At 37.5% G+C, this 144179-nt stretch overlaps 1 protein-coding gene across 3 annotated transcripts; it reads left to right on the top strand.

Moving 5' to 3' along the window:
• Window positions 1–15656: 15656 nt before the first annotated feature.
• On the top strand, window positions 15657–116066 carry LOC131079859 (uncharacterized). Of its 3 annotated transcripts, none has more exons than XM_059218397.1 (3): window positions 15657–16086; window positions 34641–34724; window positions 116041–116066. In XM_059218397.1, the coding sequence occupies exons 1-3, from the start codon at window positions 15801–15803 to the stop codon at window positions 116049–116051; spliced, it is 381 nt and encodes a 126-aa protein (XP_059074380.1). In that variant the 5' UTR covers window positions 15657–15800; the 3' UTR covers window positions 116052–116066. The 3 variants fall into 3 exon arrangements, with proteins under 3 accessions (XP_059074380.1, XP_057813182.2, XP_057812559.2); XM_057957199.2 differs by lacking the exon at window positions 116041–116066 and adding an exon at window positions 105010–105390; XM_057956576.2 differs by lacking the exon at window positions 116041–116066 and adding an exon at window positions 104970–105390 and having other exon boundaries at window positions 15660–16086.
• Window positions 116067–144179: the final 28113 nt, after the last annotated feature.

Genomic DNA, 144179 nt, shown 5'->3' on the forward strand with positions numbered 1-144179 from the left:
TTGTGATTGTAGCTCCTGCACATGCGTTGCTGATATGCTTTGAGATGAGTATAAGCATGTTGGCGTCTTTCATCTAATAGCTCAAGTTCTTGCAGTCGATTAACTCGATACTCTTCATCTGGGATTAGGCCTTTTAAAGAGACTCTGAGAGATGGGATTTCTACCTCCAGGGGTAAAATGGCTTCTGATCCATATACCAATGAATATGGTGTGGCTGCTGTAGGTGTGCGGATGCTGGTTCTGTATGCCCAAAGTGCTGGATTGAGTTGTATGTGCCAATCTTTGCCTGCATCATTCACTGTTTTCTTGAGGATTTTCAGTATTGTCTTGTTTGATGCTTCTGCTTGACCATTTCCCTGCGGGTAGTATGGTGTAGAAAACCTATGTTGGATTTTAAATTTTTCACATAGTTCTTGGACATCTTGATTCTTAAAAGGTCGTCCATTATCCGTGATGATTGAACTTGGGGAATACCATATCTACAGATTAGATAATTGAGGATAAAAGAGGCAATTTGTTTCCCGGTTACTGTGGTCATGGGAACTGCTTCTATCCATTTGGTAAAGTATTCTGTTGCAGTTATAATGAAATTGTGTCCATTTGAAGATGAAGGATGAATTTTGCCTACTAAGTCCAGTCCCCACTGACAAAAGGGCCAGGATGTTGTAAATGGTTGCAGTTCTTGTGCTGGTGCATGTATGAGATTACCATGGATCTGGCATTTAGGACATTTCTTGGCGAAGTGATATGAGTCTTTTTCCATTGTAGGCCAGTAGTATCCCATCCTTAGAATCTTTTTAGCAAGAGTAGTGCCACTTGAATGTGTGCCACAAATACCTTCGTGAAGCTCGTGTAAAGCAGAATCAGAATCATTACGATCAAGGCAACGAAGAAGAGTACCATCGAGACCTTGACGATACAAAGTATCGACAGTAAGGGTGTAATGGGCAGCTTGTCGGATAAAGTTACGTTTTTGGTTACGGGATTGGTCAATGGGTAAGATATTGTGCTTGAGATAGTCGTATATTGGTCCATATAACAGAGAATCTGAACCAGTCAAGGCATAGATAACCTGGGATTCAGACTGGTCATAGGCGGGGGAGAAAAGTTGCTCTACCAGGAACTCGTAACGACTCTGTTGCTCTGGAATTTATAGTAGTGAAGCGATAGTAGCCATTGCATCGGCTGCTTTGTTGTTCAACCTTGGTATTTGCTCGAAGGTGATGTGCACAAAATACTGTTTGAAGTCATCCACCATTCGTTTGTAGGGTAGTAGCTTGTCATTCTTTGTCTGATAGTCGTTGTTGATTTGATAGATAACCAGTTGCGAGTCTCCATAGACTTTTAACTTTGTGATTTTCCACTCTATGGCCATTTTGATGCCTATGACCAGTGCCTCATATTCAGCCACATTATTTGTGCATGGAAACATGAGCCTATATGATCTTGGTATAGTGTGTCCTTCAGGAGTGATGAACAGAATGTCAGCACCGGAACCATGTTGTGTATAGGATCCGTCAAAGTATAGGGTCCATTGTTTAGTAGAAAGAGTAAGAACGTCCCTATCTGGAAATTCGATCTCCATTGTGTGTTTGCCTGGTAGTGGTGCTTCAGCCAACTGATCTGCAATTGCTTGTCCTTTGATGGCTCGTCTTTCTGTGTATTGGATATCAAATTCACTGAGAATCATGACCCATTTGGCCAATCGGCCTGTAAGAGCTGCCTTGCTGAGTAGATATTTGAGAGGATCAATTTTTGCTACTAGCTTAATGGCATGTGCTAGCATATAATGTCGGAACTTCTGAGATGCGAAGACCACTGTTAGGCAAGCCTTTTCAATGAATGTATAGTTGAGTTCATAACCATTCAATATCCAACTGATGTAATATATGGCGCGTTCCTTTCCTTGTTGATCTTCTTGTGCCAATAGTGCCCCCAACGATATATCTGTTGTTGAGATATATAAAATAAGAGGCTTTCCTGCAACTGGTGGTACTAGAACTGGTGGATTCATCAAGTACTGTTTGATTTGGTAAAAAGATTCTGCACACTTGGCCTCCCATTTTAATGGTACATTTTTGTGTAGTAAATGGTTAAATGGTAGACTTTTATTTGCTAGTTGAGCGATGAATCGCCTGATTGATTGAAGTCGGCCTTGTAGAGATCTGAGTTGACTGATATTCTTTGGTGGTGGCATGTCCATAATGGCTTGTACCTTGGCTGGATCTACTTCAGTACCTTTAGCTGAGACTATATAGCCTAGTAACTTGCCTGATGTAACCCCGAAGACACACTTCTTAGGGTTGAGCCTGACTTGGAATTTCTCCAATCGATCAAAAATCTTTGTTAGGATGCCAAGATGTTCAGCTCTAGTGAAGGATTTAGCTAATAAATCATCCACATAGTCTTCCATAAATGTGTGCATCATGTCATGGAATATTGTGGTCATTGCTCTTTGATAGGTGGCCCCTGCATTCTTTAAGCCAAAAGACATAACATTCTAACAATACGTTCCCCAAGGACAGGTGAACGCGGTTTTATCTTGATCTTCAGGAGCTATTTTGATTTGATTATAGCCTGAGAAACTGTCCATTAGTGAGAGCATTGCATGACCTGCTGTAACATCTACAATTATGTCGATACTGGGCAGAGGAAAGTCGTCCTTTGGACAAGCTTTGTTGACGTCTCTGAAGTCAGTGCATATTCTGATACTACCATCTGATTTTGATACTGGAACGATGTTGGAAATCCATTCCGCATAGTCAATGGGTCGGATGAATCCGACGTCTAATAGTTTCTTCAGTTCAGTTTTGACCATGAGGGCCACTTGTGGATTCATCTTTCGTAGCTTTTTCTTGACTGGTTTGACTCCTGTAGAAATGGACAAGTGATGCATGATTAAGTGTGGATCTACTCCGGGCATATCAGCATATGACCAAGCAAAGTTAATTTGTTGTCCTTTAAAGAAGATGATGAATGCCGATCTTTCTTCCTCTGTCAGAGATTCTGCAAGGTGAATGTTTCTGGCTGCTTCTGTGGTACCAATGTTGATTGATTGAGTGGGCTCAATCAAAATGGGTGATCACTCATGAAAGTGTTCAGGAAGAGTGTCAAGTCTCCCATCATTAGGTGCCTTAAAAAGGTTTTCACCCTCAGATGCGTCCTTTATTTTTACTTTTTTGTGATCTAGAGCTGCCATTGATTGGTTTTCAGCATCGAAGCCTTGATTTAGTTCATTTTTGCGACTGAGAGACTTGACACTCCCTGGTTTGTAGACATCGTTATTTTGTTCACTGGTAGAGCCTGTTTCCGGATTTACGGTACATAGGTAATGGATAATAGATTCATCATCTGGGAAAATTGGTATATCATGGATTTCAGGTTCATCCCAGTCGATGAGGTCAGGAAAGACAAGTGGTAAGGAATCGTTGGGTGGATCAAGTTCGGCTACTGTGAGTGTTAGGACAGAGTTTGCATCGTGATTGGCCTTGGTTTTAAAGAAGTCCAGGATTTCGTCGAGGTCCTCGATGGTATTATCTTCCACATAGACTTGTTCATAATGTTCCCGTTCGCTTTCCTTGACGTCATAGATATTTTGTGGTCCAAATTCAAGAGGCCTATCTTCTGCGTTATATTCTTTTTGAGAAAGGGATATAGAATCAGTATCATCAAGGATGTCTGTAGTAGCATTGGAGCAGGTACCCCATTCATATTCATTGGAATCTATCTCATAGGCATCGTCCCAGATTCTATCTGTGCTGTAAACAGGTATGTTGTATGGTGAAAACAAATCTTTGATGATGGATACCATTTTGATGGTTTTTGTTGATTCTGTATCAGATCCATCTTCTACTTGCTGGATTTGTTCATAGACTGTGCTTCCTCGGGGAGGAATAGTGGTATCGGGAGATGACATTATTTGTTTTTGAGACATTTGTGTTTGAATATGAGCTACTGCTGTAGATAGGGCCCTTTTATGACTTAGAAGCTTTTCCTGATGCAACTTCTGATCTTGACGTTCCCGTGCCTTGCGGATTGTTTCTACTGATTCAAAGAGTGCTTCCTGCCAGGATTCTTCTTTGTACTTCTTCTTTACCTTCCATTGAGGTTTTGTAGTTGTGTGTGGTGGCCATTTCAATAGGAACGTGAGTTTAGAACCCAATCCTGCTTTGTTTCTACTAGGTTGTGAAGGAAGATCTATAGGTTCAGTGACTCCTTCTTTGCGTTTCCCAATAGGTCCTTTACCGCCATATCCCATTTGCTTCATGATTAAATAGCCTTTTCCATATAGGTGTGTTGGTAGAACAATGTCCAGAGCGGCTGCTCTATGATCTTCTTCTTCATCTTTGTATAACCAGCTAAGAACGTCCTTGTCTTCTGATTCATGTGCTAGAGTACCCAATTGGATGAAGGTACCATCAAATTTAGTGATGGGCTGAGTGGCCAGATGTGTTGATGTAGTAGGCAAACCATGCGATCTAGGTGATGTTGGCAATTTGGCCAAACACAAAGGCTCCAAAGAGTATTCTCCCATGCCTTGGTCTTTGATTTGCATCTTCTGCTTGAAGTCTCCCCATAAGGAGTTGGATTTTGCTGTTTGTGGATTTGTTGTTGAAGATCTCTGCTTTTCTCTATTATGAGGAACCAAACTGTCTTGGGCTGCCCCCATTGCGTTGCAATGTTGAAATGGATTATGATCAGCTGATATGGAGATTTCTTGTCCATCATAAGGAAACTTTACACACTGGTGATACGTAGAAGGTACTGCTTGCATTTCATGTATCCAGGGTCGTCCTAACAAGATATTGTAGGTTAGATCAATATCTAATACCTGACATATAGTATCTTTTTGTACTGGTCCTACTTGAATAGGTAATATCATTGTGCCTTTAGAGGACCTTTCCTCATCATCATATGCTTTTATGGTAATCTTTTTGCAAGGATCAATAGATTCTTCTGAGAATCCCAATGCACGGATAAGCTTTAAAGTACATATATTAAGTCCGGCTCCTCCATCTATTAAGACTCTTTTTACTCGGTGTTTGCAAACAATGACTTCAATATGGAGAGGAGTATTATGCGGATGACTCAATGAAGTATTATCATGCTCTGAGAAGGTGAGGTTATGAGGTCCTATCATATGGGCGACCATGGCTTGAAATCTGTCTGCATCCAGATTTTGAGGTACATTTGTTTCCAATAGCGCTTGTTCCAATATGTCTTTGTGCTTTGGTGATAGTTTCAATAATTCCAGGATAGATATCTGAGCTGGAGTCTTGCGTAGTTGGCTAACCAAGTCATATTGGATTTTTGGTGTGGTAGTTGTAGGTGCAGTATGTCCCTTCAAGACATATTTCTGAGTTCGGGTTGTTACATTGACAGATTCATGATCATGTTGATCTCGAATGGTGATGACATTGACTTGATGATCTTCAGCTGATATGTGGTTGATGGTGTTGTTGTAGATGTGATTAATACGAGCGCCGCGTGTATCATCTGAAGTTGATGCTCCATCTTTGTTGTAATTTGGGAGAGGATTTTTGAAGGCTCCGTGATCACTATTTGTTTTGAGACCGTCCACTGTTAAGTCACCTCGATCAATCATGTCCTGTACTATGTGTTTCAATCTCATGCACTCGTTTGTTCTATGACCCTTGTTGCGATGGAAATCACAATAGTGTGAATCATTCCACCAAGGTGGTTTGATTGGGGGTTCATAGTTGCTGATTGGAGGCAAAGAAAGAATCTTGTTTGCCAAAAGTTCTCTGAATGTGGATTCTAATGATTGTCCCAGTGGTGTGAAGATACGCTTTTGGAAATTGTTCGTGTTGTTACGTGAATTGTTGTTAGGTCCTGGATTCATGTTTTTGCTTTGAGTATCGTTGGTGTTGTTTGTGTTGAGTTGTCCTTGATCAGTGTTTGGTGCATATATGTTAGCACTGGGAGTAGCATTTTTAGGATTTTTCGTATTTTGAGGATTTCCGAATAATGCAAGCACTAGTTGCTTAGATTTGGGATCATATGATTCATTGTTGCCTTCGTTTTTGTTTCAGGTCCAAAATTGAGATTTGTCAAGGTTGGTATTGTTCTGATTATTGTAGTTTGATGAGTTTGTTCCTTCCTTGTAGAATTTGAGTGTTCCCTTTTTGACACATGCTTCTTCTACTTGAATGCCATTTTCAATCAATTTAGCGAAAGATGGTATGCATTGAAGCTTTAGTCTGTAACTCATTTCGCCATTCAAGTTATCGATGAAGATTTCCATTTTCTCCTTTTCGGGAATATCTCGAGGATACCGTGATACCATGCATCGCCAGTGTTGAAGGAACACCATGAATGTTTCGTTGTTCTTTTGTTTGGTGTTGCAAACATCTAGCATGGTTATGGCATGTTGGATGTTGTAGGAATAGTGGGTTATGAATTTGTTAACCAATTCATCAAATGATCTGACAGGTAGCGAGATTTTGGATAACCATTCCATGGTTTGTCCTCCCAAGCTTCTGGGGAATAACCTCATCAAATAGGTGTCATCATGAGCAAATTCAAGGCTCAGTGTGCAAAATTCTCGAACATGATCTCGGGGATCACTTTTTCCATCATATTTATCAAATTTGGGAACGTCCGAGTTTGGAGGAAAAGGCACCATGTTCAATCTTCTGTCAAATGGGTAAGGACAGATTTCGTTTAAAGAGTATCGTACTGTTGTCCCTTGTTGCATATCCTGTATTTGTCTTTGCAACATTTGCATTTGTTGAGTAAGAGCAACTAAAGGCGCATTATCTTGCCGAGGGAAGAGTTCTTCCCTTGTATTTGTTCTGAACTGAAAAGGTGTGGTAAACGGTATGTTTTGTTCTGGAGTTTCGAGCTCAGGTATACGCATTTCTGGTATGCGTTGTTCTGGAATGTGCTGCTCTGGAATATGTTGCTCAGGTATGTGAGTTTCTTCTTCTCTTTGTTGTTCTTGATATGCATATTGTCGAGATCCGGTTTGAAAAATGTTTGCATCGAAATCTTCAGGAAGTTTAACGCCTTTACTTGTGAGCATGAGCAGATACTTTTCTTTGTCATTTTCCATGAGCTTTTCTACAAGCTTTTGGAAGGAAGGGTTTTCTTGACATTCCTGAAGAAGTGCTTCAGTAATTTCAGGCTCTTCTACGGGTGGAATTTCAAAAGGATTTGATAATCTGCGATTCATACTTGATTCTGCGTGTGTCTCGCTTTGTTTGTCTCTCTGAGAGCGAGTAACAGGCATTTTAGTAGAAACTTTCAGTGATGAAAGGGACAAAAGCCTCGTTGATGTGTTGCTCGGGTGTTGGTGGTTCTGGTCGAGATGTGTTATATGTGATGCACTCGTCGGGCAAGAATGCTGGATTGATCCTTCCGCTGCGGTTTATTGTTTGATTAAAAGCGGACTTTTGACAGTATGATCTTGTTTTCAAAGGTTCTTTGTCAAATTCGCTAGATTTGTTTTGGATATACTGTTTGACGTGATGAAGGAATACCCGATGGGATTTGAAGAGTTGACGATTGATGTATAAAAACTTATTTCTCTTGATGAATTTGGAAAAACTAGGTTGTTGCTTCTTCAACGTGATGTTACGATAGAGGTTCTTTCTTCTCAGAATAAGGGGATTAGTCATGCATGAGTGATCAATGGTTTCCTTTTATTTGTTTGGATTCAGTTGATTCTTGTTTTTGAAAATTTCAAATTTTACTCTATCAAAGTGAAGGCTTTTAGATGCCCCTTCACGACAAAGCGTGTCAAATGATATGGATAAAAGCTTCCCGATCTGGAAACTTGATTTGACAATTTGAAAATTTTAAACAAGTGTTTTGAAATAAAATCCATAGGATGGTAAAGGATTCTGTTGACACTGATGATGAGATTTCCGGATTATGATAGGAGAGACATCCTCGATTGCACGATTCGTTTAAGATTCTGACAACGTTCGTTTTTGTCACAAATTTTGCTTGAGAAATAGTTTTAAGTGGTTTGTTTGTCACTCTGTTGTGATGAAAAATGATTTTTGATGAAAAAGGCTTCTAAAAATGTTTTTGAAATTTCAAAATTTTTCTCGGTTTTTGCTCTCTGTTTTTCTGTTTTCGATCATGCGCTAGAACAGAGTTTCTATGCGCTACTGAAATTTCTTGATGTGCTAAAATAATAAGCTCACGCGCTAGGCTGCTCCCGGAGACGCGCTAAAGTTCGGACTATTTTTAAAAATTGTTGTCTGACTGTTGAAAAACCTATGCGCTATTCTGGGCCTGTCACGCGCTAACTGTTTGACCTTATGCGCTAATATTTGATTTCCACGCGCTAAGCTGTTGTTTCCACGCGCTAGTCTATTTTTCTGATGCGCTAAAGGATTTTGCACTGTTTTTGCTTTAAAATGAAACGCTACTGTTTTGAACTAACGTGCTAACTAGCGGTCTGGATGCGTTAACATAAGTTTTCTACGCGCTAAGAAGTTTCTCTCATGCGCTAAACTGCCCTGATTTTTTCTTTGGTTTGGTTTTTGAAATTTTTTTATGAAATTTTCAAGTTTGATGGATGATTTTCTGAAGTAATAAATGCAAGCACAACACCAAAAGTACAACCATTTTGCCTAATCTAACAAAAAGTGTATGTTCTGCGAGGATGTGTTCAAATCCCCAATGTTTTAACAGGTTTGGATACAAATAACACACTTCAGAAAGACTCTTTAATCAAGGGTCATAAATAACATCATAGCTCACTAGTCTCGATACTCCGTCAGCTCAAACAGCCGTGTCACCCCCTAGAGGGCGCCCATTTTTTTGCCTTTTGCCAGAAATTAACTCAAAGTGAATTGCTTCACAATTGAGTAGTTATCTTGGGAGATATATGGTGAGTAATCTTGGGGGCGGATTCTTCCCCACCCTTGCACTATGATGTTACAAATGTTTGGTTACTGACTCGGTTCAAAACTTCTATTTCTATGGTTTGTAATCAGGCTTCCTGTTCGGCCGTCAGTGATAAACTCCCTCAAGAGGTTTCCCAACCTTTAGAACAAAGGCTTTACGTATCTCAAGGATACTGAGGGAAGGCTAATCACTGCTCGCAACCATTGAAAAGGACTTTCGTCACTTTCCACATTTGATTATAGTGGGTTGGAATTCTTGGTGTCAAAGTCGTTCCCCACTTAGGTTGTTCCCTTCACACCAGCCATAAATGACTTTAAGAGTTGATTCCAACTCCTCGGGAAGGCAGGCCTGCTAAAGGTTTTATTGCTTGAAGGAAAGAAAGCTGTAAGAGTAGTCTGGATTTTTGATCACCCAGTTAAGGGGAGAGCATATTCCTTCCACTTTCGAGACAAAACAATCAAGTCGGTTTATTTTATCCTTTCAATTCAGTGATTTGCTAAAATCTATGTGGAGATGTTGCTCCACAAAAACATGGTGTTTATTTTATCCGTGCACATCAATGATTTTCTAATCTATGAAAATGAATTTGGTCAACAAAGTAAATTCGACAATTTAGTCAGCAAAAGAAATCGCTTTTTAAAAGAAAAATGGTCCGCTCCACCTGCAAGAAAACTGTTAGAGCCCTGCAAAATTGCGATCCACGAGTTAGCAAATCTGGATTTCGGTGGACTTCTACAAGTCTAAATTCTATTGCAGTTACAATTTTAATTTTAGTCTTATGTCTGTGATGCGCTACATAACAGATTGTATGCGCTACAATATATTCTTGATGCGCTAAAATTAAGGATTAATGCACTATACTGTTTTCTGGATGCGCTACTCTGTGTGCTGAAGGCGCTACTCTGGTTCTCTTCCGAAAGTGAGTGTTTTGACGCGCTAATGTATTCACGGAACGCGCTAGATGATTGACTTCAAGAGCTAAATAGTGGGCCCGATGCGCTATGCTGTTTATTGGATGCGATGTTCTGATTTTCTTCTGCGCCGAGACCTACAGGAAAATATTAGAGGGAGCCATGCGCTGAGGAAAGGTCTTTACGTGCTATAATGTAGACTCCACGCGCTAAACAGTAAGCGGAATGCGCTAAACTTTTAGCCGGATGCGCTAGGAAATGTTTCCCACGCGCTGATTCCTGTTTCCCGCGGACCTGCAAAAGTGATTAGTTTCAAAAACCGATTTGATATTTGGGGTCGGGCCCCACGGTGGGCGCTAGAAATGTATGCGGGAAAAGTGGGCTGATAAAACTTAATATGTGAAAATATGTTAGAATACTAGTCCACACACACACACAGAGGACTTCTTGGTGCAAGTTATGGAGTAATAATGTATTACTCAGCTTCCCAAGGTGGGTCCCATGGTTCTCTATCTCACAATGTCCCTCAAACCAATGTTTTGCTCACAGATCACTGAGCAAAATGGTTCAGGGATGGCAAATGCAAGAACGAGGGATGCTCTGATAGATTTTTAGAATGAACGATGTATTAAACTATGTATGATTCTAGAAATGCAATAAACTAAATGATAAGATGACAAGATTAGTATGAGTACTATCCTAACATAATATATTTAGTCTATGATTGAGCTAAAATGATAAAGAAATTATTCTAAATGTGCATATTTAGTCTAATTCCTGATCTAAAAGAGGCTAAATGATGAGCATATATGAAATGAGAAAGCTTGAATGTATTTGAGCATAAGTGTGATACTACAAATTTGAAGGATGATTTCAAATGGAAGAATGAGAGCTTTATTTATAGCAAGAATAGGGCAATGGATGGTCAAGATTGAATGGTTTAATCAAGGGTTGAGTTTGAAAGTTGGGGATCCATGTTTGTAATTGACACTAATGAAATAGTGACAAGTGTCAACATAGGGTTGGGTTGAGAGAAGGGGTTGGAGACATTGAATGCCTGAGAAGACCTCATGGTTATCTAGAGGCTAAGGGTCAAGTCTAAATTATGATTACCTAATGGATTAAGAGTAAATCCAAGGATAAACCTTTGTGCAAATGATTAAGAGATAATCATGGTCAAAGCATTAAAGGCCTGATGAGACCCTTGGGTTGGATGAAGGTTGAGTCAAAACAAATGTTTTAACCATGTAGGAGGGTTTGAGTTAACCATTAATGGTTATTGGAGACTTTGGGGATTAAGTGGTTGAAAGTTGGAAACCTTCAATGGTTATCAAAGACTTTGAGCCATTTAGTGGTTGAAGGTTGAAAGCCTTTAATGGTTATCAAAGACTTTGAGGGTTTGAGAAGTGACTTCCCTTTGCTTAGGGATGTGACAAAGTTTAGAGGAGGGGTTAGGTTAATTAGAAGCGATTAGAAGATTCTAGAAGGGATTAGAAAGGGGTTTGGGATTTTACAAGTGGATGGAGGAATAATAAGATTTAATTGAAATAAAGTATTTCATTCAATTTGGTTGCAATTAAATAAATTTGATTTTTTCAATTTAGGATAACTATTTAATTAAATTTGAATTTAATTAAAAGTGGATAGGGGGGATTTAATTGAATAAAATGATTTATTCATTAAATGGGTATAGTGAATTTAATTTAAATAAATTGAGTAATTTACTTAATTAAATAGAGGAATGTGGATAATTTAATTAAATTGGATTTAATCAAATAGAAAAATGAACATAAAATATTCATTTAGGAATATGGTCATTTTTATACGTCTACAGATACACTATGTGATCAAGTCATCAAGGTACTTGTTACTATGAAGTTTTATATGATTTCATACTTGGTGTATGTTGAAACTTCAATGAGGCACTTTTAAGGTTTGTCCACAAAGGGAGATAAAAGACATGTTCTAGTTCATGAATACTGCTCCCAGCGTGTTCTAAAGAACAACTTGCATCATTTCAGGAGGGTCAATGCTACTTTCTTCTATCATTACATATGCATTCTTGATAAAGATCTTAAAAAGAAGAGAGTATCAGATGAAGCCTGAGATGTGGTCAACTAGTATGGATGCATGTTCCTATGATTTCCTACCTTCACCTACCTTAGAGTGGGATGTATTGATGATCAACCCTTCATGCTTCCAAGATATCCTTCTGATAAAATCATTCTCATGGAATTAGCTTGACAGATGGTCATAGTTCATGAGCGACTATCGAGTTCCCACAAGCCTAGTTTCAAATTCGCCTTGACCATCAAAAGATATTCTATTTCTTCTATCTACAAAGTGAAGGCAATGGATGAAGAAATGAGAAGAATCACAATACATTTCTTTAGAGATAGAAAAGATTTTGATTATAGGGGGATGAAGAATAGGTTGAAAAAGAGCTATACTCATGTGCATCACATAGAGGATTTTTGGATAGATTGCAGAATTGAAGAAGACATCAGAAGACTTGACTTCTGTTGTCTTACTCTGGAGCAAATTGAAAATCTTAATCTTGCAGATATCCCAAAAGGAATGAAGGATGATGGAAATATTTTGGATACAACATATGTGGACAAAGAGATTGCAGAGACACCATTTCCACTCATTCAATTGTCTCATAAGGAAATGACTTCTATAAGGGCTAGATTCCAGAGTATCCTTGCAAACACTAATGTTTGGTTGTTACACAAAGGAATTCAATTGAAGCCATTCAATACTATATCAGAGGATGATACGAATAGACCTGTTCATAAAATATTAGAGCTTAGAACCAATAATAGGCAATATCCTACGACTCCGCAAAAGGCTCCAAAATACAAATTCACTGTGGGAAAGAGTAAAGGAAAAGATCAATGTGAGCCTTCTACTCAATCTGTTCAAGAAGAAAGAGGATTAGAAGAGGGCGAATTAGAAGATGAACCTATTGATGAAGAACAATTTGAGGAAGAACTACTAGATGAGGAGCAAGAAGAAGAATTCAATGAGGAATGATTCCCAAGAACTCCCCAAACTCCTTAATGTGAGGATACAGAAGGAGCTACTCCCCAGGTAACAAATCTTGTTCCAGTTATTGTACCCACACAGGTTTCTACTTCCAAGTTTGCACCTTTTGGTTCTACCATTTCATATACTCTAGTAGCAACTAGTGTGGTTGTCCATTCTATTCCATCTTCTACCACTAGCAAGTCGGCTATAGATACTCCACAGGACAATATTGAAAATGTGTTTTCTACCATGGTTGATGACTTTGATAAGTTCATGTTAGAGTTGAATCATAATCCTAATGCTTTAGTGACACCTAATGTTGTAACTTCTACTCCACCTATTGTAACCACTCTTGTACAAGGACATGAAAATCCATCTAAGATTTTGGTTGTAGGGGCTGAAGATGATTCTTCCTTACCGCCTTGGTTGCTCTCAAATACTCCAAAAAGGAGGAAATAAGTCATCTCCCTAGATGATTTTGATTTCAACCAGTTGATCTCAGTAAAGCCTAAAACTACAAACAAGGCTAAGACTCTTTTCTCGAGTCAAGGTGGACAAGTCCAAGAACAAGTATGTTGAGATTGTTGTGCCTTCTGTAGACACAAACATTGATAAGGTTCAACCCATAGATTTTTCATCAATATAATTGATCTTGGAAAAAAACTCACGAAGGAACTATAGAAGATGCTTAGTCAACTTTTAATACACTTGTGGCCAAATATATTGAAGAGAAAATAAAAAAGGACAAACTTAAGACACAAGTGGAACAACTTACTACGGTGTTGACAAAGATAACAAAGTCATAAAAAATAATCAAGCCAATAACTTCATCAGTGGATGAGCAAGTGATAAAGCAAGCATAACAGGTCACTTCACGAAGCAGGGCGGTTTGTGAATGGATGGATAAAATGCTTAGTTAGGGAGCACATCTCCTGAGCTTTGCAGTCACACTAATTAATAATTTGGAAAGTGTAAAGTCTGAAGTGGACAAAACACTAAATCTTCTTTCACAGGAACTGGAAACACAGGAGAAGAACTTCGATGCTTGGATAAAGCTATAAGACTTTGATTTACAAACCCTGGTTGATAATGGAGTGCTTCCCACTCGCACCATGTACATTGAGAAACGAGAGGCATTGGAACATCAAATGAATACCCTTTAGCTACTCATTAAATATATGCACAAGGCACAAAAGGAGTGTGTTGATAAGAAGAAGGAAATTATGGGGAAAACATCAGAGTTTCCATGTACACTCCTAGATGAAAATCAAGGGATTCTTCATGCAGATGCAATCATGAAGGAATTTAGTTTACTAGTCATTGCAGAAGTTGATAAGTAGGACTTTTTCATATCATCAATTGATAAACTAGTAGATCTACAAGTCATCCTGGATAACATAGGATCTCTCCTGAGGAAACACAAGAAATGCTATGTTGGTTTGGGAGACTCTATCACTCGGGTTAAAGCCATTACCAACCATACTCAAGGTCCTGATGGGTCCCAAATGAAGATTGCTCTGTAGAAATTTGAAGAATTCCTTAAACGCGATCAAAATGAACAAGAAGTGTCATAGGACATGTAGTGAATTTTAATGTTTTTAGTTCAAGTGCATTTTTAAAGTTGACAAAATGACACTTCAGGTGTCATTTTGTATATACATTTTTGCACGTAGGATTGCATAAGTCCTAAGTCAAATAGGACTTTGCTTTTGAAAAAGTCATAGTTAGATGAACTTTTCCTATTTTTGCTCATAGCCCCTTACCTATATATATATGAGGGGGCTCATTGTAAATAAGAATCTTTTAGCATTGCAATGAAACTCTGCCAAATTGTGTAGCATTTTGAGACTTTGTGCTTATTTTGTGAAACATCTTTTCAAGTGAATAAAGGAGCAATATTGCCTTCAAACTTTGTTTTGAAGCATTATTTCATATGAGTGTAGTGTTCTTATGTCAATGCAATAATATGACCTTAAATTTACTTGAAGTTAATAGTTGTGAGTTTTAAAAGAGATTTGAATTTGATATTTGCAAGTCTTTGAGCTACAATTAGTAATTAGAAGTCAGAGTTAAGAGATAGAAAATTCTGACAAGTCTTTGAGGTACAAGTTTTATTTCTTGTATGTTTTAGGTGATATTATATCTGAAATTCTTTGTGCTTCAATACAATATTATCTTTGTTATTTAAGATTAGATTGGAAATTGTAGAAGTCTTTGTGCTACACAAGTTCTTAATTTGTATAAATTGCACTTATACATTGCTAGGTTGTTCGTTAGTTCAGCTTAACTCTTTTTCGGTTATTATTGCTGATGCTAGAGTCTTGCAAGTTCCAAGTTTTTAGAAAAGTAGAACCTTTCATTATGAAGAAAGAGAATAAGGAGACATTCATTCTGAAAAAAAGAGAATTGAATGATTGTAACATCCTTGGATAGAATAGATAATTGATTCTAGAATAGATACTAGTTCCCTAAGTGGAAAGACAATAAGAAGACAACCTCCCTTTTGTGAGGAGAGATTTAATCTCACACACTGTGACTGAAACTACAATTTTGTAAATCTTTTCAGTTAACAAAATTTTCACCCCACACATCAGATTATATATGAATAGGAATAAGATGATAGATAAATATGTAAAAATATGTGTATAAGAATGAATTAAGAATAAAAGAATAAAATTAAGATAAATATAAAACTAAATGAAAAATATGTTGACATGCTAATTTCCCTTTATAAATATATTTTACATAATTAAAATTTTAATTTTTTTTCCCTTTAAATTTTCTACACACCTTTTCAATTTTGAAATTAAATGGGAAAAACCTCAGAGTTGTTTGAAGTTGCCATGACATTTGGACAAACAAGATGTGTGAAGGTCATTGGGATTTGGCAAAATACACACTTTCCTTCTATCATCCCTCAGATATACAATTTCCTGTTCTACGAAAATTTGAGGGCATCGTCTGCATTAAGCAACTATGAGTTTGAAAGCGTTTTGTTCACGCCCAATTCTTCACAACAACTGTCTACAACATCGCAATTTCGAGCCCCTGAAAGCAGTTGTAGGTCTTGAAAGAAGAGCACACTGCACTCTTCCAGTAATAACATCCAGAATTGTTGATAAAAGAGGAAAGTCTAGGCCAAGCAATAATAAACTACAAATTGTAGCTGGGCTGCCGCTGGTGTCGAGCATTCCCATTGTGGGTCCCATCGTCAATTTCGTTGTAAATCCTACTGTGTTCACTGTAATTTATGTGTTTGGCGGTACGAAGACACCAATATGCACACGCTTCTTTATTTTTATTACACTCTTTGTTACAATCGTGTGAAAGATTTCATGATAGAAACTGTGTAGGAAATAAGGCGAATGTGATTCCTTTCCCAGGCATTTTCTTTCTTGAGTTCTTTCAAACATTAATTATGATTAGGGGAAGCTTGAACTCTTTTATTTGTATATTGTTTTCCATCACGGTTAAGTAATGGAGTCGAACGTGTATTATCAGGTTCTCAATTTTTTGAGGCATTGTTGTTTTGATGTTATCTTCTGCACAATTTGTCAATTATCTGTGTGTAGCTTATTTATGTTTTTTAATAACAGAGGTTTTTTACGGTATAAGAAGTATTATGCTGCATTTCAGTGTATGCCTTTATGCTGCATTTTAGTGTATGCTAAGGGCTTTGATGAGTTTTAACTTTAAGAGATAAACGGCTCCAGTTATCTTCCAATTTTCTCTGACTTGATTGTAGTTCTTTCTTTTCGCTCCACAATAGTTTTTTTGAATTCTTTTTGTTTGATATGTCCAAAACTACGAACATCCGTGTATACACCGCACATTCTCTTCAAATTAGTCAAAGTTATAGAATGGGACCTTCATGTCATGAACCTACAACAATTCAAGCTCTTATGTGCTATGCTAAAATGTGCTTGAGTTTGTGCAAAGTCCGGTGCATTATCTAACATTCGAAGTATCATGAGTGGCCCATTAGTAATAACAGCAGCGCCTTCAAATGGTAAATATATTATTATTACAACTAATATTGCTTAAATTTGCTCTATTGTAGATGATGTTATGTATGTTGTCTTATTATAAAATAACGACAATAGATCCCTGGGCATCCAAATGGACAATTTTGATTGATAGAGTACAAGATGATCATCCTGCGAAGTGTTATACTTTTCCATTCTTTCTGTATGAGTATCAATTGCTTGAAGCTAACATTTTTGAAATTCAATGTTAATGCTTGCTACTACAGGGCTTCATCGCAAATTGTAAGAGCCTCCAGATATCAAAATTCTCAAATTTAATTTTTTTGGATCAACCATTGCATGAGTCATTGAAAGATGACTTAAATAATAATACCAAGTTGATACAATTGATGAAGATCTGATGTAGGAGCATCCTAGGCCTATGAGTAATCTTGCATCAACTAAAAATATTTCCTTTCAATTTGTTCTGTTTTTTAGTTTAGTAGTTTCTTTGTTTAGTCATTTTGGTTTGCTGCATTTTGATTTTGTTGACACAGTCTTCAGTGGGGGCACTCAGACTGGCAGACTAGAATCATCTATTTGTTTATGTGTATTGATCAAAACACCTTGTAGTATTGTCCAAAACATCAATAGAGAACTGCAAGCATGTCCATGTGTCGATTTGATTTTCTATGATCATTTGACTTTGTTGCATGCTAGATCAACTAAGAGGGGTCTATGAGACGTGTGCCAGGTTTCAGAGCCTTGTGCCTATTAGCAAGCGAACTTGTCACTACAGTGTTTATCACAATCAGTGTGACTTGTTAACTGGCAGCGACAAACTCTTGCAACACTGTAATGTCCCCTTTCTAAAATAGGATTTAATAATAAATAATAATGTAAAAAATATATAACATAATATAATTAAAAGTTAATTAAGTTTAATGAATGGTCAAGAGACATGCAATGAAGAGTTGTGACTCCCTCAAACATGAGATATAAAAGGGAGAAGAGTTCATTTGAAAGGGGATATGGAGGAAGGAAGAAAGAATGGAGCATAGGGATTAAGGAAGGATTAATGGAAGAAGAAAGAAATGGGAAGAAAATAAGGAAGTGACCTTTCAAGGGCAGAAATGATGAAGGGTTGTACTCTTTCAAAGGGTGGTAATCATGAAAGGTTGGGACCCTTGCAAAGGGAAGGAATGATCAAGAGGTGTGACTCTCCCTCACATCAAAAGATATAAAGGGGAGAAGGTTTCATTTGAGGAGGACATCCAATAATTGGAAAGTAATTGGTATGCCATATGGGTGGATGCATTAATTTGTTTGTTTATAAATCTGTTAAGAAGCTTAATTCATTTATTGAATTAAATTGTTAATTGATTTGCAACAAGCAATCATATTTGGGATCAGTGTGAAATGTGTGATAGGGAGATGCAGCAGTACTGGTTCCCTCATTAAGTAGACCACCCCAAGTTGGTTTGCTTGTGGGCCAAGGGGCCGAATGACTTAGAGGTTCATTTTGCACCCTCGGGCTTAATTGAGGAGGACATCTCCTGGCGCTCTGTCATGTTTTCCCATCGAATTCTTAATATGGTTGGCTGTTGGAAATAAGCTTTGAAATGGATCCAAATGCATTTAGGATATTGTGTTTTTTATAAGGGATTATTTACTTGATGTTAATTAATAACAATCTTAATTGCAATTATGTAATTTTAAAAAAGTTGTATTGTTGGAAATGTTTTTTTTGGGAAAAAATCAGGTATATCCCAAAAGGAGACATTACAAACAGTTGGAGAACTCACTATTGAACACAAGATTTTCCTCCACATTTGAGAGGGGCAGGTTTTGATGGTGTTTTAACTTTTCACACACTATTGAATACAAAATAAAGTATTGAATACTCTATCCTCTCTTGAACAAAGATTTCTCAAATGCTGAAGATTAGCGAAGGATCACTTGAGACGACCCCAAGGTTTACAATGTCTGGTCTTGACATGTTGGATAGCTTCAATGGTATGATGTGTTTGCTGTACCTTCAAGGGGACTTACGGAATTGTTCTTCATCAACTTCAAGCTCAATGGAATGCTCTTCTTTGGATGATGTTGCAATATCACTCTTTCCTAATACTTCCTAATGATCTTTGATAAAAAAATGAAAAAAAGGAGTAAGGTTTAGAATGCTATGCTAATGCTAAGAATGCAAGACAATGGACAACTTCAAGTGAGTTCAACTAAGCTTTGCTTTGACATGCTATGAACATCTCCACAACGCTAGTGCAATCTTCTAAGCATAGCTTGATGATTTTCAGATCACTACTAGAAGTGTAAATACCTTCAAGATGAAGCATATCGATGATGAAATAGTAATTGAAGTTAAGCTTTGGCTAAAATGAGATCATTCAATTACGCAAGATACTTCACCATTGATGGTGTACTAGTAGTATGAACAACGAGAGCTTCACTATCAATCATGCACATGCATCTTTCATTCATCTAAAATACTTAAAGCAAATTCTATTCTAATTTTTTTTTGTCTTTTCAAATATTAAGTTCTCACATTAGCCCAAAATGATGTGATCTTAGACTCCAATGCCTCTCTATTCGAGTCTTCCTTGATGAGATCCTGCCGTGCACTTGCTCTGGCCTTTGGAGTCACCATGTTAGGGTTTTGATATGATTATAATGTCAATAATGCTAAAATGTCTCAAGGTTAGTAATTCCTTTCAAAAGCTCAAAGAATCGTCAAAATCATTGTTGAATTACAAAACCCTATACGTGTACAGAACCCTAGACTTACTTAAAATCTAAAATTTACCATCTAAATCAATGAATTATGCTTAGATGATCAAAAGTAATGAACACTGCATCACATGATTAGAACAACATAAAAATAATAAACATGAAGCTGTACCAGCATTGAATTAGGGTCTGATTTCAATAAAGATGGTCAAATGGCAGTCAATTCAGACCTGCAAACAACCTCCAACGTGGCTGGTAACTTCAAATTGATCGCTGATTTGGCAAAATTGCCCTTTATATTGATGTGCTCTTGATCAAATGCTGATATAGAATTACCGATTCTAATGATGAATTCACTGATATGTAATGCAGTTCGCTGATATATAATGGAACCCGCTGATATTCAGTTCGCTGATTCTTAATGGAAGCAATGGCAAATTCACTGTCTTTGGGAAATAAGTTGCTTGGCAAATGAAGGATTTGCTCAGCCTTGAATGAATTCGCCTCCCTTGGATCAAAATCGCTGCAAATAAAGGATGGGATTGGTGACTGATCAAATGAAATGATCAATCACCTGCTTTATAGAGATGCAAAAGATGTGACCCTTGTTCTATGTTAGGCTGACTTGTATTTCATTTAATGATTTACAATTTAAAGCTCAAAATCAAATTCTAATTTGAATAAAATCGTTTCTCTTCATTGTGGGGCCCTTTCAAGATGTCGCAAATGTTAAATGTATCTCCCTTGCCTTAGATGCAAGATCACATTTCTACTTGGGTGGCGGAAATGCCTATCCTTAGGTCACACATTTGGGGGGTGATTGGAAGTCTCGATGCTTAGGTCATGCTTTTGAAGCTTGATAGGAAATCTTAGTTCATGTTTTGAGGGCCTGACCGGAAGTAACAAATCCTTAGTTTGCTGATGGGAGGCTTGATTGGAAGTCGCCACTCCTTAGTTCGCTGATTTGGGACTTGATTGGAAATACCAATGCTTAGTTTTCTCTTTGGAGTGGCAACTGGAAATGTTAGTTCGTGTTTTTGAAACCCAATTGGAAGTGGAAATTGAAAGATTGATCAGCTTGCTACACATTCCTCTTCTTGACTTGCTATTGATTAAGCTTGCAACATCTTCTTGATAACACACTTAGCAAGATTGTGGTCTCTTTTCAAGCAATGAAATACACAAGGCCTAGTTTGCTGATTTTGATGGCTACTGGAAGAGTCAAGGCTTAGTTCGCTTATTTGGAGCTTGACTGGAAGCCTTAGTTCGCACATTTGGGGCTCCACTGGAAGTGATCCCAAAATGATAACTTCGCTATCTTGATCCCTTTGTTCCAAGCCTCTCATGGTAATTTGAACTCTAGCCTATCCTTCCTTGAAATACTGACTTTCTAAAACCAGTTTGCCTTAGCCAAATCATTTCATCTCCATTTAAGCAAGCAAAAGATGATGATTATCATGAATCATTCACTCCCAAAATGTTTAGTATACAGATCAACTCAAACTTATTCATCCTAAAGGATCGTTACTAGCAATCTAACCTAAAAACCTAAAAACTGAAAGCAAAGGAAAGGGACACCCCACTTGCAATGGGGCGATGTACGAAACGGTCACAACACCGTGTATGATGGAGGTCTCGAAAAGTTTGTGTACTTTTACCAGAAACTACAAAAGGGCACAAGAAAAGAAAAGGTCAAAAGATAAAAACATGGAAAAACCTAGATAGATTCAACAATAGGAACCGTATAGGATTTCTCGGAAACAAATGGGAAAACAAAGGACAAAAGGGGAGCATGTGTTAAATTAAATAAAAACGCCGAGTTTAACTCTATATACACCATCAACAGAAAAATAAAGATTTAATTCTTTATTGTTTTTCACAAAATACACAAGGGAAAGGATGAGGAAATGGATTTTCATACCAATTCAATAATAGCATAAAAATTTATGAGGAATGGAGAGGGCACAAAGTTCTGCAGGCTATTCATCGTATTCCTTCAAGTCTGAACACAAAGTTTCAGTTTTTTTTTACACATAAAATAATGAGAATAAATGAAGAAGAAATTTCAAATCAGACATAAGAAAGACATGAGATCCCCAGAAGAAATCTGAGACACAAAGTTCTGTAGAAATCTGCTTATTTCTTCACAAGTGGGCCCAATGTCACATGTTATTCCCTATACAATCTGCTTTGTATATGGCAAAAAGTAGTAACCTCTTTCAACTGTCCTCACTTTGCAATTTATAGAAAAATCAATCTTCTCCTCCAAATAACTGCTCAACTCCCTCACTTTAGACTTTTCAACAAAAAATTAAAAAATTCCTAAAGCCTGAAAATGACCATAGTGTCATAGCTCATTAAAATAGGTTCATTACAGATTTTAATATGATCGACTTTATAAAAAAATATTAAGTTACAGATTTTAATAACATCGACTCTATAAAAAAATATAAGTCTTCACTAAATTTGATGGGCACTTGATTGTTACAGCATTATGTTGAACAATTCATGTGCATTGGCTGTAGTTGCATCTCCCTGTATGCTGTGTAATAGGGTGTAAGAACTTCATTTCTTTTATAGTCTGTTCAAGCGAAACATCTATGCTGCACTCATTTGCATTAGGTACTATATCCCACAGTTTTCTAACATGATTCTGAGTTTACTGCTGATCTTTGGGCCTTGGTCTTCCCGTCTTCCCTGGTTTGCAAGTTCTGCAGACAGTACTTGGTTATCTTCATGCTTGTGTCAGTTTACACCTTCTCACTAAGAATGCACCTCACCGTTGTCTTTTATCAAATCTTGAACAAAACTTGTAGATTCATTTGTGGTATCTGTATTTGTTGAATAGATGATGAAACTTGTGTAGAGTCTCGAAGGGGACCAGCCTCTTTCGTTAGTATCTATAAATTAGCTCCTTTGAAGGAATCAATTTGAGAACAAATGTCATCAATAGTAACTAAAGAGGACTGGCTTCGAATTTCCTACTGGATGGACAACCAGCTGTGGCAGCCTCCAGAAGATCTTTTGATTCTGAACAAAAATGGAAGTCCTGAATTGGAGTCGAGAATTATGTCACCAAGATTTGAAGCAGAGTTGAACTCTTGAACAATGACCTTAATGTACTCCTGGCCATTGATCAGATTAACATGATTTAAGGAATAATTCTGTTTTATATCATTTGTTAGTTCAGAATCAAGATTTTCTAGACCATTCAAGTCCAGAAATAAGAACTGTAGATAATTTGCCTCCCATATTAAACAGAAAAAGCTCTGAGGACTGGCCCAATAAACTATTAGCAGGTGACTCAAGTAACATTTCCAATTGGCTTTCTTCACAAGTAATTGATTTGATGGCGCTAGAGGAAGTGAAAAAGGTCAAAACAGGGTTTCCATGTTCCATGTTCATTGACCTTGAATTATCTGTATTCGGTAAGAAAGATGTACAAGCAAGGCTTCTGCAAGGATCATTTTGCCAATTATGATGCTTACAGGTGCCAGTATAGCTGAGTATATTGTTTTCTTTGGGGAAACAAAAACTTATGCTTGAACTCTCTTTTCTCTTATATGGACAGCTATCGAAAGGATTCTGCAAACCATTCAATTTCTGCTAAGATATAACATGGAACAGCTGATAGTAGATACCAAGGCCAATAAAACTGCCTAAAGTAGGAAAACTATGGGGTTTCATTTCTTCTCTTCATATTGTAAGGGTTCAATCCTTTTTCTGCCTTTCTTAACTATAATAACACTCTATGCTAACAAGTCAGGTACTTGTAATGCTTCATGAGCATATATTTGTGTGCCTAAACTTAAGGCCATTTGATCTTCTCTTCTAGGACATACTGATGAATGTCAATTCTGATGATCTAAGATGTGAGTTTTTTGGTTGGATGCATTGTGTAAAATTAATGAGTATTGATGAGTATCAGTTTGTTGTCTATGAGTTGTGTTGCTTCAATGCTGTAAGAATACTGGTTTATGCTAAATTACATCTTTCATTGTTACCCCTGCAAGTGTAAGTTTACTAGTTTCAACATTGCAATGCACTGACACGGAACAAGAGTCTCTCTTACTATCATGATTTAAAGAAGACGGCAGTTTGACTTGCATTCCTATTTATCTCTTAGGCAGGGATTTTGTATTAGTTGGAGTGCTTATCAGATTCAACTCTACTTGGTATGTTAGATGCTATATATTTACTGATGCTCCAGCAGATTTCTATGACTGTAGACATTGTCAGATAAAACTGGTTCTGGAATAATATTTCACCACAATAGCAGCTTTAAAGAGAATGAGCTTCCACAAATGATATCTTTTACTGTTTTGAATCTTTCAAGTTTGATCAACTTTGTTCATATTTTTTGTATGATTTAGGGCTGTATAAGCTTTTAAATGCTCCCAGTTATTCAATAATAGTGACATGGCTTTCACATTCTGTCAAAAAGTTCACGTGCCTTGTCTATGCTTCTACAGCTGTCAAAATGGACCAAACATTATCATAGTGGAGTATCTTACCTTGGAGGGAATCCTTATCTATCTTCATGCATTGCGTGGCTTGGGTTTCCCATGTACTCACTTCCATCCTTTCTTTTCCAACTGTGCTTGGGACTCCATTCAAAATATTATTGGAATATCACCTCATTCCCATCTGCTTTGAATTTGAACTCCATTGTTTGATAGTTTTAACTTCTCCAAGTGAGTGCAACCATTTCACATCCAAGACTATGCCCATTTCGCCCAATCCCACAACGCTGAAATCATCCTTGATTTTTGCTTCCCCAAAAATAAGTTGGGATTGTGTATCCATTCCCCACAAGGAATAATGTGGCCATCTGCAAGCCTGATTTTAAACCCATCAAACTCTTTAGTATACAAACTCTTGGAAACCAAATCTATGTCTATAAAATTATGAGTGGCCACACTATCAATCAACATTGTCACCTTGTCATCTTGCAAGATTCTTTAAATTCTCAAAGCATGGTACCTGGTTACCCCGGAAAGAGTAGCAAGAGTGCCTCTTGGGATATCTTCTTCTTCTTTGCTCTCGGATTCTATCTCATTAATTGCTGCCTTAGACTCGGTTCCTTTGTCTTTGAATCTTCTTTGAGAATAACCTCTCTGTAGTGTATTTGCCTCTTAACAAACATCGATGTCTTGGCTCCCATGGCTCTATACAATGTAAAAATAACTTCTTCCTCCGAAGCTCATTCTTAGTTTCTTTATCCTTGTTTGGTTTTGGAGGTAATGCTATTGGTTGAGGGGTATCTTTTTGGAAGGGTTTCTTATGCTGTTATGTTGGTGCACTCTTGGGGTGGAGTTTGTTCTCGGTTGGTGAATCTTCCAATTTCAAAGCCCTTTGAATAGCATCTTGTAAAGATGTAGGCTCAAAAGATTTGACAAAACCTTGGAGTGACTCCAAAAATCCCTCAATAAACAAAAACATTAGTCTCCTCTCCATAACATTTGGCATATGATTGAAACCCTTTGAAATTCCGCTAAGTACTTCTCTATTGAACTATGCTACCTCAATCATATCAATTCTCTAAAATATGCTTTTGGGTCCTTCTTGTCAAATCTGTTTATGAGTCTCTGTGTGAAATCAACATGTCACAATATGATGTTCTTGTGTGATAAATCCATGATGCCACCATTCGTGTTTTGTACCATCCAATTGAAGAATAGCAAACTAAATAGCTTCATTGTCTGTCATAGTACTGAGTGAGCTAGTTGTCCAATTTTTGAACCCAAGCCCTTGCATTGATCTTCCCTAAATTGTCACAAGTTGGAAGAGTCAACCTACTCAACCACTATCATAGATCTCTATTAAACTGTTGTGTGGGTTGGCTTCTTTTTCCTCTTGATCCATTCCTAGCATTATGGAATTGTATAAATGGGACCTCCTGTCTGACATCCGGATCAAGTCTTGGATACTCATCTATGCAGGCATTAAATTCCTCTGCTGTTGGAACTTGCTCCTCTTCCGATGGTGATTCCATTCTAATGAAAAAATGTAGGCAAGAAAGGTCTTGGTTCTTGGTGCTGATCCAATTCGAGCCTTGCTGTTATTTATGTGATTTGCAACCTGTTGATGTGTATTTTGTACACGATCAAACACAGAATAAAATACCTAAAATGTACTTTATCCTCTCTTGAACAAAGTTCCCGACTGCTGAAGATCTCGCTGAAGGATTAGTCGGAGTAACTCCAAGGTTCTGTTATGTAGGTTCTCTACGTGTGGATAAGCTCTCTGTGGTATGATGTGATTTCGCTGGAATCACAAGGGAACTTACACTTGACGACCTAAACGTCTGATTTGCTGGAATCACAGGTCCTATTAACTAACTGGAAGACAAACAAATGGTAAAAGATGTAGGGTTCAGGAAGTCTACTCTACTACCTAGGATGCGAGAAGATGGATGAATGACTAGGTGGAGTCCTACTGGGCTGGGTCTCACCATCAGGCTTGAACAATCTGACACCAACTCAGTGCGATCTTCTAAGGGATGCTTCCAATATATTCAAATCGTACACCATCAGACACTGATCACCATTCAAGATAATGCATGAACAATAGACGTGTAACGACTTAAGATTAAGCTCATTTTATTCCAGTTGACCACGCAAGGCGCACTTACCATCAGCAAGAGGCTAGTGGTTTGGATTAGACGGATTCCACACAGGTGCATTCAACAATTTTCTTCATTCAATCTAATCATCTACCATCTAGAATTGAAGATTCAACAAGAAACCATGCATATTGCAAGAAACGACACACTTCACCATAACTTCAATGAAAATGGAGTTTATTTACAATCAATGGCAACAATTTCTTGCCTTGTCCTCCTATTCTATTCTAATTGCTATTCTATTTGCTATTAATCATTAGCTATTCTAACCTCTATGAACTAACTATTCACCTTCTAACTATTAATGACTAACTATTATTCTTTACAAATGAGGAGCCAAGGCTTATATAGTGCCCTCAATACAATTCAATGGCTCAGATCACTTTGAGATCAATGGCCGAGATTTTACAATGAAAACCCTAATTAGGGTTTGTTACAACAAACTTAATTCTGACCAATGAAATAATTGCATTATTTGGACACATGTCTTCTCTGGAATATTCGACCAATTAGTGCCATCTCTTGATGAATCAGGTACATTGAATCTAGACATGCTGAAGTGGACCAATCCGACTGGAGGAGTGATGACTAGGACACCACCTTGTCTGACACTTGGTTGATGCTCAATTTGATGCTGCTGAGAAGCTAACTTTAGTTAACTCTTCTGAAACTGTCTGCTTCTCCAATGGACCCTTGCTCTGACCTCCTTTGTCTTTGATGTGCAGGATGGATGGTGTACCTTTCCTTCGAATGCTGGATTGGAAGAGGTCATCCTTGATGATGCTGGACCGGAGAAGGCCGTCCTTGATGATGCTGGGCTGGAGAAGGTCGTCCTTGTCTTGGTCTGGTCCTGTGGAGGTTGTCATTTGATACCTACACCAAAAGCTTAAAGTTAGGGTTTGAGCATAATATCTTAAGGTATAGGATTCAAGACCTTTCAAGGAAATAACTAAATATTAATTTGAAAATGATGATAAATCTAAGAATTATGAATTTTCAAATTAAATTAAAATCAGATTGTACAAGACTTTCATTTTCCAAAGGATTACTATGGAAAATCCAACTAAATTTTGAATAAAAATTTCAAGAATCTGATTCTTCATACCTCTTCCTTGAATTTTTAGCTATCAACCTTGAAAAATGAATGAAGGGAGATGAGAATTTGCTGGACAAGGATGTTTGATCTGAATTTCAGGTCCTCCTTTGGATGAATTAAGCTTCAATCAGCCTTCAAAAAGAATTTCGCCTTCAACTAGCTTCTCAAAATCTGGAAATTCGCCTTCAAACACCTTCCAAAATCTGGAAATTATCCTCCAACTTGCTCAATTTCGCACCTCCAAATTTGCTCTTCAAGTTCGCATGAGAGATAATGAAAGAATGATTTGAATTTGTTAAAATACACCTTCCTTATATAGGGCGCTCACCTTGATTTCCCTGAAGGCCGACTTGGCAAATAGGGAATAAAATAAAATAAAACTCCTCTCAAAGGATGGCCGACTTGTTTGTAAAGGCACAATAATGATTTTTGAGCGCTCAAGCATAATTTTTAATTTTTTAAATTAATTCCAAAGCTCAAAGGTGGATTTTTTCATTTATTTCAAGGCCTAGAAATTAATTAATCAAATTATGAATGCCTTAATTTATGCGAACTTGTTTTAGTCTTCCAAATGTCTTGTAATAGGCAAATTTAGTGAAAGACTATAGGCTAGTTTAGGGAATGTTAAAGCTTGATTAAGGCTTGATGAATCTTCATTTTCCTTGGGCATTAAAATATTCAAAGTGATGGAGGCTTAAATATTTCAAGGCTTATTTGAACCTCTCATCTAGGCTTGTTTGCTTCATGAATCAAAATCTTCACAACCTAGGTTTGCCATCACAATTTTGCAATTTGCCTTCAACTTAGCCTGAACAAGGTGAATAATAGGTGTTTTCAAGAATTTCGCCCTGGACCCTTTGGAAGGGTCAGGAGCGATTTTCTCTTTTTAGGTCAAAATTCACCTTTGCTGGATCATTGACCTTCTCCAAGGCAATCTCCAGGATCCATTCATTTCAACCACTGACTAGGCTCAACAATATTTTGAAGGAAACACTGCATTTTGGGAATTTCGCTCAACAACCTAGCCAGGGACAGGACCTATCCAGAATTTCGCTCTGGACCCTTTGGAAGGGTCAGGAGCGAAATTCTCTCTTGAACTCAAATTTCACATTTTTTGAAGGTCCAAATCTCTCCAAGGCATTCTAAATAGCTTCTTTCACTGTAGTCCAGGCCTGGTTTTACTCAAATCTTGAAGGAAAAAGTGTTTTTAGGGTTTTTCGCTCTGGACCCTTTGGAAGGGTCAGGAGCAATTTTCTCCTCTTGTAGCTCATTTTTGATCGTTCCAACTTCAATCTACCTCACAAAGCTAGGAAATATCTTTCTTCTTTCACCCAATCCAAATTTGATTTCGTTTTGCAAGGCAAAATAGGAGATTTTAGGATTTTCGCCCTGGACCCTTTGGAAGGGTCAGGAGCGAAAATCTTGTTTTAGGGCTATCTTGCCATCCTTCCAACTTCAAATCACTTCCAAGGCATAGAACATCTTGTCTTTCTCCTTCCCATGGTATAAAAACCAAAATCTTGTCTTGAATTTGCAAGGAAAAAGGGGAATTTTAGAAATTTTGCTTTGGACCCTTTGGAAGGGTCAGGAGTGAAATTTTCATTAGGCTTTCAATTTTGCATTCTTGGCAACCAATATTCATTCTAAGGCAATCCAAATGCCTTCTCACACCCTTGTCCTAGCTTGGTCTTGTCCAAAATTTTGGAAGAAAAGATGACTTTGAGGATTTTCGCTCTAGACCCTTTGGAAGGGTCAGGAGCGAAAATCTCTTCTAGGCTCAATTCCTTCATCTTTCATGATTTCTTGCAACTTCAAGTCATTCCCAGGGGCAATTCCTTCTTGATTTTACCTTATCCCACACTTGACTTAGCAAAACTTTGATAGCAAAAAGAAGTTTTGAGAAAATTCGCTCTGGACCCTTTGGAAGGGTCAGGAGCGAAATTCTCAATCTTGACCAAAAATCTTCATTTTTTCAACTTGAAACTTCTTTGCAAGGTAGGATTTCATGTTTCATTGTGCTAGGAATAAAGTTTCATGTCCAAGAAAGGCTAAAAATAGGTTTACAAGGAATTTCGCTCTGGACCCTTTGGAAGGGTCAGGAGCGAAATTTCCTTTCCTGGCCAGAATCCTTCATTTTCACAACTTCTAAACATGCCCAAGGATTTCAATATGTTCATTCTTCCTTTCATCATGTTTTGGACACCTCAATTTGACCAAACCAAGCAAGAAATGTCTCTTATAGAGATTTTCGCTCTAGACCCTTTGGAAGGGTCAGGAGTGAAATTCTCCATTTGGGCTAAATCCTTCATTTTTTCGGTTCAAAACAACCTCAAGAGGCAAAAGCAAGTCATTCTTCTTCCATCCATGTCAAAAACTTAACCTTCTTTAATGAAAAATAAGAGCTTTTGGGAATTTCGCTCTGGACCCTTTGGAAGGGTCAGGAGCGAAATTTCCCTTCTTGTCCAAAATTCTTCATTTTCTCATGCTTTCAAATCTTCAAAGGTGACAAGAATGTCCAACCTTCCTTCCAAGATACCTTGCACATCAAAATTTAGCCAAAGTTAGGGAGAAATGAGCTTTAAGAAGATTTTCGCTCTGGACCCTTTGGAAGGGTCAGGAGCGAAAATCTCATTCTAGGCTAGATTACTCACTTTTCAAACTTCAAACCACTTCAAGAAGCAAACTTAGATCATTTTCCACCTGTGGAAGAAGGTTTCAAGGTCAAACAAGGTAGCAAATGAAGTTTATGATGAATTTCGCTCTGGACCCTTTGGAAGGGTCAGGAGCGAAATTCTCCTTTAGGCCAAAATCTTGTTCCTCAAAATCAATCAAACTCCCTCTCAAGGCAAAAACATACCCATTCATCTCCCATCAAGCCAACGCCTAGCCAAAATAAGGAGGAAAACAAGAGTTATAAAGATTTTCGCTCTGGACCCTTTGGAAGTGTCAGGAGCGAAATTCCTAATCTTGGCCAAGATCCTGACTTCATTTTCACATTTCTTCATTCAAACAAGCGTTTTTACCTTCATTCAAGCCTAGGAATGCATTAGTTCTAAGTTTTGGTCAAAGTAGAATGTCTTATGGAGAATTTCTCTCTGGACCCTTTGGAAGGGTCAGGAGTGAAATTCGCTTTGGACCCTTTGGAAGGGTCAGGAGCGAAATTTGACATTTTGGACTCTCCGTCAGGATCATTTTATGGAATATAACATTTAAGTATAAGAAAATACTTTAAGTTATATTCCATATATACTTTCAGGATGTTTGAGAGTGGTTTTGGACCTCCAGGAGTTATATTGCAAAATCTAGTTTTTGGAGGATTCTTCAGTTTTCCAGACTTAGTCAAATTTCAGGATCAGGACATTCCAGACTTAGCCAAATTTTAGGATCAGGGCATTCCAGACTTAGCCAAATTTCAGGGCATTTGAAGATCAGGATGACATTCCAGACTTCATCACTCACCAACTTGACCTAACTCAGACCTTCAAGGATGATACCCACTCACAAAGCAAGACACAATTAGCAACAAGAGCAAAACCAGGCCCTACAGAAGACTCTCAAAGAAACCCTAAATCTGGGGCACCTGCTGACTCTCCTGGCTCAAGCAAAGCCTACCATCCTATTGATCCCCTGGCAACACTCAAAATGCAAAGGCTAACAGAGGAACCCTAAACACCTAGAAAGAAAACCCCAGAAAGCAAAAAAAAGTAGGGGTCCCCATTTGTAATGGGGCGATGTGTGAATACGTCACAACACAACCCCATCCTGATCTGAATTACTCTCTTCTCCTGCATTGTTTTGCACAAATTTGGTGTGGTTATTAGTATTAATCATATTCTGCATCCATTTGTTCTTGCCTCTGCATGTAGGCCTTCTTCTCATTCTCCTGTTCTGCCTCTTGATCTGCCATCTTCTTCTTATCTTTGCCTCCAATTCCATGTTAACGTGCTGTGATGCTTGCCTAATCTCTTCTTTTCTCTCTTCGAGGTCCTCTAATCCCTCTGACTCAGCTGCATAAACAAGCTCAAACCCTCAGAATGGCAGGACAACCTACTTTGATACCATTGTTATGACCCTCTTAATTATCCTAAGTTATTTTCTGATTTATGTTGAAATTGTTCAAAATGAAATAGTATAAATATAGACAGTTGCAGCTAATTATGATAACCTAGAACAATGGCAATCAAAATGGAACTAACAATATAGGAAACTCAACTTATTTAGTCACCGACAACACTATTATCTTTACACATATAAATATACTGATATGAAAATGCAAATATCAGAATTATATGGGGTAAATACCAACTAATTAAATACCATACTACAGATCTAGAATAAGTGTTGGTCTCTTGTTTAGGACTGCTGTGATGAGTGGATCAAATCCTCTTAAATGATGATTGTTTGTGGTAATGGTCAGTTCCAACTACAGATAAGGGGTAGTGCCTTGGTATGGAAGTTTGCCTTCAACATAGGATTCTGGTAGGTTTGCGATCAGCATCAACTAGTCACGAATTCCCTGGTTGTATACTCCCTGCAATCAGATTTGAATATACATCAAAACCCAGATCTGCTATATGCTGCAATCAGCCTTACTGCACTGTGATTCTGCTCTGAGAAGCTCATTCTCAGGGTACAAACCCCCTTCTATGACTGCTGTGACCTCCTTATTTGTTCTGCAGCCTGTCCACAAGCTGTTCAGGGTGACTGAGTGGCTATTACAGCAGAAGGTGACGTTGGTGCACCAATGGAGTCTAGATTATGTAGATCTGCTGCAGATAACCTATGTATAATCACCTTCCAATGATTATCCGATCTTAATTTAGTGAAGCTATCATGAAAATACTCCCTATAACAGCTGTGCTCAATTCTAGAGGATGATGTTGAGCACTGTGGATGTTCAATGGTTCATTAAACTCAGAAACCAACAATGACGCTTTTATTTTTTACCTGCAAGCAAATTTCTCAACTGGAAATTGATAAATATTCAGAAATGTAAGTTCAATTGCAAACCCTAAAGTTGATTTGCTCAAAGAAAAGGTATTCATTGTTTTCATTTAAATACCTTGAAGTATGAGCAAGTGGGTTTTTGTCCCATCAATCATAGTATATGCCTCTAGAATGATATTTTCAGCGCACTTTTATACTGATTTGGAATAATCCAAATAGAGGCGACCTGGTTGGAAATTTAATCCATATTTGGCACCGACCAGTACTTTGAATTTGAAAATCTTTTTATTTTTTATTATTAATAATATTAATATCTTTAGTTTAGTATAAATATACTATTAATTTGGTGTTTAGAACCACTTTTTTAGCATATAATATTTTTTTTTCATTTTATCCCAGCAGAGGGGACATGACAATTTGTAAATCTAAGGCAGAAGATTCAGGTGGTAACACTAATGAAAAAGTGTGCCCAGGCAGATTGGGTGAAAGGATGGAATTTTAGGCAGAGCTAGACAAGATGTTAGCCACCCTACATGCATCCTAGGCAGAGATTTCTTATGGTTTGGCCACTTAATAGTACACCATTCTTTTCTTATGTTGCAAGGTGGAAATTCGGATGGGATTTGTCCTTGATATCACCACTTTCCTTATTGTTGGGAGGAATTTGATCACATGTGCCAACTTGGTGATAGGTCGAACTTTGTATTGTGTTTGCCATGCTTGCTTTTCACTGAGGTGAAAGATTTCACTACCTCAGCCATGTTTACCAAGCTTGGGCAGAAAAACTGATGGTCGAACCACACAAAAAATGCACTCAACAAGCTGGGCTGGGATCTCATTACTTATTGCCATATTTTTCTTACCATCTGCTCTATGGTTGCTCCTGTTCTGCTCTTACTTATCCAATTTGTTCCATCATTGTTCACTCCTCCACCGCCTTTGATATTTTCTCTAACGTCATCATTTGCTTCATTGGACTTGTGATGATCACCATCATCCCATGAAAGTTGTTTGTTGAAGCATAAAAACCATGATATGACAAATTTTGCAAACTAAATAGAGAGGCCACAGATTAAATTGGATTAACACAAAACCAAGCATTAGTTTGATGACAAAAGATAAAAAAGAAAGTATGAACATTGAGTTTTATAAGAGTGCAATACACAAATTGGCAAAAATCAACTAAACTTGGATGTAGGAGAAGAATCATCCGTAGCTTAAACAGGTAAGAATTTTGTTGAAGGGAAAGAATGCTAGAAGAAGAAGATGAGCAAGAATGAGATAATTTTGACACCTCTGTCAAAACACATTCTGCATTTTTGACCTATTGAAGGGAAATCTGTGTGGTGTACAAGGGAGGAAACACCTGAGGAGTAATTTACGAGGAGCTAGACTAATTCCCATACACCCATTTAAATTAGTTTATTAGTTAGTAGTTCCCATACCCCCAGCTAAATTAGTTTTTTAGTTAAATAGTTAATTAGTGAATTTGAATTTAGTTAATTAGTTCTTTAGCAAGGAAACCATTTAGTTTGAGGAAGAAAATTAGTTATCTGTTAAATTAGTTTGTTTATATTAGTTAGATTTCATTACTTAATTGGTTTAAACTTTAGAATAGTTTATTTCATTTCCTATTATGCGTTCTTTCTTTTCAAACTTTTATGTCTGCAGACATCAGTTAGAACTGAATTGGTCAAATTTATGACACTTTGCAACCAAATCTAGTTTTTCTGTTGTTCTTGTATCACACAAATCTGTCAAGCAAACACGAAACAAGTTTTTCAATAAAATAATGAACCTTTTAAGCAAACAACAAAACTTTGTTAACATTCAAAACTTGAAGAAACAGGCTGATTTAGGCAAAGATGGAACTGGATTCCACTGTCATGTTTTGATAGTAATACTGGTATCCCATTTGGAGAACATCTGTGTCTGGCAAGTTGCAAGGGAAGAATTAGAAACAGAAAAGAATGCAGAAGAAAAAGAAAAGATGATATGTATGCTCAATAGTACATTAAGTTGCTTTTAAGTTCGAACTGCTACTTACTAGATGTGATACTGGTTTACAGACTCTGTTTTTTGGCGGCCTTGCTTAGCTTACTATATTTGTAAAATTTTGAGTTACCCCCAGATTCTAAATCCTTTTTTGAATCTGGAGAACTTAGTTTTTTTTACTTTATGTATGATGATAGATCTGTAACTGTTTGATCTTTGGGGTGGATATATTGTAACTTTTTGCCAATTACTTTTTGATATAAAAAATAATTCATTTTCTAATGCAGTCTAAGCCTATTTTGAATCTTTTCTTAAAATAGTTATATTCTTATTTGATTGTACCAAATACTCATGGATGCCTGCGCAGATTTTGTTTCTTGTATATTTTATCTTCATGTTTACTTAATGAATTACATAGTTTGATTGTAGTTTTGCATTTTTTGTAGCTATCCGGTTCATATTAGGTTTCTCACGGACAACTTATTCTGACACGGTTATCAATCGATTTGGCCTGACAGCTATGTGGCCAGGTATTCTTCTTAACATTTAATTTGTTAATACAATGTAGTAGCTGATGCTTCTATTGGTTACAACTACAATGTGTAAGAAAACTTTAGTTAACAGTCCATGAGAATCCCATTCATTCAAACTATGTTATTCTGGAGATGGAAAATATGACTTTTTGCAGTCATTAAAGGTCACTACTATTAACTTCTCTGCTCATTGTTTTATTTGCTGTTCCTTTTACTCAAATCTATGCCATCTGTGCTTTATTGGTCAGTAATATTTTTTTACCATGTTGGATAGTTGAGCCCTAGATTTGTGCAAAATGATTTGTAATTGCCTTCAAAAAATTTATTTTTCTGGAAGGAAGAAAACCATATACTATGTACTTGTTTCCGTAAGGTTTTGTGAATGATCTTTCAGCTCAGATGATCATTGAATTGATTTATCCATGTCCTCATGCATCTGCTTAAGTGTGTTTTCTGCTTAAATTTGAGCAGCTGGAACTTTCCCATGCAAATTTTTAATTATGGGAAAAGGAATATTTTTCTTTCCCTATTTTAGTGGAGCAGCTACTGTTTAGGAATTGAAAATAGTCTACAGGCTGTGGAAAAATGGAGGGGCTGGAAATAAGCAGCAACTGCATACTGAAAAAATGGCACGTGGCTCCACAAATTACTTTCCCTTCTTTTTAATTCTTGCCTCCAATTTTTCCCGCCAAATTTTACCTGCGCAATTTTTTTTAATACCATTAATACAAATTTAAGATGACTGCTTAAAAATAAGCAGAAAAATTAGATATTTTTATTAATACCATTAATACAAATTTAAGATGACTCCTTAAAAAGTTGAGCAGTTGCTGCTAGCCAAAATAAGCTAAGCCCCCGCATGGGGCCCTGCCCTTAGGTGGTTAAAATCAGACATTGCCATATTTACTACCAAACTTGTGCTTACAATGTTTAGTGGCTTCACTTTTTTTTCATTCTTGAGCCCACTTAGTTGGATGAATTCGACATATCCGAATGACTTTTGGATAAACGGAAATCTTTCTCTTGGTGCCCTCAGTTTATTCCAATTCATCATCATGGGTTCATATATTGTTGTTGGGGGGCACTACAAAGTACAATCTACCAAGCAAAAATGTTTCCTTGCTAAAGAACATGTAAGTTTACAGAGTGCTACGAAGTTCCATGAACAAAATTGGAGAAGTTTTCATGTGATTCCTAGAACTGTGAAATTCTGAAAATTAAATTGATTCCATCAATGTTGGTTTATTTGGCATCATGCCATTGATAACACCATTTTGGTAGAAGTTAGGAAAAATGATGAATGACAACACTGTTTGGTGAAAGTGCATATCCAGTTTTAAAAATAATATCTAGGGGCCAGCAAATTGACTTTATGATGTTTTATAAGACATTGAACTTCACAGCTATTGGTTACATTGAACTTTTATGTGGTTGTTGAAATATTTCTTGCATTCATGACTAAGCTGCTAAGATTTAATAAATTATGAGCTATTAGAATTGACGATGATTGATACTTTGGTGTTCTATCATGACCTTTGCTTGTCACAGTTTCTAGAGATGAGCTCATAAATTGCATCAAAAAGTTCAGTGAGCAGTTTAACTTAAAAAAATAATTCTTAACTAATTTTCATCTTGATTGCTTTTAGAGTTTTTAGTGATAGTTTGATACAGCTTCACATATCTTCTTTCTTTGCTACTTTCTTTTTGTTGATTGCTAAGTTGTGGTTGCTATTGGAACCATGATCTTTGGAACACAAATGAGGCTCAAGTTCTTAGGTATGTTGTGGATTTTCAAGACATCTAAGGCTAGCACTCACATAGGGCAGAGTGCCCTGACCCTATCACATAAGGGCACGAACACCTTGGAGCTCTCAAGGGATTTGAACTCGAGTCTTCATCATAGTAGCTCTTTGAATTTACCACTAGTTATGCCTTCTAGACATTAGGGTTATAATTGTGGTAGAGCTCACAAAAAACATTGGAGTGGGCTAGGTTTCTTAATATGATTACACTTGATCGTATGTCAAGGAGAACCCATCGCAAAACATATGGGCTTAGGTCCATGTGTTTCAACAAGTGCAATCCCTACCTCAAGGTGTCCCCATGTCCTCTATAACTTGCCCAACTCATGAGAATTGAACCTAGGGTTGTGGTGTGAAATTTCTCATTCCTCACCATTTATCCAAATTTGTTGGACTAATGTTAAGGTTAGGATTGGGGTAGAGCTCATACATGACATAGTATGAGCTTGGTATTTTAATATGGTTACACTTGATTGTACTTGAAAGTGCCTCTATGGTGAAATATTGGGGTGGGCTTAGGTCCATGCATTGTCATAAGTGTTACTCTTACCTCAAGGTGTCCCCATTGTTGCTGCTTGCTACAATGTGCCTTGCCCATGGGATTGACCTTCAGATTGTGGTGTGAAAAGCCTCCTTACTCACCATTATATCCAAACTTGTTAGGCAAATGTTAAAGTTAGGATTGTGCCAAAGCTCATAGAAGATATGGGGGTGGGCTTAGTTCCTTAATATGTTTACACTCAACCATACCTTAAGGTGTCCTCATGGTGAAACATAGGAGTGGGATTAGTTTGTTCCATTGCCATAATGTAATGTCCCCAACTCGGATATGGTCTAATTTAACCATAATCAACCTATTTTCAAAGTACTAATGACTTAAACTAACTTGTTTAAGAGTCAAGTCTATCTTACACGAGTCAAATCTGTGATATTCGATCTTCTTTAGTCTATCAAGTACTTGCTAACTTACCATATTAAACAATCAATCTTATTCTGATTCATTTATAAATCATTTACGTATTTATTATTATTATTTGTATGAATTATTATTGAGTAATTTCTAAAGTATTATGTTAACCATAATTATTATATTAATATCTATTATAATCAATATCTATATTTACAATCATTATGTTACTCCTTATTCTGATTGAATATATATATATATATACATATAAACAAACGAATTAAATAATATTACTAATTATTTCTAAAGTATTATGTTAACCATAATTATTATATTAATATCTATTATAATCAATATCTATATTTACAATCATTATGTTACTCCTTATTCTGATTGAATATATATATATACATATAAACAAACGAATTAAATAATATTACTAATTATTTACGGATTTGCTAGTATCCTTTTATATAATCTACTAATACTACTACCATTTAAAACAATCCTAATTGGTAATATGTTTAGGGGCTGGTATTGGCAGACAGATCTGATGCATGTCAGATCTGGTCTGCCACTGTCATGATACTTATATCCTTCCTTATTAAATATATTGCACTCTATGTTAATATTTTCCTTAATATTAAATTTTGCATAGAAACATTATCGGACTTCATAAAGTAGAAATACATATTAAGCACATCCCATGAATGCCACCAAGAACAAGATGTTACTGCCTGTAACTTAATAACAGTTCTGATCTGAACTGATCGATCCTGCTGGATATTAATATCTCATATGTCATCCGTCTCCCCCTTGAATCATTTATATTCATCCTTTTAAATGCCTTATGGACGGAAAAGTTGTATCTCTTCTTGGGAATGGACATACCCTTCCCTTAATCGTGTCTCTTCATGAACAACTGTTGTTATCCTAATCGCTGCCATTTGTTAATTGTTGCCTTAACATAAGCCTCTCTCTCTTTTTTATTAATCCCCCTCCTTAAATAGACATTGCACCTTTAATAGGTCATGATAAGAGGCATGGTGAAGACATTCCCTTTCTCATAACTCTTGCTAATAATTAATCATGATTAGTATTTACTTTTGACCCCACCAATCATTACTAATGCAGTTTGTGTCCTCTCTTAGGATCGCGATTATGTTAGGATATCTGTAGCTTGTTCTATATGATTTTATTGATGAATGATGGCCACAATTATAGCTACAATCCCATCTTTCTTATATATTGTAATCCATATTCAATTCGTTCTTCCCTCCTAATTGTTCTCTTATGATAGTCTTGGCTCTATCAATCTGCAATACATTTGACGAACACCTTCCTTATCGGTCTTTCATATGCTGTGATACTATAGGGTGTTTATTTGCTAATGTGTATACGATTCCGAGGTTATGGATGCCACACCAGAACTTCCTCCCGATCGCTTTATTACTATATTTAATGTCTTAATCTCTTGTCATTTACACAGCGTTGCTTTCAATTGTAATCGATTGTCTATTCATAATATTATTAATTTAATATTACTAATAAATAAATAAATAATAAATTATGTTTCATGTAAATAGTAAATAATAATAAGAATAAAATAATAAATCAATAAATAAATAATAATATTAGTAATAAACATAATATGTAAATTATATTTATAATATTATTAATTTAATAATTTGTTGGTAATTATTATATTAATTAATAATAGTTATTTTATTAGGATATATATAAAGATCAAGGAGGGGACATGACACATAAATGCAAACCCTACCTTAAGGTGTCCATTTGGCCATTACAAGGTGGTGTAAATTGAACTTGAATTTTTGGGATGAAACTCCTCATTTCTCACCATTAGATCCAAATTTGTTTTTGATTAAGCAAAAACAGGTTTTGAGGGGACCCGAAACCCCTTACAACACATAATTAAAGATAAAGCATCATAGAAACATAAGAGAACCTAGGACTTAGAAACAAAACTGGCTGCAAACCAAGAACAAAAAACCCAACAGCCACCGAAAGACCAGCAAAAGGCCAACGAGATGCTGGCAAAAACAGCAACACAAACCGCCTACTTAAAAATGTCTAAAGCCTGGGAGGCCTCCTTCTCAAGCAGCAGCATAGCCTTGGCAGCTTCCTTAAGGTCCAACAGGTCCTGTGGAAGAGACTCTTCCACCGGTTTAGTGCTTTGCCTGGTTCTTCTAGTGGTGCGGGTAGTCAACTTCGAGCTCGAGGCTCCAGCATCATTTTCCAGATCCACAACATTCTTCTCATTATGAATACTCTCCAGCTTGGAAACCAAAGCATTCATGGTGACCGTAGAAACTTTCATCATAGCAGCACTGTTCTCCATAATTTTCTTCATCCCTTCCTCAACTTGCATCATCTTCTGGCTGATCTCGTTGTTCTTCTGGTCATTTCTGCTCTTTAACAGTTCCACTGCCTCACCATTCTTCTTTAAAATCTCTAACATCATATTTTTCTCCCCCACAATCCAAGTAGTATACTCATCAGTATCTTGAGCCGCCCTCTTATTTTTCGCCATCTGCCTATCTTTGTGCTGCTTAAGTTCCCCCTCTTCAATTTTGGCATTTGTGGCTCTAAGTTTTAAGTTCAAAGTCTTAATTTCATGGAATGTCCACTTGTTGAAACGGTAAAGATCAAACGCGGAGCTCCTTGCAGTGCCCAATATGTCAATCAGGGTATCCAGCTTGTCCTGTAAGTCCTCTGAGTCTAAATCCATCGGCTCAGAATCCTATTCATCATACTCATTCGGAGATAACTTACCCTCCTCCTCAGGATCAGACATACGATCCATGGAATTATCCCCCGATCTAGGAAGTGAACTAGGATTCTCCTCCTCCTTAGAGTCAGACTCCCCATTGTCATCACTTGGTTCATACTCCTTATCATCCCCCAAATTATTTTGAATTTGCTTAGCCCTAACCTTACAGAACTCATAAATCACGAGGATAAGGCCTTGATGGGAAAGAGGGCTAGCTTTAGGATTTTTGATGAAATCCGCCACATTATCATTCAGAGAACAAGCAAGATAATAAGGGACAAAAATCTTAATGCCATGGCAAAAATGGTTTAAAAGGACAAAATGATAGCTGTAGATTTTTGTAAACCTACCATCAACAGTGACATACTCCATAATTGCCCTAAGCATTTTCCTACAAAAAAGTTTAATTTGAAGAGGGGTAAAGTAAGATTTGTTTAACTTTACCAGGTTATTCCTCTCCACATCAGATTTCGGGAAGGTCTTCACGGCACTGTCAGACAACTTCCGATCCCTAAAGAACTTCACGCCTTCCATAGACATACCCGTCACCTCCGCAATTAGCTCCTCATCCAATTTGAAAGTTTGGCCGAACAGGGTGACTTTCTTCTTAGACCATCCCTTAACAAAGGCTTTGGAGGCATGATCCTTCTTTCTATGCAGCTTCTCCATGAAACTAGCCACTCCTCCCTTCTGCAGCCTCTAGATTTTCTTTTCCTTCTTCCAAGCCTGCCAACTCGGGGGTTCAATCCTGTTGATATTGCCACCCATGGTGATGACCAGCCCAAAGATATCAGTCACAATCACAAGCTGAGAACCTTGCAGTGTAAACAGGGGAAATGAATGCTAAGAGACTCGACAGATAAAACCACCCAGAAAGCGTGCGAAAAGAGCCAGATCATCCCGCCTAGAAGTTTCTCCCTATCGAAATAATAATTTCCATTCCTGCTCTCGTTAAGTGTAATCATTATTAGATAGGGGGGAATTGGTAGCATTAATTCGATCAAATAATAAGTGCCCCTTCACCTCAAAAGGTAATGATCCTTCATTTTGCCACGAAAAAGAGGCAGTAGAACTAACTCCAAAGTTAGCAAAGAAGTCCGCACACCTGTTGTCTTCTCTAAAAACATGAGTTATAATACATTCCTCAAAGTCATCAACAATCTTAAGAGAATTAAGAATGATATTATTAATATTCCAAGAAGGCTTATCCAGTCTTTTGAGACATCTAATAATATTTAATGAGTCCCCTTCAATCCAAACTTTATTAATTTTTAATTGTCTAGCAATTTTGAGGATTTCCAAAACTCCCATGGCCTCCGCTATGTGATTGGATTGAACCCCAATGGATAAGCAATAGCAGCCACACAAATCCCATTAGAGTCTCTTATAACACCCCCACATCCTGCCCTACCAGGGTTCCCCTTAGCTACACCATCAAAGTTAATTTTTATCCATCCATCTAGAGGGTTGCACCAGACAATACCATCCCTACTCTTTTTAACTCTGAAGTTACTGATGTCAACTTGAAGATCCCATTTCCTAGCAACAATCTTATCCTCCTCCTTGACATAGGATGAGGAAGTAGGTCCAGCACCACCAATAGACAGGTTCAAGTTCTCTCTAGCAACGCTGCAAATTTTCTCAAAAATAATCTCAGAAGAACAAGTCACATTTCTGAAAATTCGATTGTTTCTTTCTTTCCACACTTGCCAAGACACAAAAGGCAATAGCAAAGACCAAAGATTTTTCAAAAAGGGGTTAGAAGAGGGGCACTTCCATTGAGTAAAAAAATCTTCCACCTTCTCAGGAAAGACCCACTCAATACTTCAGAGATTAAGGATTCTGCTCCAGATATCAGAGGTAAAAGGACAATGAAGAGCAAGATGTGAGACAGATTCACTAGCATTAAGGCACAAAAAACACTTATTCGGAAGTTGAAAACCTCTCCTCATGAGGTTATCAAGAGTAAGGATTTTATTTTGAAGAAGGAGCCAAAACAAAATGTTGATTTTAGGAATAAGAATCTTAGACCAGGCTTTAGCCCACATAGGAGGATGAAGAGTTGGAGGGCTCAAAACCTTGATGGCAGAGGCAATCGAGAAAGAACCATTTGAAGTCTTTTTCCAGGTAAAAAGATCATCATGATCATGATCCACACAAAAGGACAACAAAGCCTACTGGAGAGGATAGAAGACAACATCAATATCCTCCAACCTAACCCAAGAAGATTGCTGCCAATCATGACTAACCAGAAAGCCAAATCTTTCTTTACAAATCTCCATAAAAGGCACCAAATTATCATCATAGCATAGGGGTCTATCAAACAGCCAAACATCTTCCCAAAATCTGATCTTATTACCTTTGCCAAGAACCCACCCAGCATCGGCAGCAGCAACTTGTTTGGCCTTAAGGATGCTGTTCCAAATAGCCGAACCCTTAGGGATATGGTTGGATTGAAGGAAGGAAGCAATATTCGGAACATCCTAAAGATAATTACTAATCCAAACCAAGTTCCAGTCCTTTCTGTCACCAAAAGACCTCCAAATTTGTTTAGCTAACAAAGCATTATTAAAGTCTTTTATGGTCCTTAAGCCAAGGCCCCCATAACACTTAGGACTGCAAACCCTTTCCCAAGCAACCAAGGGAAGTCTTTTTTTCTCTTCTACCCCAGTCCATAAAAATCTTTTCTGAATTTTGTCTATAGCATCAGCAAACTTAGAGGGGATCTTAAAAATACTAAGAGCATAGATAGGAAGATTTTGAAGAGAAGCCTCCACAAGCTGCAACTTCCCCGCTTGACTCAGAAGAGCCCCTTTCCAACCAGCCAATTTCTTGAAAAACCTGTCCACAATAGAACTCCAAAAGGAATCAGGAGGAGAGATCCCTAAAGGCAGCCCCAAATAGATTGAGGGGAAGGAATCGATAGAACATCCGATAATATCTGCAATCTTTCTCTGCTTGCAAAGGGGAGTGTTAATGAAAAAAATAGAAGTCTTGTTCCAATTAATCAACTGGCCAAAGGCCCTACAATAAGTTTGAAGAGCACTTTTAAAGGATCTAGCTTCATGAACAGAGGCAGCACCAAGGAGGATAGTATCATCCACAAATTGCTGATGGGAACAAACCATATTGGAAGATGAAGGCCTAAGACCCTTAATATCTCCAGACATCATCATCTTCTGCAATAACCGACTCATGCTTTCAGCTAGAGTGGTGAACAAAATTAGGGAGATAGGGTCCCCTTGCCTGAGACCCCTAGTCGGCTTGAAAAAAGATGAGGGAGATCCATTAGTAATAACATACATAGGAGTAGAGATAAGTTGCCAAATAATATCAGAAAATTTACCATCAAAACCGAAAGCCTTAAGAATTCTTTTCAAAAGGAACCAATCCACTCTGTCATAAGCCTTAGCAAGGTCAAGCTTTACAAGGAAACCATCTTTTTAAGAGGCAATAAGAGAGTGAATGTTCTCATGAACCAAAATTATAGAATCCAAAATTTGCCTTTTTGGCACAAATCCATTCTGATGTGAAGAAATAAGAGAAGGGAGAAAAGTGATCAATCTGGAAGTCACCACATTCGATATAATTTTATAAAGAGAATTACAGAGACTTATAGGTTTGAACTTATCCATAGAGTCCGCACCAGGTTGCTTAGGATTAAGAACCAAAAAAGTAGAATTCACCTCCTTAAGCAATGATTTAGCTCCAAAAAATTCTTTCACAGCTTGAACAATGTCCTTCCCAACAAGATGCCAGAAGTGATGAAAAAAGAACATGGGGTACCCATTAGGCCCAAGAGATTTGTCTCCTTGAAAAGAAAAAACAGCCCTTTTAATCTCATCATAAGAGGGAATGATACATAATACCTTATTCTGCTCCAATCCAATAACCTTCGGAATATTTCCTAGTAAGGAATCTTGATCTTCACTCCAGAGGTTAGAATCAACAGATAGGAGTTCAGAAAAAAAGCAGGCAGCCTCCTTAGCAATATTATCATTTCTTTTAATGATATTGCCATTCACCACTAACTGGGAAATCCTGTTGGCAGCTTTGTGTTTAACAGTGGACAGATGGAAATATTTAGTATTTTTATCTCCAGTCGACAGCCAAAGAGCCCTTGATCTTTCTCTCCAAAAGTCTTCTTCATTGGCTATGATTTTATGATATTTAACAAGGATCTCATTCTCTTTATCCCTAGAGACAGAGTTATAGCCATCTTTTTGGATAGAATCCTGGATTGATTTTAACTCTGTTTTTTAAAACATTTTTCATAACAAATATATCTCCAAAGACTTCCTTGTTCCAGACCCTAACTTTGTCCTTAACATGCCTAAGTTTCATAGCAACTCTAAACATAGTAGATCCTTCCACTTGAATATTCCACCATAGTCTGATATTCTTTTCCAGGGTAGGGTGAGATAACCACATTTTCTCAAATCTAAAAGGGAAGCAACGTCTTTTAACAAGAGGTTTAGCCACAAAAGTAATAGGGAAATGGTTAGATCTTATTCTATTGATGATAGATAAAGTACTGTTGTACTTAGTAAACCAATCATTGGAGATTAACGCTCTATCCAGTCTAACCTGAATCAGCTCATCACCATCCTGCCTATTTGACCAAGTGAAGGCTGTTTCACGCATCTCCACATCAGTGAGAGCCATGTTAGTAATGAAATTCATAAGATCAGTTTTGCTATCCAGAAGAATTTGAGATCCTCCATACTTTTCAGAATTATATAGGGGAGTATTAAAGTCACCCATGATCATCCAAGGATCATGTTGGAAGCCTTTTCTGTTTTCCTCCACAACTTTCCAAAATTTAGATCTGGCAACTTTAGAGTTTGGAGCATAGATGTTAGAAAGGACCCAAATAAAATCATCCCTAATATGCTTAAATCTGATGCTTATCAGGTTACCTTAAGCTTGGATCACTTCGCCCTCCATAACCTTCTTATTCCAAAAGATAGCAACACCTCCTGAAGCCCCTTCAGAGCTACTACCAACAACCCCTCCAAAAGCATTAATTCTTTCCACTTTTTCTTTACTCATCTTAGTTTCTTGAATTAAGACAACATCCGGTTTATGGTCTCTAACCAGATTCCTTAATATGTCCTGTTTATGGGGACCATTTAGACCCCTTATGTTCCAACTTCCAAGATATCACCTTCATTTAGACAGAGGGGAACGGGACTCCAAGATGGCACGCTGACTTCCATCAGCTATGTTCTGTTTACTTTCATTTTCTCTGTGCCACCTAGCCGATTTTCTACTCGGGGAAGATTTGGAATTGCCAACATCAGCCTTAGCTCTTGTCCTGATTTGGATACCCATAACATTACCTGTTTTCTTATTCTTCTTTTTTCCCGTTGTGAGGAAGTCCCCATCTCCATCATCATCGTTCTTGAAGTCTTTCATATTTTGACTCTTCAGCTTGTGATTCGGGGTACTTATATTATCTTTTAAAATCTTCAAAGCTTCCTGGCTAACTGAATACTGAGAATCCGAACTTAATCCCATAGGACTAATAGGCTCCTCATCTTTTTCGCGATCAATTTCAGGCACCTCAGAGTAATCCATACTTTCATTGTCCACCTTGTCTTCCTTTGAAGGTATCTTCCCATTTGCCACCGGTTCATCTATCTCTCCTTCTTCTAGCTGCATTTTCTGACTATCCCCACTGGGTTGCATGTCAACATTAATAGAATCCACCTGATCATTCTCACTAGATTCTCCTTCTTATTTACCTTAATCCCAGCAGTTGGGATCTCTGGAGCCTGCAGCCTCGTGCCATTAGACCTCCCGTTATCCTTACCTGGTTTCTCTTTCCAGACTTGCTTTTGAACCCCTATGTTCTTAGAAGCAATCTTCGGATTGCTCGGACATCCTCTGGTCCAATGTCCAACTTTTTTGCAATGAAAACACACAAAAGGCAGAGATTTGTATTCAATAGGTTGTTCCCATGTCCTGAGTTTAGAGAGCATATCAATAGACGAAGGGAGATCTGAGTTATGGCAAACATTCACACAGATTCTAGCATAGACTAACCTTTTCCTAGCAGCTGTCATAGGATTTGTGGCAATAAGTTCCCCAAAAGAGCTAGCTATCCCTTTGAACACATTTTCAACCCAAAACTCCAAAGGCAAACTTGGTAGTTTTACCTAAACCGGAGTTGAATCAAAAAAGGATGAATCTTTTAGCTCTAGCTTCGGGGACCATTTCCTTAAAGTCAAGGAGGTTTTACCAAACATCCATGGGCCTCCACAGAGCACCCCCTCGAAATCTTCTGAATAGGAGAAGTTAAAAGCAAAAAATCCTTTGGGCAATGCTGAAATATCAACTTGACCTTTCAGATGCCATTTCTTTTTAGCAAAGACCCTAACATTCTCAATATTAGGCCTTGGACCAACAAATTTACCCACCAAAGTGAAAACCATTAAGGATATGTTATGCTCAATCACAGCATCCGAAATGGAGATGGCAAACTTGTCCTCTATCTTATTTGAAATATCTTTCACCTTAGGGAAGGCTGACTTACCAGTAGGTTTCGTACCAAATAAGCCAACCCAAGATTTTGGGGGGCCTTGGAAAACCACGTTCTGTTCCAGCTCATATTCCCCTCTCAAAGAACCTTTTCCGCACGACCCAAGGACTCGTGAAAACTAGCCTTCCCCAGGGTCAAAAGGAGGGTCCACAGGATGGGGTCCCCGTCTGTGTTGCAATCCCCATCCTCAATATCACCCGCAGATTTGTCTGAAGCATGCAGCCCGTGCGCAGAGATTCCTGTCCTAGCCCCAACATCTTTCCCGCTCAGCAGATTCCCGCCCAACTCCATTCAAAAGTTCAAAAGGTTTAGAGAGTAATGTTTACTAGATCCAAATTTTTTAAGCAAATGTTAGGCTTAAGATTGGGATGGAGCTCATGATGATAGAAGACATGGGGGTGATTTTGGTGCATTAATATGGTAAAATGTCAAGGTAAGTATGAGATTGAGCTCAAAGAAGACGTAGGGTTGGGCTTTGTTATTTAATATGGTTACACTTGACCATACCTCAAGTTACTCCCATATGGAAAAACATAGGGTGGGATAGGTCCATGCTTTGCCTTAAGCATATTATAAAAACTTGCTAGTACTTGCAAAAATTGCAAGTGGTGCAAGTTGATGTGTTGACGTGTTTTTTATGACTATGTCGAACACTGAATAAAGTTGCCTAACGGTCACTTCACTCTCTCTTGATCAAAGTGCGATTGCATGCTAAGATTGCAAGAAGTTCAAACAATCAACTCCAAGGTTCCTTTATGCTACGGATGTGACTCAGTTGGCTGATGTGATTGCTGGTAATCCAAGGGGCCTAACGTTTGCATCATTCTTTCACTTCTTTGTTGTGGTTGGAACTCCATCATCGGATATGGCAATTTGGTTATGCTTCTGCTTTGAACGAACTGAAATGAACTGAAAATAAAGGGGAAAGGGTTAGAAAGGCCTAAATCTACTCCTAAGGGCAATGATATCAACAGTTAATGCTTTGGTGGACAAATTCCAAATAAACCAGGCTCTGCTTTGCCAAGATAAACTACAACTCCGCGAGAAGTGGTGCAATCTTCTGAGGATGTTGAAGGATTTTCAAATCAAGAAAGTGCATTTGAATACCCAAAATGGCGCAATCCAAATGACTATCCACAATCGAACTTAGCACAAGTTTAATGGCTCAGGCTAACTTTACACTGCAACTTTACTCCTGACGTACTCACATAGGACTCTATTTTCTTCCCTCAACTGCTTACATTTCGCCTTTGATTTCAGCAGTTTCTCCTTCATGGCCGAGGAAGATTCTTCAAAGTCCCCCATTACTTGACCTGTTGAAGCATGGCCAAGATCAATCTGTTTGATAACATAATCCTCCTGCCTGCTCCCGTTTCTGTCTTTATCCACTGCACGCTCAACAATGTGCAAGGTCTGGGATCCAGATTCTCCCCTAACAACCTTGGAAAATTTTTGGGGAGCCCTCTTTTCTGCTGGCTGATCCATCCTTTTCAATAATTCTTCTAACTCCCGAGCAGGATCAGTTTCCCTTGTCAGCCTTCCCACCAACCAATCTGGAATGGGGATGGAGTGACTATGATCCTCTACGTGCTCCTGTACCTGCGACTCTTCCTCCATTTCACCAAGGATAGCTTCCATGAAGCTATCCTGGCGAGCCTCTTCCGGTTGTGGGGGACTTTCTTGCCTTTGACTTCTTGACCGATGGTGTCCCTGTGAAGCGTTAATGCTAAGTATATTTGGCACCAAAATGCTCTCTGGAAGTTGACCTGTGGTATGTGGAAACATCTCTACCTCCTGCACACTCGAGGAGCTTGCTGGTGAATGCTCTCCTTCCGTCCTTGCTTTCTTTTGTGGAGGTTCTTCCTGTTGGACTTTCTGTTGAACCTCCTGTGGGATTTCTTGCTGGATATCCTTCTTCTTCACTGTCCTTGGTCTCTTTTGGGCATTTTTTTCTTTATTCATCCGAACTTCCCTTCCTGCCCGAACCTGCGAAGAGCCTTCGGTTGCCTCACTGTGGGAATCTAGACTTCCCATTAGTTGATATGTTAGATGAACATTCCCTTCTGCCAACTTCCTTATCTGCTTGTCAATCCAGTGCTTGGTGCATTTCAGCACCGGTCTAGCTAAGATACTCAAATCATCCATCTCGGGCTCTGACCAATCTAGCAACTGAATAGGATGATCCTTTACTTTCTCGAATTCAGGTTGTATCAAATCTGCATCTTCCTTCACCTGATCTGGTACTTGATAAATTTCACTTATCTTGATGGTGTCGAGGGGCAATCTGGAATGCATTCTCTTTCGGACCTCAAGGTCGTCCTCGACACCTGCCCAATAATCTTCTAAGTGAAACTTGTGTATGAATTTGACGCCAATGACCTTTCTGATTTGGCAGTAAGGATCATATTGGGCCCTGGATGTATAAAATGGCAGACGATAGAATGCCAATTCCCCTACTGCACTTTCAGCGGCTTCCAAGCCTGGGCATATTTCCATGAAATCGCCCAAGACAACTTGAAATTCAATTGATTGCTTTTTCTTCTTCTTCTGCAACTGATCATAGGTGGTTAACTATCTCCTGAGCTCCAACAATACAAGCTTGTCTAATGGATATCTTGGCAACTTGTATGACTGGAATGAGAATCCTTGCGTCTTGATGTAGGTGAATTTAGGAAATTGCAAGAACGCAGCTCCATACTTTTGGACCAAGGCATTTGCTTGCGGCGACACCCTTACATGCAACTTCTTTTGCATAAGCCGTGTCAAGTACATGGTGAAGGTGTCATTCGCCAACCTATAAGAATTGACATTGTGAAGATGCAGCTGGGGATAACACTCATGTACTTTTAGCTGAGCTGGTCCGCAACCCATAATTCCTCTTGCTGGCAGCCCATCAAATCCTCCCCTTCGCACAAGCATATAGAACAGGTAGGAGCTCATGAAAAAGGACCGAGACCTTTTTCCTTTTAAGTTCTTCAACTGCTCGTGCAAGTAGTGACTGATCAATCTGGCCCAGTCGATTAGCCCATTCGAATTCATGATCTCTCCTATGTAGAAGAACATCTAGGTATCAAAGTTCATAGAATGTGAACACCCCATTACTCTGCTCAGCATCTTTATCAGGTCCACACACTCCTGCTTGAACTCAAAGATAGTGAGAGTTTTTGGCATCTTGGAGGCATGCACCCTAGGCTTCAGCAACCACTGCTTATTAATCAAATCAGCACACTTGGCAGGACCTGCTTCATATACTGCCTGAGCTCCGTTGCTGGTCTTGTATGTCATGGAATAGTGCGAAGGAATTCGAAAGCCTCACCAATTGACTCCGGAGTCAATGTTGCCAGCAGCTTGCCTCAGGTGTTGAGATTGTCTTTCGCTCCAAATTATAATGTGTTGCACATTCCTGGACCAAGTCCGGGCACTGAATAGCAGGAGGAAAACCACCTGCCGCAACAATTCCGCTTTTGACAATTTTGATAGCTGTTGGTGATGGATTGTGCCCTACTGTCCTGAACATTCTGATCTTGAATGCAACCAAATTGAATGTGCCTAAATTAGTATCGTTGATTTCTTTCCATCTTGAATTCAGCCGGGAATGGGGAAGAAAACCTTTCATTTCTGCCTTGATCAATGCCTGCCTGGAGAGGGTAGCTGCCTTGCTTGATTCCGCCATCTGGGAAGCACTTTGGAGATGATGAAAATAGAGACTAAGTATGACCAACCTTCACTTCTCTAGCTTTTCTTTCTTGAATCTTGCACGTGAGAAATGAAACGCCTTTCCAAACTTATATAGAATTTTTCAAAACGTCTTGCTAAGTTAGGAGGCATTTAAATTAGCAATTGCATTCGTGATGTGTCATACTTTCTCCAATCACTGCGCCATGCAAAAGAAACTTCCCATGCGAGTGAGTTTGAACTTAGAAGTTTCCCTAAATGCACCAAGTCATGCGCCATACATGGAAGATTCTCTTCGCCAACTCATTGATTTCCATTCTTTCCAATTTTGGAGGGAAATTGAAGGATTTTCTCAAGATTTGCTTGATTTTATCTTAACTTGTTGTCTTCCGCTTTTGAAGGAATTTCCACGTCTCTTTTCAACACCCCTATTTTTTAGGGAGCCCCCTAAAATTTAGGAGCCAGGTTCATTAGATAGAGAATTTCACCATGATTCCGAATCTATAAAATTTTCCATATTCCGGCGAGATTTGGTGTCTAAAAATAGCAAATTCAAAAATTTGCCCAAGGGGATTTTTACTTTTTTGATTTCTCCTTGACCTCTTGGTTTTCTGCCTTAGGCAAATTTTCAATTTTTTCAAGCTTGAACGTGGATTTTCACTGGAGGGGAAATTCCATCAAATTTGTGAATCTTCCATGGATGTTTGATTTTGGCGCCCAGCTGGAGAGTAGGGCGGAATTTTGACTTGGTGGATGGTATTCATTCATTTCATACTCTCCTTGAACATCCTGGTTTGGCGCCCTCACCCAGTACTTGGGCGCTATTCCTTCCCGAAGGAGGAATTCATCATTTTGTGCATTGTCCATGAGAGGACCATTTTGGTGCCTTCCTCCTTGTTAGGGCGCAAATTTGCCTATGGGAAGAAATTCTCAACTTCTTCAATTCTCCTTGCACACCTCATTTTGGTGCCTTCCACTGCTCTAGGGCGCATTCTGCTTCTTGTCATGGAATTCATACCCTTTTCACCTATCCATGCATACTCTCTTTGGGCGCCCTATGCAAAGCAGGGGCGGAATTTCACCTAGGAGAAGGAATTCTTAGTTTTCAATATTGTCCATGCTCTACCCATTTTGGCGCCCTCCATCATTCCTAGGTGCTATTTCTTCAAGAAGGAGGAATTTTGAACTTTTCCATCCTTCCTTGACTCTTGCTATTTGGCACCCTCCCAGGTGCTAGGGCGGAATTTCACATGAGGCATGGATTTTATACCTTTCCCACCTCTCCTTGGAAAGTCCATTTTGGCGCCTTCCATCAGGCTAGGGCGCATTTGACACTTGGAAGGGAATTTCAACTCTTTCATAAATTTCTTGCACCTCCCATTTTGGCGCCCTCCACTAGGCTAGGGCACATTTCACACTTGGCCAAGGATTCTTGCAATTTGTCCATTGTCCATGCACATTGCATTTTGGCGCCCTTGCTTGGCCTTGGGCGGAAATTCCTCCTGAGGAAGGAATTCATTAATTTGCTCGTTGTCCATGGGTACACCATTTTAGCACCCTCCCTCATGTCCAGGCGCTTTTTTGACTTGGCCAAGGATTCTTGCAATTGTCTTTTTCTCCTTGAGCATGCCATTTTGGCGCCCAATTACTTCCTTAGGCGTGATTTTGCCTTGGTCATGGATTCTTGGAATTTTAATGCTATCCTGGACAGTTGGATTTAGCGCCCAACTGCATACTTGGGCGAAATTTTCACGCTGGCATGGATTCATGGAATTAATCATTCAATCTTCCAAACTTAGAACATTTTGATCTCCTTGTGATTTTGAAGTGCCTTCCTTGACTTGGGTGAATTTCTGAGCTTTCTATTTCAGGCATGGAGTTCCAGCACTTAACCAATTTCTGGCTTTCTATGCTTGCTTTCTGGCTTTCCGGAATTAGAGATATTTGCAAATGTCTGATCTTTGTCGCCTTGTCCGAATGATCCTGTCAGCACTGACTTTCCAAAAATAGAAACCTTCAAAGTGTCAGCGTTAGTGTAATGGACACCCTAGAATGCCCAAAAACTAACCCCACTGCTGATAGGAATTTAGTCAAACAGTTTGCAGCCAATTCCTTATTCCTCCGTTTAATGTTTCAATGTTTTTTTTTGTTTTAAGTCTTTGCACAGGTATGAAACCACATAACATGAAGTAAAAAGAATTTACAATAATAGGCAAGCTGGAAATTGAACTACTGCTGTTATAATATTATTTCCAGAATTAACAAACTCAAATACAAAGCAGGTTATTTTCAACTCACTAAATACTCCAGCATTTTGACATAATGTTCCAACAAAAGTTTCTAATTCTGCTGCTACAGTAACATGAATAGTGCCAGATGAATAGTGCCAGATGAATAGTGCCGCGTGAATAGTGCCAGGTGAATAGTACCCGTGTGAATAGTGCCACGTGAATAGTGCCGCGTGAATAGTACCCACGTGAATAGTGTCGCGTGAATAGTACCCGCGTGAATAGTGTCGCGGCCTGTAGCTGAAAATGCAACCAAATAATGCTGCTGCCTGTGGCTGAAAAATGCACCCAATCTGCCTATAAATGAAGCTGATCGCAAAGGATTCCAAAGGCCAAACCCCAAGGGAATGACGTCTAGAATGTCACAAGAGAGGATAGACGTCCTCTAATGCCAAGAACGGATCTGCAACTCACACACCAAATTCTTCTCATATTCAACATGCCCAATGAAGCCACAAAAGCTCCCTTTTATTCTTTCTCCAAGGGGCGACCCAACTCACTCAAACAATGTGGGATAAAACATGTTCAATATAAAACATATTAAAATATTCACTTATGTCTCCCTTGGTTGCCCCTTTGATTTACACATATCTCCATAAAATAAATATTAAAGTAACACTTTAATATTTTACAATTAAATTAAATGTTACTTTAATAAAACTTCAGGCATTAAAATATATTAGCAATCGGACTCCGAATAGCGTGAGTGATAGCTCGTCGGAAAGCTCTCGCCAAGGAGTATCAAATCCAATCACCAAAACTAGCCTCCGTTGTGTCCTGCTGACTTACTAAAAATAGTAAGTATGCCTGAAACTAAGTAAATCAACTTCGTTTTGGCCCAAACTGGAAATGACTAGGCCAAAACACTCCAGGATCCCTTTAAACCCTTCGTTAGCCCTCGGGACCATGTAGAGCTAGGCTAACGCACATATGCTTGGTCAATCTGCTAGAGTGGGGACATTACAGTCCGCCCCCCTTGAAATTGCTTGTCCTCAAGCAATCTCAGTCCAGCCTGCTGTATCACCTGCTCATTCTCCCATGTAGCATCTTCCTCCGGCAGGTCTCTCCATCTGACCAAATACTCCTTCACTATCCTGTTTCTGAGTTTCCTCACTCTGGTGTCCAGAATAGCCTCAGGTACTAACACGAGCTTCCCCTCCTCATCCAAAGGGGGTAAATCTGCAGAAGGTACTACACTCTGACCAATAGCTTTCTTAAGCCTAGACACATGAAATACATTGTGTACTCGAGTGCCCTTTGGAAGCTCAAGCTCATAGGCGACTTCGCCCACTCTGCGAATCACCCTGTAGGGACCATAAAATCTAGGCTTCAGCTTCTCTGCCCCGCTCCTCTTGAGAGATGACTGCCTATATGGCTGTAGCCTCAAGTATACCATATCCCCTACCTCGAAACTGCGTTCTACCCTGTGTTGATCAGCATACAACTTTTGTTGATTCTGAGCTTGCTGTATGTTCTCCTTGAGCACTCTCAGGATATCCTGACTATCCCGCAATAAGTCTTTCGCTTTGGGCACCCTGCTGTCCCCCAAAACCAGATCCATAAAGCTTGGTGCTTCATAACCATAAAGTGCCATGAAGGGTGTCATCCTGATGGACATATGATATGTAGTGTTGTAACAGTATTCTCCCATATGCAACCATCTAACCCAAGCCCTCTGCTGTGTAGTCACATAGTTCCTCAAATATCCCTCCACCCATTTATTCACAATCTCCGTCTGCCCATCTGTTTGCGGATGATAACTAGTGCTGGGTGTAAGATCTGTGCCACACAACGTAAACAACTCTTGCCAGAAAATACTCATAAATTTACTATCCCGATCACTGACAATGAATCTAGGTAGCCCATGTAACCTGAATATCTCTCTGAAGAAAAGATCTGCCACCTGTGCTGCTGTGTAAGTGGACGGAATAGCAAAGAAGTGAGCGAACTTCGTTAAGCGGTCTACCACCACATAGATGCAATCCCTCCCTTGCACTCGTGGCAACCCAGTGATAAAGTCCATTGAAATACTTTCCCATTTCCTATTTGGGATGGGCAAGGGCTGTAGTAAACCTGCAGGGAACGTGTGCTCTCCCTTATTCTGCTGGCAAACTGCACACTCCCTGACATACCTCTGAACATCATCCTTGAGCCCTCTCCATGAGAATCGCTCTCGGATCTGCCTATAGGTCTTGAAGACCCCCGGATGCCTAGCTGTAGGTGCATCATGAAATGCCCTAAGTATCGCTTCTCTCAACTGTGATGACGGAATCAAGTAAACTCTGTCCTGAAATCTGATCAATCCATCTATCACCTCATAGCGATCATCCTGCGTAGTACCTGAAATCAAACCAGACGCCCAAGTATCCCCGACATACTCTGCTATAATCTTATCCCTCCAATCTCCTGTAATCTCTGCAAGAGCACAAATGTGAGGTCTTCTGGATAAAGCATCAGCTACTACATTCCTCTTCCCTTTGACAAACTCAATGTCAAAGTCATAAGCCTGCAATTTAGTGACCCACTTCTGCTGCCTGTCATTCAAGTCTCGCTGGCTCATGAAATACTTTATGCTATTGTGATCCGTCTTGATCACAAACTTCCCTCCAACCAAGTAGGATCGGAATTTGGCCAAGGCATGCATGATGGCCAACATCTCACGATCATAAATAGAATAGCTCCTCTCCACACCTCGGAGCTTCCTACTCTCAAAAGCAATGGGGTGCTTCTCCTGCATCAATACTGCTCCAATCCCATCACCCGATGCATCACAATGAAGCTCAAAGGGCTTCGTGAAGTCTGGTAGAGCTAGAACTGGACACGAAGACATCACCTGCTTGAAATGCTCAAAACACCTCTGTGCTGCCTCTGTCCACATGAAGGCCCCCTTCTTAGTAAGATCTGTCAAGGGAGCAGCTGTCTGAGAAAACCCCTTAACAAATCTCCTATAAAAACCACATAAGCCAAAGAACCCCTTAAGCTGAGTAAGGTTCGTAGGTGTGGGCCAATCAACAATAGCTCTAATCTTTTCAGGATCCACCCGAACTCCCTTTGCACTGATAATATGACCAAGGTACAAAAGCTCTGTCATCCCGAACTCACACTTAGACTCCTTGGCATACAGGGACTCTCTCTCCAAAATAGATAGCACCTCCTCAAGATGTTGTAAATGCTCCCCCCATGTCTTGCTAAAGATCAAAATATCATCAAAGAAAATCAAAACGTATCTCCTCAATTGCCCCCTAAACACCTGGTTCATGCAACTTTGAAAAGTAGCAGGAGCATTGGTTAGCCCAAATGGCATAACCAGAAACTCAAAATGACCATAGTGACACCGAAAAACTGTTTTCTCAATGTCCTCTGCTCTCATACTGATCTGATGATACCCCGATCTCAAATCTATCTTTGTGAATACACATGCCCCATGTAGCTCATCTATCAGCTCATCTATCCGTGGAATGGGGTACCTGTTCTTAATGGTTTTTTTGTTCAAGGCCCTGTAGTCAATGCACATGCGCATTGTTCCATCCTTCTTCTTAACCAAGACAACTGCTGAAGCAAATGGGCTTTTGCTTGGCCTGATGTGCCCCATTTCCAACAACTCCTTAATTGCCTTCTCTATCTCATCCTTATGTTTCTTAGGATGACGATAGGGAGTGATCATCACTGGTTTGGCTCCCTCCTCGAGCTCAATAACATGCTCTGCACCCCTATCGGGAGGAACCCCATGAGGAATATCACCAAATACCTTGGCATGCCTGTCAAGTATCTCCTGTATATTTGGTGGATGACTCTTCACTCGAGGCTCCGGTGAAGCTGGCATAACTAAGCACTCTGTTGCCCACTCTATGTCATTATGTCGAAAAAGTCTCTCCATTCTCCTCAAAGACACTACCCTGCAACTCCCATCTAAAAGTCCCCTGAGCACAACAGTCCTACCCTCATGCTGAAACCTCATCTCCAACTTCGCTAGATTGAAAGTGAACTCAACCAGCGATGCCATCCATGTCATACCGAGGATGACGTCGTAATCTCCCATGTCCACAACATAGAAATCATCCTCCAACTCATAACCATCTCCAAATCTAATGTGAAGATTCGAAACCTTCTGAGTACATAATAGCTTTTGGCCATTAGCCACCATGACTCTAAAACCATCATGCTCCTCTGTCTGTAAGCCTCTCCTGGCTACCAACTGTGTATCAATAAAGTTATGCGTAGCCCCAGTGTCAATAAGGGAAATCACCTTCTGTCCCTGGATAGTACCTCTCACCTTAAAGGTGATTGCCTTCTGAGCCCCGGTTAACCGTGCCAATGATCTGTCATCCCCAGCAGTTCTGCTCCTCTCTGTAGTACTACTCTCATCTGAATCGGAGTGCTGATCCTCCCCCTCTGACTCTGACTCCTCTGCTGAAAAATACTCCATTTGATTTGCCTTAGCCTTGAGAGGGCATTTATGAGATAAGTCCCAAGGCTCTCTACACTGGAAGCACAGTTTCTTCTTTCGAAGTTCATTCAAGGTTTCACTGTCTAGTCCTTTTGATCCTTCTTTGGGTTTGTTATACTCTTTCTGATATGGTTTTTTGTCTTTGTCCTTGCGGTAGGAAGAATCTGTTGAATGGTATTTTCCTTTGTATACCGAAGGGGCTAAATCTCGTGCCTTTTTAGTTGCTTCTGCTAAGGTGAGTGGATCATGTCCCTTCACCCAACCACGTAATGGATCAGCAAGCCCATCACAAAATAACACCACCAATCTCCTAGGAGAGATATCAGTAACAAGTACAGACAACCGCTGAAACTCGGCGATGTAAGCATCCACTGAACCTGACTGTTTTAACTGTGCTATCTCCTTGAAATGTAACTCGGGATCCCTAGTGTCAAATCTCTCAATCAATCTTTCTGTGAATTCCTCATAGGATGTAATCTGATTATGCCCCAGAGTCACCATGCCATGATGCCACCATTCATGCGCAACGCCGTCCAAATGCATAGCCGCATACTTGATAGCCTCCTCCTCAGGCATAGGATTAAGCTGCAAGTATGTATCTACCTTCTGCACCCAAGCTCGTGCGGTCATCTTCCTTGAAGCATCATAATAAGGCAAGGAAAGTGTTCCAACTTTCTTTCTCAGCTCAAAATTCTGATTCCTCCCTCCTGCTCTAGGCATATGTCTCATCCTCAAGTCCATATAATCTCTGAGGGAAATATCTGCCTGAAACTCGGGTCCACTGGCCTCCCAGTCCCTCTTGAATTGACCCTGTAACTCAGTAACCTGCGGTTCGTTCACTGGTTGAACCGGATCCCTAGGTGGGAAGGTGGGTAGAAGAGGTCTCGAGCTCGCTGTTCGAGCTGGGCGTGCAACGTGTCTAAAGTTATCCGCCTCATTCCCATTGTTGCCATGTCCATTATTACCATTAATGTTATTCTCAGGGCCATTGTTGTTGCCTCGGCCTCCATTATTATCATTGCCCCTATTGTTATTGTTTCCCCCATTGTTATTGTTTCCATTGTTGGCATCACCTGGATTAATATTGACGCCCATCTGTCTAGCCATAAGCTGCAACATCATGTCCATTCGCCTATTCTGCTCCTGCTGCATACGCTGCCCTTGCTCTAACGTACCCAGTAACTGTCTGAACATTACCTCCCCCTGATCTGGAACGGTATTCCTATCATCTCGGTCACCCATACTGCTGTCCTGATCAAAGAATATTTCCTCTATGTCTGTATGACTGGATTCTATGTCCACCTGCACGGATGAACTAGACTGCTTGCTCTGTGAGTTCAAATTTCTGTTTTGTCTTGCTTTGGTATGGCGGAAGTTATAAGGCCCCTGTCGCATGCTTAAACATACATGCTTAGCATGTTTTTTAATTCATTAATTTCTGATTTTAGTGTTTTGATATTTCGTCAAACACTTTTCCCTCTATCCGGCTGTTCCAAAGTCTCTGTAAGACCTCCACAGGATGGCAGGACTTATAGCTCTGATACCACTGTAATGGACACCCTAGAATGCCCAAAAACTAACCCCACTGCTGATAGGAATTTAGTCAAACAGTTTGCAGCCAATTCCTTATTCCTCCGTTTAATGTTTCAATGTTTTTTTTTGTTTTAAGTCTTTGCACAGGAATGAAACCACATAACATGAACTAAAAAGAATTTACAATAATAGGCAAGCTGGAAATTGAACTACTGCTGTTATAATATTATTTCCAGAATTAACAAACTCAAATACAAAGCAGGTTATTTTCAACTCACTAAAATACTCCAGCATTTTGACATAATGTTCCAACAAAAGTTTCTAATTCTGCTGCTACAGTAACATGAATAGTGCTGCATGAATAGTGCCAGGTGAATAGTACCCGCGTGAATAGTGTCGCGGCCTGTAGCTGAAAATGCAACCAAATAATGCTGCTGCTTGTAGCTGGAAATGCAACCAAATAATGCTGCTGCCTGTGGCTGAAAAATGCACCCAATCTGCCTGTAAATGAAGCTGATCGCAAAGGATTCCAAAGGCCAAACCCCAAGGGAATGATGTCTAGAATGTCACAAGAGAGGATAGACGTCCTTTGATGCCAAGAACGGATCTGCAACTCACACACCAAATTCTTCTCATATTCAACATGCCCAATGAAGCCACAAAATCTCCTTTTTATTCTTTCTCCAAGGGGCCACCCAACTCACTCAAACAATGTGGGATAAAACATGTTCAATATAAAACATATTAAAATATTCACTTATGTCTCCCTTGGTTGCCCCTTTGATTTACACATATCTCCATAAAATAAATATTAAAGTAACACTTTAATATTTTACAATTAAATTAAATGTTACTTTAATAAAACTTCAGGCATTAAAATATATTAGCAATCGGACTCCGAATAGCGTGAGTGATAGCTCGTCGGAAAGCTCTCGCCAAGGAGTATCAAATCCAATCACCAAAACTAGCCTCCGTTGTGTCCTGCTGACTTACTAAAAATAGTAAGTATGCCTGAAACTAAGTAAATCAACTTCGTTTTGGCCCAAACTGGAAATGACTAGGCCAAAACACTCCAGGATCCCTTTAAACCCTTCGTTAGCCCTCGGGACCATGTAGAGCTAGGCTAACGCACATATGCTTGGTCAATCTGCTAGAGTGGGGACATTACAGTTAGACCCCTAAACAGGGTACATGAACGACTTACTACAAATGGAAACTTACTAAAAATAGAAATTACTAAAAATAGTAAGTTTGATTTTTTGGCAAAATGACGACATTCCGGGACTCGGAAAAATCTCTAAAAAATAAGAACTTTCTAAAAATAGAAAGTTGCTCCATTTTGGCTCAAATTTTACTAGGAGGCTCCTTGTAGGGTCCTGATTCCAGTCGTATGTTCCGTTTTCCAAAACCCTGATAGAAAACCCCTAAAATCTAGGACGAAAGGCAGAAACCCTAGAAAGGACAGAACAGGCCCTAGATTTCACCAAACTTGCTCAAACAAAAAGAAGATCAACTCCAAATGACCCCCGAACATCTGCAAAGCGGAGAGACTGATGAGACTGCCACCAAAACACACAAAAAACCAAGACCAAACGACCGAAAGGGTCTAAAAGTTAGGGGGGTCCCTATCTGGGATGGGGTGATGTGTGATTAGGTCACAACACAACTGAGAAAATAAAATTCTACTCTAAGTGAGGAAGGTGAAACCATGCAAGTCTTGAAAAATGAACTTAAGTGGACACCATTGGAGAACAATATTTCACTGTTATTATCTTAAAACTTATCGCAACAATTTCATACAAAGCTCCCTCTTGTTACAAATAAGGGGGGTCACCCCTTTATATAGGCTTCAAGCCCTGGCTACATGCAAAACCCTAATTAAGGTTTCTCCCTAAAAGATTCCCCACACATGATGCAACGAGGTGGGAATCAACAATTAATAACCCATCATGCCCTTATATAGTTAATTCAAAAGTACCCAAAATAGCATCTATTGCGCATTAAATGTACCACCTCTTTCAAATTCGCCCAACATGTGTTGAATAGTCATCCATGCAAAAATCACCCCATTATGCCATAAATTCTCTATCATTACCACATGCGGTGGTTGCATGCAAAAGGAATCTACCATAAATTCAACATGCAATGACCGGGTTGCCATTTGGTCAAATATTCCGGTAATGAATGCGCCACCCTACTGCCATACGTTCAATAGATCCTCGCCATGCAAGTGGACCCCGCCATTGTATATCCGCTCCTACACATCTAGAATTGTTGGAGAGAGAAAATTTGATTCAGGAAGAATTTTATTGAAGTCTCTTCAACTTTCCTTGCTTGGAGAAGGTTTTCCATCAATTTTCACCATCTCCTATTTTTTAGGAATTTTCCACAAATTAGGGTTTCAAGTCTAGGAGGGAGAGAATTCTCCTACGAATCCAAATCTATAAAAAGTTTGAAATTTGGATATGATTTGATGCCCGAGAATGGATTTTTCAAAATTTTTCTCGAGGGGAAATTTCTTATTCAGTTCATCCCTAATTCCTTCCTTGCCTTAGAAATTTTCATGTCTTAGACAAATTTCCTTAGTTTTCCGGCTTGAGCATGGAATTCATTTTGCATAGTGGAATTCATCATTTCATCCTTGGCCATGGGAGTCTTCCGGTATCTTTTGAGCGTGAAATCATCTTGGAGTACAAATTTCATCATCATTTAAACCTTCCTTTCCTATCTTTGAACTTGGGCTTTGAACTGGCTTGATGAAGGAATTCATCCTTTACACATTTTCCAAAGCCTAGGCATTTTGGCGCCCTTTCATATACATGGGCGTAATTTCACACTGAAGGAGGAATTCATACTTTGTTTGAATTATCCATCATCCCTTGAATCTAGCGCCCTATGACCTCCTTGGGCGGATTTTTGAGTTGTCCAAGGAATTCATAGATTTTACTATCTTCCATGACTTCTCGACTTTGGCGCCCTTCCTTGTCTCATGGCGGAATTTCTTCATAGGGGAGGAATTCATGATTTAGAGGATTTTCCTTCACTACCCCTCTTTAGCACCCTCCCTGTGTGTTGGGCGGATTTTTGATGGTGAGGAGGAATTCACTATTTTTCCTTCCTTCCATGACACTTCAAATTTGTCGCCCTCCTGAATGCTTGGGCGGATTTTGGCCATGAAGGAGGAATCTTTGATTTTTATCCTTTCTCCATGAATATGTCATTTTGGTGCCCTCCTGAGTGCTTGGCCGGCATTTCTCTTAGGTGGAGGAATTTGATGTTTTCTACCAATTCAGGGCACATATATATATGAAATATAACTTAAGTATAAACTTAAATGTTATATTTCATATATATTGGCAGGATGTTTGAGAGTGGTTTCAGGTCCCTAGGAATCATAATGCAAATTCTGGATTTTGGAAGATCTTTCAAATTTTCAGACTTAGTGAAATTTCAGGCCATTTTCGGATCAGGATGACATTGGTGGATTGATGTGAATTTCTTGACTTGGATGATTTTGCGTGCTCTCCACTTTAGGAATAGGAGTTCCATACTTGACCATTTTTTTATCCAACTTGTCTGCCTTCTGACTCTTCCGGATTTAGAAATGATCTTTAGGAACATTCAGTCTTCAGTGTCTTCAGGGATGTTCAGTTTTCAGTGTTTTCCTATAAAGAACCTGCCAAAAATAGATTTTCCCAAATAGTAAGTGTTTCAAAATGTTAGGGTTTGGACAAAATAGGTCAGGAAAGCACTTACTAAAAATATTAAGTTTGATTTTTGGCAAAATTAGACCAATCCGGGTGGCAGTGAAACTTACTAAAAATAGAACATTGCTCCGTTTTGGCTCAAATTTTATTGGGAGGTTCCTTGAGGGGTCCCGATTCCAATGATATGTTTAGTTTTTCCAAAACCCTAAAAGAAACCCCTAAAATCTAGGACTAAAGGCAGAAACCCTAAAATTGACAAAACGAGCCCTAGACTTAGCCAAATTTGCTCAAACGAAAAGCAGACCTAATCAAAATGACCCCCAAACACTTGCAAACTGAGGAAACTGACGAGACTGCCGCGAAAAGACCCAACAACAAAAAACCAAAAGACCGAGAGGGCCTAAAAAGTAGGGGTCCCCATTTGCAATGGGGTGATGTGTGAAAATGTCACAACAATATGCTGTAGCGAGTAAACTTGTGCTCAAGTTAGCATGAATTTGTTAAGTTTTGAAGTCATTGCTAGTACTTGTAGGTACTTGGTGAATCCATTATTCAAACTCATTATTGCATCTGCAACACTGCAACAACATAGTCTACTTGCAAGGTAAACATTGGAAGAAAGGGCAATGCGGTTTGTATTATAAGACATTTTCATTTGCAATGTAGCTAGTTGTGGTTTTGTTTGTGTGTAAAGGATTGTTTTAGAGGGTTACAAGGTTTTATTGAAATAGCCATGGTAGTAATGTTGAGCTTTAATTCAAATGTCAAACTTGTTAAACATACTAATGGAAATGCATTACAAATTCAACCTACAATTTCTAACATTTATGGAAGATGTTTTATAATAAAATAGAACAATTGTAGAATTCATCATGTCACCATGTACAATCTCTAAAAAAGTTCCTATTATCATGATTAAAATTATATTCTTAAGGAATATAAGTTTTATTTTAAATTTTGTTAAGTTGTAAAGTTTGAGTCGAAATTGTGTCCACTAACTTTTGTTGGGTCATAGGGTTTTTGAACTATGGCCATAAGTGCAAACCCTATCTCAAGGTGTCCCCATGGCCACTACAAGGTGTCCCACCCAGGGTAATGGAACCTACATTGTAGTGTAAAGTTCCACATTCTCCACCACTAGATTCAAATGTATAGGGATAAATGTTAGGATTAGGATTGGTGTAAAGTTCATAGAAGACATGGGGTGGGCTGTGTTCCTTAATATGGTTGTTCTCAACCATAAGGTGGCCCCATGGCAAAACATAGAGGTGGAATTAGGTCCATGCATTGCCATAATTGCAACACTCACCTCGATGTATCCCTATGGCCATTGCAAGGTGCCCTGCTTGTGGGAGTTGAACTTGGGTCTGTAGTGTGAAACTCCTCATTCCTGAATACTAGACACAATCTTTGTGCTCAAATGTTAGGGTTGGGATGAAGCCTATTGAACACATGAGGATGTGCTTGGTTCCTTAAAATTATTACACTTAGATTGTAACTCAAGGTGCTCACATGGTAAAATAGAGGGATAGGCTTATGATGCAAATATGTAATGTCCCCTAATGGGACCCTCTTATATTATAACCTATAATCACAATTTTAGTGCATAGTAAATACAATAGAGGGACACTGTTGTCAACTAAAGCTTGGTCTGAAACCTGCACAACAGGTTAGTCAACATTTCCATTATGCTATGATAGATCATATATTCAACATTCTTTATATATTGCATAGTTTATATGAAGGATTCAACAACCCTTTCTCTCCCTACACCTGTCTCCATTATGGAGCTCAAGGAGAATCACACAAGGTGCCTCGAGTCTATCCCTCTCCAACGAGCCCAAGAGCACCAAGGACCTCGTCAACTTGGCCTCTTGGCCCACACTCGGGGTTGGCGTACCTGCTGGAACCTAGTGCTCTTGCTTCCTTGTATTCTCCCTCCATAATTGGATGGTAAGATTGAAAGGTATTACAGACTCCATCATATAGTTTACTTAATCGTTATTATGTATAGTTAGTGGTAGAAAGGCATTATTACATTGTCATACATATTGCGGTCTATATTAATAATACTATTAAATTCTGCATAAGAACATTATCAGGCTTCGTATATTAAGAATACATATTAAGCACATCCCCATGCATACCACCAAGAACAAGGATGTTACTTCCTGTAACTTAATAACAGTTCGATCTGATTCATGGTGATGTCACTGGCTACTTTGATTCCTTTCCTTTATATCTCTCAATGTGAGGGAGAGGTCACACCTCTTCATCATGTATGCCCTTTGGCAAGAGACACACCCTTTCACCATTAGCACCCTTTGAAAGAGTGCAACTCTTCATTATCTCTGCCCTTTGAAAGGGACACAACCTTTCACAATCAGATCTGCACTTCTTGTTTAAATCAGATCTACACTTCTGATTCCCAAATTATACCCCCTCTCAAATGAGGTTCTCTTCTCCCTTTTATATGTCATGTTTGAGGGAGTGACAGCTTTTCATTCCATGTCTTTTGACCATTCATAAACTTAATCAAATTTTAATTATATTCTTTTATATTTTTATTTTAATTTAATTTTTATTCTTTTGCATTTTAATTTTATTATTATTTACCATTAAATTCTATTTCAAAGTGGGGACATTACAAAATAGTAAGTGGGTCAAATGAACAATTGGCTAATAGTTGCCCAAAGTACACAAGCACAAGATTAAGAAAGAACAAGAAGAATTTGGAAAATGTTTAGTTTTATGCAGAAGATTTAAATGCCCTATTGGTTACTTCAAAATGCATGGAATTGAACCAACCTATGCTAACCAATCCACAATATTTAGGTTACTTGTAGAGACTCTTTGCATCATAATATATCCCCTTTACAGGCTCAACTTAGTCTATGACTAGCTTGTGATGCCATCAATGGCAATTGTAACTTTTCAACTTCCACAACAAGTTTAGTTCTAGACTTAAACACAAACTTAAATAATTAGTTTTGAAGCTATGGAATAGGTTTTAAGTTGATGCAATGAAATTTTAATTCCTTCACAAGTGCAAAAAATAGAAAGTTCACATCCATGCCACCTTTTTAATCGGACCTTCAAGATTCCATGATACTCCAACTCCTATATGCTTGCTTATTGATTCTTTGACTACTTCTAGATCACCTTTGGTTAACACGTGAATCTAAAGTATTACACCATTTGACATAACCAACAAAAGATATTTGTCATCATCCACTTGCCAGCTTCCAAATGGTTTCTTCACATGATCTTCATCCAAGGCATGAATCAAATCTTACATGGCCTCTACAAGATTACACATAAACGTGCAACACCTAAGTGATGTGCTCTATGCTGTGTGGCTCCATTGGAATTCACACTTTATGTTTGAAAGTTAAGAGTTTATTTCTTCCTATGTGCATATGATGAACTATCATCTCAAATTCTGGTCTTTGTATTATTGCTTTAGACTCCTCGACACCCAAGGTGAAATGTTTGTGAACTTGGTGCTCACTAATTAGCTTATGTAAGAGATTAATTTGGCCACTCAAGTTGGCTTTCTTTAATTTTAGGGATCCATGAATCCTCTTTTGGCTCCTTACCCTTCTAGCAAATGAAATTCGTTTTGTAACTACTTTGTTAGGTTCTTTTACCAATGTACTCATCAATAATCTATGCCATTTAATGTATTTGTTTGTTCCGATCAATGTTCTTGTGGTGGTAATCCATTTGTTGTATTTTTTTGGCCAAGAAAAGAATAAAGAACCACCACATTGAATTTGAAGAGATATCCAATCCTATTGACAACTCAATTCATATGCATTTTCACAAAATCTATTCTAAAATTTGCATGGGCCAATCTTCTTGGGAATTGATTTGTTGTATGACTCTAGGGAACCTTTCTTTCCTCAATTGTTATTTAACCAAGCTCCCTTCAAGCAAGTCTTGTCCCTTCTGCCCATATCTACCAATGCTTTGTACTTGATCCTGCTCTCCTCTAGTTGTTTCTTACTTGTGCATAAACTTCCTTCATTTGTTGTGCAAACTCCTTAGCTTTTGTGCTAACATGCTTTCCTCCACCCAATAAGTCAATACCCTTTGGTGATGCTACACCATTAACCTATAGTGTGTATGAGGATATGTGAAGTCGACTTGTGGCTAAGCATAAACTTTAATTAAGTTATATTATCATCTATATAGTCTTATATAGGTAGTTAGGTTAGTGTTATCTCCCTTATCCTATGTATGAGGATGTCAGAGTCACTTCTAGCCTTGTTTGGGAGTTTGGACTTATGCATACTATTAGACCTTTCTCCCATTCCTTGCTTTCTTGTCAGTAGTTGATATCCCAAAACTTCAATTCTTGGCCCCCTCACTCCCTTGCTATTTATGAATCTTGTGGACTTTCATTCCTCCATGCACTCGGTATTGCCAACCATCAATCCTCACTCCCTCCAACCTTTATATCGTTTTGACGAGTGAATCTTTGAATCCCTACCACATTGCTCCTGTTGTCATGTGAACCCACAAAACCTACCATATAACATACTGGCATGATGAAATCCCATTCCTTGAAAACTTGATGTTGAGCCTATAGAGTTTTATGTTCCCAATTTGTTGGTAAGCATTTCCCTCGATCTTTGATTCTAGCATGCACTTTCATAGGATCCCAACATTCAAAAAGAGGAACTCATTGATCTTCAAGACAGGCTAGGGATGCCACTAACAGGCACAAATTCTAATGTAAAATGGTAGGAAACTCTCAAACAACTCTTAGCACGCTTGAGCCTATGCTAGGCCTTCAATTCCTATATAAGGTGGACAACTTTTTCAAATGGGATCATTTGGATCATTACATCAATAAACCCTAAATTGTAGTTCTAGCGTTGTGTTTAGTGATTGGATCTAAGACGAAACCCCTTTAGAACACCATCATATATATGCATTGTATATTCATGAATAAATTCATTCGATTATTTGAGCAATCAATTTTTCATGGTATCTGAGCGGGTCGATGGGATTTTTTAGGATTTGGTGAATTATTAAAAAATTTGTAAGCCGCTACCTGGAATGTATTTCTAGAATTTTTTTTGATTTTTTCAATGAAAAAATCTGGTGAAATCTTTTGAGGGTTTTTATCTTTTGAAGATTTTCATGAGTTTTATTTTGTAGTTTGTTTGAAGGGCTTTTGTTCAAGGGTTTGCGAGTGTTAATTTGTGTCGGGTGCCATTTTCCTTCCCGCGATTGGTTGCCATGTTTTGTGACCTAGATTCTGCGATTTGTAACCCTCGTGGATAGGCGCTTGTCATTTCTACTTGCGTTTTCAGATTTCGTGGTCGTGATTTTTGGACGTGAAAAGTATTTTTTCTTTACTTGCGAAAGTGTTTTTTTGGCCACTTTTTTTTTGCAGCCCTCGACGAGGGTTTATGGTGTTTCTTGGTTGGAGGGTTTTCCTGCATATTTTCTGCGCACGCCTTGTTCTTTTTTTCGCGCGATTTTTGGTGCAATAGACTTTGTTTCTCTGCGTGATCTGTGTCTTTCCTTCTAAGCAGCGACTGTGGAGTTTGTGACAGCCCTTGCTTGTTCGGATTTTGGTCATGGGTTTAATTTTTAAAAAAAATTATTCTGGTTTCAACATCTCTGTGTCGTGTTTTTTCTGGCGTGATTTCCTGCACGGGAATCTTTGTTAAATTCGTGCCCTAGATCAGTAATCAGATTTGTAACATTTAATTATGCCCTAGTTTATTAATCAGATTTGTAACATTTGATTATGCCCTAGTTTATTAATCAGATTTGTAATTTAGTAAACTATAATCAAGTAAACTCAAAATGAAACAAGGAACCAAGAGACAAACACAAATACCCTGGGAAAACCTCCAAGGAGGAAAAACCCAGCATCAAAGACCCACAGGTCAGATTATGTATTCACTCTTATTGCACAAATACAATACTTAGCTTGTTTTTCTGAATCTGATCTTTATATATCAGATCTGCCCTTTTTGCATGCTTCAAGATTGCACCAAAATGCCCTATATCCTCTTTGCATAAGTTCGCCCAATCCTTGGACAAGTTCGCACAATCTTTGGATAAGTTCGCACAACCTTCGTTAATGATCTCACACCTCTTGTTTGCAGAGCTAATTCGCTGATTTCATGGATGACTAAATTGTATATGAGTCTTTGACCTTTATTAAATCCAAGTCGGCCTTCCTCCTTTTGGCGCCAATTTATTTATTGAGGCATGGTGTATTTTAGGGTGGCGTGAAGATATGGGGCTGAGCTTTAACTTGGGGCACTTTACCCCTTTAGGATAGGACCCAGTCCTATATGGGTTCGGATGTTGCCTTAAGGCAATCCGAACCCATCTTACCTAGTTACAAACAACAATCTTCATGCAAACGGCTGTTTTTCTTGTGCTTGTTTTTTGGCATGCATGGGGTGATCTATTTTTGGTAGCTAGTATTTTTTATTTATTTTTTAAATATATATTTTAAAAAAAAAATATTTTGGGTTTGGGTTCTCATGGGCGGGTTTTATAATTTTTCTCCTAAAAATTATTTTGGTTTTATAATTTTTGTCCACAAAAAAATATTTTGGGTTTTATAATTTTTTAACTCAAAATAATATCTGGTTTTTTTGTAATTTTTTTGTCCTTCAAAAAATTATTTTTGGTTTTCACGATTTTTTCCTAAAAAAATGTTTGTTGGGGTTTCATGTTTTTTTTCCTAAAAAAATTGTTTGAGAGTTTTTACGATTTTTTCCAAAAAATTTTTTTGTTGGGTTTTGATTGATTTTTTTCCTCAAAAATCGTGTATCATGTGTAATTCACAATGTTCATGTGGGATTTTGTTATTCTGGGGTTTTACCCTTTTTTTTCCACAAAAACAATGATTTGTAACCTCAGATTTATGGGTTTGTTGATTTTGTCCTAAAAAATTGTGAATTCTCTTTTGGAGGGTTCCTGTTTTAGGGTTTTTATTGTTTTTCCACGAAAACGATGATTTGTAACCTCAAATTTCAAGGTTTGACTTTTTTTTTTTCCACAAAAATCATGGTTTGTTGCAATCTGTTTTGGGTCGCACCTGGAGTTGTTGGGGTGAACATTTGCAACCGTGGTATCTTGCAGTTTGTTTTGGAGTTGCTTGAGCGACCAGTACTCATTGCTCATTTGCAAAAGTTTTTGCAGATTTTGACAAAATTGCATTTGTTGCTCTTTGGAGGGTTTGCCGATTTTTCCTCAAAATCGTAGTTTTGGCTCAGAAATTTGCTTGTGACAGCTCTATAATTCAAGTGTGAGGATTACATCGGGTTGGACGACTTCTGATACTCTTGGTCATTAATATTCTACAGATCCTGGGAGGGTCTTTGTAGCAACAAAGTGTTCTTTGCATTTGTGATCAAAACACTTGCAGTGTCTTCCATAGGGTACTGAGTACAATGACCATTAGGGAGGGTATTAAAATAATATTATATTTATTCTATAATGGTCATCTTAGTTGTTGTAGTTGTCTTTTTAGTTCGTTAAGTGTAACTACTGCTTCTTTTATTAGAAGGCGTAGTTAGCTTTTTAGCTTCAGTTTGAAGCTTTAGTTAAATGTTTTGTTCTTTTTAGAACACCGTCTTGTAATTCTCTATATATACGTTGTATATTCATGAATAAAATTTATTCGATTATTTGAGCAATTAATTTTTCACTTTCCATAACTGAAATGATAAAGAATAGAAACACAAAAGAAAACATTCTAAATAAGAACTAACTACAAAAAGGAAAGATCCTAAACTAATTAACTAACTGAATGACCATTATAGAAACATTACAAAATTACTTTAATATAAATGCCAAGCTTCAAAGTATGAAATTGCACCTGAATTCCATATACTTATACCAACACAAAGACCTCATCGACGCAGATCGATATATCTTAGAGGGAACCAATTTTCTGAATTAATTCGACGCCTTTGTCTTTTACAACCATGTCTCCATCCCTTTATTATTTACGCTGTCTTTTTCTGCCCGCTCTATATTATATTTTAAACCAGTAATACTTTCTCTATCTACACATGCCACTATAGGAATAGTCGGCTCTGCCCTTTGAGTAAATACACCAAGCTGCTCCCGACTCCTAACACATAGGTATCTTTCTTGGCCCCTCTAATTCGTCCTTTTTGAATGTGATTTGTCTCTTTTTTGTCTTTTAGTGTTGGCTCAAAGTCTAAATTTGTGCGTCTTTAACGCCCAAGTCAATTTATAAAACATGCCCTCTTATGCAATCTCATACTTGTAAAAAGGGAATAGCTTGAGGTTAAACTCAAAACATACAAACCAAATATTTGAATATTTTTCAATGAAGCACACAAGCACACACATCAAAACTTCCATATATCAAATCTGCAAACTTGATAACTTGAATCCCAAAACATCTTCAAATGCACTTTGAAATACCTGGATGATATCTCCAACCATTACTAGCCAGGGTGAATCTTTCACCACCGGAGCCAATCTTCTCCAAGAGGGTTTTTGTCCTCAGGAAGGCTGAGACAAACCAAGTCCAACTCCAGAAACCATGTAGGGTTTTCTTCTCACCAGAGAGAAATTTCAGAAAATAATAAACTCAACAGACCTCCAAATGAGCTCCAAAGCCTTTTTATAACTGAAGCTCAAGACCCTAATTAGGGTTGTGCAACCTTTTTCTTTAATTTTAAAAATTCACCTTATGTCTCCCTAGGTTGCCAATAAAGTCACTTTATTAACTTAAATAATATTAGTTAAATATTAAATTCAACTTTACTTTTTAACGTTATTTTAAATAATATCTCAAAACACCTTATGTCGCCAAGATAACATCAAATTAAGCAATCAGCGACTATTCAAAAATAGAAACTCTACCAACTGCCAAGTCAATGTCCAGAACTAATACTTACCATAAATAGTAAGTACAAGCAAATTCTTTGAAATCCCTCTGGAAAGGGTCAGACATCTCCAATAAACCATCTGAGCACACTGGCATCATCAAAGTACTTCTCTGAATTGGCTGACACAAACCTTGAAAGTCACCATTAGCTGCACTGCAAGAGACCCCAAAAATTAGGACATGACAGTAGATTCCTCAACTCTTTTTGGTAGGGGCTATTTTCATCCAACTAGTTTAGAACTAACTTTGTTGTAATGTCCCCTTCCTAGGTGACTGGTAGTTGAGGAGGGATTGGCTTATCATCTATTTCCCATAGGCCAGTGGAGTGAAGAGGGAAGCCATTCAGGAGTCATGGAGCCTTGCAGAGGGCTTTGTGAGCCAATTTAGACATTCAGACGACAATTCCTATTTTTAGGAGGGATTCCTATTTTTTAGGGAATTACTAAGAGTTGGTTTCGAGGTGTGTAGGAACCATTCTAGATCATTTGAGACCATCTCCTAAATTTTAGGGAAAGTTCCTATTTTTTAGGGAGGACTACCAGTTGACTGGTTGACCACCCAGAGGGCCACAGAGCAGAGCTGATTCGCTTTTGAGCATTCCCAGATTTATGGAGATAGTTTCCTACTTTCTAGGAGGATTCCTACTTTTTTGGGGGATAACTGCTAGTTCGCCTGTAACACTCAGAGTTCATCCATGGACAGGTGGCTTCAGTCAGAATTCGATTCAGAGTCCAAATGAGCAACTTTTGAATAAAATGGGAGATATTTAAATATTTCGTAAGTTGGGTTAAATAAATAATTATAAAGTGAATTATTTTAATCACTTTATAGTTTATATTAATAAAGTGGCCCCTTGGCACATTTTCCTAGAAGTTATAACTTAATAATATGGCCACTTTTAATGAGGAATTAGACCCTCAATGGGTCAAAACACTTAGGGGAAGTTATTTTTTAATAAAAAGAAACATTTTAACATGTTTTATGATGCCAAAAGTACAACCCTAAACCCAAATTCGAATTAGGGTTTGAGGAATAATTAAAAGAAGCATTTGGCATTCATTTTGCCATTCTTGATTGTTTTTTTTATCAACTCGTGGAAGGAAGTCTGCAAATTCAGATCTGCAGGTATTCACAGGGAATTGGGAACGAAAACTCCCATTTCTTCACTGTTTGGACGTAGCCCCAATCAGATTTGGTCATTTTCCTGCATTGTGGTGCTTATAGAAGATTAATTTCAGGTCATTTAAGGACTAGATTGAGGGATATTCAGATTCTACAACAAGGAGGGAGTGTGGTGGTCATTTCTAAGCTAATTGGAGGTCACCATCAGCAGCCATAACTTCCTTTTTGCAGTCATACAGAAGGTACAATAGGCTGTACCCCTGGGAGAGCTCCCTTACATCAAAGATTATAATTTTCAGGGCTACAGCAGTTGGATTTGTCACAAATTTCATTGTCAGCAATAAGTAATTGCAGATCACAAAAATTTTCAGGTGGAATTAATGCCTAAGAAGGTTAATTGAGCATTTTATTGGGGAAAGTGCCAAAATTTGGAACCCTTGCCTAGAGATTTTGTGGGTTATGCAGCATATATATATAAATTGTTTTTGGTAATTCTTTTTAGGTCAAATAAAACTCATTGGTGCTGTTAGTTCATCTTGGAAGCACCTATATCATCACTTCTTGCATTCCAGTCAAATAAAGAAGCTCAACTAGGCAAGCTCTAGACACCTGGTATGCTAATTGAGCTTTATGTGGAATAAATTAGTTATTATTTGTCTTTCTTGTTTGCTGCAATAAAGAATTTAGAAACCTGAATTCAATTTTCAGTATTAGATTAGTTGTATTTTGCATATTTCTTTCATTGTGCAACATTCAAAAGCCAATAACACACAAGCAAACCTCAAAACTCTTCAAAACTTAAAACATCTACGCACTGGTCAAAGAATTTTATTTAAACAAATCTGTCAGATTGTGCCAATCAGTAGTTGGCATCTTTCATCTGCACACAAGCTATTAATTCCAAACGGATGGATAAATACAGATATTGAACAAATGGGTTGAAGGATTTTTGAGAAACTGTGTTTGAGATCAATAGTCAACCTAAGTTAAGTGGTTACATTTGGGAGAATACTACTACATCACTACCCACCATATTTTTGTTGGTATGTTTTCTTTCATGTCATCATATGGTTGTGATGCATTGAACTTCGTTGATTTAGTGTTCATAGATAGGTAGAGTGCCGCAACTAGTGATCTGGTGAAGCATAGCCAAGGCATATTGAGGTCACTCAAGGATGACCTCTTGTAAGCCCAAAAATGAAAGAAATCCTATGCAGGTCAGAATTGTAGAGAAAGATCATTTGAAGTTGGAGATATGGACTTTTTGAGGTTGGAACCTTATAGGCAAACTTCTATTAAAAGTACTCGGGCTAAAAAACTCAAAACACACTTTTATTGGCCTTGTTGGATCTTGAGGAGAGTTGGTGAAAATCACATATGAGTTGTAACTGCCAAAGGATATTCATAATGTTTTTCATGTGTCTTGCCTCATGAGGGCCCTTGGGAAACATATTGAATCATCAATGGATTTGTCACTCTTGGATGAAGGAAAATTCATATTGGAAGGGCAGACTTGTAGTGTCCCTTGTCTATGTATGAAAATGTTAGCTAGCCTTGGGTGGAACTTCAGAATTCCACACTTTTATGCCTTTCTCCCGTTCCTCACTTCTCCATTGGTATTGAATGTTCAGAAAACCTTGACCTATCGCTTCTCTCTTTCCCTTTCTATTTGCGGACTTACAAAATTTCATTTCTCCATGCACTTAGTATCAGCAACTCCTAATACCTGCTTCCTCCAACCATTACATCCTTTTGGCAAGTGAATCTGTGGACCCTTGTTGCATTGCTCCTATCGCCATGTGAACCCCCCAATTGCCATTGTATTGCATCTTTGCATAATGGAATCCTATTCCCCAAAACGCCAATGTTGGGCTCAGAGTATTATCTATTCAATTTGTTGGTAAGCATTTTCTAGACCCCCTGCCATTTGAATAGAGGAACTCACAGACCTTCAAGGCCTCCCAAGGACGCCATTAATGGACTCAAATTTGAAAGTAAAATTATAGTAAACTCTCAGACAAATTGTAACACGTTTGTGTGCATGCTAGGCCTTCAACTCCTATTCCTCCTATGCTAGGTGGGAAACTTCCTCAAATGGGATCATGTGGATCATGACATCAGCAAACCCCAAACTCTTGTTCAAGCACTTGTGTTCATTCATTGGATCTAATAATGAAGTCCCTTGAATTTGGAGATTAGAGGACAAACATTGGTTTTTGGAGGCCAGCTTCATTTAGAGGTTGTATCAGCCCTTCAACCTAGAGGATTGTAACAACATTTGGATATTTCAGAAGCTTGGTCATTCTCATAATATCTTTGTAACCATTGCAATTCAATGATGATCAAATATTTGTAGTAGCAGATCCATGGAGGTTGCATCAACACTTCAACTTAGAGGACTACAAGAGCATTTTGATATTTCAGTAGCTTGATCATTTTTGTATATCTTTGTAACCATTGCAATCTGATTATCTTTAAATATTTGTAGTGGCATATCCATATAATCATTTGAATGAAATGAAATACTTTGTTTTGGCTAGGTTATATGTTTATATCTATTTATTGTACATGGGCATTTCAGATCTACGTATTTTGGTGTGAAAATTTTGTTTGATTTTCATTTCTCTATCTGAGATTTGAGCAATTTATATGAATATTTTAGTTAAGGGTCATTACAGTTAGCTTGGACTGGCATTTGTGATAAAGTATGGTATATATATATGAGGAAGTGGTTGGTTTATTATATGGTATTATATAGATCAAAGTTTTAAAACTCGGACTCGCCACGGACTCGGCAAACCAAAAAATTGGACTCGGACTCGGACTTGTGAAAGACTTGGCCAAAAAGAAACCGTAGTTTTACAAAAAAAACATAAAGAAATTAATGCATTTAGAGAACATAAGAGCCATAATTGAAGCATTACATATGTCATATGATCTCCAAACACTCAATATTTGAAATTTCATCATTCATACTCATAGTTTCAAACTTTAAAATGTATAATAGCAGCATAAGTTTATAAATGTTTACAAAATTACATAAAATGATAGGTCTAGATCTTGGGGGAGAGAGGAGAGACGATGATAGAGAGTGGTAGAGAGAGGGGATAGAGGAAGAGTGATAGGAAGATAGATAGGTCTAAAATTTGGGGCAGATAAAGTGAATGAGATAGAGAGGGCGAGAGAATGCTAATAGGAGCCTACTGATTACCAAAATTTGACTAAGTCTGAAAATTTAAAAGATCTTCTAAAACCTAGAATTTGCATTATAATTCCTAGAGATCTGAAACCACTCTCAAATGTTAAGTTATAGCTTCATTTCGTATTTTATATATATATATATATATATATATTATACATTATGGTTAATAAAGTATTGTGATATTATATTATTATTATTATATTATAATATTATATTATAATATTATTATTATTATATAATAATAATAATATTATAAAATATTAATATTAGTCACGATGGTATTAGTAATACTCAAGCAAATGTATATCAGTCGCTTGTTAACACAAGCGACTGTTGTTAACAGTCGCTTGTGTTAACAAGCGACTGCAAACTAATGCACAGTCAACCGACTGCTAACTAATGCAGTCGTAGGCAGCCCATCGTGAGGAGTCACGATCTCTCAGAGACGTGACTTATCACAAACTATATATATATCACGTTTGCAGTGAAATCGATAACACAATCAATTACACGGTCATTGGATAATCGGTCTCATTGCAGCAAACCATTCAGCAGTTCCATAGCATACATATAAACAGCATAATACATATACATATCTGTAGTATTATATATTCTCAGAAACATTATCAATATAATATATTCCCAAGATCTGTTTTCCTAACATGGTATCAGAGCGAGGTTAAAGGGAATAAATTTCTATATTATTATTTGATAGGAATACAAAACAAAGATATTATTCAAAGGAGAAGAGTCATCACAAATTACCAAAATGACCACCGGAATTAGGATGGAGGACAGATTGGAAGGAGCATCAAATTTTCTATCATGGAAAATTAGAATCACCACACTCTTACAGGAACTGGAATTAGAATCCTTCATAGAAACAGAAAAAGAAATGCCTACAGACGATGTAGAGAAAACGACTTGGAAAAGGAGGAACAATAAAGCCAAGAAATTAATTGTTGATTCAGTTAAAGATTCTATTCTCCCTAGTATAGCAAGATTAACAACAGCATATGAGGTTTTCAAGAAAATTCAAGAAACATATGAGATAAACAATACAAGTCGAATATTAACCTTGAAAGAACAACTATTGACTATAAAAATGAATAAAGGTGAAACAATTACATCTTATTTCCTAAGAATTGCTGAAATACGAGATCAACTATTCTCAATTGGAAACACTATAGAAGACATGGAATTATCTCTAATAGCACTAAGGGGATTACCAACATCCTGGGAGAATTTTATTCAATGTATAAGCACACGTCCACCTCTACCAAAATTTGATCAACTTAAGAACGACTGTCCTCAGGAAGAATCAAGACTTATTACCAGAGGAATAGGTCTAAAGAGAGAAGGAGAAACACAAGCACTCAACACAAAGTCCTACAACAAAAAGAGAAAATCCTTCAAAAGAAAGAGGGGATTCAAAAGAGATTTTTCTAAAATCCAATGTTACAAATGTGATAAATATGGGCACACTCATCGACAATGTCCTGAAAGGCAAAAGACTCAAGCCACCGTAGCTGAAGCAAAAGAAATTCCACTTTTCTTTACAGCTCTCTCAAGTGAACTAAATTCCAATAACAGAACTTGGATAATTGATAGTGGTGCATCAAGACATATAACCGGATTCAAAAATCAGTTTGAGACACTTGAAAATATTCAACCGAAGAAGTGACTATTGGGGATAACTCCACCTACCCAGTGAAAGGAATAGGGACCTGTACCATAAAGATAAAGACTGGAGTATCTCTACAACTAAAAGACGTCCTATTTGTACCTAGAATCAAAAGAAACTTAGTTTCTATATCAGGACTAGCAGACCAAGGATATCGTGTCACCTTTAATGAAGACAAGGTTCTATTATGGCCTAAGAATTCAAATATGAAGAATGCTACAATCATAGGGACAAGAGATGGTAGTCTTTATAAAATATGTAATGATCAGAAATTTGCACTAACTCATGAAATCACAAATCACAATGAATTATGGCATAAGAGGTTGGGACATCTAAGGTATAATGCTCTACCTTTAATAAACAAAATTACTACGGGCCTTCCACACTTTAAAAATAATCATCCTAGCATTTGCAAAGGTTGTGCACTAGGAAAGAATATAAAAGGATCCTTCCCTACAAGTGAGCACAAATCTAAAACAATCCTAGAATTAATGGTTGAGAAAACTATTATTTGGATTGTTTGGAAAACCTCTAGATCCAACTGTGATTCATTGTGACAATCAAAGTTGTATCAAGTTATCTGTTAATCCAGTTTTCCATAACAGGTCCAAACATATTGAGATTCCATATCATTACATAAGAGATATGGTAGAGAGAAATATCATAAGACTAGAGTACATTAGTACTGAAGAACAGAGTGCTGATATTTTTACTAAGCCACTGGGAAAGCTGAAGATAGAATACTTCAGAAACAAACTTGGCATGGTCAAGGTGTGATGTATTGTTAAACTTCTCTTATTTATAAGTTTTTTTATTCATGAATAAATGTAAAAAATGTGTATATTGCAATATTGTGTAAAATGATCATTTGTGTGTGGGTTAACATTTCAAGGTGACGATCTTGTAAATAGTTAACCAAAGTGTCAAGATAGACTACTTAATTGTGTGTCCCGACTGTGCGGAGATCTTGACTCTTGTTATTACTGGATGTGTAATAACGAAACCATATCATGATAGACTACTTAATTGTGTGTCCCGACTGTGCGGAGATCATGATATTCAAGTCTATTTTCATGACGAGACTTATGTGTCCCAAACTAGCGGATGTCATGATAGACTCTTTAATACTCACTCGCTAAGAGGGAGTGTTAAGTTATAGCTTCATTTCGTATTTTATATATATATATATATATATTATACATTATGGTTAATAAAGTATTGTGATATTATATTATTATTATTATATTATAATATTATATTATAATATTATTATTATTATATAATAATAATAATATTATAAAATATTAATATTAGTCACGATGGTATTAGTAATACTCAAGCAAATGTATATCAGTCGCTTGTTAACACAAACGACTGTTGTTAACAGTCGCTTGTGTTAACAAGCGACTGCAAACTAATGCACAGTCAACCGACTGCTAACTAATGCAGTCGTAGGCAGCCCATCGTGAGGAGTCACGATCTCTCAGAGACGTGGCTTATCACAAACTATATATATATCACGTTTGCAGTGAAATCGATAACACAATCAATTACACGGTCATTGGATAATCGGTCTCACTGCAGCAAACCATTCAGCAGTTCCATAGCATACATATAAACAGCATAATATATATACATATCTGTAGTATTATATATTCTCAGAAACATTATCAATATAATATATTCCCAAGATCTGTTTTCCTAACATCAAACATCCTGCCAATATATACATGAAATATAATGTTATATTTCATGTATATATTCTGATGAAGAGAATGAGATTGACTTGAAAAAATAAGATTTAGATAATTTTTTGACGTGTTTTCTGGTTTGCACGAGTCTAGTCAAAATACTCACGAGTCCAAGTGAAAGACTCGCGCGAGTCAATTAGAAAGATTAGCGAGTCTTTCAAAAAGACTCGCCAGGACTCACCTCGCTAGTCCATGGCGAGTCGACTCGTGGTGCCACTGGACTCGCGAGTCCGTGGCGAGTCCACGAGTTTTTAAACTAGGGTTATTATAGATAATTGGCATGGAGTGGCATCCATTGCATAAGTATGGTATATTAGGAGGCAGTGGTTAGTTCATATCAATATACCGTGAATTCTATTCTTGTTGAATAATTTTGAAGGTTTGCCCCTTTGAAGTGGTTTAGTATTATCAAGTACTTTATAATGTCCCCTTGTTGAAATAGGATTTATTAATAATTAATAATAAATTAAAGTATAAAAGAATAAAAATAAAAATTAATATAATTAAAAGTTAGTCAAGTTTAATGAATGGTCACAAGGCATGAAATGAAAAGTTGTGACTCCCTCAAACATGAGATATAAAAGGTAGAGATGAGAACTTCATTTGGGGAGAAAAGGAAAAAAGGAAGAAAGAAGGGAGCAAAAGAATTAAGGAAGCATTAATGGGAAGAAGATAAGGAAGTGACTCTTTCAAAGGGGCAGCATTGATGAAAGGTTGTGATCCTTTCGAAAGGTGGTAATTGCGAAAGGTTGTGACCTTTAAGAAGAGGTGCGACTCTCCCTCACATTGGAGGATATACAGTGGAGAAGTTTTCATTTGAGAAGGAAGCATCCATGGAATAGAACAAAATATCTGAAGCATTAAAAGCAGATTTTAGAGCAGAACTAAATCAGAATTATAAGAAAATCTGGAAGAACGATATGAACATTTATCAAAGAGATCAGAACACAAATACAAATCTGTAAACAATAATAAAGCAGGCATTTAAGGAAAAGAAGAGGAAACATTGAATCAATAACCAAAGAATCAGACCTGATGGAATAGAAAGGATTCTTATACACACATATATATATCTGAATATAGGCAGTAGATCAGATTGATATAAACAGCAGACCTGTGCATTTAAAGAGGGAAACAACATCGAATTGAATATGTCCAAATTACCACAACAGACTGAAAATGCATAACCTGCAATAATTCTACAAGTATACTGGGTTAGATTTAGTGTCCTCCCAAAAGATGACATTACAAGTGGTATTAGAGCATGTTCCTACCAGCCTGAGGGAAATTAGTTAATGCAATTAAGTCAATGAGCTTTAAGGGCTATCGAAAGAGAAAGGAAGAAAGCCAATTACGTAATATAAAGGCAATGTTCGACGATGAATCAAAAGGAAATCCAAGTAAGAAAACAAGGCACAATGAGGAAGATCTTAAAAGCGTCCAAGAAGGAGAAGAAGGGACAATAAACAAATGGAGCTTTGTGGAGGAGCCAATCTAGTAATTATGGTGCCCTTACATCCTCAACATCTATGGGACATATTAAGCAAATGTTTGAAGCATATTGGAGAAAGTTTACAACACATCAACAAGCATACAAGAGTAGAAAGATTGGGGTTAGGCCCACTTTCTGACTCAAAATGGATTAGGAACAGAAGAATTGGGGTTAGGCCCACTTTCTAACTCAAAATGGATTAGAAGCAGAAGAATTGGGGTTAGGCCCACTTTCTGGCTTGAATTGGAATAGGAGCAGAAAGATTGGGGTTAGGCCCACTTTTGGCCTTGAAATGGATTAAGAGTAGAAGGATTGGGGTTAGGCCCACTTTTTGGCTTGAAATGGATTAGGAGCAAAAGGATTGGGGTTAGGACCACTTTCTGGCTCGAATTGGAATAGGAGTAGAAAGATTGGGGTTAGGCTCTCTTTCTAGCTCGAAATGGAATGGGAGCAGAAGGATTGGGGTTAGGCCCACTTTCTGGCTCAAAATGGATTAAGAGTAGAAGGATTGGGGTTAGGCCCACTTTCTAACTCAAAAAGGATTAGGAGTAGAAAGATTGGGGTTAGGCCCACTTTCTGGCTCAAAAGGAAAGATAGGGTTAGACCCACTGAAGAGATCTTAATGTATACTCCATGACTACATGTATTCATGTGTATACTCCGTGTTTGCATATATTCATGTGTATACTTCGTGTTTTTATGTGTATGCTCTGTTGGCATATGATGAACCGACATGTTGATATGATGATAATGTATGTTGTCATTGATGTCAATAAGTATAAGTAAACCGGTATGTAGATTGAAAGAAGTTGGTGAACCGGTATGAAGAGGTATGAAGAGATGTAGTGAACCGGTGTTGGGGTTTCACTGAGTGTGACTACCGGTTGGTAGTCTCAGCTCTAGGGTTTCCGGTTTGGCAATCTCGCTTGTGTGATGCAACCGATGACATTCTGTGATGAGTTAGCTAAGAGATGAGGATGAGATCGAGGTGCCACGTCAGCTTTGTGCACGTGAAGGATTTCCTTGAGGATCTTGCATGAGAAGATCGGTGCGTTAAAAGTCTACCTCAGGAATGAACATTCTTCTTGGCGGTATGAGAAGAAAGCGTGATGAGTTACTGATTTCTATATGCGGTGAAGAATGGACGATGCAGATTGTCTTGTGATCTGTTTGAAATTGTATTGCTCTATGCAAAGTGTTTGGACGGTCAGGATTGGACCGCTTGTATTGTAAACCTAAGATGCTTAGGGTTTAGGGTCTATGCTACCGACCTAATTGTTGTCTATAAGGTCGATGATGTTTGTTATTGTAAGTTGTTGGCAAATGTTGTGTGTGTATCCGAGTGATGAGATACTTGCCAGACCAGTAAGAGAAAACTGCAGAGTGTGATTGCAGAAGTAGAGGAACTGAAAAGGATCTGTCTTGGCATGTAGTGCTGTTATCAGATCAGAGTTTTTACCTGTTGTCTTCTAAGCATTTCAATAGTTGGAAAATCCCTTTATCGGGTAGTTTTAATAGGCTTACTGTAAATCCTCTAACCAGGTGACTCAAGTTTATTGAGTTCTTTAAATCCTCTAGCAAGGTAACCTTTAACAGGGTATATAGCCATCCCTTAACCGGGTGATCTTTAACAGGATCGGTTCCTAGCATAACCTTTTTGTAAAGTCTTTAACCAGACTAGGCTCCTAACAGAGCGAGCTTCAAAAGAGTTCAAAAACAAGTTTGTGGGTATTCATCCCCATTGTGGTTTTTCCCATTTGGGTTTCCACGTGAAAAATCTGTGTCATGTGGTGCATTTTTCATGTGATGATTAAGGGTTCTTTGTTTAAGTGATTATGCATGCAGAGCTAATAGGTTATGGTATTACTGGTATACCACATGCATATGTTTATGGGTGAGGTTGTTATCAAGTATTGAATGTATTTGAAGTGTTCAGACTTATCAGTTTATGTTGTTTGAAGTCTTACTATGTTTAACTGGTATTGCCATGGTTAAGTTTAGTGATGAAGACAACCGGTTGGTATTGCTTTAACTTGATAAGTTGTTGAGAAAGTTTTTTTTGTCTGTACTGATTCACCCCCCACCCTTTTAGTACCAGTTAGGGTATATGTTGTTCATCATTATTCATCATGCTCCGCGTTTGGCTCATAGTTGATATGTTCTAGAGATGTGAATAACTAGAAAGATATAAGTTGCATTTGAGGTCATAGAAATGTGCCATGCTTCTAATCCTCATTTTAATATATGTTAAGATCACCCATGCTTTAACACAAAGAGATATCCATAGTATGGTGCAAGCATTGGGTCAACCAAATTAAAGAAGGAATACCAATCTCCAAGGGTTGATTTATTCAGTTTTTAGAAACCTACATTGCTTGAGGACAAGCAATTTTGGGAAGGGTGGACTATAATGGCCCCTTGTTGAAATAAGATTTATTAATAATTAATAATAAATTGAAGTGTAAAAGAATAAAAATAAAAATTAATATAATTAAAAGTTAGTCAAGTTTAATGAATGGTCGAAAGGCATGAAATGAAAAGTTGTGACTCCCTCAAACATGAGATATAAAAGGTAGAGAAGAGAACTTCATTCGGGGAGAAAAGGAAAAAAGGAAGAAAGAAGGGAGCAAAAGAATTAAGGAAGCACTAATGGGAAGAAGATAAGGAAGTGACTCTTTCAAAGGGGCAGCACTGATGAAAGGTTGTGACCCTTTCGAAAGGTGGTAATTGTGAAAGGTTGTGACCTTCAAGAAGAGGTGTGACTCTCCCTCACATTGGAGGATATAAAGTGGAGAAGTTTTTATTTGAGAAGGAAGCATCCATGGAATAGAACAAAATATCTGAAGCATTAAAAGCAGATTTAGGAGCAGAACTAAATCAGAATTATAAGAAAATCTGGAAGAGTGATATGAACATTTATCAAAGAGATCAGAACACAAATACAAATCTGCAAACAGTAATAAAGCAGGCATTGAAGGAAAAGAAGAGGAAACATTAAATCAATAACCAAAGAATTAGACCTGATGGAATAGAAAGGATTCTCACACACACACACACACACACACACACACACACACACACACACATATCTGAGTATAGGCAGTAGATCAGATTGATATAAACAGAAGACCAGTGCATTTAAAGAGTGAAACAACGTCGAATTGAATTTGTCCAAATTACCACAACAGACTGAAAATGCATAACCTGCAATAATTCTACAAGTATATTGGGTAAGATTTAGTGTCCTCCCAAAAGGGGACATTACATACTTGCATCGTGTAATCATGTTATTCTTTTGTGCAAGTAATTTTATTATAGGAGATGTCTCATACAGAATCTGAATGATGCTCTTTTTGTTGACCTATTTATCAAATTACTGTAAACAGACTCTTCCAACAGCAACATAAATGCTACTGTGTAGGCTTTTCACCCACCAAACATCTTAGCAAGTTTCTAAGGCTTTGATTGACAACCTTTGTTGACCATCTCTTTGTGGATGGTATGCAAAATTGTAGTTAAGTCGTGTTCCCAATATCTTGAAAAAAGTTTGCTGGAAGTGACTATGGAACTTTGTGCCCCCATTGGAAGTATTGCTTTGTGATAAGTTACAACCCATACACCCACATTGCTTTGATGAAGAACAAATTTATCACTTTTGATACATCATTCATTTGTTTTCAAGGAATGACATGTTCCATCTTGAGAATCTGTCAATAAATATTAAAAATTGAGTCACTGCCTCTTTGCATCTGCAACAATCCATGGATAGTTCTTCCTGAGGTCCATTGGACACTAGCAATGATCTATACACATGTATTTTGCAGTATACCTTTTTCTACATGGCATGTTTTGTATCTTTCAACAAATTTACATTAATTAGGCCTTTGATACCTCTTCCACCATTAATCACCAGCAGGTATGGCCTGGTATTTGGGATATTAGCTCACGGATACTGGAAAAAAAACACATCATTAATCACCATAAGCCCAAAATTGAAACCATAACTTGAAGCTACAAATTGAATGTTGAAAACCAAAAATTCTAAACTAGAAAAAATGGTAATCTTATTTGCTGGAGCACATTGGCAATCCCTGAGTAGAATTGCATTGAAAACTAGAAGGCTTTTCATCCTTGGGAAAAGAAGAAGAATGCACATTCATTCTTAAGAAAATGGAATTGTTTCAAAAAGCAAGAAGATCCTTTCAAAGACATTCTTTCCTTATATAATTCTTTTTGAGGAAAGAAAATAAATTATTTTTGATAATTATTTCCTCAAAATTATAAAAATATAATAGTTGTTTTATTCACCTTTTTGCACCTTGGATCTAGGGACACTTTATTTAATCACTTATAACAATCCTTTTAAATAATTAATATAAGTTATCTTGTAAGCTAAAGTTATATTTTGGAAAAATGGGACATGATAGTCCACTCTTCCCATAGATTGCTTGTCCACAAGCAATTCTGACTCTATCCATCTGAATAATCTTGGATAAAAATCTGTGAGATTCCAAGATCCCGAATCAAACCTAGGAGGTTTGTGCATCTCTCTACTTGATGTGCTAAGTTGAAAGACACCTTCAAATATTATCTCCTCAAATTTCCTTGTTAGCTGATCTGCAATCTTCTGCAAGGTTTTTGCAAACTACCCAAAAAATTTCTTTTCTTTATCTTGTTTCCATTGCATCACAAATAAAAATTGAAAAAATTGTGCAAGGAATCTCAATTCACTTCTTGAATTCTAGAATGGTGGCAATACTTGGGAGCAAGTCTTCTATCGTGTGTTAGTCCCAAAGAAAAACCACCAAAATCCATAGTATACTCATCTTTAGCACTAGAATCATGAGGAGTAGCTTGCTCATCCATGGTTATGATAAGACATTTGTGGATGGTGTTGTGTTGTAAACACACACACCCCATTGCAAATGGGTACCCCTCTTTTTTGCTGCTTGCTAGCTTAGTTGTGGTTAGTTTGGCATTAATTTTGGTCTCCTAAATGTTGCAAGAGATGAGTTTCATATTGCTCTTATGAAATTGTCAAATTTTAATGAAAATGTCAAGTGTTTGTTAAGAGCACCTAACCCATGGTTAAGGAATTCAATGATGAAAGAGTGAGAAATTGTGATTGGACTTCACTTGACAAAAATGGAAATCAATACGAAGAGGTAGAAGGAAAATCCAAGCAGGTTTGGAAGAAATGAAAGTTGAGAATGAAAGAGAAATTCCTAGACTTGAGAAGGAAATCACAAGGAAAATTCCAAGGTTTCAATTCCAAAGCAAGGAAAATTCCAAGGTTTCAATTCCAAAGCAAGAAAAATTCCTTGTCAAGGTTGAATTTCCGACCTTGACAAGAAAGGGAAATAAGGTGAATAAGGTTCTTTGAAAAATGAGGTTCCAAGAGAAAAATCATTGCAAGGAGAAGAAGTTTGTGAAAAGATTAAAATTGTGCAAGAAAAAAATTGCAAGAGAAGGGTTCAAAATTGCAAAGGTGAAAGTCTGCTTCAAAGAACTATATCAAATTTTGTTCAAAATGTTGAGACCCTTGCAAATTCTGTTCCAAATTGTTGCGCAACCTTCCAATTCCACCCAAAATTGTTCCACAACCTAGAATCCCCACTCAACAATTGTGCAACACAACCTTGCATTTCTGCCCCACATTGTAAGTCCATCTTGAAATTTCGCAATGCATTAAGGAGTGTTATGCAAGCAACATTAAGATTTCCACCCCACATTGCAAGCCTACCTTGCATTTCAGCCACAAAGTGCCAGAGGACATGAAAATCCCGCCCAGCTATCCTTGCATACCTCAAAATCTCAATTGGAAATGCATGTATACCTCTAAAACCCGCAAGGCAAAAATCCACATTCAAGTTGAGATTCCGCTCCAAAATCAGTGAATTAAGTCAAGGTTGGCTAAGGAAATCCACGCTTAAGTGAAGTCCCTGCCAAGGAAAAAGGGTTGTTTGTGAACAAAATGCGTGAAGTGGGATGAAATAAAATGTAAACCTGTAAGAAGGCCGACTTGGATTTAAAAGACAAAATCTCTCCAAAATGTGTGCCAAAATATGAAATGCAAATGCAAAGGGTGATGAGGGCCGACTTGGATTGGAGTAGAAGGCAATATGATTGTGAAGGAACAAAGAAAAAAGACAAACCTAGCTGACCCCTTTGCTAAGCGTTAGTTGTCACATGGAGCACCTATAAGAGCAAGATTAGAGCAATCATTTTCACAACAATTCAAATCAATCCAAAGCTGAGAAGAGCAAATTCCAAAGCAGAGATAGAAGAGAATTCAACAGCAGATAGAAACGAATTCAATGCAAAGAAATCAGATTCCAAGCAAAGTGTTGAGTGAGAAAGATACAGAGGTTGATGTTGAAAGCAAAAAAGGAAGTGATTTGTGAAGGAGAAAACCACTAATTTACATACAAACATGAGCGAACTTCTTCACCAATTCGAGCGTTTCCAGATTCAAAACATCATTTCTAGAATTTCCCAAGTCAAGGGTGTTATTTCCGGATTGTTGGTGGAAAAATCAGGATTCATTGAAGTGCATTATTCTGGAAATTTTTATGAAAGAGGTGAAAATAAACATTTTGTGAAGCATTCTTGATGATTTTGTGCAAATCCAAATGAGTTTGTTCCTATAAGATACAATTTGTTTCACTATTTTCTCTTTGAACAAGGATTATCATGAAAATTCTTTTAAGTTCTTCAATTGAATTGGGAATTAAAAAATATGAACTTTCATTTCCCTTATCGCAATCTTCTTGTATTTCACAATTATAATCCAAGGAACTCTCTCTTTTTAGGAATTATTGCATGGAATGATGGAGAAGGATGAAGAGGCAAGAACGAGAAAATGCAAGATCAAGATATTCAAGAAGGTGACAACGAAGGACATCACAACATGAAGGATGCAACTACGACAAGGAGGTCAAGGTCATGGATATCCAAGAAGGAGGATGGCTAAGGATGAAGATGGAAATGCATAATGATGACTAAAAAAAGCATTTTGAAGTTTCAGAAGAGTTAATCAAAGTTATGATGTTGAGTATCAAGAGATATTCCTGGAAATACAAAGACTTCTTTATGATGAGCTAGGTGAAGAAAGGAGAAACTTTGCAAAACATGCAAGCTGAGGTGGCCCCTACTCACTTCCACCAATCAAATAATCCAAGGTTAACATTTCCAGATTCATTGAACCCGACTCATTCAAAGAAACGATAACGGGAACACAATCCTAGAAGATGATTTCTCACAATCCTAGAAGACATGGAATTTTCTTATTTGCTCTCGCTCCTCGCAAATTGTGTCATTGAGGATATCTTATTTTTTATTAGTCAAAAGTTGTAAAAAGGTGGTAGTTAGGGTGTCAGTTATAATTAACCCCACCTTAGGGTTTTATTGTTTAATCTTGGCCATTGGTTTAGAATAAATTTGGGCCCTTAGTTTGTAACAAGAAGTCTCTATAAGGCTTGGCCTTCTCAATTGTAAGGGTTAATAGTGGAAGGAATAATAGTGGCAGTAATGGTAGTAGTAGTAGGAGGAGGAGGGAGATTAGAAATTGTTGCTAGAATTATGTCGAAATCAATACATAATTTTTATTGAAGATATGGTGGATCTTTGTATGAAGTTTCAACATTTTGCATGGTTTCTACTTCTAAAGTTTTAATTAAGCTCATTGATTTTAATAGAGAAATGTGAAGATATTTGATGATTTCCTGAGTTCATACCATTTGTAGTTTGTTAATTGCAAACTACGATGTATGGTTAGTCTGAACTTATTGTGGCAATAGTTCAATTGTGGATGTTCATTTGGATTGCGCTAGCATTAGGTATTTGGATGGATGTTTACAATATGAAAAACTTTCACTACCTTCGGAGATCGCATCAGTTTTGTGTAGTTGTTTCTTCCTGGCAAAGCAAAGCTTGATTTAAGGAATCCATTTATCCAAAGCACTATCCATTATCATCATTGACCTTAGGTTCTTAGCTTCGTTTCCCTTACCCTTATCCTTTTGTCCTTTTGTTTGAAGAGTTCGAGTTGGTTTATGAGGAAAGCATCACTTAGATCGCCATAACAGATGTTCAAAGTTCCAACTTTGTTGAAGCGTAAGTCCCTTTGTTTAAATACCAAATCACATCATTTCATTGAGTCTATCCTTTGGACATCAAAACCTGATGGTAGGAACCTTGGGATTACCTTATTTGATCATATCTTTAGCATTGGAGGTTTCCTTTTTCAAGAGAGGATAGAATACTTAGTATTTTATTTTGTGTTGGAGAGTGTCACATAACACACATCAACAGATGGGAACTTCCAGTGTTTTCTCTAAAATTTGGTAGGGTGGTGTTGATGTGTTTTTTATGCACATGCGAACACAGAATAAAATACCAAGGTATCTTATCCTCTCTTGAACAAAGTTTCCCCGAATGTTGAAGATTTCGCCGAAGGATCAATCGAGGCAACTCCAAGGTTCTTGTATGTAGGTTCTCTACTTGTGGATAAACTCTTGTGGTATGATGTGATTTGCTGGAATCACAAGGAGACTTACGTTTGATGACCTGAGCGTCTGATTTGCTGGAATCACAAGTCCTATCTACTAACTGGGAGATAAAGAAATATCAAAAGATGAAAGGCTTAGAAAGTCTAATCTAGAATGTAAGAAGCGGGATGAATGACTAGGTGGAGTCCTACTGGGTTGGGTCTCACCATCAGATTGAACAACCCCACACCAACTCAGTGCGATCTTCTAAGGGATACTTCAAATAGATTCAAATCATACACCATCAAACACTGATCACCATTCAAGATAATGCATGAACAATAGACGTGTAATGACTTGAGTTCATTCTATGCCAGTTGACCACGCAAGACGCACTTACAGTCAGCAAGAGGCTAGTGGTTTGGACTAGGCGGATTCCACACAAGTGCATTCAACAATTTTCTCCATTCAAAATTATTTACCATCTAATACGAAGATTCAACAAGAGATTATGCATATTGCAAAGAAACGACACATTTCACCATGATTTCAATGAAAATGGGGTTTATTTACAATCAAGGGCAACAATTTCTTACCTTGTCCTCCTAATCTGCTCTAGTTGTTATTCTATCTGCTGACTATTCACCAACTCTCTTTTAGCTAACTCCTAACTATTCTCTGACTATTAAACTTTACAAATGAGGAGCCAGGGCTTTATATAGAGAGCCCTTTACAAATTGACGACTCTGATTGACTTAGAATCAATGGCTACGATTGCAGGATAGAAACCTTAATTAGGGTTTGTTATAACAAACTTCCTTAGGCAATGAGAAACTTACATTAAAGGAATGAGGACCAATAGGAAGCAGGGGTAGGTACACCGAAGTTTGTGACATCCCTGATAAATTAGGTACATTGAATTTGGACATGCTGAGGTGGATCAATCCGACTGGAGGAAAAGTGACTGGGATGCCACCTTGTCTGACGTTTGTATCTTGGTTGATCCTCCTCTGTCCTTGATGCGATGAATGATGCACTCCTTGATTCTTTATGTGCTTGATGAGGCTTCCTTACTGTCAAGTTCTTCTTTCTCCAGTAGCATACCTCGCCTTGAAGTGTTGGTAAGGTCATTCTTCTCTGTCATCATGTGGGTCTTTTGTGTGGTAGAATGGAGTCTTTTGAGGATAGCCTGGAACTCCTCAAACACTTGTAGCCTTCCAACGCTTTAGAAGCATCTTGAGTCCTCCTCCATGCCTTTGGAACGTCCTTGATGATGATGGGCTTAGAATAGGTCGTCCTTGTCCTGGCCTGATTTTCTTCCATCTGCAAAACAAACCAAAAGGTGATTAAGGACACATAATATATTTATCTTAACATAGTATTTCTACCTTAAATCATTAACAAAAGGGATCAAAATAGAATTTGTTTTAGGATCCTCCCCAGGGACAGGGCCTATAAGAATTTTGCTCTGGACCCTTTGGAAGGGTCAGGAGCGAAATTTGCTATTTTGCTCAATTTAGACCTCATTTCATCATTTCATAATCTTAGGCCTAGCCTTCAAACCTCTTCTCATCATAATCTCACAACTAGCCCTTTGCCTAGCTCAAGCAAGGTGAAAAATAGGAGTTTCAAAGGATTTCGCTTTGGACCCTTTGGAAGGGTCAGGAGCGAAATTCATGATTTGGTCTAAATTCCATCATTTCCTTACTCTAAATTTCCTCCCAAGACAAGCATACCTTAGTCTTCTCTCCACCAAGGCCTAGGAATCCATCTCTTGGCCTTCATCATGAGCAAATTAGGTGATTTTGGGAATTTCGCTCTGGACCCTTTGGAAGGGTCAGGAGCGAAATTCATTCTTTAGCTCAAAATCTTTACTTTTTGGACTCATAACCTATTCAAATACATGCCTATGGCCATCTTTAAGTCCAATTCACCTTCATCAACACTCGTCTTAACATAAAATTGAGAGAAAGAGGAGATTTTGAAAATTTTGCTCTGGACCCTTTGGAAGGGTCAGGAGCGAAATTCAAGTTTTAGATTTGATCCTTCATTTCCTTAACTTCAATTCATCTTGCAAGGCAAAAATACATCACTCCACCTCCAACCACGTCATAGGAACCAATGTTTTGGCTTCACACAAGGAGAAAATAAGTGGTTTGAGGAATTTCGCTCTGGACCCTTTGGAAGGGTCGGGAGCGAAATTCAAGATTTGGTTGTTTTCTCTTACTTAGCTCCATTCTTCTCACTTTGCTCTATCCTTCTCACTTTCTTCTACCTGGGCTCTCATCTTTGGATCCCTCTCTCATGAAGGCAACACTTGTTTGACCTCAAAAAGGCCTGAAAGGAGAATTTCGCTAAAACCCATGGCCAAGGACATGACATATAGAGAATTTCGCTCTGGACCCTTTGGAAGGGTTAGGAGCGAAATTCAAGTTTTATCTCAATTCGTTCACATTTGGTGGTCACAAGCTATTCAAAGGCATGCCTAGGGGTATCTCCAAGCTTATTTCACCCTGATCCACACTTGGCTTAACACAAAATTGAGAGAAAAAGGAGATTTTGGGAATTTCGCTCTGGACCCTTTGGAAGGGTCAGGAGCGAAATTCACATTCTAGGCTTGACTCTTCATCTCTTCAACTCCAATCTTCTTTGCAAGGCAAATATACACCACTCCACTTGCATCCACGCCATAGGAACCAAGGATTTGACCTCCTCCAAGGGGAAAATAGGTGTTTTCAAGAATTTCGCTCTGGACCCTTTGGAAGGGTCAGGAGCGAAATCCAAGTTTTAGGACAAAATCCTTCACTCCTTCACATCCCACCACTTCAAAAGGCAAAGACATGTTAATCCACTTCCAAATATGCCTAAGGAACTAAAATGTTGGTCTAAACAAGGAAGAAAATGAGATTTATGGAGAATTTTGCTCAGGACCCTTTGGAAGGGTCAGGAGCGAAATTCCCAATGTTGGACAAAATCCTCACTTTCTATTCTTTCATTCTCTTCTCAAGGCAAGAACATGTCCATTTACCCCTACTATGTCCAAGGAACAAGGCTTTTAGTCTAAACAAGGAAGAAAATGAGGTTTATGGAGAATTTCGCTTTGGACCCTTTGGAAGGGTCAGGAGCGAAATTTCCATTCTAGGTTGATATTCACCATTTCATCGCCTCAAACCTTCTTTCAAAGGCTAGAACACCTCAAGGTCACTCCAACGATGCCTTAGAAGTCCAAAACTTGGCCATGACAAGGAAGAAAATGAAGGTTATGTGAATTTCGCTCTGGACCCTTTGGAAGGGTCAGGAGCAAAATTCTTACTTGGGCTCATTTCTCACCTTTTTCCTCCCTTCCTTGGCTTGAATATAACTTCTTAGGCCTCCTTCCATCATGATCAAGTGAATTTGCTCCTCAAGTTGGCATCTAGTCAAGATTTTGTGAAGAAATAGGGTCTTATATGAATTTCGCTCTGGACCCTTTGGAAGGGTCAGGAGCGAAATTCACCCTTTGGCTCAAATCCTGACTTCATTTTCACATTTCTTCATCCAAACAAGTGAATTGCCTTCAATAATACCTGGGACATGGATTAGTTCATAGTTTTGATCAATGTAGAGTGTCCTATAGAGGAATTCGCTCTGGACCCTTTGGAAGGGTCAAGAGCAAAATTGCTATTCTAGACACAATTCACCTTGGATTTGACTTGACTTTGCCTTAGACTCAACTCTTTGATGCATTTCCTTTCATAACTTTGCAAATTCGCTCAACCACTCATTGACTTAGGTGAAATCTTTGGTCCTTTGTGAAATTTCGCTCTGGACCCTTTGGAAGGGGCAGGAGCGAAATTTGACATTTTAGCCTCTCCGTCAGAATTCATATATGGAATATAACATTTAAGTATAAGAAACTTATACTTTAAGTTATATTCCATATATATTGTCAAGATGTTTGAGAGTGGTTTCGGACCTCCAGAAGTTATAATGCAAAATCTAGTTTTTGGAGGATTCTTCAATTTTCCAGACTTCGTCAAATTTCAGGATCAGGATGACATTCCAGACTTAGCCAAATTTCAGGACATTTGAAGACTAGGATGACATTCCAGACTTCTCAAGGCGAATTCGCTTTGCCCTTGATGTAAGGGATGGGACCTAGGAGGACATTATGCATTCAACCAAGGTTTGATTTAGCAAATTGAAGTGCGACCAGATAGTACACAAAAAACACCCTAGGAATGATCTAAATTACCCCTAATCACTCAATTGACCTGACCTCTTGAGTAGATCCACCTGACTCAAGCAGAGCCTGCTATCCTAATGAGCCCCTTGGCGACCCTTCAAATGCAAAAGGTTAATAGACAAGAACCTAAAAGACCTAAAAAGAAAACCCTAGAAAGCAGAAAGTAGGGGTGCCCATTTGCAATGGGGCGATGTGTGAATACGTCACAACAGGTGGCATACCTGGAAGTCCCTTCAATATCTCCTTCACATCAAACTAAAACTTAAGTTCCTAAGTTAATTTTGGGAAATTCCCCTAAGGCAATATAACTATTGAACTCGCAAAACTATATCAATCTCAGCTAAGCCAACAGCATAAAAGTCATCACAAACCTTATGTTCATCTATGAGTATGTTGAGCTAATTGATCTTCTTTTTGCAAGAGCTAATAAATCTATCAGCTACAATGACGTCAAATCCTTCAAGCTCTTCGACATGGCCACCAAACTTTCATTAATGAATTTGTGGATTAACCAACTACCAATGAGTGCTATGATTCAATACCCACATAAGACTCCATGAAAACTGAAAGGATAATACCTTGGTGCTTTTGAGAGAAGCAAGTGTACCACTCTTGGTGTTACCATCTTTAAGATTCGGATGTGGTTCTTGCTCCCTTGCTAAATTTTTAGTCTCTTTGGATTCTTCTTCATTAGAAATTACTTCAATCTAATGATTTTTTCCCTTGCCAAGGCATTTGTGACTTGGTACTTAAGTTTCTTTGCAATGGAAACACAAATTATAACTTCTGAGCTTGTTCTTGGATTCATCTTCGATTCTTCTGCACTTGTTTTGGATGGTAGGCTCTTTTCAGGCTGAACATGAAAATCTGCTTTCTAAAAATTTTCTTTGATTGCTTTGAAGGTGCTGTCTTATAGTTAAACTTATTCTTAGATATTGAAGTCTTTGAGCTGATAGCCCTTTTAACAGCATCCTATAAGGATAAAGGATCAAAAGCTTTAACTAACCCCTAATAGGTTTAGAGAAGCATTTTGTGAATAGCATAGTTTCCCCCAAGTCCCTGTGTCCCCGTCTCGAAAACGTGAGGTTTTTTTTTGGTGGGGTAGGGTGGGGGGGGGAGACGTGGAACACAAAGATTCAAAAGTGAAAAGCATCGACTTTCCCAAAGCTTGTTGAAAATCCCTATAATTTTCTTGTGGCCTTGGTTCAGTTCTTGGACCATTTCTTGACTTCTTCAAATTCATGACATCTCATTTTGGATTTAAGCTACAAGATTTCTGTATTTTGCATATGATGTCATCTATCACCGGATTCTAAACCTTCACTTTAGGAAATTCCTCCCTTCAAAAGAAAGTTTGTTGGAAAAGTCTAGTAGTAGGCCTAATAATGCTTCTTTGAGTGTTATAGTGATTATTGACCTCTTAATTGCTTCCATCACCATTTGGATTTCTAGGCAGATTCATACTATTTTTGTTGATGTTTGTAGCTATGGTCGGATTCCTTTTGTGGTCGACATAGCTAATATAATTGTCTAATTGGCCTACCGGCCTTAGCCATTTACAGGTCCGAGTTATAGACACTTATATGCACCGATGTATTAATCATAGTTGAACCGATTTGCTTTTGTAATTATGATTTATATTTATCATGTGAATGACCGACTTGGAAGTCCGCCACTTCTATGTCTTGAAACGTGTTGCTTAGAAGAGGGCCGACCCTTGGTGAAGGGTCACTTGCATTGTATTTAAAGGAGATTGAATCTCCACTCATTACCATCGAATCAATTGCAATCACATCAAGCAGAGCAAATACATTCAGTCAAGCGAATTCATTCATTCATCAGCGAATTCATACTTAAGGAAGAGCAAATTCATATCTCAGCAAGAGCGAACTCATCCTTCAGCATAACAAAGTCATCCTTCAGCAGATCGAATCATTGCATCTGTAGATTGCACAGTTTGAATGCCCTAGTGCAGGTCGGTCTGCATATACAGTGGTGTATTGTGAATAACTTGTTCTCATAGCTTCAAGGAGTGAAGCAAAATTGTAAAGTCTTATCCAGTTCTGATAAATATAATCAGAGATTTCTTTGTTGCTGGGTTTTTTCATCTTCAAGAGGAAGGTTTTCCCAGGGTATCTTGGTGTATTATCTATTCACTGTGTTGATTTATCTTAATTGCTATTCATCTGATCTAAGAATAACATGGTATCAGAGCCACGATGAAGTAGATTGTGATCAGAATTTTCTATAAGCAGCGATTTATTCTTATTCTAAGGAGTAGTTCCTTGCAAGCGAAAATGGTGAATGGACTTAAAGTTGAGGATAGGCTTGAAGGCGCATCAAACTTCACTTCGTGGAAGTTTAGAGTGCTTATTGCACTTGAAGAAAATGATCTTCTTTAGTTTGTGTCCCTTACAACCCACAACAAAATGGGGTTGCAGAAAGAAAGAACAAATCCATTGTTGAAGTTGCAAAAGCCATGATCCATGATCAAGACCTTCAAACTTTTCTTTGGGCAGAAGCTTCTAGAACAACTGTGTATGTTCAGAATAGATGTCCTCATCGGATATTGCAGAATATGACTCCAGAAGAAGCCTTTTTCAGGGATTAAGCCTGACGTCAGTCACTTGAGAATCTTTGGTTTTCCAGTGTATGTTCATATACCCAAAGATAAAAGAACCAAGTTGGAACCTTCTAGCAAGAGAGGAATATTTGTGGGCTACAGTGAAACCTGTAAAGCCTACCAAATTTACATTCCCGATCAAAAGCAAATAGAAGTGAGCAGAGATATTACATTTGAGGAAGATGTTGCATTCAGGACATCTAAAGGTTCATGCATGGAGATAGATGATGAAGATTGTGAGACTCCTCAAGACATGGACATTGATCATTCTCCTGAGATTCAGAGGGATTCTACTGAACCTGTAGCGTATGATGATCCAATTGAACCTTTGGATCCTACTGATGGGCCTAGAGATATTGTTGTGAATCGAAAGAGACCTCTTTGGGCAAGGAACACTATGCAGGAGGCACAAAAGTTTGTGGCTTCTAGAGGCATAGTCAGAGAAAGTAAAAGACCACAAAAGTTCTCTAGTTATGTTGCATTAATGTGTAATCGTATTGAGACTGAACCTTCCAGTGTTGAGGAAGCCTCAAAGCAGCAAGTATGGAAAGATGCTATGGATGAAGAATATCAATCCATTATTAAGAATGACGTTTGGGATATTGTACCTAGACTTGAAGGAAAGTCAGTTGTATCTTCCAAGTGGCTATACAAGATTAAGCATGCAGCTGATGGAAGCATTGAGAAGTACAAGGCTAGATTTGTGGCTTGTGGTTTCTCTCAGAAAGAAGGAATAGACTATGAAGAAACATTTGCTCCTGTTGCTCGCTATACTTCCATCAGGACCATCATTGCCATTGCAGCAGCTAAGGGATGGAAGTTACATCAGATGGATGTGAAGACAACTTTTCTCAATGGTGTAATTGAGGAAGAGGTCTACATTGAGCAACCTGAAGGTTTCGTAATTCATGGGAAAGAGTCTCATGTATGCAAATTGAAGAAAGCATTATATGGTCTTAAGCAGGCTCCTCGTGCATGGTATGAAAGGATTGACAAATACCTGGTGAGTTTGGGTTTCTGCAAAAATTATGCTGATCCGAATCTTTACCTTCAAGGTGTTCAATGGTGAAGTTTTAATCTTGGTTCTATATGTTGATGACTTATTTCTTACTGGGAAGATCATCTCATCCTTGGATGTAAGAAGGAGTTGACTTCAGAATTTGAGATGAAAGACCTAGGACTCATGCATTTCTTTCTAGGTTTGGAAGTATGGCAGAGGCCTAATGACATTATCCCGAGTCAAGGAAAATACACCATTGACATCTTGAAGAGATTTGGATTGTTAGATTGCAAGTCTATGTCTACACCGATGGAAACTAACTTGAAATTGAGGGAATCTGCAGCTAGTTCAGATCTTGTGGATCCTACTATGTATTGGCAGTTGATTGGATCCTTGATGTATCTAGTTAACACTAGACCAGATATTTGCTATGCAGTGAGTGCACTTAGTCAGTTCATGTGTGAACCAAGACAGATACATCTAGTTGCAGCCAAGCATATCTTGAGATATTTGCATGGCACAGTTGGATATGGCTTGAAATATTCTTCCAGTGTGGACCTGAATCTGCAAGGATATTCAGATTCTGATTGGGTAGGGAGTGTTATTGATCGGAAGAGCACCTTTGGATGTTGCTTCAGTTTGGGATCTGCTATGATTTCCTGGTGTAGCAGGAAGCAGTCTTCAGTGGCACTGAGCACCGCAGAGGCAGAATACATTACAGCATGTGTGGCAACTTGCGAAGCAGTGTGGCTTCGGAAGCTTCTTGCAGGATTATTTGGACAATCGTTGGAGCCTACAGCTATTCATTGTGATAACCAAAGCTGTGTGAAGCTATCTGTCAATCCAGTGTTCCATGACAGAACAAAACATGTTGAGATCCAATACCACTACATTAGAGATATGGTACAGAGGAATGCTGTTCATTTGAGATACATTTGTCCTGAGGAACAGACGACTGACATTCTCACCAAGCCCCTTGCCAAAGTGAAGTTTGTGCATTTTCGAGACAAGCTTGGATTTGTGGAGAATGAAGCACTTGCTGAGAGGGAGTTTCAGCATCAGTAATTTCTTGAGATGTACTATAATGCATTCTTCTCTGTGAGAGAAGTTTGAGGTGTAAGCCCTTGTTAATGCATTCTTCTTTGCGAGAGAAGTTTGAGGTGCAAGCCCTTGTTAGTGCATTCTTCTCTACGAGAGAAGTTTGAGGTGAAAGCCCTTGTTCCACCCTCTGGGAGTAGCCATGGTGGATGCCATGTGAGAGACTCCATGACTTAGCACTTGTGTTTATTCACCCTCTAGGAGTAGCCATGGTGAACATCATGATGAGATGACGACATCACGTTGAGTGATTCCGTGATGGACACTTGTGTTCATTTGCATTTTCATTCATGGGAGTAGCCATGATGGATACACCCTCTGGGAGTAGCCATGGTGGATGTCACTATGTGACTCAGACATCGTGAAGGATTCCTCCCTAACTAAGAGGGAGTGTTGATGTTTGTAGCTATGGTCGGATTCCTTCTATGGCCGACATAGCTAATATAATTGCCTAATTGGCCTACCGGCCTTAGACAATTATAGGTCCGAGTTATAGACACTTATATGCACCGATGTATTAATCATAGTTGAACCGATTTGCTTTTGTAATTATGATTTATATTTATCATGTGAATGGCTGACTTGGAAGTCTGCCACTTCATGTCTTGAAACGTGTTCTTTAGAAGAGGGCCGACCCTTGGTGAAAGGTCACTTGCATTGTATTTAAAGGAGATTGAATCTCCACTCATTACCACCGAATCAATTACAATCACATCAAGCAGAGCAAATACATTCAGCAAATACATTCAGTCAAGAGAATTCATTCATTCATCAACAAATTCATACTTAAGGAAGAGCAAATTCATCCTTCAGCATAACAAAGTCATCCTACAGCAGATCGAATCATTGCATTTGCAGATTGCACAGTTTGAATGCCCTAGTGCAGCTCGGTCTGCATATACAGTGGTGTATTGTGAATAACTTGTTCTCATAGCTTCAAGGAGTGAAGCAATATTGTAAAGTCTCATCCAGTTCTGATAAATATAATCAGAGATTTCTTTGTTACTGGGTTTTTTCATCTTCAAGAGGAAGGTTTTCCCAGGGTATCTTGGTGTATTATCTGTTCACTGTGTTGATTTATCTTAATTGCTATTAATCTGATCTAAGAATAACAATTTTGCGCGGTATGAAACAACTGAGCCAACATGTTAGTGAAGCATTCTTGCCCTTGAACAAGTTTGTTGAATTGAGCTTCACTATCATATTTTGTCATAGGTCTCTTCTCTCTGCCCGCCATATGTAACTCTTTTGTCTCAATCTCTGGATATTTTTGTTCTTCTCTTGGCTGATTTGTACCTTTCTTTTTTCTCTCTAATAATAATAGAGCTCTCTATCTCTAGGATGCATAAGAAATATAGCTTTGTATGAAAACGGTTAGCTCTGAAAAACAAGTTGGCAAGACCACCAACTTTGATTCCACTCTAGTAACCCCTACATGGTGTCAGCTGAAATCTACATAAAATTTTTGTGATCACTTGAATTCTAGCTCTCTGATCATCAAGTTCTTGGTGTGGGCAAGGTGAGAGCATACAAAGACTAAAATGAGGACAAGGATTTACTCTAAAAGATGTTGGCAGCTAGTCGTCCAATTTACAATATGAGCAAATCATAGAGTTGATTAAGCCAAAATGACTGATAATGAAATGCAAATTTTGATCAAGGCAAAGTGGTTGAATGCAAGCAGAATTGCAGTAGAGCAGATTAAATCACTTGATTTCAATATACACCAAGATGGCAGACTAAATCACTCAATTTTGATACACACCAAGATGGCATAAAGTATAGAAAATAAAGATAGGATCTAGTGGATATTTCGATTAATTTTTTTTTGAATGATTAACTTGGACCTGGCGGTGAACCATCTAGGTTTTTCAACAATACCAATTAGAATTATTAGTGGTAAACAATCCAGTATTACAACATATGAATAATAATCTTGAAATCAGAATTGTTAAACTCAAATAGCCTTGATTGAATCAGCTGTAACAGAAAGTAGTAACACTAGAAAACTCTGCACTTAGCTGAAATATAAATGCTTGAAACTCATAAACATTCCCAGAATATAAAATGATACTTTAAAAAGATGTAGTCAGGCTTGAGATAAATGATTGGAATTTGTAAAAAAAATGATACCTCAAAATTTAAGCTGAAAATCCTCCTTTAATGTTCCCACCAAAGGCTGCAACTGCATTCCCTTTGAATATAATATATAGTAAATGATCAATAAGCAGCCTCCAATAGTTGAGCTGAAAGGCATGGTGACTGTTTGATAGTGAAATTGTTCTAAAATACATGACACAACAGTTCCAAAAAGGTTGCAGTAGACTTAATAAACCCAGTTTCATAGAGTGAGTCCCACAAGTCAGCATTTTGTCTCGTTTAGAACTCCATAGAGCTGTAAATAGGCTTCCACTAGACGAAGGTTAAATTAGCAAAGACAAGAAATCTCAATTGGATTTCTGTCAGAAACTTTGTCCTCCAACACAACAATATTAAACGGAATGATTTCTTATAGGCTGGGAATGGGCCCACAAGCAATCCTTATTTTTTGAGTGCAAGACTACATGATTTCCCTCAAATCTGCAAAGAGAAATATATATACCTTTCTGGGATGCGGCTCCCTCTACACATGTACGATGGCTTCCAAATTTGAGTTAATTAACATTTAAATAAATCAGATAACCACGCAATGAGTACGATGACCAATATGACGATATGGCAGCCATAAAATATTAACAAATTCCTCCTGGCTTCTAGATTTTTTGTAGTAAGATTGCAATAAAGACTTGATTGACCACACACAAAAATTAAAGATTATCCAGCAATGATTATACATCATAAATATATATAATAATCTGCAAATAGAAACATATACTAGAAAGAAATACAACATTAATCATAACCCAAAACTGAAACCATAGCTTGAAGTCACAAAATGAATACTGAAAAACCTAGGAAAATCTCCCAACAAAAACTTTAAACTAGAAAAACTGGTAATCTTAATTCCTAGAGCATACTGGCAATCCCTGAGTAGAATCACTGCAACTGGGAGGCTTTTTGTCCTCGAAGCTTGGGAAGAGAAGAACACGCTCATACATGAGAAAATGAAATTGTTTCAAAAGGCAAGACAAATCTTTTTGAAGACATACCTCCTAAAACTTTTTTTTGAGGAAAGAAAATAATACTATTTATTTTCTGATAATTATCTCTTCAAAATTCTAAAAATGTAATGAAGTGTCCTTTTTATTCATTTTTTTGCACCTTGGCTCTTGCGACACTTTTATTTAATCACTTCTAATGACCTTTTTAAAATAATTAATATAAATTTTTTAATATTACTTGTTTCTGACAAATTAAATTGATTATTTAATTAATTCCATAAATTCAAAAAAGGGGACATTACACACCATGTTCAGTGTAGTGAGTGGCCATACCCTTGGTCATCTCTACCAATGACTCAACCAAACATAGAGTTGTTGGTCACCTTGCCATAGAGTTGTTGTCTATCATGCATCAATTAGAGTTGCACCTAATAGAATGAAGATGACCAAATTAAAGGAATTGACTTTCATCCTCTACATGCTCCTTTGCACCCACAACAACCCGCACCCCTGAACAACAACCCGCATTTTTGCTCAATGGCTCGAAAATGTGAGGTTAATGCAGCTTTGTTTTTTCATCGTAAGTGAGCAGCAAGAGCCCTTCTTGTGTGTGGCATTACATCAACAACTACCCTCACACACTTCCACTACCCTACTAACTACTTGGTATTCATGCGCTACTCTTGTTCCTATAATGCAGTCAGACCCATAAGCCAATTAAACATGAACGATAAACAAGGTGCTCAAAATGAGCAATATTTTATTAGTGTTTAATTCTAATTACATTCTACAGTGTAATCATACTTTGTGCAAAGGTGGCACCTCACTCTTCTACCACTACCTAATCCAGTACAATTACAAGTCATACTAATGTAATAATTAATCCCTAAAAAGTAAAAACTGTTGTTGTTACAGTAAGGTAGGTTCTTCAGATGTTTTCCAAGTGGTTTCACTGAATTTCTGGTTCATGTCTTGTGTGTTCTGAGATATGCAATGGGATTCTGCCATACATTTGCTTCTTCATACATCCTGGCATTGTATGTACTATCTTCCAAATGCTGCTTTGCCGCTCAATTCGGCATCCACTCACTTTCTTGGCTTTGTGTGCAATGGAACTGCTTCCTTATGCAACTTGCTGAAACCAAGCTTGTGTGGATCTGCACTTGCATAAACATCTACCACTGCACAATACTTTCCTTATTCTCAATCTTTTGAATCCACCTTTTTTCTTTATTATGCCTGGCATACTACTTGATTTTTTGCTTTTCCATGCACCAATATAATGAAAATCAGAAAGAAAATGAAGAATGATTTACTGATTGTGCTAATGACAATGTATAGGTTGATAAGCCTGAAATGGCTAGCATTGAAACCAAAGTAATTGACGGAACTTTTTTGAACTTTGATCTATCCATCGTGACTTGTACAAAGGCAAGAAGCAATTGTTAAGAAAAAGATAAGAGATAGCAAATATAACAAGTGCTCTCTTGTAAAGAATCTCCAGTTTGATTAACCCCGAAGGGATTATTGGGTGAGAATTTTGAGAGCAGTAAGGTATACAGAGATGCTTTATATTTCTTTGTTGAGATAAGGACTACAGCAAATGAATTCTTGGAACTTGGAAGATTGTTTCAATGGTGGGATTTACTTAGTCGATGCCCAGAAGAAACAACTGAAAGTTGTTTTTGACAAGCCTATGACCACCATTAAATGTATGACTGCTGGAGTTAAGGAAAACAAACCAAGGGAGAGAATACTTGGGAATTTTTTTTCCTTTTCTAGTTGAGAATTGTCATTAAAGACTGTGTCCTTGGCCTAAGTAACCAAATTCCAGGATGCCACAAAGAATCAGCATTCCATAGACAAATGGAGATACACCTGTGATATGACAAGCTCAAGATAAAATCGAAAAATCTTCAAGGAGAAAGAAGAACTGAATAGATTAAAATGAAAATGGAGGAAGGATTAAATAGATTAAAAAAGAAGCCTCTTGAAACACACTGTGCAGATAGTAAATCCCATGGCATCTGTCAATTTGGTTGAAGCTCAATTGAAGATTGAGTTGGTTGAAAATGAGAAGCAGCAAAAGGATGCTAATGATATCAGGCATATGCTGATTGCTTGAATTGTGAATTCTTGGATTTCAGAGGTATGGAATACCAACTAATTGGTATTTAGCTCCTTATGAATAGAACCACAATAACAGCAAACACACAAGACAAGACAAAATTTAGCTTCGTATGAATTGTTGAATCAGTATAAGACAGCATTTTACTTATTTAAAATTTAAGAACCACAATAATAGCAAACACACAAGATCCATATGATTAAGAACACAAGATTTATGTGGAAACCCTTTCGGGGAAAAACCACGGAGAAAGGATTTCTTGGATCTACTGTCCAAGTCCAGCCACAATAAAAATAAAATGATCTTACAATATTCGCAAGCACCAACCCACTGGAGACACCAAACCCCACTTACAGAATTTGCAGGCACCAACCTACTGGAGACACCAATCCCCACAACTTAGCACCAGCTCAGCAAGAGACACCAATCTCTTCTTTTAGGAGGCACCAACCTCTTCTACAAAATTTCACCATCTAGATGTTGCTTCTTCAACAAATGATGAACATATTTTTTTGCACTTTCACACTGCACAAAATCTGCTCTGTATTAAATCTACTTTGCATTAAATCTGCTTTGCTTTGTAATCGAATGATAAAACATTTTCTCACACAATACTTACAAACACGCTTCACCTTTTTATACCCCTTGGGTGCCAACGTTAATTATATAAAACACATAGGTCGGTGCTATAAAATTAAATCATAATAATAGAATTTCATTAGTCGTCCTCCGATTACACCTCTTTCAAACTAAAAAATTCCTTGAGTCGGCCTCCAATTACACCTCTTTAAAAATAATAAAATTTCATGAGTTGACCTCCAGTTAAAGTCAATAATACAAACAATCTCTCAAACTTTGACGTCAACAACCTTTTTCATCAATGACAATATTTCCAACAATCTCCCTTCTTGAACAAAACACACTTTGACATCAGTGACAACATTTCCAACACCTTCAAATTCATGCTCAAACTTGGGAGAAAACTATGCCTTGTCAATCTGCCTAGATTTTTATATGGAATATCATTCAGTTCTGTTTGTAATAGCCCGCAAGGCTACAAATTAAGGCATTTTAGAGAGTCAATTCATGGAGGATTTTCCATTCTCTAAAAGCATCCATTGGTCACTTGGCTGTTAAACTTGATGTCACCATCTTCTTTCTGTTGGTGAAGAAACTTGAGCAGGCATCCCTAGAGATGAGTGAGTAGCCTTGAATGAAAGTTGAGGAGCTGTGGTGGAGGCCGTGCCCTTCCCACCCTTGAAATGTGGAGAAAAAATAAAAAACAAGATGCTTCTGAACTCACTGCAACTTCCTAACTAGATTGGGAACAGGATGAGGGTGATACGAATGTCTTTGTTACACAGAATATTTCTAGATGTCTTAGTTGGACTGGATATTCATGGATTGTTAACTTAGGATATCTGCATTTCAAAGTAACTTTGCTTGTGACAATCACATCATTCTTGTCAAATCATCCGTAGTAGTTAATAAAGAACTTGAGATGGCCATTGTACGTGATCTTTTTTTGCCCAAAACAATTACTATTGAAGACTATATACAGGAGATTTGACTCTCAAAGTAACATTTTTATTGCAGCAGTTTGCATAAATGCATAGGCCTTTGGATCAATTGATGATAATGGATAAGTAAAAGTAACCTATTTTATAGTTTTTCATTTAAGAGAAGTGGATGTGATCTGAAAGTCGTGTTTGATTTTTGCAGTCTTGTTTTTGGCATCGAAGTCATTTCGTGAAAATTTCAGGAAAGCTGTTACAAGCTAGACAGGAATATATTTCAATTATGTGCTGAAAGTTGCTGTCATTTAAATGGATCTTTCATCAGGAGCCCAGACTGTTCTTCACTTTTTTCATAGTTCTGCAAATGTTAGCATGCTGAAGTTGTTTAAGTGTTTTCTTTTTAATACGGGAGTGATGGAAATTTGGTGGAAATAGTCGTTGTGATCATATTTTATTAAAAAGCCAACATGGTAACTGCTTGTAAACGTATATAATAATGCTTGTTTAAGGAGCAGATCAATATCTCACATTAATTGGTGGGATATATCTGCAGATGAAATTTTCTCAAGTGTCAGTATTTTTATGATCACACACTCTCGCCCTCCTATAAATTCATTTTCCTGTTAGTATAGTGTTGAGCATTTCTGTGATGCTGGGAAACCGCATGAAACCTTTAGTTTTATCACAATTTTCTGCTCTTGTTGTTGTATATGCAAATCTGTCCTAAAAGTTTTTTATACACTTGCTTGGACTAAGGGATTGGTTTAAGAACAGCTGAATATTGTCTCTTTTTCATTTACGTTGAAATCTTTGTTTTGGGATTTGTATTTCCTCACATCTTTTATATCATCTCAATTTTTTGGCTTTAATTTCATTTTAGTTTCCCTTTTGCCACATTGACAAAAAGGGATTCTGTGGTTGGACATAGACAAGATGCCTAAGGTAAATAATTATGCCTAGATATTAAGTACTGTAAATAGATGTAGCATAAATAAATGCTATATCAGCTAAGTATTGTCAGATACTTGTTTTTTAAAAAAGCAGCTGAGCCAAGCTTTTGTTTAGTGTAACGAACCTCAATCATGTAGTGAATGCGCAGTTTTCTAAAATATGAACAAAAAGTGTGAAAGATTACTAAATATTAGGATAATTTGGTGCATCACACCATATTACACAGCTACAACAGAATTGAAACCATTGGTTTTACATGAATTTTAAAACAGAATTGAAATTGGTAGGGAAAACCAATGTTTTACACATAATTTCCCTATAATTATATAACCTATAAAATATCTGTGGTAAAATTTGATTAATTTTGTTGTTTCATGATCTCCCTTAACATGGCATTCTTATTACAAAAATATGGTTATATGGAAAAATATGACCAGTGGCTCCCTTGGTTATTAAATGATTCAGGTTTTAACTGCTAAGCTGTTTTTGCAATGCAGGATTGAATTGTTATGTCAAGCTCTATAGTGCACTCTCCTCCAAGCCCTTTCCCCAACCAGGTCTCGTCTACTCCTCCAATCCTCTCCTAGAATTCTCCCAGTCATTTTGGGTTGACCTTTCATAGCTAGATTATAGGAGGCAATGGCATCCTCTTGAAGCTCCATTCTGGTGCATAAAACAACTCACAAGTTCTGAGAGAGTGTCTCCTAGGAAAAGGAAAACAGATTTATAAGGGGTAAATAAGATCATTTATCTCCCAGATTTGAAGCACTCTTTCCCAAACCATTCTGAAAGAAAATGTCGTCTATTTTAAAAAGGAAGTTCCTATAAAACTCCTCCAGAGTAGATGGCCTAAAGAATGTGGCTGCTGAAAGAACATTTTCTGATTTGTTGTTCATGGGAGCTTTCCTATGGCCAAAAACACTACATATTGAGTCCAAGAAATCTGGGATCCCATGGGATGTTTATATCCTCTAATGAATCCCTAAGGATACTTTCTTGTGCCTTGATTGCATTTTCCAAGGGGATCTGTGGTTTATTAAAAATCATGTCTGTTCATGAAGCACTGGGTGTTGGTATTCAGGATTTTACTGAAGCATAGTCACTGTTGGGTTAAGACTCCCTCTCCTACCTGGTAAATCTTGGCAAGAATTATAAATATTGAAAATGGGAATGCCATGGGAGAGTACTGTCTTTTTGAGCTCACAAATGATCCAAGCATTCTAAACTTTGCCAGGATTTGTGTCATCTTAAACTTAGATCAATCACTCCTAATATCGAATCGTTCTTGATATAGGAGGTACTGGATGGGAACAACCACTATACTATGAAAACATTCCTTTTCGATGTAGGCTATGCTATGAGCATGGATGGTTAGCAAGGATTTGCCCAATTGAACTACAAAAACCACTAGGTGAATGTAAAAGCAGAATAGAAGAATGTACCCCTGAAGAAGAAAAAGGAGGTTGACATCCAACTGCCAGATCTGCAAAAAGCACAAAAAGGCCACAATCAGCTAAATGATACTAAAAGGCTTATAGTGAGAAAAGGAAAGATGAAAAAAAGATAAGGGATTCCACCCCAACTGATAATCCATTTGTAGTTATAATGGAAGAGGACATGGCCAAGGCTAATTTGGCATCACCCTCAAATGGGAGCTCAAATCAAGAAGACATTAGGGAAGAGAATCCCAATTTTAATCCAGTTTCATAACTAGTAAAGCCTCATTGTGCATAGTTGGAAGAAATCCTCATTAGAGGATCTCTCAAGAACATATATTTGGAGCCCTGAAACTTTAAGAGACAAAAATGAAGAAAATAAAGTCATCTAATGAGCACCAGACGGAACACATAGTTTATAGAAATCTAAGGCACTGAGATCTCTGAAATGATCCAAACATGTACACCCAAAAAGAACTACCAAGTAGCCCTTAATATGCAGATATTCTCATGGACATTCATGGAATTGTACTCCCCCAAAACTCCAAATGCTTGAGAAAACGGTTTTAAAAAATGACAGTTATTTTGCAAGAAACCACACAATCCAAGAAAGCAAGGCAATTGTATAACAAGGGTTGAAAATACTCCCTCTTTTGTTTGAATGTTGAAGACAATGATCCACTGTAACCAATCCAGATACGTTCTCAGCTTTCATTCTTTGCATCCTTGGGGAACTACTGCATGTTTCTTCAATGAGAAACGACCTTTATGGTTGTGAATGTTTATATTCTTGCTTTGGGAATTCATTGTGTAGAATATCTACAAAATATGCTGGCTTGGCTCCTCCAAAATAAAGACAGCCAGGCAATCATAGTAGGGGATTTTCAGACAATACAATTAGCAAAAGAGAAAAAAGAAGGGTGGAAATTCAATTCCAAGGTGGAAGATTCACTCATTTACAAGGACGATTTGATAGATATGGATCTCCAGAATAGAAAATACACCTAGACAAATAGGTGTCAAGGTGGTTGTCCAATATTTAGCTTGTTCCTTCTAAACAAATTAACACCCAAATTCATGATGCCACCCTCTCAGATGATTGGCTGATCATGCTCAGATAACATAACTGACCCAGAGAAAAGATTCAACCTTCATATTTTAGGGTATGTGGTTCACGTACCAAGTGAAAAGAACCTAGAGGAAATTTTACACAAATAATATTCTATAGCCTCCTTTGTTGAACAAGATATTACAAATATAATATATATTTTCATCTCTTGTACTATAAGAGAGTTTCTATAACATCTTCTTAACATAGATGAGTTGTTTTAACTTTTAACAGCTCATAATACAAACAAATAAATCTCAACCAACACCCCCCCATATTACATAATTCTCCAAATGGAGATAGGTGGACTAACAATACTTGATAACCATGTTTAGGAGTTGATAAAAAACATCAAGTGTGAGTAGGGACATACACATCTACTCTTGACAAGCAATAGTGGAATGAGCCTCACTATGCTTTATGAACTTTCATCCGAGGATAGGAACAAACTCTTCTACCCATGGAACTAAGATAGCGACTAACACATCTATCCAAGGTCATACACCAAGTTTTGATAGGGACAAACACTTCTATCTAACATCAAAGTTATGAATAGGGACACACTTTTGCTCAACAATTATGACGTGGGACACACTTTTGCTCAACAATTATGATGAGGGACACACATCCAATTATAAATACTCTATAGATGTGATTGGGGAAAAACACATCTAATCATTACCACTCAACAAATGTGATTTGGGATATACAAATCCAATCACAAGTATAAACTCTTGATTTTATTTAGAAAATGTATTCCTCCCCACTGTTCTTGCGTGAGGGTCTTCAATAGCTACTTAAAAAGTATCTTCATCATTGCATGCAACCATTGCCTTATTTGCATTTAGCTTTCCATCAAGGAGGTCCTTGGCACACCGAATACAATTCATTATAATGTGCCCCTTTTTCTTGCAATAGTTTCACAAAATTCTATCCTTAGAGAATTAATTTCCCTTTGAAGTAGAAGAATTGGATTTAGAGGAATGGTTAATCTTGTTTTTGACAAGCATTGCAGTTTCCTCTATAGTTGAATCATTTTTCTTGGTTCCTTCACTAATCAAGGTAGAGCTTATATGTATTAGAGTAACATCTACTTTGTTCAATGTGAACACATTTTACCATAGTTCCTAGGCATGCTATTTAACAAAATAGCTTTGGATCATCATCTACCTTGGCTATTATCTTAGCTAGTTGATTCATTAGGGAACAAAATTTATTGATGCGTTGAATAACATTGTCACTCCATCATTTATAGCCCAAATAACTTTTTCTTTAGGCCCATCTTTGCATTTGATGCTTGTGATCCAAATAAGACATTGAGATCATCCCATACTTGTTTTGAGGTCTTTGATAAGTCAATGTGGTGGAGGTATGCATCTTAAAGTCGAATACCAATCAAAGCTATTGTTTTTCAATCCTTTGCAGTCCATGTCATAATTTCATCAACATTAGTTGGCTTTGATGTATCTCCACTCATCACATCCCATAGATATTTTACAATAAGGATCAACTATAACTTCACTTGCCATGTGTGGAAATGTTACCTTCAAAATTTTCAATCAATATGTTGTTTTTCTCCTTATTGAAAGTACTCGATCCCCTTTAATTGAAACAATGTCAAATATGTCCATTTCCACTGATAATGCGCCTTGAAATGAACAACACTTTACTTATTTATTAATAAACTAAAATGACTCTAACATAACAAATATTACTAAAAATAATGAAGAACTAAACTCTTTAGACATTTAGAAGACTAATAAATAATACTACCTAAGGCAAATCAATCCAAAGACTAAATAATACATAATAACAATATTGCAAACCCAAATGTCAAAAGACCTTGTTGCTTCAAATTGCCTTCGATTCAAAATGCAATATCCTATCGCATCATAGTCAAAGCACTAATGACAAGATCCTTAAACTAAACACCTCACCTCTCTTTGTGAACAATATATCACCAATGGGATTGAGGTAGTAGATGATGAGAAGAGAGTAGGTGTTCCTAATTATAGAGGATATTTGCCAAGTTTATGTAATCATTATTTGAGATGATTGAAGTTATAACCAAATTTAAACAAATGATCAAGACAATTGTGTGTGGATTGGTAGTTGTGGTATTAATAGTTGACTGCATACTCCGCTTTATTCACAAACCACAACTACCTTACATTGCAAGTGCTCTCACAATGGTCAAGATCCCATGATGGATACACCAATAGTCATTCCCCATGCGTAGCGACATGCGCTCTTGTACCATGCCAGATGGTGATCAATGGATTGAAATGTATCTTGAGTACATGGACAACCATTGGAATGATCATGGCTGCACATTAGGATCAACAATAGAGAAAAATGTATCTTTGTAGCAGGCAATGAGCTCTCATTTAGTGCTAATTAGAAATCAACAAATGGAAATGTGAGGTAGGCATTGAACCACCACATAAATGATCTCAAATGCTAACATTAAATTGTGGCAACATGCAAATGGAGCTCTCAAATCTCATTCTCCGTAGGGGCGAAATCCATATTGCTTGAACAATTACAACTTGCTCCAAACCGTGAAACCAGACACCCTTGATGATTTTTGCACAGTGTAGGGCTCTTGCAACCTAGCTATGCACCAATTCTAGTAGTGTATACAACCTAGAGAGTAATTTAAAAAAAATACACTTCACAACTCTTATGAAAGGAGGCTTCTCCATGGCCTTAGAATGTGTGGAAATGCCTTTTAGCACCTTCTAAGAGATTTGACTCCACCTCTGCCAATTTTCATTTGCCGATTATGTATCTAATGCATTTAAGGGCAATAAGTTGCTTCCTAGCTTGCTGTTGTGGTTGTCTTGTGCGAATAGAAGATCAAGAGTGACATCTAATTGACAGGCAATGCAATGTGATGTAGAGTCCTTTTCACACCTAGGGACTGGTCCCCAAAGGTTTGGTTTAGACCCTTCAAAAGATAGCAAGGATCCTACAAAAAGGACTCCACACCTTAAGGGTTTGAACTACTCTCAACTCCTCAAGATTAGCACCTACTCAAAATGAGTAAATGGCTTCAACATCTCCAACATGCCTCTCCATGACTCTTGCTCTTGGGGGCCTTGGATTTGGTCAATTCATGACACCTAGGAACTATTCCAAACATTGGTTTTAGGCTTTGGCACCAATGCCCTATACTTTCTTTGGAAACCTACCTACTTGGCTAGTAGCCCTCAAAAACAGGTATTTTGCCCTTAACTCCAAAATCTTGAACTCAACCTGGCAAACTATTTACCATTCCAGGTACCCTTTATGAAGTTACACTTATCCCCAAAAGGGATTGGCAAGATCTGAAATCTAAGGGTCAGAACCCTTTAGAAGCCTAGAGGTCTAATTAGGGCTAATAGGCTTCAAATTACAAAGCAACTCCAATTTCTAGACTCTCAACCACCAAACCAACTTCAGGAGCATGCGGGGAATCACAAATAACCTCTAATTCCAGGGTTACACACCTGGAATCCACCGCTATGAGATTTTAGGGTGACTGTCCTCATTGTTTCCAAGGTAGTCAAATGGAGATGCCTACCTAGGTTTGCTTCATGCTCTTCACAACAAAGCCTCCCCTGCAAAGACCCATGGGAATCTTAAAATACACTGGCCAATCTTGCATTCCACCAAAGGAAAGAACTTCTAGATGGGTGAGATGCAAGATATGACCATTATTTGGCAAAACCCTAGCCAAACCCTGGTTTTCCGAGTTACAGTCAGGAAACCAAGGGGTTCTCACTGCTCATAGAGGATGAAAACCTCAAACCACCTCCAAAACAAAGGTAACTCAATCCTCTATCTACTCCATGAACAAACTTGTCAGAATCAATTCGTACAATGACGTACAACAACAAGATCAGATTTTCAGGGAAAAAACTCATATTTCTGTCTTATTATGCTTCCAAACTTCAATCACCAACTCCTCCTACCTTGGGAATCGTGTCCACAAGGTATCTAGGCCTTCTCCAAACGGTTTCCAACCGAATTTTGAAGAGTTTGGAGCCGTTGAGAGGCTTACATCAACCGAAATTCAAAATGTTGCACTTTTGACAAAAGTTGTCAACCAAAACAAATTTGGAACCCACACAAGTTGGATCAACCAAACAACACCTACACACCCTAAAATCCTTCAAAACATCAAAACAAACATCATTCTACCCCTATTTACCAAATTGTCCAAATTGGCTTATCAGGATGCCTAATTTGGGACATTGGTTTACAAGGTGGGGTCCTTATTCAAAACATGAAAATGCATAAAAAAAAGACATTCACAATGATCCTACGATCCTAGTCCTCATCCTCTGATCCATGAATGTCTTGTTGAAGAGGTGCCCCTGCACCATAATGACTGTGGCACAACATGACAACAATAATCACACCACTATTATTGATGCCATCAACACAAGCATATTGGATATGTTGGCTCTAATACCATGAAAGGAATCTGGAGAAAATTTTATACACAAATAATATTTTGTGTACTCTTTCATTCAACAAGACATTATTGATTTATAAGAGTTTCATCTTCTGTATTATAGGAGAGTTGCTATAACAACTTCCTTACATGGATGTGTTGTTTTAATAACTCATAATACAAACAAATAAACTTCAACCAATTTAACAAATAATTATTATATGACAAACTAACAACCCTACAGGAATGATGTAATATTCCCAACATCCAGAACATAGAGACTAAGTTAATACACGGTGGAAGGAGGAGGATCATTCAGTCTTTGTTGACACAACATTTACATGTTCCGTGAAAGAATGATGTATGTTAAAAGATGCAACCTGTTTTGGAATGCAAATCCATTTGGAAATTATATTTACACAAGTGAAATCAACTCTTTCCAATCTCCAATAACAACTAAGGGAAGCCGATTTGTTGGAAGCTATGGCAAAAGAAGAGAAAGCTGTAATCTACAAACTCGCTATACCACTAAAAAGAAGAATATTATTAGTGACAACATGCAAGTGAAAACTTGATTCTCATTGTCGGATCTGATACCTCTTGATTCAACAAATCTGCTCTAAACAAAGAATCACTGCCTAATATTATTGATGACAATAATTGATAGTAAACATCCATTGGGAAGGAGATACCAGATTACACAACATGAACACATTACTTAAAAAGGATTTTGATATATGCAACTTTAGATTCTTGATATACTCTAAAGGTGATGGGATTCAACAAAGAAGAAATAAATGGATCATTTGTTACATCCCCTCTATAACTTTCAACGTTTCAATCAATGAACACATGGGTCCCTCTTTTTCCTACACAAAAGGCCCGAGGCAAGGGATTATTTTGGCCCGTTTCTTCATCCTTATGATTGAACAATTTCTTTGAGCACTAAGTGAAACCTAGCTCAGCCATAAAATTCATGGTTTACTTGCTACTGAAAGAGGGACAGCAATGCACGAGTTATCAACTTGTAGATGGTACAAAGTTGTTCTCAATGATTTAGGTTAGCAAGCTCAACCACATCAATGCTCTTCTTGGTAAATAAAAGTGTGCTTATTGGCAGCCAAGAAATAAGGCAAAGTCAAGTATAATCTTTATCAACTCAAGTTTAACGACCTCCTCATAATCCTTGAGTTCTCAAGAAAGCATGCTCCCACAACAATACATTGAATTCCTCATACACAACGAAAATTATAGGCAACTTTGGAAAATAATTACCTAAAATCTAAAGCAGATTAAGCTTTGGACCAACAAATGGGTAAGAGCTGTTCTACAATAAGTGACAATTTATTTGATATCTGTATTGCCTCTTCCAAAAACTTAGTAAGGAAATTGAGGCCATTCAACGCAAACTCTTGTGGTAGGACACAAAACACTCCTAATCCTTATTTATTGAGATAGGTGAAACAAGGAGTTGAGATACAAGATATAAAACAATGCACAATTAGGTTTGCTATTAATAAGCATCTTGTTGATGCAGACATTGTGGATATTGTATCTCTTAATGTGGTGTGTAGTTTGTGTCAACCCTTGTGTGTTACAATTTTTCAAAGAGAGCCATTAAATATAGGTTGAAGGAGAGCAAGCAATACACCATTAACTCCACTAAAGGAAGGAAAATCCCTAGTGCTTCAAAAGCCCAAAAAAAGAAAAGATAATTGCTAGTAGTAAGTTTGTTTTGCTTCTTTTAAGAGATTAGCAAGATGACAAGGAATTTTTTCAATGCAATATTTCTTTGTGTCTACTAACAAAGAGCACATGATGAGATTTGTTGTTATAGTTCAAGGAGAATTTTAAAGAACCTAATGGGTTGCCTCCTAAAAGAGCCATAGAGATTGAGATATATTTGCTGTTATGTATTCCTCTTGTCAACATTAACCTAATAAAAAATCACTATTGGGGGACAATGAAATAAAAACATAATTGCAACTTGTGATAGACCAAGGTGTAATCCATTCTAGTACTTTGACATGTAGTTCTATTGTTTTAGCATCCAAGAGAGATTGTTCTTGAAAAATGCGTGTAATTGAATTTCATACATTTAATAAGAACCATCAAGAGTAGACTACCTCTTACACAAATTGATGATCTCATAGATTAGCTACACTATGTTAAGTATTTTACCAATGCTAATTTGAAATATAGGTACCAATAACTAAGGATCAATGAGGAAGATGTTTGAAAAACAACATTAAAGACAAGACAATGTTTGCATGAATACTTGGTTCTACTTTTTGGGTTATGCAACACACTTGCAAATTTTATAAATCTTATTAATGAGATGTTTAGACTATTTGTAAACTTATTGTGTTTGCATAGATGATATTTTAATTTTTAAAAGACTTTTGATGAACACCTAATTCATGGGAAAGAAGTTTTGCAAGTTTTGAAGGATAAGAAGTTGCTCTTGAATAAGTAGTACGAGTTGGCACAACAATCACTTGTCTAGTTGAGGCATGGGGTTGGAGATAGAGAGCTTTCACATTGATATGCCAAAGAAAGATGCCATTTTTGTATTTGCTGAAGCCTTCTAGTTTGAACCAAGCAAGGAGCTTTGTGGATGTAGTTTAATATTCGAGGAAGTATTCAACAATAGGAACATCTTTGTATGTTGTCATATCAAGTGGTAAGTCCTTTACTTGGGATGTTAAACAACAAAAATCATTTGACGGGTTTAAAAAGAGGTTTAACTATGCACCAATTTTAGTTTTCCTTAATTTAGAACAACCTTTGAGGTACAAACTAATGGAGTGACTACTCCAGGAAGAAAGGTTCTATGTGATATTCAAAACTCTTTTTTGATTCAATTTTAGACTATTGTGTTGAAACAAAAGAAATCATCTATATGCATTTACCAAGGATTGATTACATATTTATGCATGTATTGGTGTAACAAAATTTGGTTTACGGTTTATGTCTTGAATAAATTATTATCTAGTTTAAAATAGTAAAGTTACTAACTGTTGGCCTCTTGCCATTTTAGCCATTTTAGTCAATTATCATTATTATTATTTTTTAAAATTTTTGTTGGGACTATGTTGCAAGTCAAGTGTTATGCTCTTGTATTGTTCACAAACCTTTCCAATACCTTATTAAAACCTATTTTGTATCATTTGTTGCATCACACTTTCCTTTCAATTTGATGTTGACTTGTTGTAGTAGGTTGGAATGTAACTTAAAGCATGCGTTATATATTGGTGTTAGTACTAGGTTTGCTTTGCTTCTTTTAAGATAAAAAGAAAGTTCTTCAATGAAATATTATTCCTATGTTGTGTATATATAGAGAGCACATGATGATGGAAGATATATTGTAATGGATCAAGGAGATGTATGAAGAACCTAAAGAGCCATCTCCTAAAAGAGCCATAGAGCATGATATACATTTGCTACTAGGTAGTCTCCTCTTCAATACCTAACAAATTTATTTGAAATCACTATTGGGGTACAATGAAATATAAACAAAATTGCAATTTTTTATATACCATGGTGTAATCCATTCTAGTACTTTTACATGTGGTCCTATTATTTTAGCACCTGCATTTAATGAAAAACTATGTAACTAACTTTCACATATTGAATAAGATAACTATAAAGAATAGGCTCGTCTTGCACAAATTGATCACATAGAATAGCTTTAGCATGTTAAGTATTTACAAATGTCAATTTGAAATCTAGGTATCACCACATGAGGATTAACAAGGATGATATGTGGAAAACAATATTTAAGACACGACAATGTTTACATGAATAGTTGGTTCTATCATTTGGGTTATGCAATGGATTTGTTACTTTAACAAATTTAATCAATGTGATGCTTCTGATTATTCATATATTCTAATTTTAAGAAGGGTTTTGATGAACAATGAACCCATGGAAAGAGGTTTTGTAAGTTTTGAAGGATAACAAGTTCTTGAATGAGAAGTAGCATGATTTTGCACAACATTCACTTACATGCTTGGGACATGTGGTTGGAGATGGAGAGCTTCATATTTATATGACAAAGGTAGATGCCATTTTAAATTGGCCCAAGTCTTACAATGTAACCCGATTGAGGATTTTTATGGTTGTAGTTCAATATTTGAGCAAGTACTCAACCACAAAAGCACCTTTGTATGTTGTCATATCAATTGGTAAGTTCTTTGCTTGGGGTGCCAACAAAATGCATTTGATGAGTTCAAAAACAAGATTAGCTATGTATGCATGTTAGACCTAATTTGCAACAACCTTTTGAGGTACAAGGTGATAAAGTGACCATGCCATGTGGGTTGCCCTACTTCAAGAAGGTAAGCTTATATGTAATTATTCCAAGCTTCAATGTGGGTTCAATTATGAACAATTGTGTTGACAACAAGAGAAATCATCCATGTGTATTTCCAAAGGATTGATCACATATTTATACACTTACTAGTGTGATAGAATTTGGTTTTCAAAAAAACCATACGACTAATTGAACTATTTCAACATCTCCTTATATGTGCCTTGAACAAACTACAATCTAATTTAAAAAATTAAGTTACCAACAAATTTGTCATCCACTTGCCATTAATGGGCATTATTTATAATCATTTCTATTTAGACTATGTTGCAATTCAAGTGTTATGCTTTTATCAGCTTTAAGCCTTTCTAAAACCTTTTTAAAACCATAATTTGCAACAACCATTTGAGGTACAAGGCGATGAAGTGATGCCATGTGAGTTGCCCTGCTTCAAGAAGGTAAACTTCTATGTAATTATTCCAAACTTTTTTGTGGTCCAATTATGGACAATTGTGTTGGCAACAAGAGAAATCATTCATGTATATTTCTTAAAGATTAATAATATATTTATACACCTATTATGTAACAAAATTTAGTTTTCAAAAGCCTCATAAGACTAACCGAATTATTTCAATACTCCTTATACACGCCTTGAACAAATTACAATCTAATTAAAAAATAGATCACTAACACAACTATCAACCACTTTCCATTAATGGTCAATTTTTAAAATTATTTCTATTGGGACTATGTTGCAATTCAAGTGTTATGCCTTTTATTGGTTTTAAACCTTTCTAAAGCCTTGTTAAAACCCTTTGTACATGCTTTATTACATTCCACTTTCACTTTAATTTGATGCTGTCTTGCCTACTAAAGTAGAATATAACGTAAAGCATGCACTATATTTTGGTGTTCACTATATATTGACCTTTCTTGTTTCCTTTGTCACTTTATCTAGTTATGTATCTTTTTGTGTGTTGTTACATGGCACATTTTGGGGCGATAACAAGTAACCTTATTATTTTTATCCATTGAACAATTATTGTTTTATCTTGCATCCTTGTGCCTATTATTGATCTTATTATATGTTACTTGACATTCATTACATATTTATTGCATGCCAGCGGTATCCCATTGGTCCATGTTAAGTATATGGTGGGCCTATTTTGAAATTGATAACCTTATCTTCCGCAACACTGTAAAGTCCTATTAGCTAATGGCCAATTTGTGTCTCATGGTTAATTATTCATGGTTCAATTTCTAGAAGGCCATTGTGCACTACTTACTAGTCTACACCAAGTCATTGGTTACATAAGTTGTGGACTTGATAAAGCTTAGTATATATGACACATTGCCACTTTTCATAGGTCAAGACAATCAAACAAATGGTACTATGGATGCCTTAGGTAAAAAAATGACAAAGCAACATGGTGCCATTATGTTAGTTGCTAAATCATTACTGGAACACTATGCAAAGTCCAAGTTGTGAAAGGAATCTTATGATTACCAATAGGAAAACTGTAAGAATTTGTTGAAGATAGCCAAGATCTAGAGCACAATGAATAGCACAATAGGATAGAGAAATAGATTTGATAAGAATAAACTGTATTCTAATCAAGAGCAAAATAAGATCAATTGGATCATTACATACAATGTATGATAAGCCTGCTTGTAAAGGCAAAGTTAAGAGACAAGAGAGCACACAATGATGACATGTGGTTCAATGAGATGCAAGGGTAGGTAGGAGAAATAGTAAAATATTCCACATGAGGTGGATCACCCATCGAAGGTGGAATGTAACAACAAGATCACACTATAATAGGTGAAAATTCTCCTATATACACACTCCCAATGTATGCACATCTCCCTAAGTGTCTTATATGCAAACTACAATGTTATGCATGTACTTAAGTAAACTTAAGTAAAGTGTAATTATATCCAAATGCAAGCTACAATGTTATGCATGTACTTAAGTAAAGTGTAATTACATCCAAGATGAATAAATAATTACACCAACACCCCCCTTTAAGTGCAACTTAGGAGAATGCACTTAAGTTTACAATGCAACTAAGCAATGCAAGATGGGTCCCGACTACAAGGACATGTTAGTGTAAAGCGGAAAATCGCGATCGAACCCTAGTTGTTCTCCCCTCTTCCAACTCCGAGGAGAGAGAAGGGAGGTTCGCTAGGATTCGATGGTTTTCACTTAGGGGAGAGACTTTACATTCAAAAGAGGGGTTGAAACCCACTAGATCCAATCCCACGCAATGCAAGATTGGATGCTAAATGTGTTTCAAGGGTTAAGACAGCAAGGCTACCCTCTTTTGTAAAGAATGTTGATAGAAGAATTAAACTAAGCATGCATAGAAAGTGACAAAGATTTGCTTATAAACTGAGTTCGGATTATAGGATGAAGCTGCGGACCTGGAATTAGCAGTAAAATGTCGATACGGCGCTGTCCTGCAAATTTGAGCAAAAGTTGTCGGGACGATGGCGCCCGGCGCCACGGTCCTCCGAAAAATCCGCGAAACGAAGGGGGATCTGTTCGTCTCTGCACAAGGATTCCAGATCTTCAATTTCAGTCGCGTACCTGCAACCTACACACAGAAAAGCGAAGACGATTGGGGGGTTAGGGATTAGGGATTTGCCTTTAGGTCAAACCCCGGTTTTGGAATTAACCAAGAAATGAGCAAGAGCTGTAAATGTAAATGTATGTAAAACAAGTACTAATACCTTGTTCTAAGGATGTTTGTATCCTTATGTGCGAAGGTTTAGATGTTGTATGTTGTATGTTGTATGTAGCATGTAGTATGTGATCTCCTCTTCAATGGTTGAATCCTTGTCTTGAATGCAACACTTAGCCTTGAATGGAGACTTGAAATGATCAATTGCTTGAAGGAATGCTTGAATGCTTGAATGCTTGAATGTTTGAGTATAGTTTCCACGCTTTTTTACATATCTCCTCTTCATGCCAAATGAGAGAGAAAAATGTAGTTTATATACTTGTCATTTAGGGCTGATAGATTGATTTTCCCGACCTTATGCCGACCAGGAAAGTTAATTTCCAATTTGCAAACAAAAAGACCCGAGCCCCTTAGGAGACCGGGCCCAAAATAGGACCCAGGGACCAGGGCGCTGGGCGCTCTGGTCCCACCTCCCGGGACAGCAGGGTGCAAGGAGGTTCAGGCCAGGGTGCTTGAAAAATGCAGTTTTTGGTGTCGTGAGCAAGTTTCGGGGTCTCCATTCAGGTTGCGTGTTGCGTCGCCATCGTGAAGACCGAAATGCAGTCGAAATTGCAAGTGTCGCAATTTTAGGACGCTACATTTAGCCCCCACTTTAGCGGGAGTATATATACTCATACTTCCGGTAAAGTACAAGGAAACAATATTGAAAGACTTTCACCATGTCAAGGAGGCAAGATACACCAAGCCCCCAGTGGACTAAGGATCTTACGACTTCGATTGACAAAGTAAAAGGGAAGATCACGAGGGAGAACCATGACTGTCAGTAGTAAGGTTCCCTCACTATGAGTCATGCAAGAAAGATATCAAAAATTTTCAAGGCAAGGCTAAATTTACCAAGAAATTTTCAAGTATCTTGAAAAGATATGAACGGGATGTATGCCCCCCTACGTTAAAGCGATCGCACACGCCTCACCGGGGGTGATTGCTTTAAGGTAGTGATACATATAAGAAATGAGAAAGGAAAGGAGCACGTTATCGCAAGGATTTAGCCCCCCAGTGTGAGATAAACCCAAGGATAATAGACACAAAACACAAAGCACGAGGTGACTTCGCTTTCCTCGGGGTCAGTATGCTGTATGATAAGTCATGTATATATATCATATGTATGTATGCATAATTGTTCTTCATTCCCCAATCAAGGAAGGTCACCTAGAAGAAGGGAACACATGTGTCTTTTGAGTCAACATGAGAGAGATCGAGAGATCTCAATGCTTTGCATCGTCCTCTAGTAGACAACACTAAGGACAACAAATAGAAGAATGAGAATAACATATAGAAGAAGTAACGAAAGAGAGGAGGAAAGAATCTGCTATGCTAATGTAACAAGTCTAGCACGTCATCTACCCCCCGATCTTGCTGATCAATGTTTCGGGAAGGCAGGGAACACGCTAGAGGAGGAACATCCAACACAGCAGATGGAGCTATCACAAGATCCAAACAAGGGCTATGTTCATGTTCCGAGCCACATTGTTCTTGTCTAGGAGCTAGGATAAGTGCTTTAGAAAATTCATTAGATAAATGGTTATCAACATCAACAAGTTCATATTCACTATCAGAAGCAAGAGGAGTAACATTTTCATCATGAATAACATTTTCATCTATATCATCATCAAGATTTATAAAAATAGGATCTTTAACTCGCACAGGATCAAGACCATCATGCATCTTATGTTTAGGAGATTTAGGCTCAATGTCCGGCTGAGGAGAAAATGGAATAATGCTTTTTGAAGGTGTTTTTGGAGATTGCGAAGTTTGAGCTCTAAGACGACGCTTTCGCCGGCGTTCACGTGCAGAACGATTTCGTCTAGTCTTAGTAGGAAGTGGAGAAGATTGAGGAGGAGGAATGTTCTCATCCTTAGCACTTGGGTGTTTAGGTTGTGGTCTCTTAGGCTGGATAATAGGAGAAGAAGAAGGTCTCTTCTCTCTATAAAAGGAAGGAGGAGGAACTGCTCCATATAAAGGAGGAATATTTGGTTTAGGGAGAAGACCAAGTCCATCATGACGAGGAGGTATAGGTCTACTCTTAGGAAGTTTATTAGGCATAGACATAGTCACATCCATAGGGATGGGTTGGGAATCTTCTTGAGGAAAGACATTAGTTTTATCTTTCAAAGGAAGAACTTCCTTCTCAAGAATGATAGGAATGTCAAGTTTAGGTGTTCTAGGTTCACTTAGAGATAGGATCATATCTGTTTTCCACTTTTGATAAGATTTAAAAAGATGATCACTTCGCGGAGGAAGGGATTGGAATTGTTTAGGCCAAAAGTAATCAATAGGAACACTAGAAGTTCTTTCAGCTAATTTAAAGAGACTATGATTGACAGTAACAACTTCACCATTATGGGGAAATTTCAAACACTTATGAATAGGAGAAGCAATAGCTTTCATGGAAGATAGCCAAGGATAACCAAGCTTCACACGAAATTGTTCGGCAGATGGAATAATAGCAAAGTTCACATCAAGAGATTTGTTATGGACCTCAATAGGCAATGTAATAGAACCAATTGCAGGAGAAGAAAATGTATCAAATAATTTCACAATCACATCTGTTTTGTCATATATCACTTGATTCAATTGCAAAGTAAAAAGGAATTCTTCAGTAATAACATTAATCATGCACGAAGGATCAATAAGCACTCCACGGCAAGGTGTGTTCTTGACTTTTGCAACTATGTATAAAGGACCATCAAGTGCCCTAATGGTTTCACTGGAATCAAATGTGATGGAAGGTTCTTTAGGGATTTCTTGCTGCTCTACAAAGTTAATCACATTCGGAGTCATAGACACAAGACCATCAGATGAGAGAGAGGAATCATTAGCCTCAATTGCATTAGAGGTATGAGAAGGCAATGGATCAGTGAAAATCTGAAGATTTTGGTTAGGAGGAGCTACAGATGTGTTGCCTTTATCATTCACTCCAGAAACAGAGATAGTATTGTTATCAATCAAATCTTGAATTTTACCCTTTAAAGAAAAACATTTTTCAGTATCATGCCCAGGCTGACGGTGAAATTGACAAAAAGATTTGTTATCAAAATAAGGTGAAGTAATCTTTGCAGGATCAATTTGTCTTATAGGAGGAAGAGTAAGCACATTTTGTTCCAATAACTTATTCATAATACTATGCAATGATTCATTCAAAGGAGTATACTTTCTTTCTTTCTTGAAAAATTTAGAAATAGGAGGCACACCTGATGCTGCATTCACATTGTTGTTGATGATGTTTTCATTGAATTTGATGGAATCTCTGTTCGGTTTAAACTTCCCAAATGGTTGTTGACTGCTATCACCCTTATCACTCGGAGCCATAGGATGTGATTGTTCCATTTGACTCACAGTCAGTTGATAATTGTGAAGAGTGGCACACAACTGTTGGAAAGAAGTAAACTCAGAAAACAGAAGTTTGTCTCGAATATCTTTTTGTAAATTAGAAATAAAGATTCTTTGAATATCATTGTCAGGCACTGGAAAAGAAATTTGAGCATACAAATGCTTATATCTACCAATGAAATCAGTCACTTTTTCTTTAACACCTTGTTTACAATGCATTAAATCAATCAAAGTAACCTTAGGACTTATATTGTTTTGAAATTGTTGAATGAAAGCATTTGCAAGTTGTTCGAAAGAAGTAATAGAATAAGAAGGCAACGAGCAATACCATTGTAGGGCTTTGTCTCTTAATGTTCTAGTGAACAGTTTTGCAAGCAACCTTTGGTCATAAGCAAAATCAGTACATATTGTTTGAAAAGTCTTAACATGTGTTAGAGGATCTCCTTTACCATTATAAAGTTCCAAATGCAGGATTTCAACATGTTTAGGAGGGATAGCTCGAACAATGTCAAGAGAAAGTGGGCTCGCAATGTCAAATGTGGGCACACTAAACTTAGATTGATTCATAGAGGCAATTTGTTGCTGTAAAGAAGAGACAGTTTGTGCAAGATTGTTAATGGTCGCTTCAGTCGAAGAATTCATATTGGATGTGTTAGATTGAGATGGAGGTGTTATGTTATTGAAAGAAGGTAAAGAGTAAGGTGGTGGGACTCTATGATAATTAGTCATAGGAGATGATTGGGCAGGAGGAATGGATTGGTTAAACGAATTGCCCCCTTGCATCATGTTCATTTGTGGTGATATAATAGGCACACTCATTGAAGGAATGAATGAAGAAGTCGGATTGAATGAAGGAAGAGGGTTAATTGAAGAAGAAGGGTTGCCCCCATGACTGGTGATCATAGGAGGAATGTCTTGTGTAGAAGTAGCCATTATGTTTGATGTAAAGGTAGGTATGCTAGCAATAGGAGTCATCAAAGGGATAGAATGATTGACTTGAGTAGGAGGTTGTGTATAACCCAAATTTTCAACACAACTCTTCATAGGCATCACATTTGAATCCACGATGTGTGCAATACCACGCAAAATATCAATTCCATTCTTATCACTTTGAAGCATACGTTTTAGACCCTCAATTAAAGGAAGAGCTTGACTATCAGGGTATTCTTGAGACATCCATTGTCGAAAATCGTCAAATTGGTTATCCAATTTCGAAAGTTGTTCTACAGAAACCTCATGGAGAGCTTCTTCATCATTAGGAGGATTAGAGGAATTACCCATGTCCTCGTTAAAAAGGCTATTCAAATTAGGTTCCATCTCCTCAGTAGTTAAACCTCGGAAAGACTTAATTCTACGGCTTCGTCTAACGGGAATAGTGTAAGTAGGGCTTATTGTTGTAAAACTCATGCACTAGAGAGAGAGAGAAGATTTTGAATTTAGAGGTAGCAATTTTCAGTAAAATCAGCCAATCTTCTGGATTTAAGCTGTTAAATGCAATCACGACAGTCTCCCGAAATTTCGGAAAAAATGTCCGGGACCGTGGCGCCTGGAGTGCAACACGGTCCTTGCAATTTTTTTTGAAATTTGTAGGGATGAAAGGTATGATGATTTTATAGCTAATCTGAAAAAATTGAGTGATTTTACGATCTGTAGATTGGCCAAATTAAAGTTGCAATCTCGAAATTGAACCCTACCAAGATTGTCGGAAAATGCAAAATTTGAATTTTGAAAAAGAGAGGGAAACTGAAATTTTGAATTTTATGATTTTTAGAGGGAATGTCAAGAGCAATGCAAATTTTGAAATTTGAAAATTGACTCAATTTCACGCAAAATTCAATTTTGAAAGCGGAAATTAAAGTTGTTGTAATTAAGCACTTAATTTCAAAAGTCACAAAATGCAAGAATTTGAATAAAGCACTGAAATTTCGAATGAATGATAACACACTTTTCAGATTTAGGACAGTAAGAACACAATTTTGATACAAAATTTCAATTTCAATGATTTTTAAATGTTTAAAAGCCTCAATCACAAGACCAACTTTGACTGTAATTTTGAAGGTGTTATAATTGATAAAATCAGCCAAAATTCTGGATTTTAGCAGGAAAATACAGTAAGATCTTGCTCCCAAAATTTCGGAAAAAAATGTCGGGGACGATGGCGCTCGGCGCCACGGTCCTCGCAACTTTTTTCCAAATTTTCAGAGATGAAAGATATTGTGATTTTATTGCGGAATCCAAAGTTACAACTGATTTGGAGATGTTTTGATCAGTGAAATTGTCGGACAAAAGGTTGAATCAAGAGGGTTTCAAAAATTAGGGTTTTGACACTTAACCACTTAATTTTCAGAATTAAAGCACAAATATGAATTGCAAATTTGTAATAGAAGGGCAGATCTGAAACAATCATTAACATTTAGACATTTCACAAGTTCAATTACTAAAAAGAAAATTTAGGGTTTAAATGCAATCACCTCTAAAATTTTGCAAAAGATCAAACATGGAAATGTAATCAATTTTTTCAGATCTAAGCATGAAAAATCAGAAAGGATGTTCACGTCGGGTTCACCAAAATGTAAAGCGGAAAATCGCGATCGAACCCTAGTTGTTCTCCCCTCTTCCAACTCCGAGGAGAGAGAAGGGAGGTTCGCTAGGATTCGATGGTTTTCACTTAGGGGAGAGACTTTACATTCAAAAGAGGGGTTGAAACCCACTAGATCCAATCCCACGCAATGCAAGATTGGATGCTAAATGTGTTTCAAGGGTTAAGACAGCAAGGCTACCCTCTTTTGTAAAGAATGTTGATAGAAGAATTAAACTAAGCATGCATAGAAAGTGACAAAGATTTGCTTATAAACTGAGTTCGGATTATAGGATGAAGCTGTGGACCTAGAATTAGCAGTAAAATGTCGATATGGCGCTGTCCTGCAAATTTGAGCAAAAGTTGTCGGGACGATGGCGCCCGGCGCCACGGTCCTCCGAAAAATCCGCGAAACGAAGGGGGATCTGTTCGTCTCTGCACAAGGATTCCAGATCTTCAATTTCAGCCGCGTACCTGCAACCTACACACAGAAAAGCGAAGACGATTGGGGGGTTAGGGATTAGGGGTTTGCCTTTAGGTCAAACCCCGGTTTTGGAATTAACCAAGAAATGAGCAAGAGCTGTAAATGTAAATGTATGTAAAACAAGTACTAATACCTTGTTCTAAGGATGTTTGTATCCTTATGTGCGAAGGTTTAGATGTTGTATGTTGTATGTTGTATGTAGCATGTAGTATGTGATCTCCTCTTCAATGGTTGAATCCTTGTCTTGAATGCAACACTTAGCCTTGAATGGAGACTTGAAATGATCAATTGCTTGAAGGAATGCTTGAATGCTTGAATGCTTGAATGCTTGAATGTTTGAGTATAGTTTCCACGCTTTTTTACATATCTCCTCTTCATGCCAAATGAGAGAGAAAAATGTAGTTTATATACTTGTCATTTAGGGCTGATAGACTGATTTTCCCGACCTTAGGCCGACCAGGAAAGTTAATTTCCAATTTGCAAACAAAAAGGCCCGAGCCCCTTAGGAGACCGGGCCCAAAATAGGACCCAGGGACCAGGGCGCTGGGCGCTCTGGTCCCACCTCCCGGGACAGCAGGGTGCAAGGAGGTTCAGGCCAGGGTGCTTGAAAAATGCAGTTTTTGGTGTCGTGAGCAAGTTTCGGGGTCTCCATTCAGGTTGCGTGTTGTGTCGCCATCGTGAAGACCGAAATGCAGTCGAAATTGCAAGTGTCGCAATTTTAGGACGCTACAGTTAGGTACCCATGTACAAATGCAATTGAAATCTCTCATAAAGCAGGGAAAGAGAGAGAAACCCAATGGGAACGCCCCCCCCCCACGAAAAAAAAGAAAAAAAGAAAAAAAGAAAAAAAAAAGAGAGATGATAAATATACAAAGAACTCTCAAAGAAGTATGTGAAGGACAAAACTCCATGTGAGGAAAAAGTTCCCCCCATATGAGAGAAAAAGAGAGATCAAGTAGCCGCCTCTCAATGTGGAATCTGCACCAATGGTAGAAGCTCGAAACATAATGAAGAAACTGCTCCATGAACGTCGAACAATGTTCCTCCCCTTGGGAAGAAACAAAACCAAAGGTGTATCCATAAAGTCTCCCCAATCATGAAGGGAAGAGGTAGGAAAAAAAACTCATGATGAATGAAGTCTTTGAAAACTGCTCAAGTGTCCCCATGTCGATGCTGAAAGTTACCCCCTCTAAAGGTGGTTTACTGATCCACACTACTGAAAAAGGCACTCCAAGATCTAGTGGAGATGAATGTAGAACAAGTTCCAAAGACTCACATGTCTCCTCTAAGGATAAAGAGACCTCCTCCAAGTGTTGTACACAAGAATCCACAATCATGTCAACCTCGAAAGAATGATCATGTAGAGAATGCACAAGAGGGTCAGAGTTTTCCCTTGCAACAATCGAAGAAGGATCATCTTCATCAAAGAGAAGATGAATGCCATCAATGATGTTTCCCAAATCTGCATTGTAGGACTCCACAAACAATTTTGCAATGTTTGTCAAGTAGTCATCCCAATGGACTGAAGCTGGAAGACAAGGTATATCCTGTTGCACTGAATCACAAGAAGGCAAAATTGTTGCAATATCCGCATGATCAAGTGTAATAGGTGATGTGATATCAATAGGAGGGGATGAAATGCAAGGCTCAAGAATGGGGTCACATGCGAGAATACCCAAGTTCAAGTACCCAAAGTTCTCCTTGAAATTTGAATCATCACAAGAAGTGTGATCAACATATGAAGAATCATACTCATCAACAAAATCTGCAAAGGAATACAACCGAGATGCATGATCCACCACCCCTCTAGCAATAATAGCTCTAGTCTCCAAGTTTCTAATGATAACTGAATCGGGTGTGAATTCCACAGTTTTCCTTGTTGCCCCATGAGTGATTTGATAGATGGAAAGAAGATTGTTTGTCAAATGGGGTACACACAACATATCATTGAAGGAGTTATCCCCAATGGCAATAGATCCTTTCCCAATCACATTCATGTATGCATGATTGCCCATCAAAATAGGGGGCATGTGGTAAGGCTCAAATGAAGAGAACATAGACTGCAAAGATGCCATATGATGAGAAGCTCCTGAATCTAGAAGCCATCTCCTTGAATCATGACCTATAGTAGCACAAAGAGCTTGTCCCTTACCTTTGGATTGTGAGGAAGGGGAAGGAGATGAATCCTTCTTCTTATAAGTGGATGGCAAATCAATGTTTTTCTTCTTGAGGATCTTGATCAACTCATCAATTTGCTTGGTGTGGCAACGATGCTCATCATGACCACTTTTCTTGCAATATGAACAAAACCTCTCCTTATATGATTTTCCCTTGGGCGAGGAAGAAGAGTCCTTTTGTTGTGGAGAGGAAGATTATGCTTTATCCTATTGTGTTGTAGGCTTAGACTACTTCTGCTTCTTATTGGAATCCTTTCCTTGGTTCTCTTGATTCCCTTGATTAGCCACCAAAGCCTTAGACTTGGAAGGCTTGAGAATCCCCATGCTCAACAACTTTGATTGCTCCAACATCAACATCTCAGTGAATGAATCAAATGAAGACATTGTGAAGGAACTACCCACTGTTAAGCGATGAGTTTGGAAGCTAGAAACAAATGCTGCATACTCTGATGGAAGCTAGAAACAAATGATACATACTCTGAAAGAAGCTTTCCCAAAAGGTTGTAGACCAACTGCGCATCCTTCTTATCAATGGCACAATCCTTCAACTGCGCTCTTAGCTCATTTCCCTTGGTAACATAATCTTGGATTGTATCAAAGTTCTTGGGATCCAACATGGTGAGATCATTATCAAGTTGATAGCCTCTAATCTCATCAATTTGTCCATACAATTTTCCCAAGACATCCCATGCTTCCTTAACTGTTTTACACTTGTCAATGTGAAAGATGAGATCCTTTGATATATATTTCCTCAATGTGCCAATAGCCATAATGTTTTTAGTGAGGCATTCCATGTGAGCATTAGGATCAACTTTATGATTAGTTGGTGCAATTATAGTTCCATCAATATAGTGAGTTAATCATTTTTCGATTAGCTTACTCCATGCATCAATTTTCCAAGAAGCATAGTTATGTGAAGTTAAAAGTGGAAATTTAGGAGAACCCATAGCAACAAAATAAAAGAGCTCTCAGAAAAGAGATGCACAATCACACAAGACACCCCCCCAAATTACTCAATCAAGAAACCCCCCCAAAAAAGATGATTTGGCACTTTATACTTAGTGCGTGTACAATGGGCCACTTGCAAAACAAGGCAAGGCGGACTTTTGATTTCAACTTTACAAATGCCTAAAATAGGCTATAAGAGACCCCATAAAATACTGCAAGTGATCTGAACTGAGATCCAAGCAAAATACAAGTACCAGATAAGCCAAAAATGACCAATTACTCAAAGTACAATTTCTACTCAAAATGAGTGCAAACTGATGGCAGATTATGAAAGTAGATGAAAAATTATGCACTTTAAAAAAAACGACACCTAAAAAGGATGTTGTATGACCCCGAACGAAGTCTTTAAAGTTGCAAAATTGAGGATTGGACAAGTACAATCAGAAAAAACTGAAAATTGTGAAAAAGCTGTCCATCAAAATTAGAAATTTCCACCACCACTACGAAGAGAATGAAAAATTAGCCCAAATAAAAAAAATTGCACCAAAAAAGGAGCAAAAATGAGTAAGTTATGAGCTCTTGAAGTCGGACTACAAAATAAAAAAGCTCAATGAGAGGGGGTCAATTTTTTTTCAAAAATATGTTAACGCAATGCTGGCGTTAGCATTTGACGGGTTTAAATTTGACGCTCATCTGGCTGTCATCAAAACTTCATACCCCCCTGTGAGGCTGTCCGTACCGTTTGGGCATGCTGATGTGGCGATCATTGATTGACTCTGTACAGTACGAAAAATCTGATGTAGCAGTACAGTCAACTGAGGTGGCAAGGTGACATGTCCGTCCACGTGGCAAGGTGATTGTGATCCTGCGTGACATACGACAATGCTGACTGTGCACAACGTGGCAGATGAGTTGGCTAAATAAATGTGTGCCATGTGTCAAGTGAGGGCGCTGATGTTGTCCAAAGGTACTGCTGAGTTGGCGGCGTCGACGAATGTCTCTTTGTCAAATGGCACTGTTAGACTGGGTGCTGGACTGTCGTGTTGGAGTGGCGGGGTTGATGGCAGAGGTCTTCGAAATGTGGGCCTGAGGGCGGAGTTGCGGTCGAGCCACTGTCTAGGATGGCGCAGTGGAGACCCGATGTTGTGGACTGGCATGGCTGTCGAGGATGTTGCGGAATGGGGCGGCGCAAACCTGTGGTGGAGAGGTGGCCCGGAAGCAGTCACCATAGGAGATGGAGATTGCCGGGAAGAGCAAATCCCGAGGAAAATACGAAGCTCGGAGGTACGGTGGCAAGCGACAGTAGACAGCCCCCCCTGCAGAAATGAACGCTGTCGAGTATGGTGTCGGGGGGTGGACCCCCCGTAAATTTTATTTTATTTTTTTTGATTTAAAAAAAAAACTTTTAACAAATAAATATAAAAATTGTGAATTGACAAATAAGAATTACAATATAAAGTCGTAGCACCAATTTTATTAAAATATATATATATATATATATATATATATATATATATATATATATATATATATATATATATATAATCCGTACCGTATAACCTAATAGGCTGAAAAATTTCTCCAAAGCCCCGAAATGCAACTTTCACCAAATATAGGCACATTTATACTCAAAATTCATGGAAACAATCTCCCAGACTCAACAGTGAGGTTGAAATCACCATAGGATGTCCCCAAAATGTGCAGCTCCCTAGATCCAAAAATAGAATGCTCTAAAAGCTCTCCAAATAGACTACTCAATGAAGTCCCAATGGCTCTGATACCATGTAAGATTTTGTTGAAGATAGCCAAGATCTAGAGCACAATGAATAACACAATAGGAGAGACAAATAGATTTGATAAGAATAAACTATATTCTAATCAAGAGCAAAGTAAGATCAACTAGATCATTACATACAATGTATGATAAGCCTGCTTATAAAGGCAAGGCTAGGAGACAAGAGAGCACACAATGATAACATGTGGCTCAATGAGATGCAAGGGCAGGTAGGAGAAATGGTAAAATATTTCATATGAGGTGGATCACCCACCGAAGGTGGAATGTAACAACAAGATCACACCATAAAAGGTAGAACTTCTCCTACATACACACTCCCAATGTATGCACATCTCCCTAAGTGTCTCATATGCAAACTACAATGTTATGCATGTACCTAAGTAAACATAAGTAAAGTGTAATTATATCCAAGATGAATAAATAATTACACCAACAAAAACAAAGTGTTTGTTCATTTATAATACTCGTTTTGGATCCAAAGGTTGTTCTAAAGACAAATGCTAATTGCTGATCAAATATCAAGATTCAAAGAACTTAAAAGTTGAAGTGACCTCCACATGAATGGGGCCTACATGTAATAAATGTTGTGATGCTATTTTATTCATTTACGCCACGTGTTTTTTTATTATTATCAAGGCTAATGTAAACTAAGTGAATTTTGTATACATGGCCCTAATCACAATTTCCTATAGCTCTCTCAAAATTTTGTAAAGCAACAACTTTGTGAATGCTAATTGATCTAGGAAGAAAGATCTCTGTAAACGAACCAATTGGAGTTCAAACTAGCCTAAAGAGTGCATATGCCAAAGTTTGTGTTCTTAAGAAGCCAAGACATCTAGGATGGTTTCGATTCATGTGCCAAAGGTGTGCACTTTAGAGTGAGCATTTAAATTCTTAGGTAAGTCCATTCAAGACTTCTCTATATCAAAGTTAAATTCAAGTATCAACAACTTAGAAATTAGGGTTTATATCTTGTTTGTTATGGAAAAAATTATTTTTCACTTGTTTTGAATTCTTGGGGTGATTTTTTCAATGCATTGCTATGTTTATGTGAATCATGGGTTGTGATTATCTTTACCATAAGGCTTTCCATTGTCAAGTGCCCTTGTTTCATAGAAGAAAAGGTCTAAATGGAGTTAAAATAATTGCCTTGGAAGTCACCATTGAAACTATCCCACGAGCTTTAAAAAATATAAGAAGGTAACTAGTAAGGGCCCCACCACGTATATGCCACTGAAGAAATAAGTGATGTGTTAACAACCATTCCAGGAAGGGATTTATTCTCATGAAGTTTTAACAAGAGGAATATACACATACATATTAGTAATGCTTGACAATTAGATTTTTCAAAGGTAGTTCTACCTAAGGTTTTGTAGACTTTAATATTGTAATTTGTGCTAGAAAGATGTACGATACACTGCTAGGTAGATGAAAGATAGTGTTGAAAGTGTGTTGCTTATCCTCAACAAGAAGCTGATTTAGAGGACATTTGGACTCAAGTCTAGGATGCCATTATGGCATTGAGAATGTAGACCCTAGTTACCTTATTTAGGAAAGACTACCATCTTTACAAGTTTGTAAAATTTCTAATCTTTAAACCTAGGGCAAGAGGTGGTGAGTCCTAAATAAAATTTTGTTTTCTTGGTCTTTTCCCTTGCTTTGTTTCCTTTTGCACCTAGTTACGCTATTAGAATCATTAATATTATTTTAAATGTTTTATTACGTTGAGGAGGTAACTAGTTTGAAAAAAAAGAATTTATTAGAAATTATAACCTTAATTGTGCATTCTTGTTGTATGTTGTTTTGTAGTGTTTTTGGGCATTTCTTATGCCATCATACTAGGAGGATAGTGAAGATGTTCATGCATTCTCTGTATTAGACTTTTTCACAATGATCAATAGTTACTTGGAACAATATAACATTGGTCAAATATAGTGAAGGGATAAATTTGTTCTCACAACCCTCGGTTACTAGTGAGTACCCATGTTGATGATTTGTTGTTTTTTGCATTGTAGAATGTTTTGTTTACTTGCAAATTTGATTGTCTAAGTTTTTTCCTATTATCATATTGATACATTAGATTGTTTGGTTGATTATGAAAGGGTCTTCATGTAATGTGCTAAGTTTATCAGAATGACATTCTCATTTTAGTTTGGTTTGTTCTAAAAAATTTATATAATATAATATAGCAATAGTTGACAATATTTAATGGTTACATAATTCTGAGACATATTCCTATTAATCAAAAGGTAGGAATGCTTTGAAGTTATGTGTTAAAGATGCAATAATAGGGGTGAGAAAGGGCCTATTCACCACTCATCTGTTAGTAGTTGTGCTATTTTAATTTGCGTGGTGTGTTATGAGTCTATTTGCATAGTGAAATTTATGTTATTTTTGTGTTAGTATTCAATTATTTCGAATTAACACTTTCTATTATTCTATAAGTTCCATTTATAGAACTGTGATTTGCATTTATTTGCAACAAGTTAGTTTTTGTGTTATTGTTAACTTGTAGTGAAAGTTGCTCCTACAGAAACGTATAAAGTAGTAATTACTTATTAATCAACACTTATTTACAATATAGTTAGTCCTTGCTTGGATGATTGTTTACTTGAAGCAAAATATTGAGTTTTCATTTCTTAATGTTTTATCATTGAAAACTTTATTTTTTTCATTTAGTTCAATTACTTGCACTCTTTTGCATATACCTTGTTTTGTGTATACGTTCTTGGATTGATATAGGATTTAGTCTATCACATTTTCTGAGTTATTTATAAAAATGAAAAGTAGTTGTAAGCAAGGCTTAATTTGGTCCAGTCATTTTAGCTCCATTATCAAGGATGGTGTCAAAAGACTAGTAGATTAATTGAAGTAGGACAAGACTAGCACGGTTAGTTGAAAGTATATGCCAATATGTGAATTAATTAAAAACCACCTTGATTTGTGTTGTTTAAGTAGATCATTTAGATAGATGAGTCAACTTAGGGGCAATAAGGATAGATTTGATTCTAAGAATCTTGCGAGTTATGGTGTAGGTAGATTTAAATGGGGAAATATTACAAGAATATTGTAGCGACAACCAAGTTCTACATAAGAGGAAATTCCATGTGTTGGATTGGTTGAAGGGACCTGAATACTAAGAGGTGGGGGGGTGAATTAGTATTCCCACCAATTCATAAAAATTTCTCTCAACTTCTTAACCTTTTACTGTTACACCAAATTTATCAATTAAACATATCAACATGAAATAGAAAATGCAAAGTAAACATGAAAACACAACCACAATAGGAACACTAGATTTTATATGTGGAGAACCCAAATGGGAATAACCATGGAGAGTGTTAGCTCTCAAGATAATATAACTAGTCATATCATGTTTACAAAAAGAGTGGCTCACTGCCGGGTTACAAAGACAACCCACTACTAGAATTCTCATTGCAACGGAAAAGGATGAATTGAAGAAAGGTGCATCTTCGAATGCATAGATTTAGTTCCAATGTAAGCTCAGATAACAAAACACTAACTCACAGAAGATCCGGTAAAGAATCTTTGTGACAACACTGATCACTGTACTGCAGTAGATCCGGTAAAGGATTACCACAACACTCTCTCTCCCTCCTCTGACTCTACTTCGCAACTCACACTACACACACTGTACTCGTTGTTTTCTTCATTCACACGCACCACCTCATACACTCATATATTTTATCTACACACATCTTCTCTCTCTCTCTCTCTCTATATATATATATATATATATATATATTGATTTATTCAATGATGTAACTACTCAGATCAACACGTTACCAAAAATGCCTAGATCAAAGATATGATAACCAAGTCGACCTTCACTGATCTTCCACACGCTTCACATACTAGGACTAAACAAGCATCTACCTGACCCATAGGATTGGATCCATAAGAACAACTCCCAAGAATGACTCCATAATATGAATAGCACTGATTCCAGAATATAGGACTCGTAGCACAAAATACAAGTGACATAAAAATGACCAAAAATTTCAACATGATCAAGATATGATATTTTCGGTCACATCCGGAAATGACTCTAGATAGTTACACAATCCTTATAGCTCCGCATCACATATATACCCATTCTCCATCACTGCATAACATCATACCCTATACTAGACTCATCTGCTCAATATACCACATCTGGACCAATCCAGATGATCGGGTTTGACATCAATGACAACAATGACAATGTTCACACAAATCCAAAAATCTCCCCCTTTGTCATTGATGGCAAACATATTAGACAACATAACTCACAACTCCCCCTTACTCAAGCATCTCAAAAACTCTTTCTCCATATATTTCACTTTCTCCCCCTTTGACATCAAGGACAAAGGGTGTCTTTGATGAAAGAAAGGGAATAGATTTTTTTTTTTTGTCAAATCTGCACAACTGAAAGAAACACATAAACAAACTTAACTGCTCTTCTTCTGAAAGATTTCCTTATACTTCTCCTTCAGTTCCGAAAGAAGAACATTCCATGAATGCACAACTAGCTTAAGACTTATGGATAGGGTCCTACACTCTACCAACATATCCACAGTGTGAGAAAAACTGTCTGAAGCAGAAAGATTCCGCTCATAAAAAACTGCATCTAAAAACAGTGCCAAAAAGTGCTCCAATTTTGCTTCAACAATTTCCTTGACCTTCCAGAACACATTAACAAAGTCTTCTTTCTATCTTTGTAGAAACAATAGCTCAGACTACAAGGAATTTACCCTCTTTCTCTGCACACCATCCTTGTCACTCAAAAAATCAAAAGATTTTCCTAGAGAACTCAATTCATCTTCCGCTGAATCAATCCTATCTTTAAGCTTTGAGAAAGTTGTCATCCATTGCAAACAATATTTGTACACCCTACTAGCATTATTGACATTCATGCATACATATAAACTCCTTTGTGCATCACTGCATTTTTCCAATAGGCTCTGCAAGCTTTTGGTCTCAAAAGATTCACTCATTTGTTCTTTAAGCAATTCAAACAAGGATTCCAGAAGCACATCACTAAGATCCTCAATGCTAATGTTATTCCAAAGTAAGTAATAAATCAACATCTTCTCAATCTCATCAATTCAACAGATTAAGCCAAATAGTTCCAATCTTTCTTCTTCCATCATTACCTTCAAGAATTTTTGACAAATCAGGCTCATCATCATTATCAGGTTTTGCTAATAGCACTTTCGGTACAACAACAATTAACTCTTCTCTGACAAGGGATACCAGATCATCTAATTGAATTATATCTTTCTCTTTCTCATCTTTCTTCTACCTTTTGGTAACATAGGAACTGGTAGACACAACCTCCTCCATTTTTCTCTTTCTGGAGGAAGAACACTCCTTAATAGTAGTAACACCAAGAGATACTAGATCAACACTCCTAGCATCAAGGAATGATTCAAAGTAAGCTTTACAGATTTCATCACAATTATTCAGATTCTTTAGATAACGATAGATTTTCTTTGCTATTGGAACACAAGACTCCCATAACACTTCTTTTGTCGGTAAGGATCTTGGACAATATAGCTAGATAGACAAGAAATGATCCAAACCTAAAGGGATAACTCTATTCTTTTGACATTCTTATATTCTCAAGCAATTGATCTTTCAGAATTTCACACAAATCAAATTCTTTTCCTTCCATAACCATCATATGCGCAACATAAACTGCAATAGCTGAAGTGGAACCTTCCCTATTTCAAAAATAGATCTTGTAAGAAATACCATAGGCGACATACTTGACTATTGTATCATCAATTTTGTTGATTATTAGAGCTCTCTGATCTCCCTTTACACCGGTTAGGGTTTCAACTTCTTTGTTTTTCATAGATTTCTTCATCGGTACTGTTCCTTTATCACTTAAGCCAGTCATAGCCAAAATAAGATATTTAGATATCATATAGGATTTGTTAAATACCAGTCAACCATTCTATACACAGCTGAGAATAAATCTGATTATCTCTTCATTATCGAACCTGGGAAACTCAACCCATATATCAAGTCCTTTATCACTTAAATCTCTAATAATCCACACATCGCTGACACTTAGATTCTTCTTTTGCATTCGGATTATCTCGGACTCAAACTCTCAAAGCTGAACCCTATCAACAACATGAAATGCTCTGTTACTCTGTTCTCCGACGACTTTCTTGGACTCCATGATAATCTCTTCTTTCTTGCTCTGCTATTCTTTTTATATTCACAATACTTTCAAAACATGATAAAGAAAAAACAACTTCAAACATCGATACTTATCTTGCCAAAAATCGCATTAGGGTTTTGTCGCCAAAGAGTGTGTTGTTGATGATGTTAGCACAAACCACTGGTTACAAGATAACCTCTCTACCACAGTCATGCCAGATCCATGACATGATCTACTTAGATAGGGGTGTCAAAATATTTTTCCTTTAGAAACTCTGCTTGAGCCAAAGCAATATGCTTAGTTATCGGAGGAAGAGGTGCCTGCACTGAATTCCGGTACATTAGGCTTTCTTCCATTATCCACCTCCTTCTTTCTCCAAACCAAATTTTCTTTCTTCTTTGATCCATCATTCTTCATTCCACTCTTCTCAGCATATTTCTCCATATTTCCATTTCTGCACTGATTAGCATAATGTCTAGATTGTTTGAACTTGAAACAATTGATGTTCTTCTTTACCAAATTTACCAGAAGAGTTCTATATCTGCACTTATTAGCTTTATGACCATAACCATTGCAAGTATGGAAATATCCATGAAATTTGTTATGTACCTTACTTTCTCCAGCTGGATTATGATTCTAATAGTAATTTGCTTTATGACCAAATCTCTTGCAATTATAACACCGAATGCTTCTACAGTTTGCAACCTTATGAACAAATTTATTGCATTGATAACAATAGCCATTAAAAGATGAGTAGCTTTGTGCATTAGGTTGACGAATCGGTGGCCTTTTTGCATTAGTATTTTGATTACAGATTTTGCTTGTGTCTTCCGATTTCTTCTTTGCTTCTACCTTGACCTCTTTACTTTTGTCTTTGTCAGTCCGATTTGAACATTCACCAGACTGAAATCCAAGTCCAATCTTATCTAAGTGAGCTTTGTGCATGTTGATCAATTCTTCCAAGAACTTACTGCTGTCAAGAACCTTATTTTCTACCTTCAACTTCTTTACTTCTTCCTTAAGTCTTCGTCTTGATTGATTCTTTCATGGTTTCCTCTATCTTATTTCTTTCCTCAATCTTCTGCTACCTTCACATTTTCTTTTAATTCCTTAGTCTCTGATTCAACACTTTCCAAATATTCAAGAGCTGTTTGCAAGTCTTCATCCAACTGAAATTCTCCAGTCATGCACATAGGTGCCATGATTCAACCACCAAGGATCTCTGTCAAGCGGTTAAGCTTTCAAGGAAGGGACCAAAATTCTGATACCAATTGCTGGATTGGTTGAAGGGACCAAAATACTAAGAGGGAGGGGGCGGAGTGTTAATCAGTATTCCCACCAATTCATAAAAGTTTGTCTCAACTTCTTAACCTTTTATTGTTATACTGGATTTATCAATTAAACACATCAACATGAAATAGAAAATGCACAATAAACATGAAAACACAGCCACAACAAGAACACCAGATTTTATACGTGGAAAACCCAAATGGGAAAAACCACAGAGTGTTAGCTCTCAAGATAATATAACTCGTTATATGATGTTCACAAAAAGAATGGCTCACTACCGGGTGGCTCAGTACCAGGCGGCTCATTGCCGGGTTACAAAGACGACTCATTGCTGAAATGCTCACTGCAACAAAGAAGGATGAACTGAAGAAAGGTGCATCTCTGAATGCATATTATCAGTTCCAATGTAAGCTCAGATAACAAAACACTAACTCACAAAAGATTCGGTAAAGAATATTTGTGCTAACACTGATCACTGTACTACAACAAATCCAGTAAAGGATTGCCACAACATTGTCTCAACTTTGACTCTGCTTCACAACTCACACTACACAGATTGTACTCGTTGTTTTCTTCATTCATGCAAACTACCTCATACACTCATATACTTCATCCACACACACACACACACACACACACACATGGTAAGCACAACCACCAAGATGATATGTTGTCCAAGCACACATGATTTATTCAATGATGTAATTGCTTAGATCAACACGTTACCAAAAATGCCTCGATCAAAGATATGATAACCAAGTCGACCTTCATTGATCTTCTACAATCTTCACATACTAAGACTAAACAAGCATCTACTAGACCCATAGGAATGGATCCATAAGCACAACTCCCAAGCATGACTCCATAATATGAATAGCACCGATTTCATAATATAGGACTCGTAGCACAAAATACAACTGACATAACAATGACCAAAAACTTTAACATGATCAAGATATGAGATTTCTGGTAACCTTCGGAAATGACCCTAGAGAGTTACACATCCTTATATCTCCGCATCACATATGTACCCGTTCTCCATCACTACACAACATCATAACCTATACCAGCCTCATCTGCTCAATATACCACATCCGGACCAATCCGGATGATCGAGTTTGACATCAATGACAACAATGACAATGTTCACACAAATCCAACACCATGAACTGAAATTAATTTGGCACAATGTGTAATAGAGCCAATCGAAGTTCCAATAGAATCTGGAGGTGAATAAATTGAACTAGAATGCTCAACAAATGCGATCTCACCATTTGCAAAGGACAAAGTAAGGTTTAAATATCAAAGTAAGGTGGAAAGTTCATTATTCTAGAAGATCTCGATTTTTGTGTGACCTTTTAATTTTCGTATGCTTTAAGGAGAGGAAGTTTCTAAGAGACACTAACAATAAAATATAACCCTTGTCATCTTCTTTGATTAGTTATTACTCACTGTGGTAACACTATAGAAGTATGAAATCATAAAGAGTAGCAAACAATGAAGAAGAATAGACATTGTCCAACAATGCTCCTATAATGTTTGCATTTTCTATTGCTTTTCCTAAGGAAGAATCTCCCATGAACAATATTCCTCATTAAGCTCTTCCACTTTCTCATGGGATTTCATTAGAGAACCCTAACATGTTTTTGTTTGAAGTTGATGTCTTATGCTGCAATTATGATTATCAATTTGATGATCAAAAGCTAAAATTGTTTCTTGCAACATTAAAATATGTAACATATTGTTGGTTCATGGGGCTTGGTCAACAATGCTATGTTCAATTATGGGATGAAAGAAAGACTTCTTGAAGAAATATTATGATTATTGTAAATCCAAAGATGCATGGTTTAAATCTTCCAAATGTCATAGAAGGATGTTGAAGCATTATAAGACTTCATAAGAGTGGATTTTGTTTAGTCTACATTGTGCAAGGAAAACTTGATTGAAACTATATAAGAAGTAAAAATTCTCTTTCTTTGTGTTCATGATGACAATATTGAAGCTTTGAACCTTATTGGAGGAGGAAATATTTCCAAATTGAATTTTGAAGATATTTCTGACATTTTTGGGAATTATTCTAGATCCAAGAATGTATGAGTCTATCCAAGAAGGGAGGCCAAGCTACATTTGCATCATTAACATGTGTCACTAAACAAGAATTAGATTATTTGTTGAAGATTTTAAGATTCATTTTCTAAGTTACATGGGTAAGCAATTATATACTTTATATGCTTGTAAGAAACATGAAGCTGTAAAATCTCTCATATTATAATTTTCTACTTGTCCAAAATGATATTGATGCAAGAGCATCTAGGGTGTAAGAGAAATATTGCATCACCCCCAAAAAAATTGTTTACTTTTTCAATAAGGGCTAATGCAAGAGCATCTAGGGTGTAAGAGAAATATTGCATCACCCCAAAAAAAATTGTTTACTTTTTCAATAAGGGCTATTTTTGCGAGGGTTATTATTTTTGGCAAGTTACTATTTTAGTAAGTTGTCAGTGTTGCACGAAATATTACATATACCTCTTGAATGTTGAAATGAAGTCAACGGTGAAGCAATTATCCCAATATCTTGGGGAATTCAAGAGATGTTCGAGTTTTCTAGGAAATTTCTCCAATAAAACTTCGAATGCATTTTTGAGGGCCTTAGAGGCTCCAAATGGGCTCAAAAGATGACTAGAGTTTGCAATAGGACAATTTGCCACTATAGGTCTCCTCACAAGATCTACAACAATGTATGAGGATTGAAGATCTGATGGTCGGTTTGAAAGTTATGGCCCCTAGAGCTTCACGTACCTAAAATTTAATAAAATATTTTCTTAAGTTGAAAGTTGGTTGGTTAGGGTTTTGGTGTCCAAAAATAGGGGATCCCACTTTTTAAACATTCAATGATGGTTATACTTTCTAGATAAAGAGGGTGAACAAGAGGAACAAAAGGATAGTTCTAGTAGTGCAGATTTTGGCTCTCGCTTGCAAATTATTGTAATGAGAAAGACCATGTGGTTGTAGCATGTTATTTTCTGAATGCTATAATTTTATTTCATTGAGATAATAGAAAGCAAGTGTTTCCTTTCTTGCATTTTTTGTTTATTTCTCTATTGTTGGTGTGTGTTTGTGATGCAGAAGCATCTGGTGGTGTAAGAGGAATCTTGCATCACCCCCAAAAAATTCCTTTTAGTTAGTTTTCTTTTAATGTTTTTGCATTTTGGGATGCCCATTTGGATGAATAAGAGATTCCAACTTTCAGAATTGACCAACTACTTTTTCTAGCCAACTTGCTATTTTTAGAAAGTTTTAATTTGAAGGCGGATGGAGGCCGAAATTTGTGGGAGCTTGAGAACGGAAAAATAAGCACTTTGGCAAAATAATTTGGTTAAAATCATTAATGGTTTGGAAGTTATTCAAGTTTCAGTTTCCCAAAAAACCAAAAAAAATTCTTCCGTGTCAAATTTGAGGCACGAAACTGACGCGAAAATGACGGGAATCAGCGAAGAAAATTCTTAGCATATTCTTCACTCAGAGAGATTTTCGACACTTCAAATAACATGTCAATCCGATCATCAGTTCAAAAGTTACGACTGCCCGATGTTGGACCATTTTTCAGAAAGTTTCCAGTTTTCAAATTTGGTTCAATTTTGAAATTCAAATTGTATGTTTTGGCGCTAGATTGCCAAATTTTAATTTTGGCTCCAAAATGGGGGGAGGCTATTTAGGACTCATTGAGGAGACTTGTGAGTTAGTTTTTGGAGAGTTGTTGGATGTGAGTTGTGAGTTGGAAAATTTGCATTGTCAGGGTTTCTAGAAAGCTTTGTAGCTGTAAGCTGTTGCAGCCTGTGAGGATTATTTCCTCTTGAATGTTATTGCATGTATTGAAGATAGTTTTCAAATAATAATAATATAGTCTTTTATTGCAATTTGCTGTGTTTTTCTGTTTCGGGTTCTACCCTCATCAGTTTGGTTTTTTAAGGGGAATACCCTTCATCAAGTGGTATCAAAGCAGAAGTTCTTGAGTGTCTAAATATATCACCCAACGCGAGACTATTTTCACTAAGATTGTGGTTGTGGGTTTGTGAGAAAATTTATAAAAATGCCTCCATGAAGGAATCATGGTGGAAGAAATGATGGTGTGACAAAAGAGGGTTTTAGAGTCTTCCGAAGACAAATTTAGGCACTACAAGAGGAGCTGAACAAAGGAGTTGATATTAGGGCAAGAGATGAAAGTGAGGATGAATCTGAAGAAGAAGACCAGTTTGAAGAAGAACAAGAAGTAGCTAGAGATCCTGATGAGGCCATGTTTTTTAAACCCATTACCAAGATTGGAAAAACGCTAAAGGTTGAAGTTTCCACATTTTCTAGAAATCTTAATCCATAAGAGTTGATCGTTTGGATAAATGATATGGAAGAATAATTTGAGTATGAAAAAGTGGGTGACCTTGAAAGGGTCAAGTTTGCAAGACCAAGCTGAAGGGCCATGTGAGTATTTGGTGGAAAGACGTTCAGTTATAGATAAATAGAAGAGGGCAAGAGAAAATAACAAGATGGGATCAGATGGTGGTCAACTAGAAGAAAATTCATTCCTATTGACTATGAGCTTGATTTGCTGAAAAAATATGCAAGGGTTGAAGCAAGAAGGAAAATTTGTCAAAAAGTATATAGAAGAGTTCTATCAAGTCTTGATTAAAATAGGCCATTTTGAGGCCAACAAGGAGAAAGTTGCTTGTTATATAAATAGGTTGAAGTCAAGTTTTCAAGAAGAGTTGAGTTTGGTAAGAATGTCTTCCATTAAAGATGCATATTGATTTGCTTTAGAGGTAGAAGAGAAGCTAAACATAAGATTTGAGAGCAAGCAAAATGGAAGAGGTCGTGGTGGAAATACTAGTAGACAATATTATAAATGCAAAAATGAAGACTAGAAGAAGAATGAGGAATCTAGTAGAAGTTAGAATTAGAAGGGAAATAATTTCTACCATCCTTGTGATCAAAATAATGGAGATCAAAAAAGAAGAGGAAGAGGAGGGGACTGAGAAGAGGAGGCTTTCGTGGGACATGTTTCCAGTGTAGAGAAGGACATAGAGACTATGAGTGTCTCCAACATCAAGGGAGGACAAATGGAAGAGTTTGAGGTTAATGCACGAGTTGCCCAAGTAGTTGAAGATGTCGAGTCTTCACATTTTGAAGATGTAGAGAGAGGAGAGGTTCTTGTTACTAGAAGAGCCTTGCTTAATGATGAGAAAGAACTAGCCCAAAGGAAGAATCTATTTTGCACAATATTTAAGTATAATGGTAAAGTTGGCAATGTTATTATAGATGGTGGTAATATTGACAACCTTGTTTAAAAGGCAATGGTTAGTAAATTGAAGTTGGAAATAAGAAGGAACCCAAATACCTATTGGATTGCTTGGTTGCAGAAGGACCATAAGGCTTTGGTCAATGAACAATGTTTGGTAAAGTTCAAGATTGGAAACTATCATGATGAGGTATTATGTGATATTATGCCTATGGATGTTTTCCATATGTTTTTAGGGAGACCATGGCAATTTGATCATCATGCAGTATATGATGGGTATGAAAATACCCATTCTTTAACAAAAGAGGAAGTTCAACACAAGTTGAATTTGAAGTAGATAGAGGAAAAGGTATGCG

The sequence above is a fragment of the Cryptomeria japonica genome, chromosome 3, assembly GCF_030272615.1.
Source record: "Cryptomeria japonica chromosome 3, Sugi_1.0, whole genome shotgun sequence".
NCBI classification, from domain to species: Eukaryota; Viridiplantae; Streptophyta; class Pinopsida; order Cupressales; family Cupressaceae; genus Cryptomeria; species Cryptomeria japonica.

What these genes read in the sequence shown, in the direction of transcription:
- LOC131079859 (XM_057956576.2), top strand. Translation starts at nt 15,801, where the DNA reads ATGAGTTTGAAAGCGTTTTGTTCACGCCCAATTCTTCACAACAACTGT. An exon ending in TGTAATTTATGTGTTTGGCG is followed by an intron (nt 16,087 to 34,640) that starts GTACGAAGACAC and finishes CATTTTTTGTAG; the next exon opens with CTATCCGGTTCATATTAGGT. An exon ending in CCTGACAGCTATGTGGCCAG is followed by an intron (nt 34,725 to 104,969) that starts GTATTCTTCTTA and finishes TGATTTTTGCAG; the next exon opens with TCTTGTTTTTGGCATCGAAG.